The sequence below is a fragment of the Camelus ferus genome, chromosome 29 (genome assembly GCF_009834535.1).
Source record: "Camelus ferus isolate YT-003-E chromosome 29, BCGSAC_Cfer_1.0, whole genome shotgun sequence".
Lineage (NCBI taxonomy): Eukaryota > Metazoa > Chordata > Mammalia > Artiodactyla > Camelidae > Camelus > Camelus ferus.
The window spans coordinates 17,652,872-17,766,513 of NC_045724.1; the positions used below are offsets into that span (position 1 = coordinate 17,652,872).

General features: G+C 50.2%; 3 protein-coding genes and 1 non-coding gene across 7 annotated transcripts; 2 read left to right on the forward strand and 2 right to left on the reverse strand.

Annotated features, from left to right (window-relative positions):
* The first annotated feature begins 23,254 nt into the window (after positions 1-23,254).
* PSAP (prosaposin) lies at positions 23,255-50,776 on the forward strand. Its single transcript, XM_006181206.3, is given in 16 exon segments — positions 23,255-23,410; positions 36,221-36,354; positions 38,079-38,153; positions 38,731-38,856; positions 39,323-39,523; positions 39,919-40,062; positions 41,409-41,465; positions 43,711-43,719; positions 45,594-45,683; positions 45,685-45,726; positions 47,112-47,207; positions 47,509-47,692; positions 47,778-47,938; positions 48,280-48,360; positions 48,648-48,755; positions 49,705-50,776. Coding segments are annotated over 16 exon segments (1,584 nt in total). The 5' UTR covers positions 23,255-23,370; the 3' UTR covers positions 49,741-50,776.
* Positions 26,641-26,712, reverse strand: TRNAV-AAC. The gene has a single exon. It is a non-coding gene; the product is annotated as a tRNA-Val (tRNA).
* A 233-nt stretch (positions 50,777-51,009) lies between the features above and the next one.
* CDH23 (cadherin related 23) lies at positions 51,010-83,712 on the reverse strand. Of its 3 annotated transcripts, XM_032469900.1 has the most exons (31): positions 83,589-83,712; positions 82,745-82,926; positions 77,524-77,657; positions 76,771-76,980; positions 76,112-76,219; positions 74,643-74,745; positions 73,230-73,355; positions 72,333-72,536; positions 70,718-71,176; positions 67,402-67,518; positions 66,010-66,234; positions 65,267-65,436; positions 64,906-65,043; positions 63,470-63,589; positions 61,801-61,978; positions 61,435-61,646; positions 59,283-59,474; positions 59,069-59,182; positions 58,425-58,554; positions 58,070-58,321; positions 57,819-57,980; positions 56,030-56,286; positions 55,571-55,668; positions 55,007-55,127; positions 54,846-54,925; positions 54,687-54,727; positions 54,468-54,528; positions 53,836-53,965; positions 53,493-53,615; positions 52,943-53,047; positions 51,010-52,099 (listed from the first exon to the last, which is right to left on the reverse strand). In XM_032469900.1, exons 2-31 carry the CDS (start codon positions 82,908-82,910, stop codon positions 51,773-51,775), a joined length of 4,863 nt encoding a protein of 1,620 aa, XP_032325791.1. In that variant the 5' UTR covers positions 82,911-82,926; positions 83,589-83,712; the 3' UTR covers positions 51,010-51,772. The 3 variants fall into 3 exon arrangements, with proteins under 3 accessions (XP_032325791.1, XP_032325792.1, XP_006181218.1); XM_032469901.1 differs by lacking the exons at positions 82,745-82,926; positions 83,589-83,712 and adding an exon at positions 79,857-82,703; XM_006181156.3 differs by lacking the exons at positions 70,718-71,176; positions 72,333-72,536; positions 73,230-73,355; ... (4 more) ...; positions 82,745-82,926; positions 83,589-83,712 and adding an exon at positions 68,518-70,403.
* Positions 83,713-88,587: 4,875 nt separating this feature from the next.
* VSIR (V-set immunoregulatory receptor) lies at positions 88,588-113,028 on the forward strand. 2 transcript variants are annotated; one of them, XM_032469902.1, is made up of 7 exons: positions 88,588-88,862; positions 99,575-100,000; positions 100,642-100,698; positions 106,345-106,452; positions 109,652-109,679; positions 111,392-111,585; positions 111,768-113,028. In XM_032469902.1, the coding sequence occupies exons 1-7, from the start codon at positions 88,781-88,783 to the stop codon at positions 111,803-111,805; spliced, it is 933 nt and encodes a 310-aa protein (XP_032325793.1). In that variant the 5' UTR covers positions 88,588-88,780; the 3' UTR covers positions 111,806-113,028. The 2 variants fall into 2 exon arrangements, with proteins under 2 accessions (XP_032325793.1, XP_006181216.1); XM_006181154.3 differs by having other exon boundaries at positions 88,590-88,862; positions 111,389-111,585.
* Positions 113,029-113,642: the final 614 nt, after the last annotated feature.

Genomic DNA, 113,642 nt, shown 5'->3' on the forward strand with positions numbered 1-113,642 from the left:
AAACTGAGTCCTCCAGCTGATTCCCTTTCTGGTTGGACTCCCACACCCATCCCCAAGGGCCCGCTTGCAGCTCTTCCTGCACTCCCCCAAGTTCGGTGTGCATTGCTGTGGATGGATGGATGCCTGCAGTACAGGGATGCTTCAGGCCGCCCGTGCGCCGCTTCTCCTAGTCTCTGCAAGCATTGACCTGCTCCTCAAGGCCGCCACGTCTGGGGCCTCCCTTTCGCGTGGTACATGACACTACAACCTTCCACACAAACAGCTTTGAAACTGAATCACTCAGTGCTTGGTATCTGATCCTCTTTCGCTTCTCTTTCTTGGGAAACTTGAAGCTCTGTCTGTCCGCTGTGATTGCATAAAATTGCATTTCAAAAGCGGATGAGGACTGCAGAGCCCAGCACTGGGGTCAGCAGGGCTGGGCAGGTCTTGGGCAAGCTGCAGAGGGGAGAGGTGTCTGCGGAGAGAACTGGACCCCAGTGGCCGGAGGAGCTTCCCTGAGAACCCTCACCCCCAGCCCTGACAGTCAATTAGCAGTTACAGTGCAATCACTGTCCCCTAGAAAAGTCAGGATAATGGTTACCATCTCTGAAGGAGGGAGGGGTGGTGGTTGGGGACCGGCACGTGGAGGGGTCTGCGGGGTGGCCGGCCAAGTTCTTTTTCTTGGTCTCGGTGGCATTAACCTTGTAGTAATTAGTTAAGCCATACATTGGAACCATGGGATTTTTCTGTATCACTGTTTTATTTTATAGTATAAACATTTAAAAGATATTAAAACCTTAAAGTTGTAAAATTCCAGTTGGAATTTTCTCCTTCCTTCCTCCCTCCATCTCTCTCTTTCTCTCCCCTGTCCCCTCTTTTTATTTCCTTCATCCTCTCTTTTAACAAGTTTCTCTTTTTTCCTTCTCTTCCTCTCCCCCTTTTTCTTTCTTTTTCTCTTTTTCTCTGTTGGTCTGTATCTTTTAAGAAAAAATATCCCCAGGACGCACAGTGCCCCGGGGAGTGGTCTGGGTTCTAGAGCTGTACTGGTGAATAGACAGGGTTCCTGCCTCTTCGGAGCTTGCTGGCTAGTGAAGGGAGGTTGGCAAATAAATGAGAAAACAAATAAATGCAAAACTACACATTGTGATAAGGATTCTGAAGGTATGGCGTATATCAGATTTTTTTGTATGCATGTGCAAACATACAGAAAATTTTGTATATTACGTATAAAGGATCGTATACAGTACATGCTGTTCAGTAAGTGGTCTTTCTCACTGTAAAACAAAGAATATTGCCCACCATCCAGTTCTGCAAGGATCAAGTCATTATCTACTGCAGTCACTGATGGGCAGTACCCCTGGAAGGAATTCAGGATGAAAAACAGGATAAGGCACTCTGTGCTCTGGCTAAATAGACCACTTAGAGAGTTAGAGATATCTCAGAACAAAATTTAGTGAATCCAGATTCACTACATTCACATATGTAGAAAAGCACTAAAATCATTAACTAAGGTATCTGATTTGTGACTAGCAGTAACCTTTTACAGAGACGTATATCTGACTGCACTTACTGTTCCCTCATCAAAGTCATGTATATATCAGCTTCTCCCCCCCACCTCTTTGGAGCAGCCCCCTAAAAACTACTGAGAGGCTATTTCTCAGGTTACAGCAGGGTCCGTGAATAAAACTGAAACCCACAACTCTTACATTGTACATTTTTCTTTCAGTTGACATAACTTAAAAGTGCATCGTGGGAAAAAATGCATTGTGGGAAAATTTCTCAGTTGACACATACAGGCTACCTTGTTATTTTTGATGGCAGCATGGCATTCCATCCTATAGTTGTAGAGTTGCTGCATCAAAGACTCCCCACAGATCTTTGGAGTCTGCATGGTCCTAGGAGCAGCCCTGGGGAATGGCTGAAAAGGGGACTGATTGGAGTTTGTGGCTCTGACTCATTTTAGCTGGAGCAGCCCTGCTTTTGATTGTGTGGCCTCAATTGGCTGAATACAAGAGCCACTTGGCAGCTTTTTAAAACACTGAATCAGAACCTCTAGTGTCATCATTGGGAATGGGTGTATATATATATTTTTTAAGTTCCTCAGACTCCTCATCCAGGATTGAGAAGCAGTGTGCTATCATGGACTGGGAGGATGGGGGATTCACAGTAAGATTTTGAAAACCACTGACCTCACCTCAAAGGAGGATATGGAGCCCTCACAGCAGGTTAGGAGCAAAGCTGGACCAGAGCCAGAATTTTTGTTGCCCACTCCAGGGCTCTGCCCCTCACACCATCCTTCGAGTGTACACCTTTTGCACATATCTCTGCTTTTGGGTTTGCAGATCATGAGATAAGTGCAGATTTTTTTAAATTAAGATTTATATTACTGTTTCAATTGCTAAGGTAATAAGCTCTAATAAATACATAAGAATCAAAAGATATACATCATTAGGCAATTTACAAAAGAAGAATTCCAAAAGATGTGCAACCATATGAAAAGGAATCTCATCAAGAGAAAGAGACACAAATTAAACCATTAGTGAAACATCTTCCCACCCATACCATTGGCAAAGATGAAATGTTTAAATGCCACAAAAATGTAGGAAAGTAGGTACTCCCATCAAATTCATACCTTTGCAATCTTCTAGAGAGAATTTTGGTAATAGAGATCAAAAGCATTAAAAAATGCATTCCGTTTGCCCCAGCAATTCCAGTTCTAGGAAAAATGCATGTGCCACAATATATGCAAAATATGTTCATTGCAATTATTTGTCACAGTAAAATAATTGGAAGCCACATAAAGATCCAGAAATAAAGGATTTGTTATGGGAAAAAAAAAAACATTCTGCAGCCCACAGTGGAACATTAAGCAGCCATCAAAAAAGATGAGGCCAGGGAGAGGATATAGCTCAGTGGTAGAGTGCATGCCTAGTATGCACAGAATCCTGGGTTCAATCCCCAGTACCTCTGTTAAAAAAAGATGAGGCCAGTTTATGTACATTGACATGGAGAAATGGGTATATACTGTATTTCATGAAAAAAAGCAAGTTCCAAAATGATGCTTGGATATTCTTTCTTTTTTTGTGTAGAAGTAAATATATGTATGTGTATTTGTGTATGTACACATATGCATATATGTGTATGCATGTGTGTGTGAGACAAGGAGAATACTTATACAGGTTACATCTGACCAGCGGAGTTACAGAGGTTCTTTCACTTTTTACTTTCACATTATCTATAGTGTTTAAAAAAAAAAAGTTTACCCACAGAATGTGTTAATTTATAATTGGAAAAATGTTTTAAATATTTTCCATTTTTAAAGAAAAAATTACAAGCAATACAGTTGTTAGAAAACATACAGAAAAGCAGAATAAGGAACCCAAATTCCCCTTGGCCCTGTCCCACAAAGGCCACGGCAGTACCACTTTGGACTGTTTGCTTCTGGTTTTTCTCCTATGCCCTGTTTAGGTATTTGTTGTCTTTGGGCATAAATAATTTCACATCCTGTTTTTTTTCTACCTACATGTTAATGTAAGCATTTCCCCCACCATGAAAAAGCCTTCTCAAGCAGCACAGTAATTGGCTGTGTAATATTCTGTGACTGTCTCCATTTTCTTAGCAATCATCATGTTGTCAGACAATTGTATCCTCCCCAACCTTTTACTATACTATTATGACTAATGCTGTGATTAGCATCTTTGTACATAATGCTTTCCTGCACTTAGGCTTTAGGATTCATTGCCAGTAGTTGCATTACTGGGCTAAATGGAAAGAACACTTTTAAGTCCCTGGTACTTCTCGCCAGATCGCCTACGAAGGGGAGGAGCCTGTCTCCGCTACCTAGCCTTGTATGAGCCCATCCTTGAGGGTAATTTTCCATTTCATTTTCTAAGAAGGCCAGCTCCTTTTCTGAATCTTCTCCCTGCAAACAGACTCAGTTTCCCCCACTTCTGGCCTCCTTCCTATGGTTTAGTGGCAGAGCAAGGGACTGTGGGTACAAATCATAGCTGGCCCTGTGAGTGGCTGTGTGACTTGGGGAGAATCACTTGACGTCCCTGGGCCTCCATTTTCCTCCTTTAGTTTCTCCCTTCCTTCCTACATAGCTTAAAAGATAAAGGACCTGAGCTTGCTTTCTAGATGTCAGGCGGGGTTGGATGTTATTCTCCTTCTTCTCTGGGACAGCATCAGACCTTCTCCCCCAGATTTCACCCCGGGATCTGGCTGGAAATGCTCTCTTGGTTTGTAAGGGGAGTGTCCTGGTGTCTTCCCCAGAACCACAGCAATTACCCCACGCTAGGAGGAGGGTGCCCTGTCTTCCTTTCCTTGGTGCTTCTCCCCAAGGCCATCTTCTCCCACGTGAAAGAGCAGGACTTTGTTGGCTTACAGCCAGTTCTATTTTTCCCTTTCTTGCAAACCAGTATAGAAACACAGCAAATGATGGGAAATAGGGTGGGCCCAGCCTGGACGTTCAGCCTGGAGACCTGTGTCCAGATTCTGTCTCTGCCACTCTCTGGCCAGGCAAATCTTTCTAACTTCTCCAGATCTCATTTATTCTACAAAAGATGTTGAGCACTTCATGCCAGTCATTTCTGGGCCCTGGGAATTCAGTGACCAACATGGCAGACCCAGGTCCTGTTCTCAGAGTCTTCCCGTTTTTCACAACTGTCAAATCTGCAATGAAGACTATGCTGTAAATATATAAACTGTAAGTCAGAAAATTCCGTTACCTGATGTTTGTTTAAAAAAAAAAAAAAGGCGACACATTTAGTCTTTATGGTCTTTGTGAGTGTCAGAGGGATGGCACGTGTAAAGCCATCTGTGGTGGTTGTGGAGGTGATGTTGAAGCGGTATCTGAGATTTAGGAAGTCCCCAGAGATGGGAGAATGTGGAGGAGGGTCATCTCTTGGTCTGCATGGGACCTCAGTGGCCCCTTCAGAATCTGGGTTCTGCTGTACCCTCCTATCAGTACCTAGCACCTGTCCTGCACCAGGGTGGGCACAGCCAGGGCAGGGGAGGAAAGGACTGCATCCCCATCAGCCCACAGTGGATTCCTTGCCAAGGGAGAAGGCCTATCTTGTCTCCTAGTGAGCCCCGTGTCCCTAAACCCAGACATAGTGGACCAGAGATAGAGGATAAATGAAGTTTGTTGCAGACTGAAGCACAGCCCTAGGCAGTGAGCAGTTGGCCTTTTTCCGGCCTCAGTTCCCACCCCTGAGTCCCCTTCCAGAACTTCACTGGGCTGCGGTTGGCCTGGCTTTGCAGGGAGTCCAGCATCCCAAGGCCTCCAGGAACTGATATCGCTTATCTGCTGCCCAGGCTGGCAATGCTGTGTCATCAGAAGCCCCTCAGGTCATTCCATGCATTGTGGGGGCTGTGCTCCCCTGAGGAATTGAGAGAAGGGTGGGTGAGGAGTTTGTCAGATTGGGAAGAGTGTGGGGATTCCAGGCACTCCTACCCACATCCTCTGCTCCTTCATTTATTCACTCAATCATTCCTCAAATACAGTTATCACTTAGTATCCCCGGGGGATTGGTTCCAGGCCCCCCATGGGTACTGAAAATAGCAGATACTCAGGTCCCTTACATAAGGTGGCCTAGTTCAGATGATCCTTGAACAACACGGGTATGAACCGCGTGGATCCACTTATATGTGGATTTTTTTTAATAGTAAAGGCTACCATACTACACGATCCAGGGTTAGTTGAATCCTTGGATGTGGAAACATGGATATGAAGGAACCGTGTATATGGAGGGTCAGTTAAAATTTAAATATAGATTTCCACTGTCCAGAGGATTGGCTCCCCTGACCCTCTCCTTGTTTAAGGGTCAACTGTGTTTGCATATAACCTGAGCACTTCCTACTGGCTACTTTAAATCATCTCTAGATTATTTATAATACCTACTACAATGTAAATGCCATAGTTACTGGTGTGCGGCAAATTCAACTTTTTCTTTTTGGAACTCCCTAGTATTTAGAAAAAAATGTTTTTTTCAATCCATAGTTGGTTGAATCTGTGGATTCAGAAACTGCAGATAAGAAGGGCCAACTGGAATACTGATCTGTGGTCCCAACTGGATCCAGACCATTCCCACTTCATCTGAGAATGCTCTGAAGCCCATTTCCAGAGCGCTTCCTATGAGCCAAGCCCTGACCTAGTGGCTAGAACTACAGCAGAATGAACTCTGCCTTCCTCATGTAGACATTCAGGTATGCTGGACAGTAAGTAAACATATTGCTGGAATGCCAAGGATGACGCCAAGAGGAAAACGACAACCAGGAGACAGGGAGGGTGAGGGTGGAGGCCAATTTGGTTGGGGTGCTCAGGGAGCAGACCCCAGAGTGAATATCTGGGGGAGGAATGTTCTAGGCAGAGGGAAGAACCAAGGGCAACAGCCCCCAGGCCGGAAGAGCTGGGTGCATTTGAGGAGGAACAGCCACAAAAGGCCACCAGGGACATTTCAAACAGGTAAAAATGATTCACATTTAAAAAAAAACAGCTTTAAGGAAACAACGATCTTCACATTTTTTTCTCCGTTTAAAACATACTTGAAAATTTTAATCATACACTTAAACTTGCAAATGATGCATTTGGTGGCTTTCTGAATGTTATACATGTTTTCAAAGTGTTTTATTTTCACCCATACTTGGGGCTGCAGATTTAGTGCCTTTGATTGAAGAGAAAGGTCAGCCACATCAGGCTCTGTCACTGCAGCCAGTGAGCAAACTTGCTTTCTGTCCCAAAACATCTGACTTTACTTTTCAAATTCAAATCAACATGCGTCCCCATGACAACCTTTTTGCTTCTGCGCCCTAACTGCTGGGAGCCGGCAGGAAATGGAACCTTGTCAGGGCCTGCCTTCTGTCCTGCCCTCACTGGTGTGCTCAGGGACCCAGGCCTGCCCCATTGTTCCCTCTCAAACTGCCCTTCACTGGGGGCCAGGAGGTTGTCGTGGGGCAGTGCCCCACAGAGGACTGGAGAGGGAGGTGTGCCTTTCCTGTGTGTAGAGGGCTAAGGACACCCAGGAACAGGGACATGGGCAAGCTAGACAGGGGTGGAGACGGGAGGGAACACCTCACCTCACCTGTGCTGACATCCTTTGTGTATCCCAGGGATGTGGGCACAATGGCTTTAAGGGAGGGTTTTGTAAAAGCCCCATCAATGCATCACACCCACATTCCTCCATACGGAGTGCAGAGGGACAAGAAGGGGAATAGGGATCCCCAGGGGGGCCACTGAGACTGTCCTGTGAGCTGGGACATGGTCTGGACTAGGGTGGTAGCAGTGAAGGTGGTGGCAGGTGGTTTTGTTCAGGAAATATTTGGCTGCCCACGTGTTCTGGTATCGGGCACACTTCTTTGGAAAGGTGACCAATCCCGGCCAAGTGTAAAAAGCACCTTGACAAATCACTTAACCTCTCTGGGGCTTATTTATCAAATAGGAAAGGTCAGTCTGGTCTCGCCCATCAGGGAACAGTAAAGGTGAGCTAGTGAGGGAATAGGCTCTGGGAGGGCCAGTGTGCTGGGCTTCTGGGAGACCCCACCATCCAGACTCAGCCCCAGGCTCACCCTGCTCTGTGCCTCTAGGGCTTAGGGTCCCAGAGACTCAAGGTTTCAAGGATCAGCAACTCAGGAACCTAGCTTGGCTATCGCTCCTGGCCCTGTCTGAGCTTCCTGTAGCCAAGGCTCACCCCTGAAGGGCATTTCCTTATCGTTCATTATGATCTGAATGGCCCAATTCATAGGTCAGAGGAGAGGCAGAAAGGAAAGCGCTGCCAACAGGCACCAGGAGCCCCGGCTCAGCCCTGTTCAAACTGTTTTGCCCTCACAGTAGCACCTCTGGCCTCAGTTTCCCCTCCTGAGGCCCTGCTGTGTGCCAGGCTGACCTCTGAAAATGTGACATGGAGAGCTTAGACTTACTAGGTACCCAGAGCCCTACTATGTGCAGAACCTGCCTGCCCAGATGGGCTGCAGGTCTAGGAGGCCACACACACACACACAGACACCCCAATCCACAGTAAGAAACAACTTTCAAAACTCAGTGCTAGCAAGCTTCCAGGCTGTGCCCACAGCTTGTAGATAGGGATGTGTTGGGTTCAGGGTGGGGTGGGTTCAGGTACAAGGGATGTGGCTGGCACATTGCATGTTGGGCTGGGAGTTGGGAATCTGGGTTTGAATCCTTGATTTCTCAGGAGCAACCTTGGGCCAGGCCCTTGACCTTGCCAAGAACTGCTCATTCTCCAGGCCTACCGTAAGGGTAATAAACTAGGCCAGTCTAGTGATCTCCAAGGGCCCTTTCAGCTTTCATGATTTCCGTTCTACTTTCCTAGGCTGTGTGCTATGCCCTGCTGGGACAGGGGTTTCTCAGGACAGGAACTTCAGCTTTTATTTCTCATCAGGCGCGGAATCTCATATCCAGTATTGATCGACCCTCTAACCCACCATGAAGCTCAGGACTCTCATCAGGTGGGGTGAACAGATGTCCCTGATCACTCTCAAAAGTAGTCAGGATGACAAATTAGATGGTGCTTCAATGGTAGGACGTACCCACTCTTGACCTTTGAAGGTCCCCAGAAGGCCAGAATCCAGCATCACCCCAAATGGGGAACAGAAATTGAGGGAGCAATGCCAGATCAGCTGACTCATGGGACATCCAGCCCTCAACAGGCCTGTGGGCTCTGACCTCTTGCAGATTAAGTCTTTTCCATGAATGCCAGCTGCTACTGGCCAAGGAGGAAGGTGGCTCACATCTTCCTCAGCCCTGTAGAGGCCAGTCCCTGTAACTTCCAGGATCAAGTTTGATATTCATTCCTCTTCTTTCCTTAGGCAAGGAAATTCTAAGGCATAAAGAGCCTTAGAGATTAAATGAACTCCCAGGGTGATGTTTTTAGCAGATTATTCTAGGGCCAAAAAAGTCAAGCTGTAGAAAAGCATTGTCTAGGGAGTCTGGAAACTTGGGTTCAACTCCCAGCTCTAGCTTTTCACTGGATGACTTTGGAGGAGTCCCTTGCCTCTGGGCCTCAATTTCTCTTTCTGTAGAAATAAGATCATTGGCCTAGGGGCCTCTCTGAGGGACTGAAAATTCTGCCTTAACAGGCATCGGTGCCAGCATCTCAGCCCTGCACTGTGTGGGGCCCCCAACCATAGTTTTGCTTGTTGTTTGTTTTCTCAGAGTTGCAGCATTTGGTTTGGAGACTTTGACCCCGTATCAGCAGCTCAGCATATGACTCCTTCTCAGCCACCCAGATAGTTCCTTAGAGGGATGAGCCTGTGGCTGGGCTTCCTACCAGAGCATGTGACCAGGAAGCTGCAGGCTGTGGCTTGCAGGGAATTTCCTGAAGGCTGTGACTCCAGATGGAGGTGGAAGAAGGCCCAGGAGGGTAAGAGTTGGTGGCAGTTCCTTCTGGGCCTCTCTAAGTAAGGCCTTGTTAAGGTAGATGAAGGCCCTCTCCCTTTTTACAGTCCTCAGAAGATAAGGTTTTCAGAAAGCCCTACAGGGAAAGGGATTTTTACCTCTCTCTTTGTGTTTTTCTGCATTTTCTCAATTGTAGACAGTGAACATACCTACTTTGGTAATCAGGGAAGAAAGCCTGTCCTTATTTTTGTTTTATTTTTAATTGAAGTATAGTTGATTTACAATGTTGTGTTAGTTCCTGTCCTTATTTTTAAATGCCATTCATAAAGCTATCAGCAGCCCTTCCCCTCACTCCTCCCAGGGTCAGAGAGAGCCCATGTCAATAATGCCCAGTGACATCAAGAGCACTTAAACCCGTGGAGCCCTGGGCTTCTGAGCCATTGTGTCACCTTGGGGTTAAGAGCTGGATGGATCCTGGAGCCTGCACCCTAGCTTCTCACTGTCCCATTGGTGATGGGAACAGCATAGCTGGAGAGGCGCAGTGCTTTGCCCAAGGTCCTGCAGCTGTTGTGGTAAGTGGGAAACAGGAACCAGGTCTCCTGACTCCTATTGGGGCCCTTTCTGTGGGCCACAACCTCCTGGGACAGGAAAAGCTCTTCAGGGAGGCAGAAGGCAGGCTCCCATCGCCTTGAGTCTGTGTTGTCAGACGTTTCTCTTAACATCTGCTGGACGGGCTAGGGATAGGGATGTGTGACACTGTGTGGGGCTGCGGGAGCACCTGAGGGTTGCGGGCAGACCAGAGGAAGCAAGAGCCCCGGCCCACAGCCAGCAGAGCAGGCTTGCAGGCAGCTGGTGTGGGGAGGGTTGGTGGCGGTGGGCCAGGGATCTCTCTCTTTCCCTAGCATTGACATCACTGCCACTCCAGCCACTCCAGGCCCCCAGTCCTGCCCCCAGTGGGGAGTGCGTGCCCACGGTGGTACATCTGTAGGGTAGTTATGTTTGGGGGGACTGTGGCATTAGGCACTGGGAGAATCCAAAATTGTGGAGCAGATATAAGTCCATGGTGGGGTCAGGGTTAAGGTGTGGTGGAGAACTACTATCCCCTGGGCAGTTTCCCCACTTTCTTTGTCTACTTGAGGAAGCCTCCTTCTCCTGCTGTTAATACATAAGAGGGAAGCAAAACCCCCACATCATCCCTTATCTATAATATCCTCCCGCTCAGGGTTCCCCTTTATGCAGTGGTTCCCCTTTATGCAGTGCTGACTAACACGTGCCAGGCCTCTGCTGGGCTCTTCAAATACCTGATCTCATCTCATTCTCACAGTAGTGCCATCACCAAGGTGCAGCACTCTCCCCATTTTCTTTTTTTTTTTCAGTGGGGGTACTGGGGATTGAACCCAGGACCTCATGCATGCTAAGCACGCGCTCTACCACTGAGCTATATCCTCCTCCCTTCTCCCTTCTGGATGAGGGCTTGAAGGCTTGGTAATTTGCCCAGGGTCTCACAGTTGGTACAGCATGGGATGATGCTGGGATTTGAACCTGGCATCTCTTCCTCTAGACATTTTAGGGCCTAGATCATTTAGGCCTTTCTTTCTTCTTCTTTTTTTTCTTTTCTTTCTTTGGAAAATATTTTCTTAAAGTATTAAAAGACCCAGCTTTATTAAGGTATAATTCATATACCATAAAATTTATACACAGTATATATAATATATATGCAGCCTTTTGTGACTGGCTTCTTTCACTTAGCATAATGTTTTCCGAGTTCACCCATGTTGTAGTATGTATCTGTATTTCATTCCTTTTTATCCTTTATTTATTTTATTCCTTTTATGGATAATATAGCATTGAATGGAGATACCACAATTTGTTTATCCATGGGTCCTGGACATTTGGGTTGTTTCATTTTGGGGCTACTATGTATAATTTTGCTCTGAATTTTCATGTACAAGTTTTGTGTGGACATGTTTTCAGGGGTATATACCTAGGGTCATATGATAACTCTATGTTTAATCTTTTGAGGAACTGCCGCCCTGTTTTCCACATTGGCTGCGCCATTTTACATTCCTACTGGCGTCGTAAGAGGGTTCCAATTTCTCCACATCCTCATCAACACTAGTTATTATATGTTTTTTTGATAACAGTCATCCTGGTGAGAATGAAGGGATATCTCATTGTGGTTTTGATTTCTACTTCCTTTTTTTTTTAATTAAAAAATTGTTTTAGGACTCAGAGTATGTTAGCAGTTAGATTTTTTAAAATATGTATTTATTTATTTATTATTGTATTATTTAAATTTTTTGAGGGGAGGGGGTAATTAGGTTTATTTATTTTTAGAGGAGGTACTGGGGATTGAACCCAGGACCTCGTGCATGCTAAGCATGTGCTCTACACTTGAGCTATACCCTCTCCTCAGTTGCCACTTCCTTGATGACTAATGATGTGGAGCTTCCTTTCTAGTAATTAATATTATTGGCCATTTCTTTTTCTAATAGTTTTAATCTTCTTTTTTAAATGGGTAATGCCTTTACATGGTTTCTAAATGAATTCTAAAAGAGGTTTAGTAAATCTTGCCTTCCACCTGCCCTAAGTTTTTCCATAGAATAGAGATATTCTCTGCAAATATGATTAAATATGTACAAATGTTCCTTTTTTTTAACACAAATGGAGCATATGAAACAACTTTTCTGTACTTGGACTTTCCACTTTATATCATTATATATTATAACATTGCTTTATTTTTGTTTTGGGGAGAGGGGAGGTAATTAGGTTTTTTACTTATTTGTTTATTTTAGTGGAGGTACTGGGGATTGAACACAGGACCCTGTGTGTGCCAAGCATGTGCTTTACCACTTGAGCTATCCCCCTGCCCCCAACACTGCTTTAGTGCCCTAAGAGCCACTAGAGGTCCCAGCGTGTCTGCAGGATCAGGACCGTTTAATTTACCTCTGGGGCAAATCAGGCTTTTATCCTGGAGTGCTTTTCTGTCCGGTCTCTGTGGTAGGGTGTTTTTATGCATCCATTGTGTTTTGTTTTAAATTAATAGATTATTTTTAGAGCAGTTGTAGGTTTACAGGAAATTGAGCAATTAATCGAGCTCCCATGTGCCCCTTCTCTCCCCTCGCCAGTCTCCCCTCTTACTACCATCTTGCACTACAATTAATGAACCAGTATTGATGCACCATTATTAACTAAAGTCTGTAGTGTACATTAGGATTTATTTTTGTGTTGTAGTGTTGACAAAACATAGTGCCAGGTATCCGCCATCTCAGTGTCGCACAGAATAGTTTCAAATCCCCTGTCACCTCCTCATCCCTCCACCCCGCCACCCCCCCCCCCCAGGCCACCACTAATCTTTTTACTGTTTCTCTAGTTTTGTGTGACAGGGTTTTGAAGGGCAAACCTGCCCTGTTCCCATGATGCTCCCAGCTCAAAGGCTGAGGGCGGGGTCTGTTGAGAACTGTCAAACGACAAAACTAAAACCATGATGTTCTTTGTTCAAGGGAAAACATCCATGGATTGAGGGAACACAGTATCTCACAAGCAGGAGAGCACACTTCCTGAGGGATCTGGAGCTAGAGCACATTTTATAGAGCATTAGAAGAGGCCATTTGGAAACAGGGTGAGATTGACTGGGAGCGCAGATTTCCTTCTAAGGCAGGTGGATCCTATTTTCTCAGGTCAGGTGAGCCCGCTAAGCTGAGCTGGAGGATTGTGATTGGTGTAAATTTCCTTGACAGGTGTTTCCTGTAAGGGCAGCCCAGCTTCGGTGCAGATTTGTGATGTGGGCTGGGCCACAGGGGCAGCCCCCATTTTGTGGGTCCCCATACACAGGTGAGCTTTACCAGAACCGACCTTGTTGTACTAAGGAGAGACCCCAGAGGAGTCGGGCGCTGCATAGATCTCCTTGGCAAAGGATTTTTCATGAGGAGCAAACCTTCAAGTCCTCTGTGGGGAGAAGTGGAGAAGGGATGGCTCAGAAATCAGCAGCCATAGTCTCCTCTCAGAAAAGGCAGGTGTTTGCCCACCCGGATCTCCACCTCCTGAGGACAGGATGACATCTCTGCCACCCTATTGCTGGTGCTTGGCCCATTGCTGGCCAGGAATACGCAGTACTTGAATTCGTGGCTGAATGGGCAGATTTGACGTTGAAACAGGCCTTTGCCTCCCAGGATCACAAGGATGCCTTCTGTGAGCTGAATTCTTTTCAGTTGGCTTCACAGGGTGTCACAATTTTGATGAAATTACCGTGGTCCAAGGGTCTTAATCTACCCGGCCTAGTGAGAAATTTAAGGTTTTCAGGGCCCAGAGTGGATGAGATTCATGAACAAACTCAAGTTCAACGTGAAAACCAGACCAACAGTCTTTACCATAAGAACAGTAAGTAGCCCTATCACCTGAATGGAGTTATCTGCCCAAGCAAGCAGCATTCTCCCCACTGTGATAGGGCTGGTTGGGCGAGTCACATAGTCTGCTCTGGACGTGTGGAACCCAAACATGGAAAGGTTTGGTGGCATCAGACCCTGACGGCCCCATACTTTGGGCACTAAGGTGAGTTTGCAGACATGGCACTGTGGGAAATTCTGAGCACCTTCAGTGGAGGCCTTGTGGCATTGGCCTTGACTCCCGACTGTCTTGGGCTTGGATCCTGATTCTGCCAGGATCAGGGATACCCTAGGCAAATCAGCCTCCTGAGACTCAGTTTCTCTGTGTGTAAAATGGGCATAATCCTTGATTTAAAGATTTGAGACCATGTATGTAGAGTGATCAGGAGGGATCTTGGCATGTGGTAGGCAGTCATTTAATGCCAGTTGAGGCTTGGTTGCTGTTAGATAATGCCCGTTTGCCTTTTTGATCCTTCTCTTCCCTCCTCCTCCAATTTCAAGCTCCTTAGGGAGGTTCACTCTTTAAAGATATGCTAATATAGTCAATTGGATTATAGCCCAGCTCCTGCTTTCCTTTCAGGTTCAGAAACTATTCAATCTAATCTCATTGTTGTTATCATTCACCCTCCAAGCTTGGCCTGGAGCAAGGGCTTCAGGGTGCTCTAGAAGTTGGAGGAAGAAAAAGACGCCTGAGGCTGGATGAAATGCAGCTGGACCTTTTTGATAGGTGCTTGTGGCAGAGAGATTAAGCTGATAAATCTAGAGGACTGGAATGGTTCCAGTCCCAGCTCTGTTAGCTACTGGCCTCGAGACTTGTTCTGTCACTTCTCTTCTTTGGGTTTACTACAGTTCTCTTTCTGATGTTCACAGACAGATGGCAGAGGTCTGTGCCATCTCCTGAGACTAGTGCAAAATGTTGTGTCTGAGCAATTTTTTTGGTAGAGTGTTCCTAGCTTTCAGCAGATTCTTGAAAGGGCTTCGACCTCACGGACCGGCAGACTTTCTTACAGTGACTCAGCTGTCTCACATGGACTCTGCTGCCCACGGCTAACTCACCAGCACGAGTTCTTAGCAGCTGCTGATCCAGCTCCCCACAGAGCCCCTGATTGGCTCAGCCAAGCACAGTCCACTATGACTACACCTGGGAGCAGAGGTCTGGGGCCAGGCCACATCCTAGGGGTGGCCAGCCTCCAGAATAGACTGTGTTAATTCCCAGCCCAGAAGGTGGCAGGGCCCCAAGGTGCTACATGGCATCTGTGCACCAGGAGCCCTAGGGAGCCGTAGGCCTGGTGGGACACTTTGGCTTCCCCGAGGGGCTAAGATAATATCAGGCTACACGTGTGGCTTTTCCATTCAGCCTGTGTCTTTCAACTCAGTGTCCTCAGCCTCTGGTACGGGACTTGGTAAATACTAGGTGCTCAATAAAAATATTGCTAAAAATAACAAGACAGCTACTTGAAAAGTGAGCATAGTGCAGTAGGAGCAGGGAGGAGGGGTCCTTGACCATCTCCTAAAGTGTCGAAAAGACTTCCCTCTGGAAGTATCATTTAAAAAAAATTTTTATTGAAGTGTAGTTGATTAACAATGTCAGTTTCAGGTGTACAGCAAAGTGATTCAGTTATACATATATACATATATATTTTTTCTTTTTAGATTCTTTTCTATCATGTGTTATTACAGAAGTTGAATATAGTTCCCTGTGCTATAGAGTAGTTCCTTGTTTTTTTATCTATTTTATATATTGTCATGTGTGTTTGTTAATCCCGAACCCCTAACACACACACACACACACACACACACACACACACACACACACACCCCAACCACATCTTCTTTATCCAGGCATCTGTTGATGGGCATTTAGGTTATTTCCATGTCTTGGCTATTGTTAGTGCTGCTATGAACATTGTGGGGCATGTGTCTTTTCGAATTATAGTTTTCTCAGGAGATATGCCCAGGAGTGAGATTGCTGGATCATATGGTAACTCTGTTTTTGGTTTAAGGAACCTCTGTGCTGTCCCCCATAGTGGCTGCACCAATTTACATTCTCATCAACAGTGTAGGAGGGTTTCCTTTTCTCTACACCCTCTCCAGCATTTATTATTTGTAGACTTTTAAATTATGGCTATTCTTTTTTTTTTTTTTTAATAAAGTATAGTCAGTTACAATGTGTCAATTTCTGGTGTAGAGCATAATGTCCTATATACACACATGACACATATATTCACTTTCATATTCTTTTTCATTAAAGGTTATTACAAGATGTTGAATATATCTTGTGTTTTTTTAATCCATTTTTATATATAGTGGTTAAAAATCTCAAACTCCCAGATTTATCCCCTCCCACTCCCTTTCCCCAGTAACCATAAGATTGTTTACTATGTCTGTGAGTCTGTTTCTGTTTTGTAGATGGGTTCATGGTGTCCTTTTTCTTTTTTTTAAGATTCCACATATGGGTGATATCATATGGTATTTTTATTTTTCTTTCTGGTTTTCTTCACTTAGAATGATGATCTCCAGGTCCATCCATGTTGCTGCAAATGGCATTATTTTATTCTTTTTTATGAAAGAGTAGTATTCCATTGTATAAATATACCACAACTTCTTTATCCAGTCATCTGTCGATGGACATTTAGGTTGCTTCCGTGTCTTGGCTGTTGTATATAGTACTGCTGTGAACATTGGGGTGCATGCATCTTTTCGCATTAGAGTTCCCTCTGGATATACACCCAGAAGTGGGATTGCTAGTACCACAGCTTCTTTTAATGAATGTCTGTTCTGACTGCTGTGAGGTGATACCTCATTGTAGTTTTGGTTTGCATTTCTGGGAGTATCATTTTAACTGGGTTTTGAAGGTTGAATAAAAGTTGATGAGGGACAGAGGTAGAAAAGGGAATTTGAGGTGGAGAAGAGGGTATTTACAGGGCACATAGGTGTGAAACTGCACTGGTTATTCAGGCAACAATAGAGGGTGTGGGGCAGAGTGGCTGGGACATGGGATGAAGGGCAAGGCTGGGAGTTTGAGGGAACAGAGATTGCAGAGTTGGGTTAGGTCCATGGCCTTTGTTCTGAAAAGAAATGTCAGAGAAGAAGGAGGACAACTCAGAGCAGGGGTGGTAGACTGGTGCAGCGCACCCTCAGAACTACCTGTCAGGACCAAGGAATGATTAAACATAAGATAGCAGGCCCCAACGGAATCATTTATGTTAAATTCCATGGCACCAAGCTGAGACTTGATTACAGTGTCAGTTCCCTCAGGAATAGAATCTTAAACCAGTCCTTCAGGAACTGCCTCTTCAGCAGCCAGCACTAGTTAGGTCATCTGCCTGATAGACCCCTGCCAGCGCCTAAAGGAAAGTGACTGTATCATAACCAAGCTGCTTTTTTGCCTTTTTTTTTTTTTTTTAAACTTCCTTGTTCCTGTTCCCATCTACCTGTAAAAGTCTGACTTTACACAGCTCTTCGGGCTCCTACTTGTCTTATAGATTGGATGCTGCCAATCCTATGTGTAGATTGGATTCATGAGTCGTTGAGTAAAGTAAATAAGATCTTAAAAATTTACTCAGCTGAATTTTGTTCTTTAACAGAATTCATTTCCCTGCAGCCTGTCGGGGCTCACAGCTGTGCCCTTGGCCAACATGGGCTTGCCATAGTAAAACCACAGATCGGGGCTTCAACAACTGACATCTGTTTTCTCGCAGTTCTGGAGGCTGGAAGTCTAAGATCGAGGCTTCTGCTGATTTGGCTTCTGGTGGGGGCTCTCCCCTGCTCACAGATGGCTGCCTCCTTGATATAGGGCCTTGGAGGGCCTTTCCTCAGGGTGTGCAGGTGGGGGTGGGGGTGGGGTGCAGGGCAGAGAGCAAGCTCTCTGGTGTCTCTTGTAAGGACTCTAATCCTGTAAGATCAGGAGTCCACCCTGATGATAAGATTTCATTTATCCTTAATTAACTTCCTTAGAGGCTCCATCTCCAAACACAGTTACACTGGGGGTTAAGCATCAACATATGAATTTTGGAGCAGGATACAAAGATTCAATCCAGGGGCAAGCCCTTGTTCAGGAATTCACCAAAGGGAGCCCGCAGCCCAAGGTTATGCCCTTCCCCTGAGGCACTGTTATGCTGAGGTATAAGGGTCATTCCTCTTGCCTCAATTGAGGACAATTCTGCAAGGCCATCCCTGCAACATGGAGTGGGCTTAGGCTTCGCAACTTCACTGTAGTTCAGTTTCTCCCTCTGCCCTCACTGCTTCCCCGGTGTGATCCTGCAAGCACACCCTGATAATCTTCTGCCCACACATTTCAGCCTCAGAACATATTTCCCGGAGAACCACACCATTTGACAGTTGGCAAATATGTGTCAATGCAAGATCCAACTTTGATCAGTGGGTTCAAGCAGCCGGAGTACTGAGTTGAGAAGGCTTGATACAGGAATCATACCACAATAAAAGTGTTTAAAAAAAGGATTTCAAGTACATCTCATATGCAGGTCTTCACTTCCATTTAGGTTTCAGAGAGTTCCTGTTGGTGATTACAGAATTTGATTCTGATATTATGTATTATTCTTTCATTGCCTGTCAGAAAGCAGATTTAGTAGTCAACCCGGAAACCAGCAATAAAAGTTGCTTGCTTTTGTGATTTGGAGAAAAAAAAAAAAGAAGGTTTGGAAGTCAAGTTCTAGTAGTGATGGCTACCATAGGTGAGGAAGTGGGCATGGGGACTGGAGATTCAGCATCTCTGCAGAGCCGTGCTGTGTCATGGATATGAAGCGGCAGAGTGGCAGGAGGAGCTGACCAACAGTGTCAGAGGTTAAAGGGAATGAGAAGGTGCCCGTGGACTTTCCAAGTAGGAATTTACTATTTACTTTCAAAAAGCCATGCAGTGGAGGGATGGGCTGGGTTAGAGTTAGTGTGGAGGGAGAGGAGTAAATATGGTGAATATAGGTGACTGTTTCAAGGAGCACAGCAGTGAAGGGAAGGTGACAGAAAGCACTACAGCTGAAGTGAAAGTCAGGGGCGAGAAGATTTCTTTTAGGATGTGAGCACCTTGGGTATATTTATGATCTGAGGGGGTGGTGAGGGGAGACTGAAGATATGAAAAAGGAGAGGACAACTGATGGAGCCAAGTGCTAGAGGGACGATATTAAAACCATTTAACAATTGGTAAGACGTGGGCAATGAACAACAACAACAAAATGGCGAGAGTATCAGTTCTGTCCTAGAGGTCACAGGAACTGATCAGCAAAAGCACAGAAGGGTTTAGCAGCTAAAGTGTAGCCTCACAAAGGAAAGAAAAGGCATTTCCTCCTCAGAAAGGAAGGGGTAAAATAGAAAATGAGCATGAAGAAGGAAAGATAAAGTAGAGGCTTGAACATTGTTGAGAAGATCTAGAGTATTAAAATAACTTAAAATATCAAACATTTAAACAAGATATGGATGTGTTTACATAAACAGCCCAGACGTAGACAACCTAGAGCAAATATAATCACCAGGGATACAGGCTCTTGTTGCTTTGTCATCCTTAACATGGCCCAGAACGGATGCCTGAGCTCCTGCCATTAGGTTTGTAATCCAGGCAGCATGAAGAAAGGAGTTTGTAGCCAGAACTGACATTTAGCTGGTAAATAAGTAGAATTGTCAAGCAGTAGAAATACTGAAATACTTCTGTACCAGCTGATAAATAGTTGCTGACTCCCTGATGTCCACCTCCCTGCTTACTCTTCCCCTGGGTCCACCCAGCCCTCCAGGACAACAACTTGTCTCAGTTGGAACCTTCCAGGACATTCCCTCAACACTATGGCCAGTGTCTACTTATTAAATATTTGCACTGGGTGTGTCTCTTTCGAGAACAGTACCTTAAAGTCACAAAAATGAGTACTTGTTCTTTTATTTCATTGGCCAGAATGAAGTCCTATGGCTGCAAGGGAGGTTAGGAAATGTAGTCTTTATTCTGGGTAGCCATGTACTCAGCCAGAAATAGGGGGTCTGATTACTAACTGTCAAGATCAAGGAAAAAGAGGTGAAGGTTATTAGGAGACTCTGCCACATGGGAGTTCCAAACAGGTGCCGAATAGCACAGAGGGCTTTGTGAACCTATCTGGGACAGTTGGTTTTTCCAGCAGCCCAGGGCAGGTGGGAACAGAGACGAAGACATCAGAGACTAGGAATTGCTGGGTGGGTGACCGAAGTTTGATGAGAAGTGTCCTTGAGTGGGGCTGAGACTTATCTGAGTGGTTGCCTGAGGGGTTCAGACTAGGCAGAAAGGCAAGTGCAGGCAGGAGACTGAAGGCTGGAGCTCTCAATAAGGGAGATGCTGGAGGGAGAGGAGCCTGAGCTTCCTTCATTGAGACACAGTGTGTGTATGTATGTGTGTAGGGGGTGGGGGGCTTCCAGGATGAGGTTCCAGGGGCTGTCTGGGGAGCCAGAGTGGAGATCTGGGGCCAAGCAGATGGGCTGGGCCCTCACAGTGGATGCCTCTGTTATATCGGCTGTCTTGGCCAAGAGCTCTTTCAGTTGTATAAACAGTAACAGGAGGAAGCTCTCTGCTGCCAAAAGGGGAGTTTTTAAAAGAATCTGACAGGTGAGATGGCAGGGCAGGGGGGCATCTCAAGAGATCTCAGGCACTAGAAGTGTTGGTCTCATGAGGAACTGGAACCCAAAACTGGAAAGCCATCAAGAACCCCGCCAGATCTCCAGTATGGCTTACATTTCTGAGGAAAATTCTTTTTGGTTCCCTGAAAACTTGAGCTCACAGTAGGGAGGAAATGAAGGGGATTTTCTTTTCTTTTGGAAATTTTCCTGTAATTTTTTTCTTTAAAAAGTATAAAGTATGTGGACATTGCAATCAGTGAAATAATGCAATAATGAGTAAACCTGAAGTCAGAAGACTCCCTCACCACCTCCAATTCTCTGTTCACCTCTCCTGAAAATTCTACCACTTCTGAGAGAGGAGGGCAAGCTGCTGCTGTCTCGTGCTTTAAAGCTGCTTCAAGTAACAATGTTCTGCGGGGAAGATATAGCTCAGTGGTAGAGCGCAATGCTTAGCATCCATGAGGTCCTGGGTTCAATCCCCAATAACTCCATTTAAAAGAAAAATTTCTTCGGAAAAAAAAGAAAAAAAGTAACATTGTTTTGTCCAGGCTAGTTTCCTTAGTGAGCCCGACATTCTTCAGCATTTGAAATCGTTCCAGTTTCCACTGTTATAAAGGGCCCTTATGTGAACACTTCAGATAAAATACTTCTTAGCTCTGGATAATTTCTTTGGTGGGGGGTGATAAATAGCTAGGAATGGTATTACACTGAGGTCAGAGGGTCCGAATAGCTTCACAGCTTTTGTTGCCTACGCACAGATGGTTAGAGAGGTATTTTAAGAGGATTTAATTAATCATCTACTGACTTGGTAAAAAAATAAAAATAATCCACTTACTGTTTTTATATTCTTTATTAAAATTCTGTCCTTACAGGGAAGGGGGTGGATGAAGGAATATATTACTCTTGTGTTCCAGGTATGCAAATAAAAGCGGCAAAAGTTCGTCTCAAAAATACTGACATATCCTTTTAGTTATGAGGGAGAGTGGTATGAATAAAATAGTCATGACTGGTTCAGGCTCTGTCATTAAGTAGCTCTGAGAGCTCAGTAGCTCCAGGAAAGTGAGAGCCTGTGATCTGAGGATTTCTGAAGTTTCCTTTTGGCTTGGAGTCAAAGCAAGGTATGCTCTGCCTCCTTCATCAACAAGGGCTGAGGGACAAGGCTGTGTCCTAGAGCCCGACTTCCCTTGCATTTATGTGGCTGTTAGGGTGGTCTGCCCCATGCTGTTCATGGACTTAGGAAGCCTGCAGAGGGAGCAGCCACTAGAGGAGGGAACAAGAAGTGAAGCACTGAGGCCAACCAGTGAGGTATCCAGTTTAGACCAAATTTTGTCCTAACCTTACTCAGCTCTTCCAAGTCGCCCACTGTGGTGCACACTTCCCCACTGAGTTCCCCAGTGGGAAGTGAGAGCCACAGTGTGGGGGTGGTGGCCGAGGAGAGCCAAAGACACTGAGACCACTGTCTGTGGGCTGTTCCAAAGAGAGGATTACAGATGGTCAGGGATGGATGGAACCTTGGGTTTGCCCCTCGCTGGTCAGGCGTTAACTTTGGATAAAAGTCCTACCCATTCTAGGCCTCTATTTCCTAATTGGTACAATGATGGAATGAGACTAAATGATCTTTAAGGGTTTGCCCTAAAAGGCAAGATTTCCTTCCTTCCCTTCCCTTGGGCTCACCCTTAGGTAATTGGCCCTTGGGGGAAAGTGGGGTTGGGGTCATCCCTCTGCTCACAACCAGAGGGTCAACCACAGGTAGAAGGCAAGTGGTTTTGTGGGCTACCCAGGCCTTTCTTATTCTAGAATAAGATGATAGAGGACTAGACAGGGTGGGGCTGCTTCCTTCTTCAACAAGGCCCCTGGCTGAATTTTAGCCTGGTTCTCAAATTCAGGCTTACTTCTTGTTCCCTTCTCCAATGGCTGAGGCACCTTCTATTCTCCCCTATTTTGCTCCTCAATTCCTTTCCTCTACTCCCTCCAACTCTGGGACAAACCATAGTAGGAGGGAGGGATTGGATTTGTTGGGAGGAGGAAATTTTCCCTTCTCTTCTTTGGTTCTTTTCAGTTGGTCAAATAATTACAATGACGTTAAGACAGATTATAACAGGAGAAAATCTAATTTAATTTCACATATACAAAAATCCCACGAACATGAGAGGGTCAGAGATGAAAAATAAAAGGAGGTATACACTATCCTGAGATAAGGAATGGGATAGGAGCCTGGAGCTTCCAAGGACTTACCGCAATCAGATAAGAAGCGCAGATGTTTTTGGTAATCTGCCCTGTCATATAGATGAGACCACTTAGATAATATTAATCTCTGGTAATAACTTTTCTGGGAAAAATACCTAATTTAAATTCTTCTAGGTAGTTAAGAAGAGGGCAGTAATTTCTCTTGAGGTCACAGGGTCTCTATTGCCTTTAGTGCAAAAAAATTCACATCTTAGAGGCCTATTCTGAACCCCTTCCTATCTAATATTGAAAAACCTATCTATAGGTCGTGGGGAGAAGGGATTGAGGATATGAAATGTTAAGAGGGAAAATCAGGGCTCAGAATGAAAAGCTACACGCTGAGCCTGCACCGTAAATACGTAACATAAATGAACATAAATACATAAATAAAGTCATTCAGGACGCAGCGTGGGTACGGTGGTGAGTTTGAATTATGACTGAGAGCTTACAATAAGTAGTTAACCTCTTTCAGTTTGGATTCTCATTTGAAAAATGATGATAATAATAGAAAATGGTACCTCATAGAAAAAATGTGAGGCTGGAAAGATATTTTGTATATATAATCCCTAACGTTGACTTACTCGATTGTGTTTTCTTTTTTGAAGACTTTTCCCCTCCCCCTCCCCTTGTCCTCCCATCTTCCTTCGACCCTCCACCCTCCTCCCCTCTTCCCTTTGCGCAGGCGCCCTGTGCGGCGCTGAGTCAGGCTGCGGGGAGTTCGGGCAGGCCGGGAAAGGACAGAGTTTGCGCCTGCGCAGTGGGCGGCTCTGGGGTGGAGCAGGTTTATATTCGGGGAGGATCAGCTGACGCTCTGCATTGCAGACTGCGGAGTCAGGCAGCGCCATGTACGCACTGTTCGTCCTAGCCAGCCTCCTGGGCGCCGGTAAGACTTGCAAGACCCCCAACCTGGGAAAGTGTCCACCGCAGAACGCGGCCCACCGGTCCCGGAGGGGGATGCACCCGGCCTTGCCAGTCCGCTCTCCGTAGGGATTGGCGAGCGGCGCGCACTGCGCAGGCGCCTGCGCAGCGCCGATACTTGCTGGGCGGCGGAGGGGCTGCGGAAGACGGTTAGGAGACACGGCTCTGGGGCCTGCTGTTCAGGGTCTGGCGTCTGGCGAGTGGGCGAGGCGGGAGGGGTTGGGGAGGTAGCATCCCCTGCAGTGCTTGAGTTGGCCCCCGGAGCCTTGTCTCAAGCTTCCCGTCCAACTCTCTGGGTGGGCCTCTAGGGTGACCCCTCCTGTAGCTGTGTTGTGCTTGTGCTGGGCACACGTGATCGAGGTGGACTGGAGTTTCATCCGACTAGACACATGGGCCCTTGGCCTCTCTTGCTTCCTTTTTTGAGTATTGAAGCTTCAGGAAGCGCATAAGCATATCTTCTTTGTTAATATATATATATTTGCATATATATTTACTCTTGAAGATTTTGTGGTTTTTTTGTGATCCTGATGATTTTGCAATGGAGCCCTCATTTCATCTTGCACGGCCATTGGCTGGTTTTGGCAGTGGCCTTTATTTTGGGAAAAATCTGAGTACCTGGGAAGTTTTTGTGCACGGGAGTATTCTTAAACCCGCTAGTTGTCCTGAAATAGTACTGATGGTGTTTAAAATCACCGCAGGTTATGAAGGTAATGCTTGGGAACCAGCTGCATTTGCCTTCTTGGAATTAGAAAAAGTCCCCGTGCCCTCTGCATGTTATGGAACCCCCCACCCCCACCCCGCCTTCTTATCTTAACCTCATGTAAATCATCATGGTGAAGGGAAAGGAGTGATGCTGATAGACATGGAGCAAGATTTTAATTTATATACAGAGAGGACCCCAAATCTGGATATTTTCAGGTAGTCTCCCACTGAGGGAAATAAACCTGACTTACAGGTCCAAACTCAATATCTGTTTCTAGTTAACTGTATGTAATTTAGGGGCTAGCTTCCATTCTAACTCATGCAGCCATCCAGATTTTAATAAACAATAACAAAATGAACGGCAGCTGATGAAAAGTCAAAGAAATAAGAAGGTATTTATAGGTGAGATAGATTGAAGATATTTCTCTCATGTTAGCTTTCAATAGCTCCCACGAATGTGTCTTAACCTTAAACCAAGCTCTTAAACTTGGTTATAAAGAAAGATTAAAATTTTCTTTCTTTTATTATTGAAGTATAGTCAGTTTACAATGTTGTGTCAGTTTCTGGTACACAGCATGTTTGTCATACATATACATATATATACTCCTTTACATATTCTTTTTCATCATAGGTTACTACAGATACTGAATATAGTTCCCATTGCTATACAGTATAAACTTATTTATTTTGTATTTAGTAGTTAGTATCAGCAAATCTCCAACTCCCAGTTTATCCCTTCCCACCCTCTTTCCACTCTGGTAACCTAAAGTTTTCTGTGTCTGTGAGTCTCTGTCTTGTAGATAAGTTCATTTGTATCTTTTTTTCAGGTTCCACATATAAGTGATACTATATTTTTCTTTCTCTTTCTGTCTTACTTCACTTAGAATGATGGTCTCCAGGTCCATCCATGTTGCAGCGAATGGCATTGTTTTATTTAAAGAAAGATTTTTGGTTTTATAGTCACTGAAGAAAATTTTTTTCTTGCTGGGTTTGATACTGCTTGTTAGCCCATGGTCTGGATAATAAACTGATACTAGTCTCTAAATTTTCTATACTGATTGAGAACAATTTTTTGGTTTTTTTTTGGTATCAAATTGTTCTTATTGGCAGTGAGTCATGCTTCACGAGACCCATAAGAGTTCTGAATCACTCAAATCACCCAGAAGCAACTTTGTTTCTTTGAAATATAAAAAAATCCTCCTCTGGTATATATGGGAGTATAGTTAATAACCAGACTATTAATCAAAGACCCTCTCCCTGAACCATTGGATAAATAGGAGTGTGTTAATAATGGCCTTGCTCTAACACTGCTTCCCAGCCTTGAGGACCCCATGAACCCCTTTACTTTTTATAAACTTCTTGGGCTGTAATTTACATACAGAAAACATGCACGTTTTAAGAGTACAAATTGATTTGAGTTACGCAGAGTGAACAAACCCACTGTAAACAGCCCCCAAGGTTAAGGAGGTGCATCCAGAAGCCCCTGTGTCTCCCCATCCAGTAATCTAACTTGCCCGAAAGGAAACCAACTTGGTTAGCTTCTAGCTCTGTACATGTAAAAACCTGCTTGTTTTGAGTTTTTTGTAAGTGGGATCATATAGTAAGAACATACTGTTGGGTGATTCCTTTAGTGGAAAAAGGCAGACCCAGTGTTAATAAAGTGAAAAATGTGGCTTGGTGCCTGGGATGGCACCTTTAAGCTTAGTTGCCCCTATTACTGTCACTTGTGTAGTGGCTAACCAGCTGAACGGTACTTACCCAGCACTGAGGCTCTCTAGGGATGCTAGAATGTATTACGGTACAAATTTACATTCATTTAATAGCTTCCGGTGTTTAAATGTCCTAGCAGGACATAAATTTATGGCATAGACTTCTGAAGAGCAACAACTCCATTTCTTACCCGCCAGGAAGGATAATTCCCCTGTTTATCAATTCTTAATCAGTAGTCAATTTTTACTGTGAAAATATTAATGTAATTCATGAAGGGCTTGTTTGTATTAACCAGTCAAGGGTTTGATAAGTGCTTTAATTGTATTTGACAGGGTATATTCAGTCCCTTCTGTGAGACTTGAAGTATGTTGGATCCAGTGGTCTGGATTTTTCTAGATCGGGGAAGGAGAATTTGCCCCTCCATTTTCTTGGAATGTGAAACTGTGGAATGGCCAGGCTGTGGCTTGACTAGATGGGGAAGAGGAAGGGCCAACAGGATGTTGCTGGTTGGCAAAAACACCTAATAAGGCATAGGAAGCTCTCAAGACCAAGGCCAAGACCTGGCCTCTTAGGCTAGTGTGTACTGTGGCTTCTGGAGGCAGCTTCCAGTGAGGGCATTCTAGATAACTGGATGCTGGTTTCTAAGCCTTGCTCCTGGAGCCTGTTTGTTCTGCTTCCTGGAAGAAAGGTCTGGATTTTATATATTTATTAAAAAATTTTTTGGGGGGGTCATTAGATTTATTTATTTATTTATTCATTCATTCATTCATTCATTCATTCTAACAGAGGTACTGGGGATTGAACCCAGGACCTTGTGTGTGTTAAGCACATGCTCTACCACTGAGCTATACCCTCCCCCTGAATTTTCTTTAAGTCAACAGAAGAGAATACTAATTTCATTGCCCTTCTGTTTTTTTTTTTTTTTTTAATCATTTAAAAACTGATGACAGGTATAGTGATTGGGATGAAGAATTTGGCTGTTGGAAAAAAGGAATCATTGCTTTTCTGTGAAGTTCTAGAAAATAACCTTGGATAATGACATGTGCACTGAAAAATTTTGTCTCCAAATTCCAAGTTTTTCTTCTGGCATCCTTAATTCTTTATGATGGAACTAAGATGATAACTGTGGAATAGAAGGTTATCACATCACTGACAATGGCTGTATAACCTTGGGCAACTTACTTAAATTGTGCTTCCTCATCTATAAAATGGGATTAATAATTGTTCCTGTCTACCTTGGTTGCAGTGAAGCTTTAATAAATTACTGCATTGACAGGGCTTCGGTAGTAAGTACTGTAAGGTTTGTTGTTCTACCTTGAATAAAAACGGTATCCTGTTTGTCCATGTCTTTGTCCCACCAGCACGGTGACCTTTCTCTGCCCTTGATTTTGTGATATCCCCTGTCGTCTTTCATTTTCAAAGGTGTTGTAAATTTAACAAAACAAAATTAATTGGTTTATAAATATGTATGCCGGACGTAATTACTGGGTGGAAAAACAAGCCAGGGTAGGTAGTCAGCCATTATGAGGGAGGTGGGAGTCCGTACTTTAGGGAGCCAAACTCTTGGTTCACATAGCGTCAGTCCTGAACAGAGCAGCCCAGCGGATCAGGGCTAGTTCCTGGTCACCTCAGTATTCAGATTTTAGGCACGTTGTCACTAACTACAGTACTTGGGGTAAGTCTGTTCAAGGTCTCCCAACCCAACCCACCCGCCAGGTCTGGGTTCCCCATCCATCAAAGGAAGTGAACTGTTTAAAGTTAATAACTGCCCACAGTAAACAAGTTCCACCAGTGTAGTAGCAGAGTCTGTTTCCCTCCAGCTGCTGTCCCCCAGGCCTTTCCACAGATCACCTGGTACCAGCTCCTTGAGCCTTCCAGGGCTACCTGCAGGTGCCTGTGATCTCCCCTTCTCTTTTTCTTATTAACACAAACACATATTACACTGATTGCTTTGTGTACTATTGTTCTGGATATTTTAAACATTTAACGAGTATTATACATATTCTTGGTTTAGTATTTTTCTTGCTAATGAGGTTCATCCGTTTTGAAAATGTTTAAGTCTGTTTCATTTTCCTTACAGTATGGTTTTCCATTTATATCACACTTCTTCACTCTGTTGACAGACATTTAGATTGTTTCCAGTTGTTTTTCTGTTACAGATATTTTGTAAATATTCTTGTGCACATGAACAGACATTTCCTTAGAGGATATACCTGGGAACAGAATTGCTAGTTGGTAGAGTATATCTGTTTTCGCCCTAATTAGAAATTGCTGAATTACTCTCTAAAATGAATTAAGCAGTTTATATCCCCACAGTATATGCAGTTTTTACTTGCATTAACATTTGATGTCAAAATTTAATTTTTGCCAATTTGATGAGTAAAGGGTGAGAGTAAAAGTGATTTTAACTTGCATTTCTCTTTTTACTTATACTTTTAGAGGTTATTTCATGCTAATACAGATAGATCTATACCACTGCCTTTTTTAAAAAAACTAAAAATTTTGGAAGAACTTTAGCTCTACAGAAAAGTTTCAAAGCTGGTGCAGTGAGTTTTTGTATACAGCTTCTCCTATTATTGATGGACAGCTGTGTCACAGAAACAGTGAGATGGATTCTAATGACACTTGAAAATTTTAAAATTGAATTCTGGCTGTATTCGATTAGATACTGCTTTTGAAGAGAAGTTCTTTACATTATAGGAAACTTCATTGATGAGATTGAAGGTGCTACTGTAGAACGTTCTTTTGACCAATCTTAGTGATGTCACTTACTACAGTAAAAAAAAAAATCCTTTAACAGCTGTGCTGGGATGCTGTCCTGCATATACAGGCACTGATACCAGAGGGTCTTGTGGCTTCCTATCTCACTAGGGTTAAAACCTAAAGTTTATTCTGCAAGGTCACGTCATCTGACCCTTGGCTGCCCCTCAGAGTTCTTCTCCCTATCCCTCCCGTTGGGTCAGGGCTGCTGTCCAGCCCCCGGCATCTCGTTGTTGCTCAGGACTTTTGCATTTTGTGTTCTATCTGTCTGGGACATCTTCCTCCCCAGATAATCCATGTGGTTTAGTCTCTCCATACAGGTCTCTGCTTAGATGTTGCCTTACCAGAGTTGCCCCTGCTCTGTCTGAAGTGGCCATGCTGTCCTGCCCAGGCTTGCTCTTTGCTTCCTTTTCCTTCTTAGCACTCACCTCTGCCTGGCCTTGTGGTATGTTTGCTGTCTTGACCTCCTCCTGTATCCGTAGCACAGACGACAGTGCTCATTGTCCTCGGCACAGAGCAGGTGCTCAGCCTGGAGTGAAGTGTAGCAAGTAGACTTAAGCTCAGGAAGTGCTGGTGGGTTGGTGTGCGTGAAACTTAAATGCTAGTAGTGCCAGGTCTTGATCACGATTAAACAAAGCATTTTCTTTTATTAACTGAAATTTTAAGAAATTGTATTTAGGATAAATCAAGAGTGACTTTGGGCTTAAGTGAAGTGTTGGCCTTTAGTAATAGTTTGTGTCCAGGTTAAAGCACCCCCCCCCCCAAAAAAAAACCCAAACTTGTTGCAAAGGACTTTATGTAGGCCATCAGGACCCAGGAACGTAACATAACTTAGATACTCCTGGTTTCCCTGATTTGAGGTAAATCTGAAAAGGGAACCAGCTATAATTTGAAGAAGTTATTTCTCCTCCTTTTGGTTCCAGAACATAGTTATTTATAAAGGTTTAACTCACTGTTCTCAAACTTTTTGGGCTCAGGATCCCTATATACTCAAAAATCATTGAGGGACCCCAAAAAGCTTTTGTTAATGTGGGATATATCTGTTGATATTTATTTACCATCTTATAAATGAAGTTGGCAATTTTAGATTTTAGCATTTCCAGTGAAGATAGTAAGCTTTTTAAGTATTAACTAAAGTAGGTCAAAAGTGACATTTATAGTAGACACACTTACGTGTATCTGAAACTTTGTTCTGGGCTTGTCCCACAATCACAAGTCCAGAAGACCCAATGTCCTTATTAGTGGGGTTTGCATGAAATCTTTTTTTAGGGTATTATTGTCTTCTACAGGTGTGCAGCGGCCACCCAGCAGGTTAACGGGGGTGGGGGTAGAGCCTGTGCCGGCTGCTGGCTGGCTGGCTGGCTGAATTGACTCCTGTGCTGCACCCTGGGCCATACTGGTGTGCCTTTGACCTCTGCCTGTACCTGTTCATCTGGCTGGGCCCTGGGCGGTCCTTCAGGACTCCTTTGTCGTCCAGCTGTGAAATAATGTTACCTGTGGTGATTTAAGTTCATCTCTGATCATCACCTGATAGGTGGACACTTTCGAAGAAGAGGTTTGCTAGCAGGAGTTTATATTAGACTGAAGTGCTCTTGAATTGGATAGGAATATCTCTTCTCAAAATTAATTACTCCACGTTGCATCATTGTTTTACAGTCTAAGAAGGTTGCACCCTTGCCCCTCAGTGTCTCAGTTATCATTGCACAAGGCAGTGTACTCGAGGATTGTTGCTTTTTCCATGTAGATTGATTTCTTGTCTAGAATGATCTGGCTTATGATGAAAATTAAAAAAGCAAGGAGGTAGTGGGCGAGAAGCAGGGAAGAACCTTTGTCTTAAGTAACAGAAATAGCTTATCTGGGCCAGAAATGATAGGATGTCAGCCTAGCAAGCTTGAGAGCTTTATTGCCACAGATTTCTTTTGTGATAAGGGGAATATTTGGACCTTACTTCCTCCAGATCAAGGCAGGCTGCCTCTGAACGTGTGCTGTTCTGAATGATTAAATGGGCAGTGTTTTTATTCTGCTCTGCAGAACGTTTTCCAAAAGCAGGATCCTATAAAGAAGAGGCAAGTGCTCTTTGCCATAGAAGGTGTTTGTGACACCAGCTGTTTCATAAAAAAGTCAGTGTTGAGTGCTTTGCTTTATCTCCTGCTCTTTGAAAATCTAAGTGCACAAATTCTCCTGAGAAATGTCTGAATGCAGGGGACCTGAGGTAGATGCTGCCCCTCTTGGGGTTCTTCTCTCTTGGTTTCCTAGCAACCTCCTTGTTGCCATGGCATTGCATTACCCAGGCAGCAGATCCACTGCCCTGTGGAATGTGTGTTCGATTGTTGATACTGGGAGGCTGCTTGCATTTTCTGTCATCCTTTTTTTGGTAACTAGACTTGAACAGTACTTAGCATATGCTACCTGAAATATTTAAAAGGAAAAACAGATGTTGTATGGCTAAAATAATAAGATTGATTGTTTTAACAAATAGGGCATAAGATACACATTCTAGGAATGATTGTCCCCTTCATTCTGAGGTGGTTTTAAAAAATAATAATTATATTGTGTGCATGGACTTTTAAATAGCCTTGATGAAAGTAAGCCTTAGTAAAGACTTGTCATTTGAACATTATTCCAGTGAATGAGGTCGATGATTAAGCCGGTATTGTAGTTAGGCTTAGGTTTCACTGCAGACAACAGAGACCTAGAGTAATAGTGGCTTGAATATGATTGAACTGTTCCTATCTACATAGTGAGTTTAGGAGCCAAGCAGTTAGGTTATTATGGTGATTTTACTTCCAAAAAAATTTGGAGACCCATGCTGTTTTATCTCGATGTTCTGCATCCTCAAGGTCTAGACCCTTTTTGTTCATGGTCCATCATGGCTGCCAAGGTTCCAGCCATCACACTTGTCTTTAAAAGTACAGTAACCTTTACAATATCTCATCAGCAGAACGTGGTTTCATGGCCAAGACCTGCTACAAGGGAGACTGGGAAATGTAGTTTTCAATTTTGGCAGCCATGTATGTAGTTAAGAATCTGGAATTCTGTTCCTATGAAAGGAGTGGAGAATAGATATAGGGAGTACCTTGTGGTCTCTGCCACACTATTCAATAATTGTTCCCTGAAACAGGTTGTAAGGTTTAACTATTTTTTTTTTTCTGATTTTAAAGGTAATGTGGGAAAAATAAATTATGCCAAAATACGAAAAACCACTCTGATCATCCTCCCCCTCAAGTCTGTCATTAACAAGTAGTTGTACAATTACATGAGCTTCGAAGATACCAGCCACTCTCTGTGCTTTCTCATGAATCTTCACAGAATTCTGGAGAAAGGGGTACTCTAGTTTTCCATAAATTACAGATAATTGTGGTGTAAGGGTGTCGTCCGAGGCTTGGCTTTAGTAGGCAGCCTAGCAGGGGTTTTAGTCAGGTCTGTCTACCCACGGCACTCGGGGGTGATCATGTTACCTCCTTGCTCTTCCCAGAAAAGGAGAGGTTTTGAGGGGGCTCTTCTAAAAAGTGGGTTCCAGAAATACTCTGAACAATGGCCACTTTCTTGGGATTGGAGGACAATCAGCCTGTAGCTCCAATTTCAGAAATTACTGAAAGCATTTCACCAGTGGTATTTCTGGTGCCTTGCTGGGCTTCTCTGGCTCCTGGATACACAGTATTGATTCCTGGGCTCACTATAGTATAGCCTGTGTTTCACTCTCCTTGTGATTTCTGGGTCTTAAGTAACCAACAACTTTTGAGGTTGTTGGGATACAAAGCTCTCCAGGTCTTTGAGCTGCCAGTTAATGATCTGATTAAATGTAGAGAAAGCAAAAAGAACAGCCGTGATTCAGCTATTTGTGGACATCTGTTCTGGACAAGGTGGTGGATCAGAGAAAGGTCTTATGTTTTCTACTGTGGATAATAACAGTGCTCATTAGACTTTTATAGCATGCCAGTGCTGTACTAACTGTATTTTACGAATATTGGTCAATTTTTACAAATCCCTTGGGTTGGATACGAGTAATAGGCCCATTTTGCAGATTGGAAGACTGAAGTCTGAAGGTCACATGAGTAGAAGTGGTGGAGCCATGATCTGAACCTTTCACTGTCTGACATCAAAGCCAGTCTAGTAGGGGAGTTGACATAAGTGGATAAATTAAAATACCAGAGAGATGATGGTAAGGGCACGATGGTTGAGAGACGTACCCTGGCAGCTGAAAGTGCATAATTATGTCATCTTCTCAAAACCATCCAATGGCTCTATCCTTATTTTACAGATGAAAAACAAGCTCAGAAGGATGGTGATTTGCTTAGGGTCATTTGGACAGGACTTGCAGGCAAATCTTGTTTTCTTTCCAGTGTACTACATTTGAAAAAAATTTAATTTAGATGATGGGGGTAATTGCCTTAGAAGTCTCACTCTAAACTCTAGGTTTAGTTCCTTCTCACAAGCAGTCATCCTAAGAGCACCTAAAACACACATGGTTCTGGTCAGCTCTCCCTCCCTCCCAAGCTCCCTGAGTATTTTGTTGTTGTTGTTTAGAGTCTAGAGCTGCTGCAAAGCCCGTGGCCGATCCGGCTCATGGCAGCTGTTCTCAAGACAGTGAAATTCCATGAAAAAAATTCGTTTTTGATAAATGACCTATATGTGGAGCGATTTAGAACAAATCTGTTTATTTTCTTCTATGCCTGGGGAGTAAAAAGAGAACAAAGCACCCACCCCTTTCCTAAGGAAATAACGACTGAAGTCTGCATCTTAAAAACCCTGTCTTAACAGAGTGAAACCTGCTTGTGGGGTTTTAGTGTCTCTGAAGTGACCACTTCTCTAATTTCAGCCCATCGGCGTTTGTCATTGAGGGCTTGAATGCCAGGCCCTTGAAGTGAAGGGCTCGACTCAGCCTGAGTTAGTGATCCTTCTTAGTATGACACGTTTAATCAGAAATCTCCAGAGGGTCAGGTAGACATTCTAAGAACTTTCTTAGAGTTCAGCATATTGTCTCAGGGAAGGAAGTTGTTGTTTGGAGGCAGAGAGTGGGAGGATAAGAATAGGACAAAAGCTTTGCAGGGAACATGTTTTAACAAGTAACTCATCAGAAAATGTTCAGGGTAGTTCTTCTATATTGGTTATGTATAAATACTGAAAATACCATTTGCTTCATTATTATGAGTGCAGCCTTGCAGCCCCTAAGAGGCCTTCTGGCCCGCTCACCACTCAGGATCCATCTGACAGAAAATTCCTCATAGATTGGGCATTCCATTTCTGTTTGGTTGCTCCCACTGTTGGGAAGTTCATCACCTAATGAGGCAACCCTTTCCCTTTTTATATTCCTGTTTCCCGTGAGGAATGTACCTGCTGGTGGCCATCCTCTGGCTTCACTCTGTATCACTGTGTGTTCCTTTGTCTAGAGACTCATTTTGTAGCTTCCTGTTCATTATTCAAGCTCCTTCTAATTTGGTGGTAGAAGCAGGCAAGTATAGCTTAGTGGGTGCTCTTCAGGACAGCTGGGGGGCCAGCGCCTGGGGGGACCATGGTGGGTGCTGGTGGGGGCTGCCAGGTCAGGGGCCATTTCTGTGACACCCCCCCCCCCCCGCCACTCTTCAGAGCCTTTACCCTCGTGACTGAACTTCTGTCCCCTCCGACCTCCCCAGACATACACTGAGGGCCCCAGCCTAGCTTGGCTCCATTATGGTTAACCATCTGGGGAGCGCAGTACTATTTTCAGTCTGGCACATTTTCCCACAGGAACCAGGGCAAACCAGCAGCTTTTGGAATGTGGCCAGTTCTGTTGAGTTTGTGAACCGGTTGTGGGTTGTGATTTTTTCGCTCCCATAGGGCAGAGAAGGGTGTAACCTGGGCAGCAGATGAGGAATTCATTAGGTGGTGTCTGAACGGGCGTAGATAATCTGGGTTGAACTTTCTGGGGACCTGTGTATTTGCATTAGTTTATGGAATGATAGCTATGGCTGAAGGGCTAGTAATAACAGCATTTCCTTTTTTTCTTTCTCCTGGATGGAGGGCACCTGCCGCCCTCCATGCACCGTCTTGTGTGTGTGTGATACGTCTATAGAATTAACTATGCCCTCTCATAGTTTGCAAGGTGAAGCACATGTCGCATGACTTCTGAGGTTCTAAATCTGTTTCTTCGGTGTCTGGGGTTTTCTTCTCAGACTACAGTAGAAGTTAGTTTAGCCCTCCTGTATATCTGCAATCTACATGTGGCCTGACATAATCTGTTGTTTCCTAATGAGATGTGAATGTGAGAATTTTCTCGCCAGACAACCAAGGATACCATAGACCTGTTTTAAGAAAAATAAGCACTCCCAAGGCAGTTTATAAACGTAGTTTTAAAAATTATACACACACAACATTGGGAATTAAAATAATTTAGCCAACCACCTTGCTTTGTTTATTCTTTTCTGATTTTTGTACAACCCCAACTTCATAGTTTTCTTGAAATTTTTTCTATTTGACATCATCTTTATAAGTATATTTAACAGCTGCATAATATTTTAGTAAGAATATCATTAGTGTTTTTTGTTTTTTCTCATTTTGGCTATTTAGGTTACATCTACCTTTTTTTTTTTAAAGTATTGTTGTGGATTTCACTTAATATATATGTACTTAATATGTATATTATATTTTACCTCTTGGATTGCTGTATTTCCCTAAAATGTTTTTACTAGAAGTAGATTGACATTTTGAAGAAGGATTCCCCCTAGCCCCACCCAGTTCTTGAAATACAACAATATATTTTGAGAAGTACTTAGCAGTCACACTGCTGTCAACCTTGTAAGAATGCATCTTTTACCACAAATTTGTCACTGTTTGGTGATAAGGTTTTTGTTTTCCCTTGGCTATTTTAACTTTAAAAACATGATGCCTTCTTGCTTTAACCTGCATTTCTTTGGTCCCAGGTGACTTCTGTTTTTTTCCTAATCCCGTTTCTGTGGCTGTGACTTCCTCCTGAGTCCTTGTTACTGGAGGTGAAATGCTGTGTAGCTGGTTTTGAGTGGACACATGTACACTTTGTAGTATCCAGGTGGCTATGTTGTCTTGCCTTTTGGTAGCAAATGTGTTCATGTGCAAAAGCTCACACAGTACACTTATAAAAGGGCTCTTCTAGAACAACATTAAGAACCATTGTTTTATTTAATAAGGATATGACTGTTAGTGTTCTCAGTAATTTTTTTTTAATTTTGGCTATTTTTTATTCTACAGAAGTTAAAATCTTCCATATTTCAACCTGTCAGTCTTCTCTTGTCATTTCTTTCCTTAGTTCATGGAAATGTAAAATTGTAAAGATGAAGGACTGATCTGCCTGATACTGTTTAAAAATAGTGTGAGAGAGATACACATCTAGCTGAGTCACTTTGCTGTACATCTGAAACTAACAACATTGTATATCAACTCTACTTGAATTTAAAAAGATTTTTTAAAAATGTGTGAGAGGAAAACGGGGGACAGATGAAACAGCCCCTTCTGGCCCCCCGACATAGGTGACAGTGCAGCACCTTGGCTGTGTGGCTTGTGTTTTGTAGCTGGTGAGGGGCCGGCCCCCCATCCTGGGGAAACCTGGTGTGGGAAACAGGCCCCCGCCTCACACTGGGTTTCCTTGCAGCTGTCGCCAGCCCTGTCCTGGGCCTGAAGGAATGCGCCCTCGGCCCGGAGCTGTGGTGCCAGAACGTGAAGACGGCGTCCGACTGCGGGGCCATCAGGCACTGCCTGCAGACCATCTGGAGCAAGCCCACGGTGGTGAGTGCCTCCGCCCTCAGCCGCGGGCCCCTCTGTGCTTAGAGAGCGTTTCTCCCGCCTCCTTTTGTTGGCTCTTCGAGGTGACCCCACGAGGGAGAAGGGACCCGTGGGTGGGTGAACCCACTTCACCACAGAGGAATGGGGGGCTGGGAGGTGGAGGCTCCGTTTCCCCAAGGCAAGGCCACCCGGTCTCTTGGGGACACAGACAGGGTGAGATCCTCCCTGCCCTCCCCTGTGTGCCCTCCACGCTGCCCTGCAGGCTGCTGTGCGACCCCACCTCTTCACCCCAGATAAGGGACCAGGACTGGGCACGCGGGTGCAGCACTGTCCTTGGTCACTCATTCAGAGTAGGAGCTGAGGTTTTGAAATTCTTTCCCCCTTTTGCTATTTTCTCTCTCTACCTCTCAAACAGGCAGATCACTGATTGAGACCTTAGAGCTTAGTAGCCATTTAAAATTTGATTTCCAACTATAGCCAGACTGGAAATGATGCCACTGATTTTTCATCTAAACAATGTGAAATAGAGCATATTAATGTGGGGACTACTCTTAAAACCTCAAGTGCATTCTCCACACGCCTGAGCCCTCAGGTGACGCCTGAGCCCTCAGGTGACGCCCGAGCCCTGCAGGCTGGGCCTGCTGACGAGAAAGTGCTCTGGATGTGCCATGGCCTGTGGTCCAGGCCAGGTCTGACTGGGCGCAGTTGAGGTCTAAAACTTGTCAGGGGCCGCTAGTACTTCAGTAAGAGAAGAAGAATTAATTAAATAACACTGCTGTTTTAGAAATAGTTTCTGAATTCACCCCCCAAACTGCCTTCTGTGGCCAAAATTACTTTCAGATTTGGTTTCTAATTTGTTTCCGATCTCGTTTTTAATACTGGTTCCTCTTTCCAAGTTTAATGTGTCATGTAGGGACTTATCTTTCTTTCTTGATTGTACAGTCTCCGGATGCCTGAATCTCCCAGGCGTCCATTCAGGATGCCTGAATGGCCCCATGCACAGTATTAGCCTGATTAGGTCCAAAGGTTCAAAGTGGTTTCTCTAAGTGCAGCTCAGTGCCCTTTAACCTCACCCAGATGTGCTAGTTCTTTCTTCATGGGTCTCAAGTCAGTTGACATCAAGAAGGGGAGAGAGCTTTGAGAATCAGCTAGAATTTCCATGTTCCTGGGCCGTGTCGGCCCTGGATGCCCAGGCTTGTCCAGAAGACTTGTGTCACATCACTGGGCTCTGCAGTGGTGACATGTGGCACACAGCACTGCCCAGGAGGTGGAGGCAGCCCTAGTGCCGGCCGCAGTCCCGGGCCTTGTTCCCCTGCCCCTCCGCCTCTTACTGTGTGACGTTGCTTTGCATTACTGATTTTCTCTGATTGCTGCTCTGATTTTTCACCTAATTTTGGAGCCTCAGTTACCTCATGGAGCTGCTGTGAGTGAGTACAAAGTATGGCTTGTGCTGTGTGCACTGAGCAAGGTGCTAAGGGGTAGAGGGTAGGAAAAGGCTTTCTGTCTCATAGAAGCACAGAGTATTCTGGTCAGTCACATCGAATCTCCCCTCTAGTGTCCAGTGCTTCTCACCTAGGTTGAGGGACCGGGATCAGACCATGTGTCAGACGTGGCCACCATCATATTCCTGGTTAGATGAAACAGGAGAAAGGCTAAGGCGGTTTTCAGCTGTGAGGTGTGAGTATGTCCAAATTCAGGTCTCTCTGCCTTGTGTTCTTTCCTTTTAGAAATCCCTTCCCTGCGACATATGCAAAGAAGTCATCACCGCAGCCGGCAACATGTTGAAAGACAATGCCACCGAGGTGAGCCGTCACCAGTGTGTGCCTCTGTGTGAGCATGGCCGTGTGGCCACGTGCATCGGCTCCTTACAGCACAGTGACTCAGGTCCAACCAGGGGTGATCCGGGCCAGGCTGGACATAATCGTCCTGTGGGCCACAAACTGTCTCATAATCCCCCCATACCCCATCCTTCAAAATGCAAGATCCATTCTCATTCTTAGCCACAGGCTGTACAGAAACAGGCCACAGGCCCTAGTTTGCTGACTCCTGGGCTAGGTGTTAAATGCTCAAGGTTGATTGGGCTTTTCCATCAATGGCCATTGACTTTAAGGTCCATTCTTGGTGATTTCTGCTCAGAATTCCCTGTGTCCATGAGATTGCAGGTCAGAGGATCTTTCTTTTGAATGATACTTGTGTCTGCTTTTTGCCTTATTGATCTGGCAAAGCTGCGGCTACCCACTAGCCCTCTCCCCAGGCCTCTGCCCTGAGGGCTGCTGTTTTCTAGCCTTCACGTTTCCAGGAGTTATGGCAGGCCTATTGCCTTCAGCCCATTTGCAGAGAGGTCCATCCTGGTCTGACCCTTGCCTGTGTCCTCTGCAGCAAGAGATCCTCGTGTACTTGGAGAAGACCTGTGACTGGCTTCCCAAACCGAACATGTCTGCCTCGTGCAGGGAGATCGTAGACTCCTATCTCCCAGTCATCTTGGACATGATTAAAGGACAGATGGTACGTGATGAATAGGCTCTTCCTTCAAGGCACCTCTGGGGCCCAGGGGAGGTACCAGAGCAGATGAGAGTAAAATGGAAAGTCCATTTGTAGTTGGGGATTTTCCCAACAGGTCTTTATGACAGTTTTGGCATCCAAAATGGCTTTGGCGCAGCTGACCACTCTGCTTGTGATGTCCGAGGGTTCGGAAGGGTATAGGAAGTGGAAACTTGTAGAATTACTGAAGGGATGTAAACTGGTATAACATTTATGGGTGCCAGTTTGATACCTCGTGTTAGCTACAGGATGCTCAACTTCATTCAATAAGTACCTGTTGCAAACCATGCGCCAGAGGTTAGTTTTTCTGCAGTTAACAGGAGCCAGGTTTGTGGAATTTGGAAAGACCCCAAGGGAGTAAGTCAGAGGCACCAGCTGGCCTGTTTCCTCCTGGGGAGAGGATATCTAACTGGGCCTTTTACCCCCGCAGAGCCATCCCGAGGAGGTGTGCGCCGCTCTCAACCTCTGTGAGTCCCTTCAAAAGCACTTGGCGGTGCTGAGTCACCAGGAACAGCTTGAGTCCAATCAGATCCCCGAAGTGGATATGGCTGAGGTGTTGGCTCCCTTCATGGCCAATGTCCCCCTCCTCCTCTACCCTCAGGATGGCCCCCACAGCGAGCCCCAGCCAAAGGTAATGCAGCCGGCCCAGCCGCCAAGGGCCCCATTTGTTGTTGGGTTAGTGATGTGACATGAAAGGGGCCGCGTGTGTCCGGTTCTGAAATGGGGGCCTCTTCCTTTGACTCTAGTTACTCAAGCTGCTCTTCAAATGGAGGTTCTTACGAACCTGGGACACAGCGCACACAAGGGTCGTTCCCCTTCCTGAGAAGTTTTACTGTGATCAGTGCCCAGTTGGTTTTAAACCTGTCAGTAACTTTAGAGCCTATAAAAACACACGAGGAACTGTTGAGGGGTCATCCCTAGTGCTGTGGTCTTGAGCGTGTAAGGAAATTTCCCTAGGAATTTGAACGCTCTTAGCTATTAGAGGAGCATGCAATGTTTACAGCCTAACCACCCCTGTCTCTCCAGCCTAATGAGGACGTGTGCCAGGACTGCATTAAGCTGGTGACTGACATCCAGAGTGCTGTGAGGACCAACTCCACCTTTGTCCAGGCCTTCGTGGAGCATGTCAAGGAGCAGTGTGACCGCCTGGGGCCCGGCATGGCCGACATGGTGAGCCTTACCTCCTGATGCGTCAGAGAATGTTCTGGGCCAGGGAGCTGGGCTCTGGAGGCAGGGGTGCGGGAACCAAGGAAACTTCACAGCACCACTTTAAGTTCCAGCCTAAGGGCTTTGAGGAAGAGATTGTTCCAACAATTCCCTCTTCCCAGAAGGCTCTTCTTCAAGCCAGAATACATGGTAAGTGCTTAAATACTTGGTTGGTTAATTGAGTTTGGCTGTGTCACAAAACTCTTGGGACAAAATAGTGGAAGGAGAAGGAGACTGCTTTTGGGAAGATTTTTTTTTTCTCCCAGTCACCACACGTATAAGGAACAACACTGGAACCACTTTGAACCCCCTGTGGAAAGGCCTGGCATGTATATTCCTAATTCTAAGTGTGCTGTGCCCACCGCCAGCAAGGTGCTTGTCCAGAGGAGGCCTGCCCACCCGGCACGCCTGCCTTACGTTGGCGAACGTTGGTCCTGCGGGCTCAGAAACGCACTTTGTTAGCCCCCACGGGGGCTTTATTTCTTGGACGTTACTCATATTAATGACACTTCTGAGACTGATGTGTAAAATCAAAATGCCATTTAGTTCCTGACAGTTAAAACACCTTTGCTCCATCAGACGTCGGGGAGCTGACTCCATGGGTCTCGGATCCAGAGCAGCCTTTCTGTGGGGGGTTGGCCGGCTCTGGGTGTGAAGGCTTCCTCTCTGTTGACTTACTTTCTTGAAAGCCTTGGGAATCCTGTAGCCTCATTAAAGTACCTTTGCATATTTGCTGTGTTAATTGGCTTCCCCAGGTTAACCCTCTCTGAGGGCTGACATACCAGCCTTGGTTTCCTCACTTGTAGAGGCATTCCAGTCGCGACCAGAGTGATGCTATGAGGGTCTGCAGGAAATACTAGATTTGTATGAAAGTAGGTTGGGAATCATAACTTGATTATAACTGGATTTAAACTTTATAATCCTGTCTGAGAATGTGTGATGGGATTTGAAAAGTAATCTTGTGTTGCTAAGCAGCATTTCTTGAAGCCATGCTCACCCTAAACTCCTACTGATTGGTTACCGTGTGACCTTGGGGTAAGTACGGGCAATGAGGGAGATTTGAGAACCTCATCTCTAAGGGCTTCTGGAAAACATTTTCAAAACATTTTTGCGCATGTATTTTCCTATAAGGTGTAGAATAGAATAACCAAATTCCCGTTTTTATCTTAGTGAGACTTGCCCAGAGCAGACACTGATATGGTTCTACTCTTGGAAACTTACTTGACGGTCACCTGTTGACACTGTTGGAAAGGCTGGGGTTTGGTGCGTTGTAGCAGTGAATTTCACTAACAGTCTGTTTCTCTCCCCAGTGCAAGAACTATGTCAACCAGTATTCAGAAATTGCTATCCAAATGATGATGCATATGGTAGGTGGCAGGGGAAGCTCCTTGCTAGCATTTTTCTTTGTCTTATACTTTGTGATTTCTAGGATTTTGAAAATTACATGGGTTAGTTTCCCTTTTTACCTTAGAGTACTGAATTGGGCCAAAATGAGCCCTCTTTGGCCAGCAGACTGCTTACCTACAACTCAGTATTTCCTCTTTCCCTTCCCCAGGCAGGGGAAAGGCTGCCACAGTCTGACCCCCAGGACCGCCCTGGTGGCTTCCTGGTGGTTTGTCTGTCTGTGTGTATGTGAGCCAGCCATCTGATTTCTAGTATCTGGCTTTTACTTTGGGACCCCTAGGAATAGTCTGCTCTGTAGCTAGGCCATGAGGCCAGGTCTGAGACTTGCTCTGTTGCAGCCTGAGTTCGGAGGGGGAGACTCCTGGCTCCCGAAGTGGGTCCTGCACTCTGCAGCAATGTTAGCGTAGCTGCTGCTTGAGCCCGTAACTCCCACACTTGCTTCTGATACATCCAAGTGGTAGGGGGCATTCGTTCATCATTAGAGGCAGAAAATATTCACCATGCGAAGTGAAGCCATCTAGCTCCACGCAGCCAAGTGTACAGAGCAGGGTGGTCTGAAGGCATCCTTACATGGGGAAGATGCACTGGCCTCCTGAGATCGAATCCACCATGGGTGAAGGGCGGGTTGTACATTTTTTCTCTCCGTCGTGCTGACTTTCTGACTACATTGTGTTTGGCCTATAGTCTTTTGAGTTTGTTCTCTAATCAGGGGTCAGAGAACTATGGCCAACCACCTGTAAAGTTTTAATGGAATACAGGGGTGCCCATTTTTTGCTACCACAATGAAGTTGAGTAGTTGAGACTTTATGGCCTGCAAAGCCTGAAAGATTTATCCACTATCCCTGCGGTCACCTCTCAGCACTCCATCACGCACAGTAGAGTTTATTTGGAATTACTACTCACACCATACTTTGTTCTAAAAAAGCAGTTTAAAGTCCGCTTTCAAAGACGTGCAGCTAAAGTAGGAAAAAATAAGCCTTTCCTGGTCTAGTTGGTCATTAAATATTCTGTACACATGATTTTTAAGTGGCTGTATAATATTCCACTGTGTGGATAGAACATACTTTCTGTAACGTGTCCCCTAGGGCTGAGTGTTTAGGTTGTTTTCAGGTTTGCCCTTGGGATAGAAAGCACGATGAACATCCTTACAGCCAAACAGCTACACGTGCACATCCCTGTTTTTCCCCTTAATGTAGGTGACTAAGACTGGAATTGCTGAATCGAAGGGCAAGGCTTCTGGTATAAAGGCATACCTCAAAGACACTGCAGGTTTGGTTTCAGCCCACTGCAGTAAAGTGAATATCGCAATAAAGCAAGTCACACGAATTTGTTTCCCAGCACATATAAATGTTATGTTTATACTTAACTAATAGCAGTAGGTCTAAAAAATATATATACATACCCCAATTAAAATACTTCATTGTCAAAACATGCTATCATTTAAGCCTTCAGCGAGTCATAGTAGTAACATCGGAGATCACTGATCACAGGTCACCGTAGCAAATTAGTAATGATATAAAGTTAAATACTGTGAAGTGAGCAAGTGCTTTTGGAAAAATGGGTGCCAGTAGACTTCTCGAAGCTGGGTTGAAGTTGGGTTCAATTTGCAAAATCAGTGAAACACAATAAAATGAGGTGTGCCTGTATTGTTAAACCAGCCTTCCAGGCTGGCATCTGGCTGCCTCGGGTTACATGGCCTTGAGCCCTGGGCCGTTGAGAGCGTAGTCTGCGATCCCTCCCCCTTCTGGGTGTGTTTCATACTCCCCTTGATTTAAGCAGCCATATGTCTCGTTCCTGCCTGCTCGTCGCCATCGGAGGGGAGGGCCCTGCAAGCGTGGTGGACCTGGCTTCTGAGCAGGGAGGGCCCCTCATGCCATGGTGTTTTCTGGGGACCTGCTGCTCAGTGTTTTGATTTGGTGTGTCAGGGGCACGGGGATGGTACACACACAGGCTGGGCAGTGTGGTCTGACCCTCGAGGGCCAGACCGGCTCTCAGGCACACCGGCTTGTACCCTTCGTCCCGCACCCTCCGTCCATGCGAGAGTAGGAGCAAGGTAGGTTGCTGATAGGTGACTGAAAGGGCGTTTCCCCGAAACTTCAGTTGACGCCTGGTTAACTGCTTGATTATTATTTTAATGTTTTCTTAACTGTTGTGTCCTCTCCTTTCTCTTATTTTCCTCTCCGATTTCCTGTTGTTTTTGTTCCCCAGCAGGATCAGGTATGTGGTGGGAAGTTGCTTGTAGTGGTCTGTCTGCTGCTGCTCTGCAGTTACTTTGCTCACCATGTTTTGTGTGGCACGATCAGCTCTGACAGACACAAGGAATGACTGCGGAAGACAGGTCCCCTGTGGTAATCAGCTGGCCGGCAGGGGAGCGTCTGCGCCTCTCCCCTGTGACTCAGTACTTGAGGGTTTGGGGGTCTCCTTTCCCCTTCAGGGGGCCAGAAAATGAAGCCAGCATAGCCTTGTGCTCTGGTCAGAATCAGCGCCCAGCCGGCCTTGTGCAGGCCATCAGTGTGGTGGGGAACCATGGGTGGCCCTGGAGATGCCTCAGCTCCCTTCAGTGAGGCCTCACTTCCAGTTCGACACCTTGTTTCTGTCATGACTCGGGAGAGCATTGCATGTCATCATTCCTGTTTCTAATAGCCCCGGAAATGCTTCTGCTGCATGAGCAAATCATATGCAAATAGTGAGCAGACTTTCCCCTGTCTGTTGGATCCAGAGAATTGGAAACAATCTCTTGATTGTGGCTTCTGCCCTCTGGGTGCTGGGGTCCTTTAGGTCCTGGAGCCACATGAGATAGCTTGAGAGCCAGGCCACTGGTGGCCAAATAGAGGGACCCAGCCCCCACATTGGCCTTAGTGAGCCATTGCCCTTTGGGGTGGACTGAACGTCGCCCCCTTTGAGCACTGGCATCTATTTCTAGAGTTAAAGAATTTTCAAAGGTATTTTGAAGTCTAATGGGAGAGGACTTCGGTTGAAATGTTTAAATTTTCACCTAGGCCTCCTTAAGGAGTTAGGAGAGCAAAGCTGATCTGAGAAAAAGCAGACACGCTTCCTGATCTGACTTTTTTCTAGGAAGCGTGCTATATACCTTTAGGTCCTTTCTGTTTTTTATCCCCCATTCTTAAAGCAGGCCAGAGATAGGATATTTAGGATATACTTTTCAGAATCTCTCGACCTTGTTTAATTCTAGAGCCTTCTCAATATTAAAATAAGATGACTCACAGCACGGGCTGGCTCTCCCTGGGCCCGGCCTGGCTTAACAGTCCTGCTCAGCTGCTGCATGGTTTGGTGGTGGGAGGCGATGCCATCGGGCCAGAGCTGGCGGCTGGTTGCATTTGTTTACAGAGGATGCCAAGTGTGCACACTTTACTTGCTCTGGGCCATCATCATAGTGAAATGAGCAAGTTGTTTAAACTCTCTAGGTCTCTGTGGTTTGGTGTCTGGATGGGAAAGGGGATCACTCTGGAGATCTTGTGACTTGAAAGGATTCATCACTCGGGGAGACCGGGTTTTCGTGTGTATTGTGTGTGTGTGTGCAGTTGTGAACGCAGAATGTGGTTTTTAAGAAAGCCAGTGTTTCTCCTTAATGGATCATTTAAATGTTCCTGCCACTGAAAGATCTGGTGTGGTTTTATTTCTAGCATATTGGGCTTTCTGTTCATTCACGGGCATGTTAGTCTTCCTCTAGAAAAAACATACAGTTTACTTTCTCCTGAGAGTGAGCCAGCTCAACTGGGGAAAAAGGTTCTAGAGCAGACCAGGTGTCCTGGGAGATGGCTAGATGGCCTGTGGAAGGGGCTGGGAGTTCTGCCTCCCTGGGGTGCACCCTGGCTGGAGCAGCCAGCGGTCGGTCTGATCTCCCTTCAGGGCTTCACATGGTCTCCTTCCCTTTGTGAAACTGGTACATCTGTATTTGCACCTTCCCTTTTAGATTTAATACGGGCCCTTTACCTGCCTGGGGGTGGGTGACAGCCTTGACACTGGGACTAGGCTGTTCTCCAGCACCCTGACTTCTACGTGTAGAGTGTGGGATGGAGGGGTCCTGGGCATGGGCCTGCCTCTGACTGCTGCTTCTGTGCCCTCCTCAGGAACCCAGGGAGATTTGTGGGCTGGCTGGTTTCTGTGACAAGGTGAAGGAGATGCCCATGCAGACTCTGGTGCCTGCTGACGAGATCTCAGAGGACTGTCATCCCTGCCCTGGAGCTGATGGAGCCCATCCAGGTACCTGGGGCCATCATTTTGTGCTCGTCAAGGCTGTGTGACACCTGCCACGCCACATTGTCACATCCCAGAAGGCACACACTCTTTGGTTCCCCGCCTAGCTTCTGTAAAGGTATTTGAGTTTGAGACCATTTACAGTATCCCCTAATCTAATGCAGCTCCCCCACCCTTGTACATTTATTTCCTTGGTTATAAACCCTAGTGCTTATGGGATCAGGTCTACATTTTTAGCATGTCCTTCAAGATCATTTTTCAGGGCCTGCCTCCACTCTGACCTTTTCAATGTGACTTCTGTGGCAGCTCCCACCTCCTTCCTCACCCAAACACTTGATGTTCCCAGAACAACCCCGGCCTTGTGCAGAAGCTTCTCTGGGCGTGCTGCCTGTGTCTGTCTGGTTTCTCTAGCCCCCTTTCCGCAGTAAAGGCTCCTCCTGCGTTCCGTGGTCGGTTTATACTTAGCCCTTCTTATGGGTCAGGCAGAGTATTAGAGATTGAGGCCTGCTGCCGCTCACAACAGTGCTGAACAAAATTGTCGTGTTCAGGGGGCACCAGGGCCACGTGACATCCTAGCACATGGCGCGTGGGTGCACGTCTCGTTCCAGAACGTCCCTTGTCAGTGTCACCTGACCTTTAGCTGTCTCGTCTCCTTGCACTGTCTTCTCTCATCACATGCAGGGGGTGGGTGACAGGAAGGGGTGCTGCTGCCACTCCTCCTCCCCCGGGGAGGTGCTCAGGGCCTCTGGCCCATCCTGCTGACTGAATTTGTGGCCACTCTAGCCACATGTAATACTTCAAGGAAATGAAAATTAAAAAATTCAGTTCCTGGGTTACACTAGCCACATTTCAGGTGCTCAGTAGACACGTGGCTACAGTGGCTGCTGTGGGGGACAGCACCGATCGAGAGTGTCTCCATTGTCTCACAATTCTATTCAGCAGTGTTGTTTTATCACAGGGAGGCTCTAGAAAAGCAGTCTCAAGGACAGACCTGAAATCAGGAACTGAATTGTAGACTACTAGTGAACCCTCACTCTCTTCCTCCCCCCCCCCCCAGGACTGCTGCAGGAGGAGGTGCTGGCAACCAAATGCGACATCTGATGACAGGCCTTTGGGGGCGGGGGGACAGTTTCACTGTTTCTGCCTCCTGAAGTAGGAATCCCTGGTTTTGGGGGTGGTAGACGGCCGGGGAAAGGGACGAGCCTCCCGCCATAGAAGAACAGGAGGGACTGGGGCTTGGCCAGTGGGAGGAGGCCTCCCTCCGTTCTGAACGCAACTGGAAGTGGCCCTTGTGTGACGCGTACCGTCCTGGTCTTTGTCCGCTCTTTTAGCCGGACCAAGGGGTGAGGGAGGGTTTCGGTGTTAGCCGCCTTCTCCTGCCCTTTCAACAGGTGAGCTTTATCCCAGGACTGTCCAAGCTTTTATGTAAAGGCTGCCAGGTAGCTGTGAAGGACGTGGTCAAGCTGATTGCTGGCAAAAAGGCTGAGGTACGTGGATCTTGGGGGGCTACTGCCCTCGTGGAGGGAGGTGCTCTCCTGGACTTCGAGCCAGAATGGGCTGGCATGAGACCCCACCCAGGGAGTCTGTACAACCACCTGCCGCCAGTGGAGCCCTTGGGGCTGGGGCCACGGAAGGCCACTTGGCCCTGCTTTGAGGCTTTAGCCTCTGGGGGAGAAAACAGCCCCTTGCTGTTGCATGGTTTCCTGGTCACATCAGTATTTTCAGAGTCTCCTCCCCCCCCCCCCAGCCTCCCATCTTCTCACATGTGCCTGTGTTCTTGTGTTTCAGGAGGATATACTTGGTGCTCTTGACAAAGTGTGCTCAAAGTTGCCCAAGATTTTATCCAGGCATTGTCAGAAGCTGGTGAACGCTCACGGCAAGTCCATCCTTTCCCTCCCCGAGCAGTTGGCGAACTCTGAGTCGGTGTGCGGGGTACTCCATCTCTGCCCTCAGAATCTGCCTATGCTGATGGGTGAGTCGGGAGGCGGGGAGGCCCGCTGGCCCCTCTTGGGTTAGGGAGGGCCTTGCCAGCACTGAGCCTGGGCTCTCTTGCACAGTACAAGTGACAGCTCTGTCGAAGAGTGGGGGCTTCTGTGATGTGTGCAAGATGCTGGTGAGCTATTTGGACCACAACCTGGAGAAAAACAGCACGAAGGAGGAGATCCTGGCTGCTCTCGAGAAAGGCTGCAGCTTCCTGCCTGACCCATACCGGAAGCAGGTACGTCCTGGGCTGCTTCAGCCCGAGAGTCACAACCTGCTTGGGGAAGACAGAGGCTGGGTAGCTCATTGTCTATACCCCTGATTGAAGTTTGAATGGAAAACCAGCCATTTCTGCCTCCAGCATGCAGTCCAGTGAGATTTTCTCGAAGGTGGTCTGTTGGATTTAGTGGAGCCACTAGCGGGGAAATAACATGAGCAGGGGTGGGGGGTCGGTGGCCTTGGGCACACTGGGTGGCCGGCCGTGCCAGGAATTCTGGTAGAAGAGTGGCCGGTGCCCTTCCTCTAATGCCCCTGCTCTGCTTGGGCATGCCTCCACGCGCACTGCTGTTTCCCTAACAGTGTGATCAGTTTGTGACCCAGTACGAGCCTGTGCTGATAGAAATCCTGGTGGAGGTGATGGATCCTTCCTTCGTGTGCCTGGTAAGCCTACTCTGGGTGGGTGGCTTCCCGGGTTGTGTGACGTGGGGTGGGGGGCGGTGCATGTATCCTGGATCAGAGTCTGAGGATGTGGTGTGGGAAGACCAAGAAGATAGAGAACCAGGCCTCCAGGCTCCACCGCTTTACTCAGCAACCCTGCCTTTTTTGGAAAGTGCTTATTAGAGCTCTGATTCTGGCTGCTTCTAGAAGCTGAAAGTCTCAGTTCTGAGAAGGATAAGTTGGGCAGATCTGACTCTTCCCCATTCTTTCACCCTTTTTTGACCACATAGAAAATTGGAGCCTGCCCCCCAGCCCATCAGCCTCTTTTGGGAACTGACAAGTGTGTCTGGGGTCCAAGCTACTGGTGCCAGAACATGGAGTTGGCAGCCCTGTGCAACGTGAGTAACTCAGTCACTGCCCACAGGCCCGCCTGTCCTGCAGGCAGCGCAGGGGGGGAATCCGCTGTGGTCAGCTCGCTACCCTGTCTGGGAACGCGGCTGGGGCTGGGGCGGGGCAGTTAGGCTTACTCGTGGCCGCCAGCAAGGGGATGGCTGCATTCTTGTCTTCGAGGAGTGAGGAGTGGTGGTGGGTGTCTGTCAGTGTTTTTGCTTCCACTTTTCTTGCTTTTGCCTTCAGTTCCCTTTTGACAAGGTCAGGTTCACATGAGGTCACTCCAGGGCTTGCACAAGGTCTGTCAGAAATCACGCGCAGGTCTTCATGCATCTCTTTTGCCCTGGCTGGAGCCTGGCTTGAGTTTACCCAGCACCAAGCAGAGCCCTTCTTGGACAGCCCTTGGACTGGGTAGCCACGGCTGCCTGAGCCGTGCTGCTTTCCTGGGTGGGGATGTTGGAGCAGCCTCTGTTACTTAACGTTCTTTTGCGCAACTTTTCCTTCCTCGTGGGGGTTCCTCATGACCTGCGAGGAGGGGTGGCCAGGCTTGCCACATCGAACCCCTTGCCACAGCACCCTGACCCTGCAGCAGGTCAGTGGTGGGAGAGGTTTCTGTGGCTCTCCTGGGTGCATGGGCCCTGTTTCTCAAGGCTGGAGCTGGTGTGTACCTCTGTCAGGTGAGGTGTTCACCTCGGGGCCTCAGGCAGGTGCTTGGACAACGGGGTCCTGGGCCCTACCTACAAGGAGGCTTATCCACTGCTCTAGACTCTTGAGTCCCCAAAACTCAGCCACGTACTCCGCAGGCTTAAATGAGAGTCTCTCCTGGGTCTTCAGCATCTGGTACCTTCCTGGGACAAGATAACAGGTCCCATTTTTGGGTGCTGGCCGATGCACTAAATGGGCCAGGGTCAAAGTTTGCCATGTGAAGACTAAACCCAGTGTCCTCTCTCCTGCCAGGCTGTCGAGCATTGCAAACGTCATGTATGGAACTAAAAGGAATGCTCCATCGTGGAGAAGTGGCAGCATCTTTTCCCGCTTGTGTCCGGAGGAACGCACATACCGATCTACTGACTTTGTCACAAAAATAGGGCCCCCCTCTCCCTCAGTCCTTTTCGTCTCTCCCTCAGTGTAGCGATGCCGTCAGCAGGTTGCTGACAGAGCTGCTTCAGTGTCCCTTTCCTCTCCGCTAGCTAGACGCCAACATACTGTACACTGGAGGTCTTGTGAGCGTGTCCCTGTGTGGTGGGTACCCGGAGGAGCTGGGCTCTGGCCAGAGCCTCTTGACAGAGGTTGTCCCTTCTCCTGGCTGAGCCTTGGGTGCTGAGGCCTCCACCTGCTCTAAGGAGGGACCTCCCCCTCCTGGGCCTGCTGACTGCAAAACAAAGGCAGTTTTATATGAAAGATTAGAGGCTTAGAATGATTAGGCCTTGGAAATGACATAGTTCTCCCTGGGCTAGAGCTTTTGAAGGCAGCAGCTCAGGAGATCGGGTGGGGCCAGGCTGCTATCCTCGGGTCAACCATCAGTTCTGTTTTCCTGTGTCTTTCCCGGTGTTGCCTGGTTTGGGGTTCTGTGGGTTTGGGTGGGAGGGAGAAAAAAAATCCACCTGAATATAACCTGCTAGCTCTTTGTGGAGGTCCTGGGGGCCTGCTTTTGTGTGTGAGCGCCAACAGTGGTGGCCGCCACATGCCTGCTCGTGCGTCCACCCGGCTACTGAGGCCCGGGGCCCCCACTGCTCTGGGCAGTCCAGCCCCCTCCCCTCTGACCCCTATTTTGTAGATGTTCTTTTTGACCTGCAAGTAGAATGTGGATGACAAGCTCCTAAGCCTCTCGGCCTTCCAGGTAGAGGGTCTGCTGGGTGTGCTGTCCTGGGGTGGCTGGGGGAGCGCCTCTCCCCTTTGCATCTTCTGCTCCACTTCCGGTTGCCAGGAGATGGCAAGATGTGCAGTTGCTATTAAATGAACTGAATGATTTTTGTTTTGTTTTGCACTAAAATTTCTGTGATTTAACAATAAAAGTCTGCCAACCAGACCTGAGCCTGAGTTTGGTTTCTGATGAGCTCTGGGACCCATAAGTGCCCAGCAGTCCTAGAGCCCTTCTCAGCCAGAGAAAGAAAACCCCACCTGGTCCTCCCTGACCAACCCAGGGCCAGCAGTGGTCAAGTGGTCAGGGGAACGAATGCCCCTGCAGGTGGAGCCAGATCTGCCCTGCCCTTAACCCCCCCACCCCTCCCCAGCCCCACAGGGAGTTTACCAGAGCCAGAGTGCACTTCCGGTTTCTTGAGAGCTGGTTTTCTTTTCTTTTTAAAATTCAGATCATTCCAGAAACGTTCCGTGAGTACCAGTTGAACAAAACCAAGGGGAAAATATTGAGGGAATAACTTAATTTAAAAAAGGAATACACATACACACTCTGCCTTCAAAACCCAAGGGAACATCAGTCATTTCTCTTTATGAGCCACACGTTTGGGAAGCCACTGAAATGGAGAGAACGCAGTTCGTCATTGTGGGGAGGCAGGGATCACTCACTGCCCCTACCTGGATGTCCAGCTGGGACTGTGGCAGGAACACACTGGGACTTGAACTGAAGTCAGAGTCAAGACTGGGCAGGGTACACTGGCACCAGGCACTCCCCCCAGTGCTGGGCTCCTGGGCTGTGGCGGGGGGGGGGGAGGGGGAGTGGGGGGGGCCTGGGGGAGGGGATGAGGGCCCATTTAGCCTCTCAGCACAGCCTGGGCTGAGTTGGTTCCCAGGCTCCTGGGCCCTGGATGACCCACCTTACCTCGTTCTTAGAATGCTTAACAGTTTTGTGCGATTTTCTTAAAAAAATAACATTTTATGAAGGCAGAGATCAGGTGTTGAATGAGCGTCTGGCAAACGTGGAGTCCATCTGAGCAGCTGATGGAGGCGTGTCCCCAGAGCTGCCTGGGGAGGGGTCCACACCCCACAGACCTGCCCCTGTCCTTGCTCCTGCCCGGGAGTGGGTGGGGGACAGGGGCTGCTCGCACCAGCCAGGCTCCCCATCCAGTCATAGTTCCGTGATCTCCAGCGGGCTCTCCATGATCACGTCCCGAAGCTTGTGCAGGGGCGTGGATTTGGCGGACTCGGTGCGGGCGTTGCGCTCGAAGGCGCTGGCCTCAGCGGTCGTCAGCGTCTCCAGGGAGCGGCCCAGGCCCTTCTGGTCATCCTCGGGCAGGCTGTTGAGGTCGGTGGCCAGCAGCGTGCCTGTGCTGCCGTGCATCACGTGGATCCCGTCGGGCCCCTTGAGCTCCATGGGAGGCTTGTGGCAGCAGCGCAGGCTGCCTTGGCCGGGGCTGCGCTCCCCTGGCTCCTCTTCCAGTTCAGTCTGGATCAGCTGCAAGAGGTCAGGTCCCCCACATGCTCAGGGCCAGGCCTAAGGGGTGAGCAGGTGGATGGCCCCAAAGTCCCGCCTGCTATGGGCCTGTCCCCTACCACACACAAGGAACCCTGGGCTCGTGCCGCAGCAGGTCCGTCCAGCCTAGGACAGTGTTTCTCAAACTCGGTACAAAGGGGAACCATAGCTACTACGGGTGCTACAGATGTGTTCTCTGGAGCATGGGCTTTCTATGAGTAACTTTTGAATTGTGTGTATTTGATGATCTATAAAGATCTTGTGATGCAGGCTGTGGAATCAGGATTTGTTACCAGGTTGGCCTCAAGTAGGATCACTGCCAGTTGTGGCCAGGTGGGAAGTGTCCATAGGTGAAGTTGGAGGGGATTCATAATGTAGAGCAGAGACTCACAAATGGCGCTTGTGTCCTGTGTGGAGCTGTTCCATTCTAGCCTATTCCCATTGGGAATGTTGGCCCAGCTGGAAATTTGGGTTCTTAGATAAAGTCTGACTTTTTAAAGTGTTGACATATGGGCAAACAAATATGTAGACCTGTGTGACCCTAGAGCCATTTTCTTAAAATGACATCACCTCTCAATGGTACCTTCTTGAAGCTCCTCAGATCTGAGAAACACTGCTTCAAGGCCCACCCATCCCTGGGAAAGCCCACTGCAGAGCCCAGAAAACAGACCCTGCCATCTCTCTGGACCCCCACCCCCTAATGCTGTCTTGGGCCCCCGCTGCTGATCTAAAGAGACTCTGAGGAAGATGAGGGCCGCAGGAGAGCGAGAGAGAGAGCACCCCCAAGGCTGGGGCACAGCACACAGCTCCCGGCCCGCCCGCTACCTCAGAGATGGAGGAGTGGCAGGAGGAGGCTTTTTGCACCATCCGCTGTGCAAAGAGCTTTTTGAGCCGCAAGTAATCCTCCAAGACCACCTTCAGCAGCGAGCCCTGGGGGAGGGAGAGGGTTAACCCCACCAAGGCCTTCCCCTGTCTGCCCCATCCATTACTCCCAAAACTCCTCACTCACTCCTTTAACTTGGGTAGGGGTGATGGAAGCGACTCCAGGAGTCTAGGGTGCAGAGGTGTCTGATCCTTGGTTGGAGGATCAGGAGCAGAGCCTGGAGACGCTGCCGGCCAGAACCCCTGTGGGCCCAAGGCCACTGCAGGCTGAAGCAGCTCCTTACCAGCCCAGTGCCCTGGCTTCTGCCCTGGTGTTCTTGCCCCAGTGGAGGGCAGGTCTAACTGAGTCCCTAGAGGTGGACAGAGCTGTTTCCCAGGATCCTCCTCCTTCCCTGCTTCCTCTGGAGCAGGTCCAAGCGCAGCCAGGGGTCTGGGTGCAGGCCCGTGTGTGTGGGGGTGGGGGGCAGTGCAGGCCCCTGCCAGGAGGGCTCACCTTGATGGGCCCCTCCCGAATGATCTGGCCCAGCTTGGCAATGTTGTCGTACTCCTGGATTGCTGCCCGCAGGTACCGGTCATCGTCAGGCTTGACCGCTGCTGGTTCACGTCCAAAAGTTCCCTGGGGAGAGGGGGCACTAGCTGGAGCAGAGGCAGGCAGCACGTGCACGCACATGCACACACACTCCTGTACGCACACAGGGCAGTGCACCACCACCCAAAGAATCCAGCTCCTCCGCCGGCCGGCGGTGGCAAAGACCAACCCTACCTTTGCCCCGCCCGTCCCGCCTCTGCCCTCGTGACCATCCACTCCCCTGCTCCTGGCTCAGGCCTGGGCTCACGTGGGTGCGGGTGGGGCTATTCCACAGGTCAGCGATCTCACTCAGGTTCTCCGGCAGGTCGTCCTCATGCTCGGCCTGGGCGGCCAGCTCCAGGTTCCGGCAAAAAGGATCCAGCCACACAGGGTTGGCCCTGCAGGTGGGGAGTGGGGTTGGGGGGAGGGTGAGAAAGGCAGGTTTGAGTGGACAGACGCCTTTGAAGCCTCACTTCTAACCACCTGCTGTTTCCATGGTCAATGGTAGTGCCTTTCAGGGGACTGGGGGTTCAGGGCTGTGAGAAGCAGGCCCCTTGCCCAAGGCACCTGTGGGCGCATCCTCCCATCTAGAGTCCTGCTAGAACAGGACAGCGTGTCCATCTGGATCAGCTCTGGTGCAGAAGCCTCACCCTCCACCCGGTGCCCCAAGTCTGTGCCCCCTGGAATGTGGGGCCTGATCAGAGTGGGAGCCCAGTTCAGGGACATGGTTTCTGAGGGCGGAGAGAGCAGGTGTCTGGCCCACTAGGGGGTGCCCACATCCCAGGTCCATGATGGCCTCAGTGCTGGAGAGGCAGCAGGACTTCTCCACCCCAGCTAGGTCTTAGGTGGGCCTCCCCAAAGTGCACCCGGCAAGGCTGGGGTACCCCACTCCTCACTTACCCATCGAAAGAATACTTGTTGGTGTTAGGCATGTCCATGATGTCAATGAAGCCACGACTCCCTGCAGGAGAAGGTTCAGGCTGTGGAGGGGAGGGGTACATCCCGCTGGGGTTGGGGGACCTGGGGCTGAGCCAGCTCTGTGAGGCCAGGCAGTTACTTGAGGCACTCAAGGGCCCCTCCTGCCCTTTCACCTCCCCACCCATCAGTGCCATCACTCACCTGCCGAGCCAGCCACGATGGCTTTGAGCTTCCTCTTGTGTCTGGAAAGAAGCAGAGGGACTGGTGAAGGAGGCTGGGGCTGGGCTGGCATCTCAGGGCCCAATGGCCCCGCCTACCTCCATGACTGTCCCAGGAACAGGGCAGGTAGGGGTCACTCACACGGTCCTGTAGTACCAGTTCATAAGGATGAAGAGCATGGCAGCCAGGAAGAGGAGAATGGCCAGGACAATGATCGCCATCTAGGGGAGCAGGGCAGGCAGGAGTGGGTGAGAGCACCCTGGGTGGCGAGGGGGCCATGCCGAGGGGGCCATCAGCGGTACCTGCAGGGCAGACATGTCGTCGGGCAGCCGGGCAGAGATGGCGGGCTGCACGTCCAGGACGTTGTAGTTCCGGAAGAGATTCCGCAGCTGCTCCTTGTTTTCGTCAATCATCTGGATCACCCTGGGCGAGGGGGGGGTGGCGCTCAGCGCTCATCCTCAGCTGTTCCTCAAGAGTTCCTCCCCCTTGGGCCAGTCTGCCCAGCTCCTGCCTCAGAACCCCAAAATGCACCCCCCACCATGCCCTGCAAGATTAAAGCCCACCGAGCTCAGATAGTTTTGGATCTTACAGTGTTCCCCATCCCTTCTTATAGGATCCTGTTTGATCCTTATAGTCTGTGTAATAATCCCATTTCACACACGGGGAGAGTTAGGCTGGGGGCGTGAAGAGGGGAGCTCTGCTCATGCACCCAAACTGTGTTCTCTCTACCTGCCCTGCCTACCTCTCGGGGAGAGCCCCGTACAGCAGGCCTGAGGCTGTTACCTGTACCTCCTTTGGCGGGTCCCCGTCCTGACTCCAGGGCGAGGAGGCAGACAGACAGGAGATGAGCACAGATGCCCACTTACCGGTCTACGTCCAAGATACGGTTGTTTTCTCGGTTCACCACGTGGATAAGCAGTTCTGTCTGTGCGAAATTTACCCGACCCTTCTTGTCCACGTGGAACTAGGTGAGAAGGGGTACCATGGGGTGTGTGGCAAGAGCAAGGGATGGGATGGGCAGGCCTCTTCCAGCAGCCCCTCCTGCCCTACCCTGCTGATAAACCCATCAACACTGAACACTCGTCGAGGACCAAGATTGCATTGCCAGTCATTTCACCGCACTGGGCCAGGCACTATTAACAGCTCCATTTTATAGATGAAGAAATTGAGGCCCAGAGATCTGGAATGACTCACCCAAGGCAACGCAGCTAGGAAATGACGGATCCCTTTCATACCCTGGTCCCTTTGCAATGCCGTGTCCCTGTGGCCTGGTCCCCTCTTCTCCCTCCACTGCCCCTAGACCCAGGGTGGGCTGCATGGGGCACCTGCACGTCATCGGTGTTGACGATGGCACCAGTGATGTTGGACAGCAGGCGAATGAACTCTTCCTCAAAGCCACGCACGCGATCGGGGATCTCGTTAATGACGATCTTGACACGCTGGTCGTCCCTCAGGATGTAGATGCCGATTATGGCTGTGTCATTGTGGCCTGCCAGGTCCCGGGCCACAATGTCCACCACGAAGTAGCCAGGGCTGTAGGCCATGAAGAGGTCGAAGGTGCGCAGGACGCCGTCCACACTCCCTGCAGGGAGAGCCCGTGGGTGGATCGGCTCAGGGGCCACCTGGTGCCCCCGAGTCTCCAGAGGCCCAGGGGCACTGGGATACACTGAGGGGCGGCACCACGGGCCTGCAGCAGTCGGGACACCAGCAGAAGGCAAAGGTGACAGAGGAGTGGGGCAAGGGAGGTGTATGTCCATCTGGAGGGGCAGTGGCACTGGTCTGAGCTCAGCTGGTTGTCACAGGCCACAGGAGAGTGTGACCAGTGTTGCCAGAACTCATACTTTTTATGGAGATTAAGTTTTTTTTATTTTTTAATTTAAAAAAATGTTTGAGATTTCTAAGTTTTTATTTTAACATGCTGCATATTAAAACACAGCTGTGGGCTGCACTTGTCCAAGGATGACAAGCTGGGGACTCTGCTGTACCACGCTGGGATGCTATGGAACACTTCTGAGCCTTCTCAGTATCTGCCTGTCTCCCTCACACACACGTGCTTCAAATTCCACAACCACAGCAGCGTGGTGACCAGCGGTGCTACAGCACAGTCTTTGCTTAGAAGACAGTAGACCTGGGTTCAAAATCGGCCACCTTCTAGCTTTGTGACCTTTAGCAAGCTATGCAGCCTTTCTGTGCCTTAGTTTATTAGAGCAGTGGGAACTCAGAGGACAAAGCGATGGTGTCTGGTTGTGGGATTGGAGGAGGAGGCATATGAACTAGACTCCAAAGGATAGTTGGGGGAGTGTATGGGAAGGCAGAGATGAAGGTCAGGATGGTATTTCAGGAGGTGAGGACAAAGGGATCAATGGCCCAGGGGAGGGAGGGAGGTGCAGAGCGGGCTGAAGGAACGGCGAGCACAGGGCCTCAAGGGTAGGAAGTGGCTGTGCAACCAGAAAGGGATTAGGAGGAAGACCCGGTGAGCCTGGGAGGCCAGGCCACTGAGTCTAGATGGACTCCTGTAGGCAGAGAAGAGCAGGGAAGGGGTTGGAGCTGGAGGTAAGGTAATGGGTCACCCACTAGGACACCTTCTAGAACCTAACCCAGGATGTTCAGCGATCCACACAGGCAAATGCACAAGCAAACATACATAGTTTTAGGTATAAGTGTGTTCTTTGAATCCTGGCTCACCAGTGCCTACTGAGCACAATGCCTGGGGAGGGTGAGACACACAAATGGAAAGATAGGTGAATATATGAGAAGGAAAACGGGAAAATGGATAGACGGACAGATGAGAGAGAGAACTAATGGATGGACGAATGGTGGATGGGTGGATAAATGAATGGGTGGGTGAATGGATGGATTGTTCAATGGGTGGATTGATTGACGGATGGATGAGGATATGGAAGAAGAAAGAAGAAAGTGGGTGGGTGGACACAGAGATGGACAGGTGGATTAGAGAACGGATAGAAAGACAGGTGGATGAATGGAAGGATTAACAAATGATAGCTGGTTGGCTGAAGGACGGCTGGCTGGCTGGCTGTGTGAATGGAAGAACTGACACGGCCACCTATACCCTGTGCTACCCACGCAGACCCATGCAGTGGCTGTAGCCCCTACCCATGGTGAAGACCTGGCCTACATCCTCAGAGTCATTGGCAAGGGCCCGGAAGTAGTGGATGGCCAGGATGCTGTAGAAGACGAGGCTGTTGTTGCCAATGTCTGCGTCCAGGGCCAGCACCTGTATCAACTCTGAGCCAACCTTGGCATCGGTGGCCACTCCTGCAGGAAAGGGCATGGGCCGGTGGGTGTAAGCAGCAGAGCAGAGCATCCCCCGACCCCTCCCCCAGGCCTAGGCTCTGGTCTGGCACCTGCAGTGTACTCAGCCTTGGTGAAGCGTGGCGGCTGGTCGTTGATGTCCTCCAGCACGACTCGCACTTCCTGCAGGGTGAGGTCAGTGACCAGGTCAAGGGTGAGGGAGGGCCCACGGGGAGGTGTCCAGCTGCGGTTGCTTGAGGCCTTGATGATGAAGGAGAAGATGGCTTCACGCTCCCTGTCCAGGTCCCGCAGCACCATCAGACACCCGTCGGGCTGCAGATGGAAGTTCTTCTCCTCGTTGCCGGCTGAAGGGTGGGACCATGGCACAGGGTGAGGGGCGGGGCTGGGGCTGTTTTGGGTCATCTCCAGCCCCAGGGTAGGTAGGGCATTGGCCCCGTCAGGCCCCACCTGCGATGAAGTAGTACACGATGGCATTGGAGCCCTCATCGGCGTCCATAGCGCCTGTCACGTTGCCCACGAGCGTGCCACGTGGCGAGTGTTCGGGCACTGTCAGCAGCTGGTACTGGGGGCTGCCTTTCTGCAGGGGGGAGAGGGAGGTCATGGGAGTCCCAGGGAAGACCTGAGCTTCCAGCTCCTGCCAGAGGGCCCTGGGCAGTGCCTCTGTGGGTGCTGAGGGAGTTTTCTGCCCAGGCCTCATGGGGTGAGAACTGCTGTAACCCCAAGGGAGCGAGGGCCGTGCTGGGGACACTCCAGCTCGGGCCTCAGGGAGTGCTGCCCAGTGACACGGCTGGGCAAGGAGAGAAAACCACCAAGTCAAGAGAGTCTGAGTCCACGTGAGGTGCTCAGCCCCAGCTCACCAAAGCAGAACTGATTTTCAGGCTTTTTGTGCAAACACGGGAATGTCAGCTCCACAAGTCAGGCGTGTTTGTCAGCTTTTTTGACTGCTGGGTAGTGGCTCAACATAGTAGCTGCTCAATTAATATTCATTCTGGGACGTGCGTGCAGTTTCCACATGTAACCCAGTGGCCCTGTGTGCTTGCAGGCAACTGAGTTACACAGCTGTGACCAGTGCAGGGGAGGGGTGAGCTCACCGGAGGCCTCACAAAGAGGGGTTCGTTGTCATCGATGTCCTCCAGGGCCACCTGCAGCGGCTGCATAGTCTCATAGGGCACAGGCTGGCCCAGGTCGCTGGCCACCAGGATGAGCTGGGGGCAGAGGAGCACAGTCAGAAAAGGAGACAGAGGGCCCCAGATGGGCATCCCTGAAGGACAAGTCACTACCCTCGCGCCGGGCCCGCCCCCTTACACTGTACACTGCCTGCTTCTCACGGTCCAGGCGCTGTGCCGTCTGGATGAGGCCACTGATCGGGTCGATGGTGAAGTACTCCCAGTCTCGGCTGCCTGTTGTCTTCAGGAAGCTGTAGCGTACGGCCCCATTGAGGCCCTCGTCCTTGTCTGTGGCGTAGACCTCATACACGTTGGAGCGCAGTGGGATCTCCTGCATGGGGGGCGTGGGAGGGAGGCTCCTGGGACATCTTGAGAGAATCTCAGCTCCCAGGCCCAAAGGAGCTCTTGCTCTTTCTCCTCCCACAGCAGAATGTCCTTGCCACTTTCCAGCATCCTTAGGAAATGCCTGTCTGCTTGGCTGGAGTCTCCTGGAGGCTGAGCATCTGCTAGAACATTCCTTCACCCCACCCCCAGCAAAAGCCACTGCCCACTGGTGGTCCAGCCTGGAATCCAGCATGCTCTAGACTCTCTGGGTGACCGCCCTTCCAGGGGCTCTCCCAGCCCTCTGATCACTGCATGCTGAGGTTTAGAAGACAGATGGGGAATCCCAAAGCTGAGGCCACAGCCACTCTCTGTTCCCAGATGTCTTGCTCTCTGCTCCCCCAATCACAGGAACTCTAGGTATCCCCAAATAACACACTGCACCCAATAGGGTACCTGAAAATGGGCCCACAGGAAGAGTGACATGGTGGCTAGAGACTGGACACCTGGGTTCTAGTCTGTTACCGAGTCACTGTGTAACCTGGACATGCCACTTCACCTCTCTGAGCCTCAGTCTCCTGAGTCCCTTAAGTCTAAGACAGCAGATAACCTAACTGACATCAGACACTGGCTCATGATAAGGTTGCCAAGGGCACAAGAAAATAAGCAAGTTTGTTTTTAGTTAAAAAATTACCAGCTCAGTATGGTTTCATTGTTTATCTCATTGATCATGACAATCAGAAACTCCAAATGGCAGTTATATCTAATTGACATAAAGTGGCATGACAAAGAGATAATTACTTAACAAATGCTGGTTGTTTGGAAGACATGACTCTTTCAAAATATGGACCCCTTGAAGGTAAAAGGGGCCTTTGGTGTGGAAAAGAACTAGACTATTATTAATTTATATCCTGCCTCATTCTACAAAAAAGATTTGAGGCAGCTTATAAGAATGTATAAATTATAATAAGAGTAAACAAGTTAAAAAAAAATCAGGGTAAAGAAAAAAAAATCGTTGGCAGGAAGATAGAAACTGAGGGATGGGAAATAAGGTGTGTGTGCTAAGTCCCTGCAACATCATTCAACCCAGGCTGACTGCCACGAGCTCCCTAGTGGGCAAAGCAAAGAGGGCCACTGTATCATTGCAGTGGACACAGGCAAAAGCAAATCACAAGGTAAAAGCATGGTATTTCCTAGAGCTCAGTCCTGGGGGGAATCCTTCCTGTGGGACCTCAGAGAGGAGACAGAATGACAGCAAGGACTTCACACTGACCTCCTGAGATGTAGAGACACGCTGCAGTTTGGGGAGCAAAGCATAAGTGCAAGAAACCCTGAGTATTCCATCAGGGAGTATGTTGGGCTCAGGAGCTGAGAGGAAGGTGGGGAAGGGCAGGAGTCAGGAGTGCTTCCCCATCTTGACAAGGCAATTGAGAGCAAGGCACGAAAGAAGAGAGACTTGGAAGCTCAGCCACTTCCCCTTGTTTCTTATTTTGATGCGCATCCTCAAGTCTCAGGCTGTCTCCACATCAGTATCAGCAGGAACAACAGACAGACGGAAGGGGCTTGTGAGTTTATTTTGAGACAAGTATGGGGGAAGTGAGTTGCTGGGGAGACTGTCCTTGGCAGACCTTTAGGAGCAAGAGATGGGTCATCTACTATTATTAGTCCCATTTTGCAGATGAAAAAACAGACTCAGAGAAGTCACTTGCTCAAAGTTATTTGGCTGGTACACAACAGAGTTAGACATGAACCTAAGAGCTTTTGCTGGCACAACCCATATTACTAACCAATTACAACACTCCCCTGTGTGGCACTGAGCCAGCCTGTCCTGTACTCTGGCCTCAGTTTCCTCACTTCCCAGTGGGGGCCCCTTCACTCTCTCAGGCTGCAGGATGACGGCAGGGTGGAGAAGCGGGCTGGATACCTGAGGAGGGTGTTGGTGGGCAGGAGGCCCCAGGGGACAGCAGTACCTCTTTGATGTGGAGGATGGTGCCATTGGGCGGGCGCACGAAGATGGGGCGGTTGTCATTGACGTCGATGACCTCCACTAGGAGCATAGTGGTGCCCCAGAGTGGGGGCTGTCCGCCATCCGTGGCCACCACAGTCAGGTTGAACCTCTCATAGGATTGCAGTGGCCGCTTTGTGATCACCAGGCCTGAGTCTATGTCCACGTGGAAGGCCTCTGGCAGGTGGGGCAGGAGAGCAGGGCATGGCTCTGGCTGGGACATCCTTCCCACCCTTCCTCCCCCTCTTCTTCCCCCTGGCCTGGGGCTGCAGGCAAGTCACCTGCTCTTCTCACGCTCTAAGGCATCATGGGTGGGGAGCAGGCTACATACCCACACCGGGGCCCTCCAGTGAGTAGGCCAGCTCTGCATTGGAGCCCTCATCCTGGTCGGTGGCCATCATGGTGATGACCGAGGTGCCGGCTGGTTCATTCTCGTACACGCTTGTGCTGAACTGGGGCTTGGAGAACTGTGGCCGGCAGTCGTTGACGTCTAGCACCTGGATCACCACCTGCAGGGGGGTTGAGGTCAAAGGTCAGGAACATGTTGGGTGCTGTTTCAGGCGTAAGCTGGGATGGATGGTGCTCACTGTTCAGTCTGACCTCAGGCTATTTAACCCGCTGAGCCTCAGTTTCCTTAGTTGGACACTGGGGACGGTAATATCTTATCTCCCAGGGGCCTGTGAGGCTCACCTGTGAGTCTAAGTGCAGTGCTTGGCCTGAGTAAACGCTCAGCTAGTCCTGTGGTTGACAGGTAATCTGTGTCTGGGTCCTGAAGCAGAGACTCCATCCCCACCACCTCCTACTGTGTCCTTTTCTCCTTCCCACAGTGGCCCCTTGTATCTGACTAGTCTGTGGACCTTAATGCTGGACTGTGACTCCTCCATGCCCAAAGGCCCCTGTGGACGGGGATCTGTGTCTGGCTTGGGACTTGGCTCTCTCTGCTGACCCCACAGCCCAGGGAAGGTCCTATGGACACACCAGGAGGACTTTTTTCCTCAGCTACTGTGGCCTTGTCTGACTGTATCCGAATCAGACCTCTTCCCTGCAGTGATTTTAAGACCCCCTTTCAATGCACAGAGCACTTTCCAACCTCCCATCTCCCTGACTCACTACTGCCCTGGGAGGGAGGCATCCTCCTCCCTGCCCCTGCCACTGCCCCTGCCCCCACCCCCAGCCCCCTGCAGCTTTGACCACCGAGGCTGACAAATGCAGTGGGCTCAGCCAGTGGAAACTTGTCTTCTGACTCCAAATCCTGTGCTTTTCCCAACCCCACACATGCGACAGCATGGGATGCACATAGTGTGAGTGCGCCCAGCCCCGTCCCCTACCTGCTAAAGAGAACTTCTCTTTGCCCACCCAGCTTCTCACCTCCTCGTTCTTCAGAAGAGTTATCTATGGATAGTTAGATTATTGTTGGGAGACTTGGAAGAACTGGATATAGAAAGACAGGGCTGGAAAGGGCAGAAAGAAGGGGGAGAAAGAAAGAGAAAGCCAAGCCTTGTGGTATGGGACTTTGGATAGAAATGGGGACAGAGCTTAAAGGTGGGATGCTGGCCTCAGAGCAACAGTGTGGACGCTAGACCTGGAATGGGAGTGAGGTTGTGAATCTGATCCCTCATTAATGTTCTTTAAGAGACACAAATAAAGATAATGGCTTTATCATTATGTTTGGTTGCTGGACTGTGTTTCTTTCAATGGGACACCATGGAGACACTGGGCCACGGGGGGCCCCAGTTTTTACTTGGGTCACACCCAGGTAGGTTTAGTTGCTTTAGCAGGGGTTTGGCACAGGAAGTTTCTCTTCCAGAGTCCCCATCTCCCTAAGCCAACAGCCACTGTGAATCCCCAGCAAAGCCCTTGCCTTCTCCTTCCTGCCATCACATCTCTGAGGGGACCGGGTGGCTCCGCTCCCGCCCTCAGCAGCCATTCTCTGAAGGTTTTGCCTGCTGCCTCCACAACCCCAGTCCCTACTGTCCCTGGTTCACACCAAGGTCCCTCACCTGCACTGAATTTTCTCGACGGTTGCTGGCTACATCCCCAGGGTTGTCTTTGGCCAAGGCTGTCAGGATATAGTGATCCTTCTTCTCCCGGTCCAGAGAGGACAGCACATAGATGTCACCCTAGTAGAGGGAGGGTGGAGACAGGTCCAGCAATTCAGCAGATATATACATATGTATGTATGTATGTATGTATGTATGTATGTATTTATATTGAACTATGGTTAGTTTACAATGTTGTGTTAATGTCTGGTCACAGCATAGTGATTCATTTTATACTATTATAAATATAAATATAAAATATATACTTATATATTATAAATACATAAATGTATGAATATATATAAATTTACAAAATACATACAAGTTACATCTATATATTCCTTTTCTTACTCTTTTTCATTACAGGCTATTACAAGGCATTGAATATAGTTGCCTGTGCCAGACAGTAGGGCCTTGTTTCTCTATTTTCTATATAGTAGAATTCAACAGATGTGTACTGAGCTTCTACTACGTGCAGACACTTTTCGGGGCCCTGGAGATACAGCACAGAAGAGACACCAGCCCCTGCCCCATGGAGCTCTCATGCTAGTGGCTCTTCCTGCTCCCACCACCCTAGAGCACCTGGTGATCAGGTGCAGAGCCCAGGCCGGAGCTCACTGCCTGGCCAGGTATACAGCAGGACTCCCTAGGTATTCACTGTTCGTAGTGCCAGGCAGGGGTGTGTCTGATTGTTCACACCAAGAGGAAGGACAGAACCTGCTGAAAGGGCAGAGCGCAGAGGGATGTGGGCAGGCAGAGGCAGTGGGTGGGAAAGTCCAGCTCCAGCCCAGCAATTGGGGAAGGCCCTGCCTGGCCAACCGGCCCCAGGCCACAGGGCTCTCTCCCTGTACTGAAACAGAAGCTTTGAACCAGTTTGCTGACATCTGAAGTCATCGCCCATTTTTCTCTTGAGCGTCGGTTCTCCCACAAGTCTGAGGCTCATGGGACCGTGGGGGATGGGCCCATGGGGGCTCTTTTCCTGCCCCCGCACCGAGGACAGGGCCGTGGATACAGGCCCACTTTCTGCAGAGTTCCCTATGCCTCTCTTTTGACAGGTTCAAAAAGCAGTCACATGCACTTGAATCAAGGTTTCTAGTCTGGTGGTGACACATCTGAGTTTCTGTCCCACAAGGGGCTAGTTCCAAAAGACTCTGGCCACTTCCTCCCATGTCTGCTGGGACAGAGAGGCCGCAGTCTACAGGATGTCTGGGGCTCTGAGAAGAGGGCTTGCTGACTTGGCTGAAAGCCCTCTGAGGCTAAAGATGTCTGAGTGGCAGGACACAGAAACAGAGGGATGACTGTGATATTTTTGGTGGCTTTTCAGCCTGTGACCTTGGGCCCTTCCCACTTCCCACTCCCTAAACCCAGGCCCTCCAGGCCCTCTACTGCCCACTTACTGTGGTGGGGTTGATGGCAAACTTTCCCTCTCCATCCACAAGGCTGTACTCAATGAGGGCGAAGTTGCCTGAGTCAGCGTCAGTAGCAGTGACCGTCACGATGACTGTGTCCACAGGAACATCCTCAAAGATGGTTTCCTGGAGCCCAGTGGGCAGGGAAGGAGCATGAGCCATGGTCAGTCCTAGAGTCTCTGCCCTTGCTGGGGAGACTCACTGATGCAGACAACCCAGGGCATCAAGCCACTCATGGGTGGTCAATCCTATGGGACTTAAAGGCTGGCAGGGTGGGAGTGGAAGATGCCCAAAGGTCCCAAGAAATGGGCACAGGTCCCAGACCCAACTTGTTGGCCTGGTCATGCACCTGGTAGGAGGACTGGTCGAAGACGGGGTTGTTGTCATTGACATCCACAATCTCCAGGTAGACAGGAATCTCGGCTGCCCGGGGTGGGGACCCATTGTCTGAGGCCCTCACGGTAAAGTTGAGCCAGTGCACTTCCTCATAGTCCACTGTCCGGTTGGCAACGACCTTCCCTAAGGCACAGAGACAGGCACTGCCATTTTGGCCAATTCTCACTCATGGAAGCTCTCCAAAGTATGAAGAGGAGGATCTGGAGCTCTGAGGGATAGGTGTGGTGCCTCAAAGGAGGACGGTGGCCAGGCAGCACTGCCCAGCAGCAGGCTAGAGGGCTGGGAGCAGCTGGCATCCAGTTGTTCTCTTTACTGGAGGGGTAAGAAAGCTTTCACAAGTCAAAGGGACGTGCTCCCTGAAGTCCAAGACCTCCTCTGAACACTTCCCTCTTGGGCTTCTTGTTCTATAAGTGATACTGATTGCGGAGCTTGGGTGGTGGAGATGGTGATGGAGTATGCCAGGTTTCCAGCAGATGTCAAAGGGGGGTTCCATCCCAACCTAGAACTAGGCACTGTCCTTTCTTCTGGGTATCTGGGAGTGACTAAAATCTTGGCCATGTTTGATCTGGCCCAGCTCACTGAGGGGCCATGGTGGGGCCCCAGTGGAGGGTGAGAAGTGGGCCATGGTCCCTCTTGGAAGCTAAGCAGGCAAAGACACATGTCCCCCAACCCTCCTCTGGCAGATTTCCTACCTACCTGCTGAGGAGTCTTCCAGCTGGACGTAGCCTGGGGGCATAAGGTCCAGCAGGGTGTAGGTGATCAGCCCATTGAGACCCTTGTCGGGGTCCACAGCTGCCACAGCAATGAGCGTGGTGCCTGGGGTGGCCCCCTCCAGGACCCGCTCTGTGTAGTAGGTGATCCCGAAGGGCTTGAACTGGGGCGTGTTGTCATTGACGTCCAAGATGCTGACTGTCAGCTTGGCTGGGGTAGGGGCAGGGAGTGAGTGAGAGTGGTGTGAGGGGGCACCACTGTGGCTGAGCCAGGCCTTTCTACGTCTCAGCTGAGCCCAGAGAGGATGGCAGCATCTCACAGCCCTCCCTGGGCTCCCTGAAGCTTGCCCCAACCCTCAGGCGGTGGCATGTGACCCTTTCTTCTGGTCTGGTTGCTCACTCTTCTGTAGGGAAAGGGGCTTGGGTTTGGACAACTGGCTGGGTAACCTTGGTGGAGCCCCTGGCCCCTACTGTGCCTCAGTTTCCCCACTAGTCTTGTGAGATAGGACTAAGATGATCTTTAAGACCCTTTCCATGACTCAGCTTCTCATCTCCAGTCTGAGTTGTCCCCTCTATATAACTAGCCTTGGCCCTTTGCCCTCTGAGTGCAGGACAAGGAGGAGATGACCAGGTCTGCCCTTCCTTCCTGAAAACTTGGGCCTCTGGGCTATAGAGATAAGTAGCCGATATCTGCTAGGCTTATCTCCCCACCCCAGCAGCTGTCCTTGCCTCATGGCAGAGGCCACCCCATCACTACATGCCCCTCCCTGCTCCCTGCTCTGTCCACACAAAATCCACTGCTTCGAGCAGCCCCTCCCAGCTCATACTGCAGGCAGGGCAGCCTGTGCCCAGCTGCAGAAGGCAGCAGCATGCCCCTCTTCTCTCCCGTAGTGCCTGCGTCCCCTAATGTGGTGTCTGTGGCTTCAAGTCACCTTTCCTTGCTCTTTCCTTCCTCTGGGCTGACCTCGTGGCTTCCTATCAGATCTGAGGTTCCTGGCTCACATCCCAGCCACACCTTCAGTAACCAGTCTTGACAATGGGATTCTAAGTCTCTGTCAACCCATCCTTTTCTCAATCCCCTTCCAGCCTCTACCAAGCCTCCTTCCCACTCTGACCCTTAGGGTTTAAGATCACACACAATTGTGGGATTCTGGATCCCCCACTGCGGAGCTCTGTCTAACGGCTGGGACCCAGGGCCACCCTCAGCCTCACTTAGCTGCCACCTGCCCTGTGCCTGGTGCGGCCTGACTACCGGCAGCCCCTCTAGCTGGGTCTTGCTGCTCCCTCCCGGGGGCCAGGCCTGCGCCTGTTCCAGGCCTGCCCCTCTGGCCTGACTGACTCTGAGTAATGGATGGGAGAGGCCTGTGAGGAGCCTTACCATTTGGCACGCTGATGGAGCGCTCTGGCAGGTCGCTGGCATTATCAATCACTGAGAGAGTGACCTCATAGGTGGCAACCAGCTCTCGGTTCAGGGGGGACTTCACCATTACGGATCCTGCAGACCAGACCAGGTTAGGTTCAGTCCAAAGGGAATCCCCTAAAATCTGGGCCTCCCAGAGGTGTTCCCGGCCAACCTTCCCAATCCCCACCAAGGGCAATGGTCCCTAGTGGACCCAAGACCTGCTGGTTTCATCTTTGGCTGAGATGAGGTCACAGCCATCTGCAAGCAGGGGGAACATCATTCTGCCCTTAATCAATGCTTACTAGCCTGGTGACTTTGGGAAAATTATTTAACCTCTCTGTACCTCTGTTTCTTCATTTGTAAGATGAGGATAATTACAGTACCTACCACATAGGGCTATTTTGAGGGTTATAACAACGAAATGAATTTACATTTATAAAGGGCTTAGACCAGTGCTGGCACATAGGAAGTGCTATGTAATTGCTTGTTTAAAAGAATGCTTGTATTCCATAACAAGGTGGGTATATTGAACCACTGAACTTACACTTAAAAATGGTTATGACGGTAAATTTTATGTTATATTCTAGGGAGATCAAGCATAAAGGAAAGTCAAAGCAACTAAAAAGCCCTGAGGGGGTTCCCTGGAGGGTTCAGTGGTGGCACAGACTAGACAGCCAGGCCCAGCCCTTTGTCTCGATTACGTGGGGCATGACACGGCTGACTGGGAAAGGGGTATCATCCTTTGGCACTACTAGCAAGAAGCTGCTTCCTTCTCTCCTACCTGCCACCTCCCCAAACCCCTGCCTGCTCCCTAATCACAGAGGAGCCCTCCAGTGGCTTGGGCTTGAACTAGACTGACCTAGTTTTACTGCCAGTCTCAGGGCTGGCTCTGTTGGGACCGCTCTTCTTCCTGCGTGTTTAAGGGCATGGTGTCTCCTCCTCCCTTTGGCCTCATCCTAGGATGAACCCACCTCTCTCTCTTCCTAGCCCTCTCTCAGGCATCGGGGTGTCCGGGATTCCCTTCCCCCTTGGTAGATTCCCCTGCTGGGCTTCTGTCCTCCTCGGGTCCCCAGCCATGGGGCTGTCACTTACCCTGGGCCGCTGCCTCCTCCTCCTCCTCCTCCTCTTCCTACTCTCGCTCCCTGTCCCCGAGGCTGGGGAGCGAGGATGGGGAGAGGGTGACTGCATTCAGTCTGCAAAGGCTGGGCCACGGCCTTGGCCCGGGCCCCACAGGATGGGAAGGGGTGGGGGGGGTGCGGTGAGTATGGAGGAAGGCGATGGGGTGAAGCAGAGAAGAAATGAGGTGGGAAGTGACAGAGAAACAGAGCTCAAACCTGTGGGCCTGCCAGCCGTGAGGAAGAGAGAAGAGGGTTAACATCAGTTAGTTCAGGGAGGAGAGGGGATGGAGCAGAGCAGGGCGGAGGGGACGGAAGGGCTCAGAGCTGACCAGGGCCGGAGGTTCAGGACGGGTAGGGTGGATGGGAAGAGGAAGAGGGGCAGGAAGCCAGGGGGCAAGTGGGAGCGCTCAGGGGGCTGAGACTCTGGCAAGTAGAAAGGAGACGGGAGGTGAGCAAAGGAGGGGAGAGAACGTGAGGAAGAGGGGCAGAGAGGACACTGGAAAGAAAAATAGAGAGAAGAGAGTCAGTTGGAGGGAAGGAGAATAGAAAAAAATTGGTAGAGGCAACAGTACAGCGTGAAGTTGGGCAGGGGCTCGGAGCAGCTGTCTGTGGTCCCGGGCAGCCACTGCAGCAGGAATTCTGCTCACCTGACGCATGTCTGAGCTACCTGATTTCTCCTAGTGGCTCATGGTTTTCCTGTCTTCTTTTCCCTTTAGGTCTCACAGGCATATTGAGTTCATCATGCTCTTTGGTTCACTGCATACTATAGTCATTGGCCCTGCTCTTGTCTTATATATGTGTTGAAACCTTTTTAGTCCCATACTCTTCTCCCCTTCTCCTCTCGGACAATCACTGTAATGTATTAAAGTGTATTTTTTATTTGAAAGATCCTAAAATCATGTATTGTTTTTGTGTATTTTACACTTATGCAAGTGGGACTATGGTACATATACCCCATTCTATTTCTTACTCTTTTCAGTAAGTACTTGTTTCTAAGGTCCACTCATGGTTCTCTGTCTGAATCTAGTGCTTCTAGCAGCTACCTGGTAACCCATGGTGTACACCTACCACGTTTTACTCTTCAGTCTTCTAGAGATGGATGCCCAGGTGGCCTCCAACTCCTGCCACCAGTAACACTGCAGTGAACATCCTCAGGTAGTTCCATTATTGACTTGAGAGTTTCCTTGGGACATACACCCAGGAGTCGAATTACTGGGTCATGGCAGTATGGATGTACTTTGTGCTGGACTGCTATCTAGATTGTGGAATTGGCCTAAATATCTTCAGTAGTGTATGAGGGTTCTGATGTCCCCACACTGTCACCAATACTCAGTGTTGTCCAGCATCCTAATGTCTGCTAATCACACATGGAAAACCAGTATCTCACGACCGCTTTATCATGCATTTCTCTGAATAACAAGGAATTTTAGCATTTTGTCACAGCCATGTTAGTTTTTCTTTCACTCCTCTGGGCCTTCCAAAAAGTACCCCTGTGAGGTCCCATGTCCCCTCCTCAACTCCCCAGAGGAGCAGACATCGGCACTTTTTGAAAAATGTTAAAGCCATCAAAATTATAATAAGCTGCATAAATCATGAAAGATAAGCCACAGTTCTCTTTGTTTTCTGATGGTGTAAGAAAATAATTAAGGGTACATATATGTGTGTGTGTATATATATAAATAGAAATACACATATTATATATATCTATATCCACATACACACACATATATAAAACTTAGACAATTTAAATGACCTGGATACATATGGAGAAAGAGTTCAACTGCCCAGTTATTAAAGAAATACATATTAAAACAAGGTGCCATTTTCCTATAGAATTACAAATATGAAAACCATGTAATATTAATGCTGGGAAGAGTGTGGTGAGATGGGCACTCTCATACAATACTGGCAGAGTGAGAGAATCAGACAGAGACGGGGCCGGCCAAGGGAGAAGGAGGAAGAGAAGGGAGAGAGGGAAGGAGCCAGGGGAGAGATGGGAAAGAGGGAAGGATGTGGTGTCAACAGGAGGGAGAAGAGAGGAGGAAGGAGCAGCTGAGGGAAAGGAAGGAGCAGAGCGAGAGAAGAGAAAGGAGGAGGGTAGGGCAGGAAGCAGAGAGCCAGGAGACAGGGGCGGGGAGGCAAGAGGAGGGCTGGAGGGGAGCAGGCCCTTGTACCTGTGTTGATATTCACGGCAAAGGCGTCCTCCTGGTCAGGCACCAGGCGGTCAGTGTCATCCTTGGCTACAATGCCGATGATGTGGTATTCCAGCTTAGGGTTGAGGTCACGGTCGATGGCGGTGATGTTGGCAATGACAGTGCCTGGCTTGGCTGACTCTAGCACGCTCACCGTCTGGATGGGGTTGAGGAACTCGGGGCGGCAGTCATTGATGTCGTTGATAAGGATAGTGATGGTGGCTGTGCCCGAGAGAGGGACGGTGCCCCGGTCGGTGGCCACCACCGTCAGCCTGTAGGATTCCTGCTCCTCCCGGTCGATGGTGACATTGCCAACGCGGATGACCCCGGTGACCGGGTGGATGAGGAAGCGGTCCTGAGCCCCAGCTTCTATTCGGTAGATCAGCTCCCCGTTGAGGTCACTGTCCTCATCCGTGGCTGTGACCTGAAGGACTGAGAATCCTGTGGGGGTGGGAATGGGGAGCAGCTGAGAACAGTGGCCTTTTCTAAAAACATCTCACCAAGATAACTTTCTTCGTTCACAAGGGCCTCTTCCTACCACAGCCTTGCCAGTATCTATCTTTTATGCATTTTTCATGTTTGCCATTTTGTAGGAAAATGGTATCCTATTTTATTTTGCATTCTTTGACTTGTGAGACTGAGCAATTTTTAATAACTTAATGATTAGTTGTATCTTCTCTTTGGTAAAGCGTCTGCTTTTGCCCTTTGCTCATTTTTTTGTTAAATTATACAAATTATATAATTACGATACCTTGCGTCAAATATCTTTTTTCAGTTTGTTTCCTTTTCAATATTAGTTATAATTATCTCATGTAAAGAAGTTTAAATTCATATGCACCAAAATTTAGTAGTTTTCTTTTAAGTTCTTCTGTTTTTTATATGCTTAGAACCTACTTATCCCACAATCAGATAAATATTTACCTCCAACTTCTGCTTTTTTTTTTTTAATGTTTTCTACCTTTTTATATTTTCTTTAGAACGTCTTTGGGTTTCATTTTGGTGTCTGCTACAGAGTGAGAATCTATACTAGATATGAATAGATGTTTTGCACACCAAATAATTAGTTTTCTTTATTGGTTTCACTGTTTCCTTTGTCACATAATATTACATTCTTTAATTTACCAGTATCTATTTCTGGGCTACTTTCAAAGTCCTGTGTGCATACCATGCGGTTTTTAATTCTGTAGTTTGGTAATGTGTTCTAATATCTGGTAAGGCAAATCTGGCTTGATTATATTTATTTTTCAAAATGTTCTTATTCTTCCAGGTAAACTTTAGAATAAAATTTACCCACCAATTCATATTTGATTTTGATGGGAATCATGTTAATCCTATTTTGACTTTTAAAGAGTCTTTCCTTCCAGGAACATGGATGGAATACACCTTAATAATCTTCTTTTGCAGACAAGACACTGGGGATCCAAGAAGGGAAGTGAGGGAGGACTTGAGTCTCCTGGCTGTCTCTCCAGTGCCCTCCCGCCAATCCTACTGCCTGTCCTCTTGACCAGAGGTGGATTCTACCTCCAATCTGTGAGGCTCCAGTCCCCACAGGCCATCAGCCAGCTCCTGCTATGGGCCGGGGCCTGCCCCTGCATACCTGGAGGGCAGTTCTCCTGCAGGTGGACAGTGAGGGCGGCAGGGCTAAAGGTGGGCCGGTTGTCATTGTCATCCAGGATGGTGACGAGTAGGTCGGCTGTGCTGTTGAGCAGCCCGATGTCTTCAGCCAACAGCAGTAGCTCCAGGACAGGGGGTGAGAAGGCCTCCCGGTCAATGACAACACCTGACTTCACTGTTACTATGCCTGGCACCCACCGCCACCAGCCAGGGAGACATAGGAAAAATGATGCAGTGGGGAGACAGGGTGAGAGCGAACCAGGAGGGGACAAAGACAAGGCATGAAGGGGAAAGAGATGAAAGAGGAGCAGGGAAAGCAACACAATAAGAATTCTTTTGTAAAGGTCCAACAACCAGTGTTTAGGGAGATCTCCTAGGTGCCAGTGTCCTCTAATTGTCCCCTCCCCAGCTGCCCTTTGCAGTTCTCCAGAGTCCCACCTGGGATGACCCAGGCTAGAGGTCTGACCTGCTCTGCTGAGAGAAGTGCTAATATATCCCTCCCTGTCACTTGTCACCAAATCAGCCAAGACCAGACTGATATAACATGGTCTCTGGGGAGACCATGAGGCAGACTAGAGGCCCGATCCTCTGGGCTGGGCATGGGGAGCTGGAGGGAGTGGGTTTGGGGGCTCTCTGCCAAGGCCGAGAGCTTATGTACCAGCAGATCTCTCCTGTTACCCTCAGGCCTCTTCCTGGTTCCTCCTGCCTGGCCCTTGGGTGGCCTAATCCAGCTGCAAGATGGGGGCTTGAGGGATGGGGTCTCCTTGGAGAGCCTGGACCCAGCACTGAGAAAGGAGGCCCTGGGTCTAGCAGCTGGGCCACTCCCATTCCAGAGGAAGACTTGGAGCCAGGCTGGGGGTGCCGGGCACAGAGGCCTCACCGGTGCTGTTGTTGATGTCAAAGAGCCCACTCTGGGCCCCCAGCAGCTGGTAGGTCACCACGGCGTAGACGTCCAGGTCGGCATCCAGGGCCAGGATGGGCCCATTGAGCACTGTCAGAGGGGTCCCTGGGCCAGGGGGAGAGGGGTCACTGCTGGGCCGACCTGGCCCCCCACCCGCCCCTCCCCTACCCCGTCCCGGTGAGCCATGGCTGACGATGGATGAGAGGGAGGGAGGTGAGGCGGACGGGGCGGGGAGGCCCTGGGCCGGGCTGCGGCAGCCTTGGCAGACTGACGCAGATGCCTGGGGAGCGGCCTCAAAGCCCTGCTGGGGAGAAAACAACAGTGGTGAGCAAGCCCCTCTGGCCCGCCAGGAGCACGCCTACCTTCCCAGCAGCCTTTGAGGCTGGCCACTCCGCGGGAGGGTCTGGGGCTCCCTGACGTCCCCTCCCTGTGTGTGGGCCCTGTCTAGGTATGCACACCCAGCCCAGTCTGTCCACACGTGTGTGCACACAATGCTCTAACAGCTGTCTGACCACACATAGCTAAGAATCCCCATGTGTGTGCAGGACTCCATGTTCACACAGCCACGAGCACTCACGGTGGCACTTGCAGGCCGGGGTCTTGTCTACCTCTGCAGGTGGGCACATCTGCACATGGAGTGCGTTGTGCAGGCACCTATGTGCCTATGTGTGTCCACTGCACACATGTGAGCCAACACATGTGCCTTACGTGGACATGCGCTGGCATATGGGTGAGCATAGACACAGGCAGGTGTAAGATTCAAATTCCTGTAGTGGAGATGCTCAGCCAGAGACAAGGGGTATCTCAGCTCATCTCTTTCTGACTTAGAATCTAAGCTTCGGGGGCTGGGGGGCTGGAGGAGGAGTGAGGGGACTTCCTCTGGGGAGACATTAAAGAGGAGATTCTGTCCCTCTGAAGGGAGGTGAGGCTGGTCAGTGCATGTGTGTGGGGAAAGGGCCACACTGACCTACGAAAGGCCCCCTGGCCCCCTGCTCAGAAGCTTCCAGGATGCCGTATGTCTGGGAGTGGAGAGAAGAGGGAGGGGTGGGCTCATCCCCCTCCTGGGTAGTCCTCATACCTTAAATGCCCTTTGTGCAGAGTGGGCAGTGGGGCTGTTCTCGGACAACCTTGGGGACCAGTAACCACTTCCAAGGAGACCTGTGGCCTCTTTGGTGGCCCCTAAGAGGCCCAGCAGCCCTGGCCCACCAGCCTCTCAGGGCTGTACCCTTTTCTCCCCTCCACACCCTCTGCACTCGCCAGCCACGTGGTAAAGCTGCCTCCCCAGCCAGGCCTCAGCTGGGCCCTCACCAGGCACAAGGGAGGTCCTCAGGCACCTGGGGCCCAGGTGGTACCTGGCAGCTGCAGGAATTCCCAGGTGGGCCCAGCACCTACCAGCAGGAGAGTTCTCCATCACCTCTGCCTGGTAGGTGCTCTCAGTAAAGAGAGGGTGGTTGTCATTCTCATCCGCGAGAAAGATCAGTAGCAAGTCAAAATCCTGTGGGAGGCACGATGGGAGGACAGGTTGTAGGCCATGTTCTAGCAAAGCACTCCAGTGGGAGGAGGACTAGGAGGTGACATTCAAGGCAGAGAAGTAGATGATAAAAAAGCCCACAACAGGGGTCCAGAGACCTGGGTTCAAGTCCCTTCTGTGCTAGAAGCTTACAGGGTAGCCTCAGGCAGATCTTTCCCCCTGTTTGGGCCTCTGTTTTTTAATTTGACCTTAACTCCTTCATGGAAGTGTTGTGAAGTTCACAGGAGAATGGATATATATGGTATTTAATCATGGTCCATCTCATTATAAAGAAGGACTTCAGCCAGGAAGACCAGCCTTAGTTTCCAGACCCTCCAGGCTGGCCTGATGCCCTGGTCAGAGTTTATTCAAACTCACCCAGGGCTACACTTCAGATCTTTCAAAACCACAGCCATAGTCCTTATCTCTCGGAGCCTCCCAGTACCCTGGACAGCTCTCCACTACAGAAGTGGGGAAACCAAGGCTCAGAGAAGGGGGGTGACTACTCAAAGCTGCAGAGCAAGTGAGCTGCAGCGTGGGGACCAGCCTCCAAGCCCCCTGATTCCCACCACTCAATGCTGCTGCTTTCCAGCCTGACCCAGGCCCTCCTAAAGCACAGGCAGAGGAGAGGGAATGAGAGTGGGAGAGAAAAGCAAGAGAAGGAAGGAAGGGGAGAAGCACAGGACGTAGACCAGCGGTCTATGAGGGCCACCAGCCTGTAGAGATGGGGACACCGAGGCCCAGAGAGGGCAGGGTTGTGGCTGAGCCTTGCAGCTTATCAGAAGCAGGGCTGAGATGGGCCAGGCCCTAGGACTCGTGGCCAGGGCTCTGCCCCAGACCTCATGGGCTGGGAAGGAGGGCTGACTCCTACTCCAAACGGACTGCTTGCTTAGCAACCCCACCTCCTTCTCAGTGAAGAGAGCTAACATTTGGCTTTTGAGGGAAAAGCCACCTGGAAAATGCAACCCTTTCAGAACCCCAGAGTATGTGCTTGTGAGTGCATGCAGGCCCACCTCCCCATCCCACTGGGATATGGGCCCAAGTATCGGTGATCTGGGGAGAAAAGCTGATAGCTGGTGTTTACTGAGTGTTTTCCGTGTGCCAGGCACCATGCTGAGGACTCTCCAGACACTGGCTCCTTCAAGTCCTCCCTGTGACTTTGGGGTAGATGTGTCTCCATTTTGCAGAAGAGAAAACGGAGGCTGACTGACTTGCCAAAACCACATACCCATGGACAGGTGGAAGAGGGATTTGAACCCAGCTCCTACTCACTCTAAAGTCTGTGCAACTAACTCCCAGGCCATGCCAGCTGCGTACCCCCAGCACCCAGGCCTGTGCCCTCCAGCCTCACCCTCCTGGCTATGCGTGGATTCTCTGGGTTGTCCTTCACGGAAATGGTCAGCTTGTACTCTGGGATCCGCTCGCGGTCCAGGGGCCGGTTCACAGTGACAATCCCTGTCTGGGAGGTAGAGTGTGGTGAGCTGAGCAGTGACCTGTCCCCCCACTTTGGCCTCTGGCCTACAGAGGCCCAACTGCTCTGCCTGCAGGAGTGGCTGTGAATTATCTTCCTAAACCACCAAACGGTCTAGAAGGCCAAAATGGGTTGGCAGGGTCTTACCAGGGCAAGAGTGACCACCAATGCCTGGTCTTGCTGCCTCAAAGGGATGGTCCCTCAGAGGACCTCACGGTTTCAGCAGCTGATAACCCTCCAAGAGGTCAAGTGAGGACTTCTAGGTACAAAGGATATCTTGGTACAAACCAAGTGGTACAAAGTCTCTGTCCATCTCTGCACATGACAAGCCTTGGGGTGACAAGGACCCCAGAGGTGGCTCACCTACAAATCCAAGATTCCATGCTTCCCACAGAGACCCCCACGTCCCAGTGGAGGGTGGAGACTTGAGGAGGAAGTGGAACCAGCAGAAGCCCAGACAGATAGAAAAGCCCCTGGGGCAGGGTCCTCTTTTTTAGGCAAAATCCTGGGGGCTTTCCTGGGGTCAGCCCCGGCCCTACCGTGGCATTGATGGAGAAGGCCTGCTCTCGGTTGCCTGCGGTGATGTTGAAGGTGAGGAGGGCGTTGCACCCACTGTCAGCGTCACTGGCCAGGACATGGGCAACGAAGCTGGAGACGGGGCTGTTCTCACTGATGGTTACGTTCATGGGCAGGTTCCGCAGCACGGGGTCGTTGTCGTTGATGTCCAGCACCCGAATCCCCACCAGCATCTGGGGCATATCAGAGAGGAGGGGAAGTGAGGGGGGAGGACAAGGAGAAAAGGGGGCACAGGGGTGGGGATGGAGGGGAGAGAGAAGGAGGAGAAAGGGATGAGGTAACTGAGGAGGAGGAGACGGAGAAGATAGCCAAGGAGTAGGAACTGAGGACGGAAAGGTGCAGCTGGTCAAGGAGAAGGAAGGGGACGACAAGGACAATGATCATAAAAAAAAGAGGATGAAAATGAGGGTAAAAGAAAAGCAGAAAAGATAAAGAGGCAGAGATGGGGTGGAAATGGCAGAGTGACAGGTGCAGAGGTCTGGCAGACAGGCAGCCTCCCCAGAGCCCTCCGAGTGGCCGTGGCTGCCAGGCCCCAGGTCCAGCCCCTGCGGGTAGGCCCCACCAGGCAGGTCTGTCAGGGGCCCTGAGGGCCTGGACTGGCTCCAGAGCAGCCCGAGGCCGCCGTAGGCATGAGGGTGGCAGTGTTGACAGGAGTCTCTATAAAGAGTTCAGGGTGTAGTGAGGCGAAGTCAGTCAAATGGGGTCTCCAGACTCACTGTGGAGCTGAGTGGGGGTAGCCCCCTGTCTCGAGCACAGATGGTCAGGTTGTAGAAAGCAATGGTCTCCCGGTCCAGCTCCACATCCTTCCGGACTCGCAGCACCCCCTCCACGGGAGAGATCACAAACTCCCCTGGGTGCCGCCCAGGAGAGGCCAGAGTTAGTAGAGAACAGCCACGAGTCAGGCTGCTTCTAAAGAGTCTTACTCGCCAGGGTCAGGGGACAGCCAGGGCATGGGCCCTCCAGTGTCCCCAGCTTCAGATCCTCATGAGACCCGCCAAGGGCTGGGAAGTGCAGGAGGTAGAGGGACAGATACTGCTGAGGGTGCAAGCAGGCAGGGACCTGCTCATGCCCTGAGGTACATGAGATGCCAGGTCATTTTCCTTCCCTGGGCCCTGAGCAGGCCAGGGACCCACCCTGGCGTAAGAAGGTTATGTTGAAAAAGTGGGGCTTCCCTTTCCACACAAGCACCCTCTTTCTTACTACTATTGATCAGAAATCAATTAATGAAGGCGTTGGAAACTTCGTAATGTGTGATCCTTCCCAGATACCACGCCTTGTAAACAGGATGTTGGGGAAGGGCAAAGTTTACCCCAAAGGAATACAACGCTAATGGTGAGGCACTGGGGCAGGGATAAAGTCGGGATGGGGGGTGGGGGACAGGGAAGCCCCCAAGTACCTTCTGTTCAGCCCTGATACTGAGCCAGCTGGAGTGCAGCCAGGGTGCTCCCAGGCCTGTGGCCTCCCTTGGCCCCTAGTTGGCCATGATTTCCTTTCTTGTTTTTTAATTGAAGTATAGTCAGTTTATAATGTGTTACTTTCTGGTGTATAGCATAGTGATTCAGTTATACACACACACATACATGTACACATATATATATATTCCTTTTCATATTTTTACAGGCTATTACAAGGTATTGAATACAGTTCTCTGTGCTATACAGTAGGAGCTTGCTTCTATTTTACATGCAGTAGTTACTGTCTGCAAATCTCAAACTCCCAATTTATCCCTCCTACCCTACCCTTTCTCCCCTGATAACTATAAGTTTGTTTTCTATGTCTGTGAGTCTGTCTCTGTTTTGCAGATAAGTTCATTTGTGTCATTTTTTTTTTTAAGATTCCACATGAAAGGGATTTGATTCCCTTTCTTCGAGGTTTCTGAGGACCCTCAGCTGGAACCCTGGCTTCAATCCTTATATTGGCCTGGCTGAGGGATCAGACGTCTAAGAGTGCCTAGAGCAAGAGCCTCAGATTCGCAGTCTCTGCACTGGCAGGGACCTCAGAGATCGGCCGGTGTCCTCTGGAAAATTGAATGGGAAAGAAGGGTGATGACTTGTTTGAGCCCCCACAGCAAGTTAACGACAGAACCTGGACTCGAACCCAGGGCTCTGCATCTCAGCCCACTGCAGCCATGGGACTCACCACTCAGAGCTGACCAGGGCCGGAGGGGTGGCAGGGAAGGGGCTGGAGGGGAAGAGCAGAGAGGCAGGAAGCCAGGAAGGTTAGCAGGGGCCCAGCTGGATGGAAGCGCTCAGGGGGCCAAGGCAAGTGAGGGCGGATGAGCGAGGGAAGTGGGGAGAAGGTGAGGAAGAGGGGGTCATCTCTGTGCACTCTCCCAGGAACTGGGAACAGGGAGAAAGTTCCTTCACTTGCCCTTTTGACAGCTGGGGGAAGAGGCTCCGAGTAGGGCACTGACTTGCTCACAGACACACAGCACACAAGGGCGCGGCAAGGACAGAGGCCCAAGCTCCCCAACAGTTTTCTCTGTCTGCTTCTTCACATCCTACCCAAGTCTCTACTCCCAACTCCTACTGCTCTGATTTACCAAAACAGCCTTTTCTTGGCCCACCTGCAGCTGGGATTTCCCACTAGCGCTTCTGCTCCCAGCAGCCCTATGGCTACACCCAGCTGAGAGAGGTGGAAGCTGCTTGAAACAGGATTTCCTGATACTCCAAGGTCTCCAAAGAACTGGGGATTCCCTTTCTAGGGGTTTCCCAGCCCTGTGTGAGCTCCTGGCCATAAGCAAGCAGATGGCCTGATGCCTCCTCTCCAAAGCCAGCCACCCTCTTGAAGGAAAGGAAGAGGTTCTGAAGGCTCAGGGAAGCAAGCCTGAGGGACTAGGGGCTAGAGCCCCATGAGGTTAGCTCAGTGGGGGAAGTGGGCAGGTCAAAGGCCCCCACACTACAAATGACCCCCCTCAGCAGCTGGGGCCGGAATGCCCCCTGCCCCACTCCACTCCTTCTGGAGATTGGGGATAAAAGCATCTAATCAGAACCAGGTGTGCATCCTGACTTCACTCCTACACACCCTTGGGCATGTGACTGATTCTTACCTTGATGTTCTAATCCGAAAAATGGGCTAATAAAGAGGTATCATCACAGGGCTGTGCTGGTGCTGGCCCAGTTCACCTTGTGTGTGTTGGACCCACAACAGCTCTTGGTATCATCAGGGAGATCCTGAAAGCGAGCCCAGGCAGCCCTCCGAAGGAGCTGGGGGCTGTCAAGGAGGATGCGGATGTAAGAAAGGGGTCCAAGGAGCGCTCCAGACCAGAAGGGGCAGTTGGAGGTTCTGAGAAGATGGGCTGGTGGGAGAGGTGCGAGTGATAATGGCCTTTTCTCCCAACTGTTCTTTGCGTGTCTCCTCACAGCTTAGTGGGGCTTGTGAGAGCCATCAGTCCTGACATCTCCCCACCAACAGAAGCCCCCTCCAGGTTCAGGCTGCAGTGGTGGAAAGATGACCTTGAAGCCAGGCGACCTGGAGCACATCCCTTCACTGAGCTGGCTCTCCACGTAATTTATAGTGTTTGTCAATTTTTTCAAGTTACCAACATGGTGTCAGTGAACCCGGGAGTGAGAAGAGAGGTGAGGAGTGGGTGTTGTGACCCGTACAAGTTGCTGCAGTACACCACTAGGTCATCCACCCCACCCCACCCAGCCTTTGCTCTCTCTTCTGGAATGTGGGTAGTGCACAGTGAGCCCCAAGTTATCTTTGGACTCTGAATGTCTACTCTTCCTTCCCAGAGGGGAGGGAGCCCCAGGCCAGGTGTGAGCCCTGCACCCTAGAGCCAGATACAGAGAGGGCTCCTTTCTGGGAGGGGGGCCAGCTGCCCACCCAGCACCCACCTGTCAAGCAGGCCTTGGCATCCTCCCAAACAGGAGCAGGACTCCTGTGAAATGGCACAACTGCTGTGCATGCATGGCAACAGCAGAGGAGAAAGGCCCGTGCTCTGCTGGTTTCAGAGCAGAAAGGCACAGTGCTTGGCCAGACAGAGGACTTTGGGGACGCAAAAGGGTAGCATGTCAGAACAGAGTGAGCCACCACAAGTTCTGAACAGCAGGGGCTCCAAGTCTGGCCCTACAAAAAGAGTTTGTTTTTTAGCATCTTAAATGCAAATTCACCCCAGGTTCTATGTTCTATCCTTGGACTTCTCTGTCTCCTGCCTCAGTATTACTTCTTTCATCTTGTGCCTTTAAATATCTCTAGGATGACTACTCCCAAATACCTCTCCTCAGTGCAGATTTTTCTCCTGAACTTCTGGCTTGGACATCCAAGCCCATTCTGACATCTCAAACCCAACCTCATCCTTCCCCCTACTTTTCCTGCTCCTGTCGCTGTCTTCCCATCGTCGGCTAACAGCAATGCTGCCTCTCCAGTTGCTCAGGCCAAAAATCTTGGTGTTATCCTTCGACTTTTGTTCACATCCCACATCTGATCAGTCAGTGTATCCTCTTGGTTCTGTCTTTGAAATATACCAGAGCTCTCACCACCTCCAGCGCCACCTCTCTGGTCCCAGCTACATCACCTCTAGCCCAAGTGTCTGCCATGAACTCCTACCTGGTTTCCCTGCTCACATTCCTGAACCTCTATGGTCTGTTCCAAACTCAGGGACTGGAGTGGCCCTGTTGAAATCTAAGTCAGATTACATCCCTCCTCTGCTCAAAGCCCTCCTACCGTTCCCACATCACTCGGAGGAAAAGCCAAGTCCTCACAATGGTCTGCAAAGCCCGACAACATCTGGGCCTGCTCCCTCTCTGATCTCATCTCTTCCTACGCTCCCCCTCATTTGGCTTCATGCCAGGCACAGGGCTTTTGGCTCCTCTGTGAACATGCCAGGCACACTCTGATCTCAGGGCCTTTGCATTTGCCACTCCCACTATCTGTCATGCTCCTCCATGGATGTCCACATGACTCACCCCTCACCTCCTTCAGGTCTTTGCTCAAATGTCACCTCCGTGCACAGAACTTCCTTGAGTACTTTCTAAAATTAAGCCGTCACCCTGGCATTCTCCATCTCCTGGCTTTACATTTCTCTGTAGCACTCAGCACCTCCCAATAGACTAAGTTGTCTACTTAATCAGTTATGCTTATTGCCTGTGTCTTCCAACTGGAACATATATTCTCTAAGGGCAGGGATTGGTGTCTATTTTGTACCATTCTGTATCCTCAGCATCTGGCATATGATCAACAAATACGCTCAATAAATGTCTTGAGTGATCCATTAAAAATCAAATGCTTCACAAAGATTTGGATTTCCAGCTTTTCTCTAAAAAATGGGAAGGCCTCCCCAAAGGGCCTGCATTTCAACCTGACCGCAGCTGGCAGGAGTGAAGCTGCAGCTGCCGCAGCCCCCACTGCTCCCTACTGTCTTGCCCAGACCTTTTCTCCCATGTATGCTCCCTGCCTGGCCCCAGTAGGCCTTGAGTTTGGGATTCCTACTGGACAGAAATAAGTAAAAACTGTCTTGAGAAATTTCTCTGGCCAATCAAACCCTGCTCTTCAACTGAGGAGAACAGCCAAGGTAGCTGTAAAGGCTACGAAGGGTTGACAATGAGATGTGCAGAGAAATCCGGGTGCTCCCTGAATGTGCGTATTTGGGGGGTCCTGAAGGTCTGGGCCAAGGATGCTCATCCCTTCTCTTCTCTGGAGCCTATTTTCTGGATATGACATAGGGGCACTTTTCTACCAGGTTCTCAAAGGGGTCTGTGACCTTCCAAGGCTACCAGCCTCTGATACCAGATTTCAGTGTTCTCACCATATTCCTGGGGGAAGATTATTCCCATCATATTACAGGCGGGGAGATTGGGGCCCAGAGAAGGCAAGATCACACGATGGTGGGGCTAACCGCCTCGAGACCTCCTTTCTCATCCTGTTCCGGAGCCAGGCTGGGGAGATGCCCTCTGGATCATGCCACCCCTATCACCCAGCTCAGGCCCCACTCACCCAGAGGGTCTCCATCCACGATGCTGTACTCTACCTGCCCATTAGGACCCGAGTCCAGGTCATGGGCCAGGAAGGTCCACACTCTGGGTCCTGGCTGGCCCTCGGTGACATCAAATGGCCCCTCGTAGTACTTGGGGGAAGGTGGGCACGTTGTCGTTGATGTCATTCACATTCACAAGCACCTGGGATGATGAGCAAGCTTAGCCAGAGCCACCTCCAGTCAGCCCTGCTCATCTGTAAACTGGACCGGATAATTCTGCCTCATGGGTCGATGCGAGAATCACATTGGATAATAGATGCAGGAGGGCTTTTTAAGCTATGCATGTGCATAAGTCATTGTTATTGTCAAAGCCTCTTTATGGGCATAATAATATGGGCATAAAATTATTAATAATAATGCCAAGAGCTTCTACTTATTGTTGTACTGGGGTCATTTTACCTGGTGTCATTTGGTCTTCCAACATTGTGAAACAGTTTTTATTCTCCCCCTTTTACCAAGGAGGAAAGTGAAGCTCAGGGAGGTTGTTACTAGCCCAGAGCCACACAGGTAGGAAACAGAAGATCAAGGACGTGAACCCCTGTTGGTTTGACTAGAGTTTGTGCTCTTCCCACGAAGTCGGGGAAGACAGGTGTCATTATCTAGCTGATGGTTGCAGCCACACAGAGAGGTTCAGTAACCTCCTCAAAGTCACAAAGCAAGTTTGGGTGAGTTGCGGAGACCAGAACAGGGCTTTTGGATTGAGATGTTTCTCCTGGATAATCTTTCTCTACCCTACTTCCCCACTGAACTTTCTGTGACCTGTCCTGCCCCAACCCCAAATTGGGGCTGTGTCCCACCACTCACCATGGTGGTAGAGGTGAGGCGGTGGGACAAGATGGGGCACTGGTCTGTGGCGGTGACAATCAGGGTGTAGTGCCCATGGCTGATCTCGTAGTCCAGCTCCTTGGCAGCACGGATGACGCCCTGTGGGATACGGAGAGGGACAAGGGTGGATCAGTGGGTGGTGGGTCTGGGCCACCCTAGGGACTAGCTCCTTCATGAGGCACCCTCTGACCACCCCAGGAGGTATGCCTTGACATCCTGGCCACGATAGGGAACACTGCTGTCCTCTAAACCAGGCCCCACCCATGCTTTTCATCCTCCTGCATGCGCTGCCCCGTTGGTTTCCTCCCAGACTCCATCTTTGCTCTGTCCCCAACCCCATGATGTCACTGAGCTCCCCTCTAATCCCTTTAGCCAGCTGATCCTCCTCCTGGACCCTGCTACCAGCTGCTGACCGTGTGCCTGTTGATATGAAAGGTGTCGATGATGTTGCCTGCAACGATGGTGTAAGTAACGGTGCCATTGGGCCCCTCATCCAGGTCTAGCGCCTGGATGGTGACCAGGCTGGCGTTGATTGTGTCTGGGCCCTCATCCAGTAAGATCTCGTAGTGGGGCTGCTGGAATACAGGTGTGTTATCATTCTCGTCCATGATGGTCACATACACGTAGGTGGTAGCCTGTGGAGAAGAGTAAGGTCAGGTTCCGTGGTCAGCTGGCTGGAGGATTTGAGGTGGACCCAGCTGGATGTTCTCCTAGGCTGAACTTACTCAGTGGGATCCAATATAGTGAGGGAAAGGGAGAAGGATGAGAGTGAGGGAAGTCCCAGGCTGATAGAGGAAGAAATCACAGAGGCTCCACCAAAAGCCAAGCTAGGTAACTGCTTTAGGTCCAAGTTAGCACTTGCACCACCACCCTTCTGTCCATGCCCATGGCAGACATCACTAATCAATCATGGCACTGCTGAGGCCAGATGCAATCCCAGCATTCCTGTCAGCATGCTGATCTAGTGATTAAAATTGGTATATGAGATGAACCCCAGTAACTACCTCCAGCCCATAGCTTTGACTGGGCCCGGGTCTTCCTGACACTGGGCCTCCTTCTAGATCACAAAAGGCAAGAATGTGATGTACTCAGTCTATGCATTCAAGCTTTACCCATTATTCATGTAAGTGAAAGAAATACCTATTTTCAGCATTTTTGAGAGGAACAACACTGGGTTTGAGGCAATTACATGGGCGTAATTTGTTGAACTGTGGAAAGTAAAGCTCTCAGCACATGACTTCACTGCAAGAACAGTTTGTGCACCACGTTCTCCTGTCAGTGGCCATTTTTGGCTGATTTGGTCCAATCAGACCACAGGTAAAACTTAGCCAATCGGAACTCAGCAAGTAGCACTCAAGAACCACTGAGAAATGGTTGATGTGGCACTTCAAAAGCAGAGTAGATAAATGGAAGAAGGAAATTAGCCATGTGCTGGTATTCTCTGTCCCTCTGCTGCCCTCCTCTGCTTCTGTGCCTGGGAGGATGTCCCCTGTGGACTGCCTCACCTGGGCTCCCTTGACATCTGGCTTTCAGATGGTTTGGCCAATGGAAGGTCCCAGCAGAAGACAGGAGAGGAGGGTACTTCACTCATACTCCATCCTTTCCTCTCTGCAGTTCTGCCAGCGGCTGTGTTTCCCTTGCTGCATGGCCCCTCTTTCAGGCTCTAGCCCTCAACGGGCTCCAGGTGCCTCACCTCCTCTTCTTGTCCTTCTGCACCCCTGGGCGGGTAATGGCTTCCTGTGGTTGTTGATCTACGGGTGCCTCACTAGCTCTCTGTAAATGGTCTCCCATTAAACTCTCTTCAGTTGAACCCTTTCTGAGTGTGCCATCTGTTTCCTGTCAGGACCTTGACTCATATAAACTATAATTAGTGACTAATATAAAATAATAAGGTTACAACAACTGTGAAGACGTCTGGGTAGAGAGAATGTGACCAGGCCATTGCCAAGGGCAGGGAACAGAAAGCAGGTAGTGCAAAAAGCTGCATGTAGACAAATTGTGTGCACCTTTTCCTTGGCACTGGCTGGCTCTGGAACCACCTGTGGGAGGATGGACAGAAGGACAGGACACCTAACTGTAGAAGACTGTCACTGCCCCTGTGGAGGCCATGAGTCCCCTGAGCTGCAACTCTGGTTGGGGGGGCGGGCGTGTTAGGTAGTTGTTGGAACTGTTTCCAAAGCTGGTAGGGTTGGCAGCCTTGAGTTGAGGCTCTGTGACCTTGGTCATGTCACATCTCTTCTCTGGACTTTGTTAATAAAGGACCTGACTTGTTCTTTAACATCCTTTCTGGCTCAGGCATCCCGAGGTTCTGGTCTGTTATCATTAGTCTAAATCTCTTCAATAGGAAGCTATTCTTTTGGGTCTTAGAATCTCAACGAATCTTTATGAAAACAATAAGCACACAGAGTGGGAAAATGTATTATTTTAACATTTCTCAGACTTCCCCACTGGAGTTGAGCAGGAACTTGCACTGAGTTGGGGAAAAGCCTGAAGTGTTTGTCTCAAGAATGTAAGATCTTTGAGACCTCTCATTATCTTTGAAAGCTCAGATAAATTTCAGTCTTCTCTATAACGTGCTTGTATTGGTTTTCATTAAGAACAGTGGTGGGGTCTCCAAATATCTGAGTACAGATGACTGTCAAGGAAGGCCACTGTGTGCATCTTGTGGCTCTTCATGGTCCTGGATGCAGCTAAGAGCACTCACTACGGAGAAGGAGCTCAGCATGGCGTCCTCCTGAGCCCCCTTCTGCCAGTAAGAGCACACGAGTGCCGCCCTACAGGAAGGAGGCCAGATTCTAGACCCGCTGACATGGTGGGGGTGCTGACATTTCCCACTTCCCTAGACTCCTGGAAGTGGTTCTTACCATCGTGCAGGCTGCAGGGGCTGAGAGGGGTGGGGGGTGGGAGGGCTCTAATAGAGCCCCTTCTCTCCAAGACCAGGCCTGAGCTTGGGAGGCAAAGGTAGGTCTGACTTCCCCTGCCCTCTGGAGTGAGGAGGAAGTCAGCACCCCAAAGGCCCTCTCAGTCAAGCCCTTCCTGCCCTGGCATTGAAGAAAGAGTTCTTGAGGTTTCTGGACCATGCCCACACCTTGGGCAATGCCTCTGTGTCTCACCCTGATGCAAACTCAGGAGGCTGAGTTGGGGACAATGTGGTGGGGAGGGGACGGAGACTGAGCCCAGCTCAGGTGTTCTCGCCCTCTGGGGAAGGGGGCGGTGAGGCAGTTGCTCCCCTTCCCTTATCCAAGGCTTTCTGCACTTACCTTCTAGGCCCTGGGGCAGAGAGTCTGGTTTCAAGGGTGGCCTGGGCAAGGCCAGGCAGGGGTGGGGAGAGGGAAGGCAGGTGCTCCAGAGTCTCACTCTTCAGTGACCCCTCCTCACCACTGCCAGAGGATGGCAAGGTGGGGAAAGGGCCCAGCACCCACCTGGTTTCAGTTGGCTTTGTAGCTTCCCTGGGTGGAAGAACTCATACTCTGCCAGCAGCAAGGCCCTGGGCTGTCTCCCAAAGTGGTGTCATAATCATGATCAAGGACCTGGGTTATGTCCTGGAAATCTCTAGAGCAGCCCTCCCAGGGGGCTCCGTGGCTCCAGAAGGCCTGGGCCTATGCAAGTTCACCTAGTAATAGCATGATGCCCACTCTTCCTCTGTGGCCTAGGAATGAGAGCTGGGAACTCTCAGAGAGCCTCTGACTTAGACCAGCCCACCCATGGGTCACCCAGAATTCCTGGCTCCCCTGAGTCTTACCACCTTGATTCCTGACCTACATGGACACTGGCTGTCCTCTGTCCTTCAGCCTGGGTGACGCCTGTGAGCTCAAGATCTCTAACAGGCCAGCAAAGCCCTTGGAAGCTTTACCCAGGCTGGGGTAAACTGGGTACAGTTGTTGTGCCCTCCCTCTCCCCGACCCCTGGCACTATCCACTGTCACCTACACTTCTATTTGGGAGATCACTTACTCACTTATTCATCAATTTGTCTATTCAGATAAGAGTGTATTAAACATCTTCCCTATGTCCAGTTTTGTGCCAGGGACTCAGAAACATCATGGAGAGGCCCTAGTCCCCAAAAGCTCATAGTCCAGCTCAGGAAGGCAGATAAACCCAGGTGAAGATCAGCTGGTTGGAAACCTCAGGCTTGGTGTAATAATCAAAAGGGCTGTGGACTGGAGGAGGACCCTCGGGGAAGTTCAGGGTACTTTGTGAAGAAGGACTTCACTTAAGCCCTAGGGGATGAGAAGAACTGGGAGGAGAGGAGAGAGTCATTACCAGTGGTGCCAGTCCTGGGTGGAGTGCAAGAGCAGAGGACCAGAGGTGGGGGCTGTGAGAGAGTCCTGCAGACATCTACGTGCAGGGAGTGAGAGAGACTGCAAGGCAGGAGGTGAAGCTATGGCCTGGGTGAGAGGAGCCCTGACTTTCCATGAGACACACTATCCGAAGATGCACGTGCACATGCACACATACACATGTGTGTGTGTCCCAGTGTAGAGATGTGCCAAGCCTGCTGTGTACTCCTGCACCTGTGCCGAATCTGTGAATGTGTGCATGTGCATGGGGGTGTTGCGGGCTCTGGAAGCTACAGTCAAGCCTGCTCTAACTCAGCTAGCTCTTTACAAAAGTCAGATTTCATTCATCCATTCATTCATCCATCCATCCGTCCATCCATCCATCCATTCATTCCTCTACTGGGCGGGAGAATGCTGGGTACAAGCCCCTGCTGGTGGGTGAGGGCTGATAGAATCTATGATGACTTTTTATCATGCTAAATTAGACACAGATATACTTCTCAGGCTTTGCAACAATATGAATCCTCTGCAAACAGGAATGGAGGAGAATAGAAAAGGTTTTAAACTGGCAATAAAGTGGCGTTGACTCTCTGGGACACTGCCTGGCTCCCCTATCTACAGGGCCAGCCCACTGTGAGTCAGCAGGAAGCCCCTCCCACGGGGCCCTTGGAGAGCCAGTGCCCTCCACGGCCGCTCGGGGGCGCTGTGGGAACCCCGGAGCGGGCCGCTCTCGGGCCGCCCGCTGCGCTCACTCGCTCGACACTCACTTGTTTGGAGGTTTCCCCGCCAGCCGCGTCCCGTCCTCTCCCTGCGAACCAGGAGTGCCTCCTGCGCACCCCGGGGCCCCCGCTCAGGCCCGGCTGTCCTAGACGACCCTCTGCCCGACGGCGACATGGGCGTCCCCCCAGTCCCGGAGGCTGGCAGCCGGCACTGGGGGCCTGTGCTGCTTGCCTTCTTCCTGGCTGCCTCCCGAGGTAAGGTTGGTGGGAGCCTGGGTGCTGGGGAGAAGTACTGGGAACACCGCGGGCAGGGTGGGGTCACAGGTCGGATGGGGGCGCCCTGGAAGTCCCCTTCAGCATGCCGTGACTCCCATCCCGCGGCAGGGAGGCTGCTGGGACTGCTTGGCAGGGGGCAGCCGCTCTCTGCCAAGTGCCCTGGCTAGGCAGTTGGCATATCTGTATGCTCGGACAGCTGCCAAGCAGCTGCCTTTCCAACCCTTCCCTGCTCAGAGAGCCCAGGGCATGAGCACCTTCTGTAAAATAGGAGGTAAACACAGTGGAGACAGACCACTGTGTTCTAGTGGGTGTCACTAACTTTTCACACCTGTGGCATCTCCCTGCCCCGCCTCAGGGCTCCAGGATCTCACATGGTGCAGGAGTTGTGTACTCTTTAGCCAGTGCCAAGTACCCTGGTGACACTCCTGGTTGAGCTTTGGTGGGCACTGGTCAGTGTGGGCACTGGTCTGCTTCTGCACATGGGCGCCCATCTGGTCCTTAACCTGAGGGTCTGATGGCTGAGAGTTGTGGTCATCTGGTTCCTGGCATCCTAGCAAAGCTGTAGCTCAGGGACCAGTGTGGGGCACTGGGGAGAATGTGAGACACTTCCCAGCTTGGCTCTGAGCCCCTTCTAGGTCCTTGGATAACATATAGCATCTTTCTGGCCTCAGTTTCCTGAGCTCAGACACAGAAGCCATACACAGGGAAATGCCAGTTTCCGCCTCCAAAGTCTAGACTGTCATAATACCAGGTAGTATCCTTGTCAGAACACAGGGGGTCCTTGATGGGGGTGGGAGGGGCAAAGGTCCTTGTACTCACAGCCTGGCCCCTAGTTCTTGCCTGCCCAGAACTGAAGAAGCTGGATCTCAAGGGAAGAAGGGGCCAGCAGGCAGCCTATGGAACTAAACTCCAAACTTTTTCCCTGGGAAGGCTCAGGGAAAGTGTGAGTCATGCAGGGAGTCTGAGGAAGGCAGGAGGGAGGTGGGGAGCTTGGCAAGGGACCCAATGGGTGAGCCAGAAGAACAGGAGGACGGGCAGGACAGGGTGAGAGCAAGAGGAGGAGTCTGAGAGAATCTGGAAAACACCTGAGAAACAAACTGGGGAACCTGCGGGCAGCAGGTTGTCTCTGCACTTGGAAGCTGGCCTGGGTCTGCTCTAAGGAGGAGGGAGCCCACAACCCCCGGCAGAGCTGCCTAAGCCCTGAACTGGATGCTCCCCAGGAAGAGCCAAAGGGGGTGAGGGAGCAATGTCTGCACCAAAGCCATGGCTCATGGTGGACACTGATTCCCAAAGGAGCAGGGCACGGTGGCAGGCAGGAAGGCCAGCATCCCGCCCACCACAGACCACCTGCCCTGCCCCATACTCTCCAAGTGACCCCCCAAGAGGCCCTTCAGTTTTCTTACCCCAACCTGTCCTCCTTTGCCTGGGCTGTTCTCTGTTCAGCAGCCCCAGTTTGAGAAACTGAGTCCTAGAGAACTAGGGCTAGGGAGCCAGCCTGCAGAGCACCCGGTAGCAGAGAGGCTCAGAGCCCCTCACTGCATATCGTCTACACAGCCAGGAGACTTCGCCCCTAGAGGTCCGGGCTACTTAATCAGCTTGGGACTCCATCTCTTCCTGGGCCCAGCTCAGGGACATAATTAGGGTTTGAAGCAGCTTTCCACTGAAAGGAGTCAGGAGAATTCTCTTAGTTTTGAACTACCCTGGACTCAGTATTCTTAACTGTAATATGGGTATGCTAATCAATGTACATCCTATTCTCCAGTACAGTGTGCAGCAAGGGGGACAACAGATGGGGAGGCCTGGTTGCAGGTATGGCCAAGAGGGTCCGTGAATAGGAAAGACCCGCTCACCAGTGTGCTGAGGTGCCCGGCTGCCCTGGGCAGGATTGCTCAAGGTTAAACAAAGCCTTTATGCTTTTGGAAGGTGAGATGGAAATGGCTGGTGCAGACCTGTTCTCTAGCTCTTGGGGCTGGGCCCACACCATGGAGAATGGTGGTGGTGAGCATGGCACTCAGGAGCCCAGGAAAAGTTGCAGGTGACCCTTTCCTGGGCCTGACTTAGGATGAGATGGGTTGAGGAGGCACACAGGGAGCCAGGACCCAGCAGACCCCAAGGGTGGGAGAGCCTCTCCTGTCCCTGTTGGCATCCCTAGGACCTGTGGAAGTTACTGACTTTGCCACGTCCTCACAGGCTGACCCAGGAGTCCCAGACTCTGGTGCTAGCCCACTGAGGCACACTGGGGCCAGGGAGGGGAGAGTCCATCTTCCCCTCCTAGTAAACAGGGTTGCAGGACCTTGTTGAGTAACCCAGTGGTGCAAGCTTCTGATACATCAATGATCAGCTCTTAGGAAATCCACAATCCTCTGCCCAGAGGCCCTGGGATGGAGAGAAGCAGCCTTGAGGCCAGCCCACGGGCCTAAGGAGGCATCTACTCAATGCCGGGGCACCCAGCAATATTGGGGAGCCCCTTGCTGAGCAGGGCTGGTTGCTCCTGCTTTCCCCCAAGCAGGGCAAATGTTCCTTGCTGGGGCCTAATCTCCCCAGGAGAGGGTGGCCCAGGTGGGATGTACGTGGCTGGGAGGCTGAAAGAGGCTATCTTCCTACACGCACACACATATGGGATCTTAGTCCAAGCAGACAGAGGGAAATAAGAGAGGAAGGAAACGGTCCTCGGTGCCCATCGGGTCTACTGGCAGTGCCCCTCTCAACCAGCATTGACCAAGCCCACAGACTGAGTTTGAGGCCCCAGGTTTTAAGCCAACTGTTCATCCAGGAGCAGTCTGGCCTTACCAGGGGAGGATTAACTAGAGATCCACGGTACAGCTTCTGATGGACCCTCAGATCCCCTTAGCAGCAGCACTGGCATGCCCAAGGCCTTCCTGAGGCCAGCCTGTGTGGGAACGGTGAAGTGAGAGACCTGGAGTTGTGCGCCCTGTATGCCTGCATTCCCGTACAGCCCTGGTACTTAGCAGTCTGGCCTGGGGGGTCAGTCAAGACCTACGCTCAAATCCCAAGATGGCCTTCGGCTGTCTGTGGCTTTGGGCAGGTTATTCAGCATCCCTGAGCAAGTTCTCTCATTTCTCCAATAGGGGTGATGATAGCACCTCCCTCAGAGGGCTGCTGTGAAGTCAGTGCACACTTAACCCGGTGCCTGGCACCTGGTGAACGCTGTGTAGTATGATCCTGCCTCTTGGCTTTTGGAGACCGCATGCCATCGGCTCACCATCTGAGCTCCTTGCTGTCTGTAGGGTCTGGCGGAGTGCCCGGAGCATGGGAAGGCATTGACTGGTTTCCCTGGGATAGGACTCTCTAGAACCCTGGAAGTCTGAAGGTTTGCATGCTGGGCCCAGTCCCCTCTAGGCCCTTACAGTGTGAAATATCCATGGAAGGGCCTGTAGATTCTCCTCCTAAAGTCCCCAGAGATGGGGACTTTGCAGCTTCGAGGCAAGCTGGGCCTAGAGTTTGCTGGACTCATTGGGGTCCTTCTTGCAACTGATCTTAACATTCAGCATATTTTCTTTGGCTGACCATCCCCAGAAAGACAAGGGCCACCATTGTGCCCGTCAGGAATTCAGTACTGAAGTTGCCCTGCTCTGACCAAGCCAGCCTAGTCCCCTAACCTTTCTACATAGGATCTTATTTCCCATGCGGACTGAAGGTCAAGTCCTGCCTCTGCTGTTCACTTACTGTGGGACCACAAACCCACACATCCCCTCTGTCTGAGCCCTGGGCAGGCTGGGTGCCATGGTCTCAGCAAGGCTGACCACTCGCATCTGAAGGGTAATTCTATGATGATGTTTCCTGACCTTCAGTCATTTGTTCATCACTCTGGGGATTTCTACAGTGTCTGCCTATCACCATATGTACTTTCTTGAAATCTATTCATTTACTTAAGTAAATAGATTTTTGAAGGAAACTTTATATCACTGCCATAAATGGAAAGCCAGTATCACTTGCCATAAATAGAACAAAACCATAAAAGTACATAATAGGAAAACCAAATAAGGTAAATTTTAGTTGGAAACTATAGCCTGGGGAAGGCTCTAAGCCTGCTGTACCTTGCAAGAAAGGAAAAAAAAAAGAGCTTAGCAAGTAACAGATGCTTTGAAGACATACTGGCATCAAACTGGGACTTTCTCTTTGATGTAATCAGGACTGAAAGAGAATCAAAAAGGGAATAAACTTCTCTCTATGTGATTCAGTATTATTTAATGCCATAAAACTGAAAGTAAAACTACCTACCCTACAGACATCGTCAGCTCCCCTCCCTCACTGCAGAAGCAGACGCACCATGCACCATCGTGAGGAGTGGCAGCTGGTGGCAGGGGGATGGTTCTGCTCTCCTGAGAGAAGGGAACAGTGCTCATGATCCTAAGAAGTCAGGACAGGGTCGGCAGGCCTTTCCTGTCCCTAATTCTCCCAGCCTCTGTCGCCTCCCCCAGATAAATATAGTGGCTCGAGCTGGGTCCTCTCCCGACACTGGGGCCAAGTTGTTGTTCCAACAGTCACAGGGAGAGCGGGAGAGGGAGTTGCAGCCTCGCTGGCCAGGTCATCCTGTCCATCTGCAGGAAGGAGGTGGAGCATCCAGTCAATCCCTGGCTACTTCTACACTCCAGACTTCTGGAGCCAGATGGCCTGGGTACAACCACTTACTATTCGTGAGACTCTGTACAAGTTACTTAACCTCTTTGTGCTTCAGTTTCCTCATCTGTAAAATGGAGATGATAATAGTACCTACCTCCTAGGGAGGGAGGATTAAATAAGCAAATACATGTGAAAGTGATTAGAATGATGCTGGCACAGAGTAAGTGCCAGCTACTACCACTACCCCTGAGACTCCTCAACTGAGGTTAGAGCACAGAAAGATGTGAATCTGAACCTTAGGAAGTCTTTACAGCACAGGATCTTGAGGGTAGCTGGCTGGGGCTGGTAGTCTGGGCCACATACAGTCGTCCTCAGGGAGGGCATGGGAGAGTTGGGGAAAGAGTCGTCCAGAGAAGCATCCACTGGTGTGGTTCTGGCCAGCCGCCCAGGCCCTCCCCGAGGAGGTGTGCTGACCAACAGCCTCCAGCCCCGGATGCATCGATGCTTTCCCAAGGTGCTGGAAGTGCCACTTCCTCCTATAGAGCCTGGCTTCCCCTTCCCTGTCTCCTTGGTCTGATGTGAATGGCCACTTCCTGCCGGGGGCAGGTATCAATAAACACATCTGAGATACCCTTTGTCCTCACTAGCCACGGAGCCCTAGGGGTGGACCTGCCAGCTTTGGGCCCTCAGCCCCTCACCCCAGGGTTACTTCCTGGAGCCTAGCACTGGAATCAGGACCAGTCCTGCTTGGTCCTTGCCTCTGTTTCCCGCTGCATTCTGCATTGTGATAAAGACAAAGCCTAGCCTTTCCTTATACCCTCCATGGACTGTCCTGGAGGACAGGGCCTGGCAGAGAGCTGGAGACCAGGTCCATGTCTTTTTGGGGCCCCCTCGGAGGGTGAGGGTATCTCTGAGGGCCTTTTGTACCTAGCCCAGGGCCAGCAACAGCAGGCCATCAGTAACTGTTTACTTACAACCCCTAGCAGCTGGACAGAGTTCAGCTGTTTGGGTGGGGCCTCATCTGATTACTCAGGCCTGGGACCCACCTCCAAAGGCTGGGGTGTTGCCTTGGCAACTGCAGGCCAAGCTCACGCCCCATTAGGGAAAATATACAGGCCTGTCCACACCCACACACACCCATCCCGTGCACACCCACAGGGTTTCACAACGTGCCTGCTAGAGGGAAGATCACAAAAACTTGCATCCTGAGATGAAGCCAAACAAGAGCTCCTTTCCTCTGCCCTGGAACAGAAACTATTACAAGAGGCTTAGCCCATCTGTGGCTGAGGATCCTACTGCTAGAAAGCGGCAGAAGCAGGACTAAATTCTGAGCAGAAGTTCCTTAAGGAACTCTGCACCCCCATGGCCTCTCTGCCTTGGGCCTGGCTCATGTTGGGACCTTGGTAAATATTTATGGAATGAAAGATGTTTTCAGTTTGGGTCTGAGGCAGAGTAAGGATGGCTGTGTGGAGAGTGCAGAAGTCAACTGGAGGTCAGTTCACTCTCTAAGTAGCTGGAGGATGAGGCATCAGCCCCACCTGCTTGGGGGTGGGGGGCTCTTCCTGTCTGCAGTGCTGGCGTGTCAGGGGTGTGGGCCTCACTTCAGCCACATGGGGCCTTATGGCCTTGGGCAAACCGCTTAACTTCTCTTGAGTCTATTTCTTTAAAATAATCTTTAAAATATGGGGATGATAATACCTACATCAGGGGTGTTATGAGGATTAAATGAGGTGAGTATAAAGACATGTAAGAAGTGCTCACAAATGCTCATGATCACCTTTGTGGCTCATTCCTGCCTCCTTCCTCTGCTCTGAGGAAAGACAATCCTTCTCACCTGACACAGGGTTTCAGAGCTGGAGGGGGCCTAGGAATGTGGGGAGTCTCTCAAGATAGGATGAAGAAAGGGAGGATCAGAGAAGGATGGGACTTGCCCAGAGGTACACAGCAAGGGCATGGCTAAGTGAGGACTAGGGCCTGGGGATCTGCCTCCTCAGGCCAAAGTAGTAATCCTGAGACCCAGAATTTCCCAGGTTCACAGCATTCTTCCTCCAGCTGCTTCTGCTGCCTTACCCAGCAGCTGGTAGGAGCTGGAGTTGGGTGCTGGGCCCCAAGTACAGCACAATGATGCATGGCTCCCATGCGGACACAGGCTCAGACCGAGGGCGGGGGGCATTTTCCTGTCCCACATGCCCTTGGCCACCCTGGAGCCAGGGGCCTTCCTCCCCACCCACTCCCCCTACTCTCCGACAATGCCCCAGGTGTCCAAAAGGATCTGCTCCTGACAATAAGCAACATCCTCCTGCCGAAGAATTATAATTCCAGATGGGCTATTTATAGGCCCTGATAACACACGTGCACATGTGCAGTTGTGGATGGCGTGGGGCATGTGTGCTATTTTCCCTAAGGCCGTGCCCTTGAGAGTCCCCCTAAGGACAGGCTGCCTTCACGCCTTGTCCTGGCTGGAGTCTCAGACACAACAAACAAGATGTTTTCTCTCCTCCAGGACAAACCCTGTGGATGCCTGGCCCGCTCTTGTCTGGCCTTTTTGCTGAAATTGAACTCCCTCTCGTCCACACCCAAACCTAAAGTCCAATGAAGCTTCTCCTTTTTCTAAAAGGGGAAGAGATCCTTCTGGGGCATATAGGGTGTTAGGGATTGAGCAATGCTTCTCCCCAACTCTAACTATTAACTCTCTGTGAGTCCTCAAGTAAATTGCCTCTCGGGCTAAGATCTCCTCATTCTGTGGTTGTTAACACCGTTGCTTGGACCCAGAGGGCTCTGGGCCTGCCGCCTTGCTGGAGGCCCTGCTGCTTGCTCCCACCCTGCCCCACCTCCCTGTTCTCACGACACCTACCCCACCCACAAGGAAGCTTCATCTTGCCAGCATCTTGGCCCTACCCCAACCACACCTCTGTCCACGTAGCATCCCCACCCCACTCAGCTCTGTGCTCCACTTCTTCCTTCTGCCTCCATCTCTAACTCTGCCTGTCCTCCTCCACCCACCCCAGACTTACGGCCCTGGCCTTTACTGAGCCAGCCTCCCCATAGCCCCCAAGGTGTGTGTGCATGAGCAAATGCTACTGAATCTGGATTCAGCCCCCACCCTTGGGGGAAGCTCTGGGACTGAAGATTTTGGGAAAAGGGAAAACCAGCTGGGAAAGATGCTGGTGGGAGCTGCCACATGGCCTGCTAAGGAAAGGGGGTGTGCAGGGCAGAGATAATCCGGGGTCTACTCTTTGGGTAGGTTTTTGCTCTTCCTCAGAAGATCCTTTCTGTAGCAACTCCCCACCTCCATTTACTGGCACAGCCATAATTCTACAGCTACGCTTCCACTGGGGACCTTGGGTAGGTCAGCTCCTCTCTGAGCCTGAGGGTCACATTTGTAGGACAATGGGCTTGGGCAGTAGAATCCCTCCCTGGTTAGCCCAAGGAGCCACAGTCATGGATCAGAAACTCAAATGTCCACGGGGCATTTATGGTGAGGGAGTGGAGTGAAGCAGGCCAGGTGGAGACACTAGGGAGTAGTGGGGACTGTGGCAAGCTGGAATGGCAGTTCCCCATCTAAAGGGGAGGCTGCTACTCAGCTCAAGCTGATGACTGCCTTGTAGGAAAGCTGGTTTAATGTTAATCTTTTGATTTTCAAAGAGAACCTAGAGGTCAGAGTTTTCCTATCAAGTTCCTGGTTTCTAAATGTTGGTGATCTACAAAAAAATGTAAAATACTTTCAGAGTCAAATAAAATATGTTTGAAGGCTGGGTATGGCCTGTATGCTGCCAGTTTCTGAAATTTTTTCTGTCAGTCAGTGTCTAAGTGCCTCAGTTTAATTCTGACTCTCATACTTATTTGCTATGTGACCTTCTGTAAGTTTCTTAACATCTCTGTGCCTCAGTTTCCTCATTGGTGAAACAGGAATAAAGATAACACCAACTCTACAGGGCCGTTAGACATGCCCATAAAGCACTTAGCATAGCACAATACATGCTATTTCTTCTTCTTCTAGTTCTAGCTAGATCCTGCTTTACCTGAAGCCCCTATACCCCAGGTTCTGAGTTCACACCCTCTGGAACTTCAGGCAAACCACTTTCCCTTTCTGGGCTTCTATATTTTTGCCTGAAAAGGAGTTCAGCATCTTGCTAAAGTAGTTCTGAAATCTCTGCTCACCTTAGCAATGACTTTCCAAAAATCTGGGGCTCCAAAACATGGCTCCCTCTCACATGTGGGTAGAGTGAGTGGGAGGCTCTGGTGTGTATCTGCTGTCCTTGCCTTCTGGGGCTTAAACTCCACCTTTGCAGAACTATCCTTTCAGGCCATGACTTTGCTGCCTTCTTGCACTCTGCTTTAAATATGCCAAGATTGGGTTACAGCTGTTGTCAGTCATTCACACCTTAGTAGGAAAGAATCTGAAGCTGGCTTCTCCATTCTATTATGTAGAAGGAAATATCTCTTGAGTTGCAGAAATGAGTTAGCTCCCAGGTATCAAGGACCAACTTTCAGAGCACTCCACATAAATTATCTGTAACTCTGTCTCAGCTCTGACAGGACATGTTTCCCCTTCTGTGCTTTACAGTGAGGAGTCTAAGGCTCAGAGTCTAAGTAATGCACAGCTGTCGGGCTCCAGTGCAGGTTGGGTCAATGCCAAAGCTACACCAGGCTGCCTCTCTCCTGACTGAACCAGGATTTCAGCTCTTCAAGGGAACTGGGGTGGGGGGTGGGTTCTAAAGGCAGGGAAGGGGCATTTGGAGAAGGAAGTGACCTTGTTATTTTGGGTTCAGGCAATGGCAATGGAAAGGACACACCTATTTGGGTCCTGTACCTATTTCCAAATTCTTCCCTGTCTGCCCACAACAGCCCCTAAGATGCCAATCAAAATTAAAGTACCACTAATATCTAATCATCACAGCTATCCCTCCTGTGTCTGCAGAGGGCATGAGAGCTCACATCTCATGTCCTCCTCTTTCCCTCCTCCATCCTCTCTCAACCCTGTGTTGTAGCTAATATTTCCCGCATTGCACACAAGAGGAAGCTGAGGCTCACAGCTAGATAGAATTTTCTGTTTTTAAGGGCTAGTGCTTTTGGGGGTCAACATGGTTAAAAGCTGGGAGATTGGGGTAGGGTAAAGAGAACGAGGGGATTGCTTCACTTGCTTATTGAAAACAATGAAAAAGAAAATATTTCTAAGATTGGGTGGCAGGCAGGAGCCTGGATGAGATGACCTTTCTGCATTCCCCAACCCTGCCCTTGAGACACCTTGGTTTTCCTGCTTCCCCATTACCTGACTCAGGGCACCCTCTCTACTTGCTGGAATCCTGTCCATCCATCAACCCCAAAGACCCTCCCTCCTTCAAGAAGTCCCTTGACTATCCCCAGGAAGGCCATGTCCTCTCTCCTCCAAGTGCCCTGAAGGCTGGCACCAGTTTACCCTTTAGCCTCTGGGGTTACTTTGTCAAGACGCAGGACTTGTCTGCCCAGCTAGGTCATAAGCTCCCAGGGGAGGCCACATCTTCAGCATCCAAGTGAGATGTAGCACCTGGGATAGGCTTCACACAGGGAGATGCTCCATTAGTGCTCACTGATGAGGAGGTGGGGAGGCACGGCCAGCCCCAGGAATGGGCAGGCCCAGAGGTGCTGATGGCCCCTAGATGGGTGGTCAAGAGCAAAGGACCACTGTTCCCAAACAGCCTTCTACTCCCCAACCTGCCTCCCACCTGATGGTGCCGGGCATGGAGGCTGGAAGTGCCAGGGGCCAGGCCAGGGCAGAGCCACAGTGCCTGTAGCAGAGGGGTGGGAGCTGGGTCCAGGGCACATGAGCCACCGGGCAGAGGGACACATACTGGCTGGGCCCAGTCCACTGCCTGCCTGGGGTCTCTCTACCTTGTCCAGCTTCACCTGGGGGAAGTTCCTGTGGTTTCTCCCACACAGCCTGGGATGGAGTCGGGTTTGTGAGCTAGTGAAGAAGCTGAGGCTTGCGGATGTCAGCTGACTTGCCTGGAGCTTGTGGCTGGCGAACTTGCATCTTTGAAACCCTAGGCCATTGTTCTTCCCTACTCAGAGGGCACTGGGAGTGGCGCTGTCTCAAGCAGGTGACATGTTCTCATCTCTCTGAGCAGGTCTGGTGACAGCATTCAAGGTCGCCACGCCATATTCCCTGTACGTGTGTCCCGAGGGGCAGAATGTCACTCTCACCTGCAGACTCTTGGGCCCCATGGCCAAAGGGCACGAAGTGACCTTCTACAAGACCTGGTACCGCAGCTCGCGGGGCGAGGTGCAGGTCTGCTCGGAGCGCCGCCCTATCCGTAACCTCACATTCCAGGACCTTCACCTGCACCACAGTGGCCACCAGGCCAACTCCAGTCAAGATCTGGCACAGAGCCACGGGCTGGAGTCAGCCTCGGACCATCATGGCAACTTCACCATTACCATGCGCAACCTGACCTTGCTGGACGGTGGCCTCTACTGCTGCCTGGTGGTGGAGATCAGGCACCACCACTCAGAGCAGCGGGTCTATGGAGCCATGGAGCTGCAGGTGCAGAGAGGTGAGGGCTTCCTCTGCAGGACAGCTGGGAGGTGTTGTTCCTGTGGGTGTGGTTCTGTGCTGGACTGGAAGGGTGAGCAGAGAGAAGGACAGTGTGACTGTGGGGGGTGGCGCTGGTACTACAGGGTGAGTGAATGAGATGGGGTGGGATGCTGTCTCAGTCTCTCTGGTTAGCTCATTGTGATGGAGAGGAAGGGTGTAGGTGGCTCTATTTATGATGGTGGGGCTTTTTAATGGGAGAGGGTATATGATCCTGGGCTGGGAGTGTGACTGCTCATGACAGTTCCACAGCAGTGTGTGTGTGTGTGTGTGTGTGTGTGTGTGTGTGTGTCTGTCTGTCTGTCTGTCTGTCTGTCTGTCTAGGTGAGAAGACAAGGGGTAGTGGACTAGACAGAGGTGTGGGTGAGGGCAGGTATCCACAGGCCCCTGGGGTGGCACGACAGTGGGCAGGGCATGCCCGGCCGTGCAGTGAGAACATGCCCTTGTGCGTGCATGTGCCTGCAGGTTCCAGCTGGGCCAACACTGCCAAGGGGACACTAGCATGAGTACTTGTGACAAAAGTGAGGCACGCCAGCCTGGACAAGCCTCCCTGGCTTCCTGAGCCTGACGCCCACCTAATGACCCTTTTCTTCGCTCCCACAGGCGAAGAAGCACCATCCAACTGCATCGCGTACCCACCCTCCTCCAAGGAGAGTGAAAGTAAGGAACCACCCTCTTGGTCCTTCTGGGTTCTCTATTCTCCTGTCCTCCTCCTGGACCCAGACCCCATCCTGAACTTTGACCTCATCACCCCAAGCCCACAGAACCCCTATTCCTCCTCGTTTGCTGCTGCCCCTCCCTTTTGTTCCCTCCTCCACCTGAGCCATTGGGCTGCAACCCCCAGAAGCCCATGCTCTGTCTAAGGCCCAAAGCCTGAGGAAGCTGCATCCTGGAACCCTAGCTCCTGACTCTCTGGGTGGGGCTGTGCCCTGGCCGTGACCTTTGGCCAACATGACAGGTCCTGGGTGCCACAAGCTGTCGAGCTTGTTTTCTGTGGGCACTGCTCCTATCCACCAGCCCTCTGCCACATGGGAAGGTTGGAGGGCTGTGTGTGTGGGGGTCCTCTTGGCTTGGATTCAACTACTTAAAATTTCTTTGTTCTGCTTGTGGGGGAGGGAGGAGGAAGAGGCTCAGAAAGCGAACAGAACTGCCTTTTCTAGAGCTCCTACTATGTCCCAGACACCATGCCAAGTCCTTCCAAGTATCAGTGGTTTCTTGTAAGAACCCTGTGAAGCAGGTGTCACTGTCTTCACTTTATATACATGGACACAGAAGCCCAGAGAGGTGACATAACTCGCCTCAACTCACACAGCCGACAAGGGAAGCACGCTGGGAATGTCACTTTCTTCCCACGGTTGGGGAGAAGCCTAGATGTGCAGTGCCATGGGTGGCAGTCAGCCCCCTGGTGTTGGTCCAGAGATGCCCTACAGGGCATGGGGGCACTTGTCAGGCAAGAATGTCCAGCAGCTTGGAGACAGCAGGCAAAGGGTAGACGTCTTAGGGGCGCCCCCTCTTCTGAGAGCAGAAGGTCTTGGCTTCCTCAGCCTTCTCTCCATTAGTGTTTATAGGGTATCTAGTGTGGACCAGCCCCTGCCGAGTCCTGAGCTGTACAAAAGTGCAGGCCTCCTTCCTGCCCTCCAGGAGGACATAGACAAAAACAGAGGCCAGGACTGGGAACAGCTCAACTACAGCCCCTGCCAAAGCCCTACTAAAAGGCCGTGGTGACTTTCTACTCAAACTATTCTTTTTTCTTTGACCCAAACAATGGACCAGCCAGGAACAAAATTAGAACACACAGTTCTATCTGAGCCAGACCCACATGGAGCTAAGAATAAGTCCCTCTGCCTGCACACCACAGAGCTCACGTGTGGCCTCGGCACCAAGCCACTGCCTTCCTCACTTTCTCCACCGGTGACTCCCTGAGGAGGGTGGAGAGGGAGCCCCCAAGCAGCCCCTCCCTTCCCATGCAGCAGTCTCACGACTGTGCAAACATGTGTCCCTGTGCATAGGACCGGGTGAGCCTCACCTGGCGGGCTCCACGAGTGTTCACTTCCCCATGACTCCATCTATCTGAGCAACCGCTAGCCCCACTTCTGCCTCCAGGAGCTTCTGTAGAAACAGGCACCTCTGCTACTGTCCCCATCTCACAGATGTGGAAACTGAGGTTCAGACAGGTGAAGGGACTTGTTCCCGGTCTCTCAGACTCCCTGAGCCAAGAGGAGAAGTCAGAGTACCTGATTCTCAGTGTGCAAACCCTGCCTGAGTGCTGGGGCCCTCCCCTCTATAAACGCTAATTTTCTGAGAACAAGGTGTGTGAGTTAAGTCTTGGAGACAGAGATGAGAGATGCCGGAGGGGATGATGCTAAAGAAATCAGGTGTGAAATGGAGGAGTAGAGATTTGGGTCATTTTTCTTGATCTAGATTCTAGAGAAGCAACTGCTGGAATTAAGGGAACAGAAATCACCTGGGAAATGCCAGAAGTCTGGCTGATAAGAGCCCAAGGGTGAGGCAGAACCTTGAACTTGACTGTTAAGAGTGGGTCAGGTTTCCTTTGCTGGGTATGTCAGCTCTCACGTTTTGACATTTTCCTTCCTCTCCAATTCACAGGGATGTGCAGCCTCACTCTGGCCTCTGCTTCCCAAGCTATAGGCTGTAGGAAATTGGCTCCTTATGGGCCAAAGGGACATGTCTGCTTCTGTCCCAGCTGTCAAAGGCAGGGGGATAGTTTCAATGAGCTCTGGACTCCTCTCTCAATCCCCTTCCAGACTCTTTGTTTTGGAGGTCTGGAGACTACAGCTGTGGTGGAGTCTTGGCACTAGAGCGGAAGTGGTCTCAGATGAAAAGGAACCTGGCTGTACTTTCGGGTGGGGTGTGGGGGCTTTGGTAAGTGCTTCCATTCTCTGGGCACCATGTGTCCATTGAGCAATTGGGAGCAACTGAGTCCCTCCCCTGCTAGCAGAGAGATAATCGGTGCTACCTAAGGTGCTGAGTCAGGGATCAAAACTTTAAATGCCCCCAGGGTCAGAGAGCTGGTGGGTGAGACAGTAGGGAGAGATAGAGACCTTGGCGAGCAGGCAGCTGCATCTGTAAGTGCAGTTCCAACCGCTGTGCGTCAGGAGGGGGGACCAGGGTTGCCAGAGCCACTGAATTTTCAAGCAAAGCCAGAAGTCCAGATTTTACATGAACTCTCTCAATTTTAAAATGTTGGCAACTAATTTAAAAAATTAAGTATTCTGTTGGCCATATTTGCAACTTGATTCCATTCCAGTGAAAGGCAGTACAGTGAAGTGGTTAAGAGCACAGATTCTGAAATTAGCCAAGGTGCTTAACCTCTCTGTGCCTTAGTTTTCTCATCTATAAAATGGAAATGATGTTTATAATCATACTCTCCCAGTTGTTATGAGGCTAAAATGGGTAACTCTATGTAAAGAAAGCCCTAAGAACCATCCCTGGCACCAAGTAAGTGCTGTGTACCTGCTAGCTATTATTATTTCTAATGCAGAATTCTAGGTCTGGCTTCATGAGTCATCCTTTCCCCTGTGCCAAGGCAGGATGGCAAGTGGATGGCAGTGGACAGTGGATACACATCCTGTTTTCTAATGGTTAGAAACAAGTGCCTGGTGACCCATGTGCTTAGTAGGCCCCAGGGCTGGCCACTGGGTACTGCCCCCCACTGCCCTTTGGAAAGAGCCCAGTCCCTGCTGCAAGACAGGTGTCTCACAGCTAGCCTTGGCACCTGATCAGTTCATGACGCTTACAGCCAAGAAGCTCTTTGAATTTTCCTTCTCTAACTGCAGCCCCAGTCTCCTAATGTTATCTTTGGGAAGTAGGAGGGGATTTGGTCTATGAAATCATCTGAATGCCCACATTGGCTTCCGGCAGCAGGGGAGGTGACAAGAGAAGAGTAGGACTGAGGAAGGTGGTACCCAAGGAGTCCTGAATTGCTGAGGGGCTGTGGTTTTTCACTGAATCCAGGAAAGGGGGCTGGGCAGCCCATCTCCCTGAGATGCAGCCTCCCTACCCTCCAGCATAGCAGGATGTTTGGTTTGCTTTCATCCAGCCCTCTTCCTGGGGAACCAGGCAGTGTCACGGAACTCCCTCCTCCATATACACCCTCGGGGTGCTGGCAGGCCCGGGACAAAGACTCACTGAGCAGGCCAGGCCCTCCCATCCCACCCAGCTGTGTAAGGGCCTGGCACACTGCTTGGTGCTGGCCAGGCAGCTGCCTCTGCCAGTGCCTGATCACCTCCTCAGCAAGAGCCTGGCTCTGGTGGCTATGCTCCCGCCCCGACCCCCCAGGGACTGGCCACATTCATGGAGGAGTGGGGAGGCTGTGTTCTGCAGAGGAGCCCGTTGCCTCAGAGGGCAGCTGGTCCACAGAGCTGTCCCCAGACCCCTGTCTCTTGGCCCTAGCCTCAACTCCCAGCCCAGGTTGTAAGGAAACCAAGTCCTGATTCTGTAGCAGGGCCACAAACAGGGAGTCTTTGCCTGGGGACAGCAGTCAGGCAGAGAGGCTGCGCCAAGCCGACAGGGAGCCGGATTCAGTGGTCACTGACTGACTACACCAAATGCTGCTCAGTACCAGTCCAGAAGAGACCTGCTTTGATGACCAGATAAGAGCGCTTTGCAGCCAGCTTCTCTGTGCCCACAATAAGGTCCTGTGTTGGGGTTTAGAGATACTCAAACGTCTGAATTATAGACTATTTTACTTTCAGTACTCCACGTCAAAGTGCAGCCTTGCTAAGATCTGCGGGGAACCTGCTTTAATGTGGAGTTGAACTTGCTTTGTAATGAGCACAGCAACTGTTCCTGTACCAGCGGGTACTTCTAAAGCGCCTGAAAACAGCTTGTTCTCTTCCTCGGCATGAACAAACCCCCGAAAGCTTGTTTACACGGCTGGGTCGTTCAGCAACACAATGAGATATAAAAACAGCCTTTATTCCCAAATAAGTAGTGCAAAGGCAACACTGAGGCATGTCCACCTTTCCAAAGCTCCCCGGGGCCAAGTAAGGTATCCCAGCCCATCTTTCTTGGTCAGAGGGAAGGGCCAAAATTGGGAAGGAAATGCGTTTACGCTGGTTGTGGTTCTGAGGGCACGTCTGTTCCCAGCTAAACTCCTGGAGTCAGCAGATGGACTGAAATAAATCAAACCTCCCATGCTGTTGGTGGGATCGTGAGGAGGTACAACTTTTTGGGGGAGGACAATTTAGCAATAGCCTGAAAGAAAATACACATATGCTTTGGCTCAGCACTTTCACGACTAGGGTTTTATGTACGGATGTACTTGCCCCAGTGAGCAAAGATGCCTACGCGAGGAGTTCACTGCTACGTTATTAGTTATGTTGAAAAATGGAAGCAACCTACATACCCACCAACAGGGGACTGTTTCAGTAAATTTGGGGTGAGCCATGTGATAAAGCCCTAGGCAGAATGAAGTGGATCTCAGTGCCGATACAGAGAGGTGTCCACGCTGTGCTAAGTGGGAAAAGCACTTGTCACGTGACCCCATATATGCTGTATATGCAGACGGTGTATCTAGACTATACACAAGAAAACTGCAGACAGTGATTATGTCTTTCCAGGGGGCCAAGGAAGAGGGGGAGGAGGAAACTTTTGAATATTTTTTTTAACTTATACTTTTTTTTTTTTGTCATTTATAAGGTTTAAAAAATTTTTAAATGTTGGACAAGGATTCACATTTCCCTAGTTCTCATCCCAAGCTTTTTTCCTTGTGAATTGTACATGTGAGCTCATTTTCAGAGGCCCTGTTCTGGAACTAAGGAATCTCTCAGGGGATAAATAGGGCTTTTTATTCATTTTTTTTTATTGTGATAAAACATATATAATAAAAAAAGGTTAAAATGGCAAATTCTATAAGTGTACAACTCAGTGGCATTAATTACACTTACAATGTTGTGCAATTATCACCACTATTTCCAAAAGTTTTTCATCACCTGGGCTCCTTTTGACTCCTTTTGAACTCTGTGGCATGGGGTCTCTCCCTTTTTAGGGAACCACCTGTAGCCCAGGGTGATCAAGCTGTTCCTAGTGGGCTGGGATGAGGACCCTTCTCTCTCTTCCCTCGAGCTGCCTCAGCTGTAAGTGTCTGGCCTAATTTCTGGGTGCTCTGGCCCGCCTTGGGGTCCCCAGACCTTTCATGCCTCTGTGAGTTACTGAGGGTCTGGCTGTGGGGCCTGGATAAAGATGGGTCCCCCTGCTTCCTGGCCTCATCTCTGGGCTTCAGCTTCCCCTCAAGAGGAACAGTGGTAATGGGGCCTCACTTGGGCTGCGTCTCTGTCCTTTCAGGCATTACGGCTGCCGCCCTGGCTACCAGCGCCTGCATCGTGGGCATCCTCTGTCTCCCCCTCATCCTGCTCCTGGTCTACAAGCAAAGGCAGGTGGCTTCCAACCGCCGTGAGTATCCCTTTCCTCCCTGCCTGTCTGGGTTATGTGTGAGTGACCTGCCCCAGCCCCCTGCTCAGCCCCAAAGGCCAAAGACAGGCACAATCCTGCTCTTCAAGAGACAGGAGCTGCTACAGTCCTTGCAAGGACTGGGCTCCATGGTGGAGAGAGGAGACCCAGGTGTGCCACTTCTATGGTGTGAGTGCCCACCAGCCCCTGGCAGTGCTGCCTTGGTGCTCAATAAATATCTGCTGAACGGCTGACTAATCATGTGGAGTATAAATTGGTTTATAAAATTGGTTTATAAAAATGCGGAAACTTGGAGATCCTTTGGGGACCTGATTTAATGTATGGGTAGGCTTGTTTTGGTAGTAATCGTTGGGACAAGATGACCTTTGGATTCTCAGAACTGGGAGGGATCTTGGAGACAGTTTGGTTCAGATAACGGGTGAGAAACCAAAGATCAGCCAGGTTAAATAACTAACAAAACGTTACGTAACTCAGTAAGTGGCAGAGCTAAGATTCAGAGAGCTTTCAACTCACGCTTCTCGGGAATATAATCCTGAGAATCTGAGTAATAAAGATGCACATCAGCATGAGCTTCAAAGCCAACAACCCCTAACCCATAGGACTGCTGTGCCAGGTACCATGCCAGGCTTGCTGTATACATTCTCTCATGACTCCTCATAACACCTCTAAGAGTTTGGTCCTACCATTGTCCCCATTTTATAGCTGAGCAAACTGAACCACAGAGGGAGTAAGTAATTCACTTAAGGAACCACCCAGTGAGGACATGGTAGAGCCAGGTTTCAAGTCATGGCCACAGATACATTTTCGCTCATCTCTTTGGGTGACAGTGCCCCTTGCCCTTCCTTTGACCCCACCCCTGAGCCTCGGCCAGTCTTAGCCTTCCAGGAGCAGGAAGGTGGGGACCATTGCATCATCTCCCTGACCTCTTCCCCTCTGTCCACTGCTCTGTCGCCAGGTGGCTTTGGCTCACACCTGACTTCCTTTGGCTGGATGGTAACAACTTGATACCCCTCTGTCCCTCTGTCTGTGGGTTACTCAGGGGCTATGGCCACCTCTCCCTTCCTCTCAGGATGCCCTTATTCCTCTCACAAAACCCTAGGGCAGCCTATCTACAGAAACACCCCAGAGTTGGGTCTGGGGTGGGGGAGGGTAAAGGGCTTGGAGCAGAAAGGGGAAACCAGGGGCTCAACCAGGGAGAGAAATTGCTGCAGAGCTGTGGTCAGCCTGTGGTCAACCCTTGCTCATCCGTGTGGCACTTACATGGAGATGGGGAAGGGACGAGGAGGGAGACATGCCCAGCTAGGCTTGGCTCCCAAATAAAGAGGTGCTTTCTGGCCCCCTTACTCCAGACCACAAGGCTGCCTCCATCAGGGAGCAGGAACTGGGAAACAAATTCCAGGCAGAGGCTGGTGTTGGGTAGGGGCGGGGGGCTTTGGTGCCTCATAGCATTCCTTTCAGGGTCCCCAGGGATTGGGTCAAGACTCTGCTCATGTCCCAGGCTGGAGGGAGGAAAATCAGAGGGGACATCCCCAGGCCAAAACTCTGTGGGGGTGTCCTTAGGACATGGAGAGCCTGGGGTCAGCACACAGTATCTCCTACTCCAAGCATTGGGACACTTGCAGTCTGAGGGCTTCCCAGAGGAGGGGACAGAGGAGCTGGATGCTGAAGAACTGCACTGAGAGATGGGTCAAGGGTGTGCAGTGGGCCAGTTGGGGCTGCGGTATGACCAGTGTTGAACATATCCTCTGAAACCCTACATGAACCCTGTTTCTGTAATGGGTGGCTATCACAGTACCTTATCCCCAGATTTAATATATGTGGTAACAGAAAGGTATCAATAATTTATCTAATAAAATTTTTTTGAGGCCAGTCCCCTGCCGTCTCCAAAAAAGAAAAGAAAAAAGAAGAAGGAAAAATGAGTTGTATAATCGAAGGCTTAGAGACAGACACAAGAGATGCCAGGGGGGACGATGCTAGAGAAACTAGGTACAAAATGGACAGGGAGTGGAGATTCGGGTCATTTTTCTTGATCTAGACTCTAGAGGAGCAGTTACTGGAATTATGGGAACAGAAGTGCCAGGAGTCTGGCCACAGGGCAGAGGCTGAGCAGCCTGGAGCGGGGCAGCAGGTTGGGGATGGAGTGGATGGGGAGTGTGTGTGGTGCACTCTGGGCAGGACAAAAAGAGAGAAAGAGGGTTGGGAGCACTGAGGAAGGCAATGAACTGCGGAGGCAACGGGTGTAGCAAACCCTCTTGTATTAGACGGGGACTCGGTTTCCCTTGGGCAGAGGAGAGGGGAACTGAGGGAACGTGGACACCTGCATGAAGCCTGACGCACAGTCGCCCAGTAAACAAGGAGCCATGATTCCGATACCTCAGAGATTTCAGGAACTTTTGTGCAACTTCCTCCTGGGGGTTGTTATTGTGCCCCTCCCCTACTGCTTGTTTCCTCATCGTAATCAGCAGGGAAGCGCTCAAAAAAAACGAGAAGAATCTGTGGGAGTACGTGGGGGAGCTGCAAGAAAGAGGGAAGTTGGGGTCGCTGCATCTGGTCAGTTTGGGGGTGGGGAACTACAAAAGTGGGGCAGGAAGACAGCAGTTTAGATGCAAAGTAGAGGGTAGCAGAATGGCTGAGAAGTGATGGGGTCTGAGGTCCCCTATGGTTCGTCTAAGAGATGTTGCCTTGGAAGCCACACTATTGGGCAATGTGGAGGATGGGACAGAGGACCAGGAACTCTAATTAGGAAGTGATCTTGCAACACTCCCACACGGTAAATCATGGGTGACCACCAAAACGTGACAGATTTCCAAACAGCAAATTCTGGAGCCAGGCCTTTGGTTGGTCCTGAATGTCTAGTATCACCAAGTTAAGCCCTAGGAGTAATCACTGGCTGCCTTTGGTCTCCTGGTAACAAATGTTTTCCTATATTCTTGTAAAATGCAGTCCAAATTTCATTTATCCTTGGTCAAAATGGGCCGTTTACAGAGGCCTCACCTGCTGGGTAGACACGCAGAGAACTGCCATACGGGCTTCCTGAGCCAATGGAAGTAGGATCCAGGACTGAGCACGGCCCTGCCCGGGCTTGCTCCTGCCCCCCCAGGGGCATCGGCCAGTGAGGGCAGCTATACTGTCTGGGGAAGCCTTCTCTTTCTGACTAGCTTCTCTGTCTGTCTGTCCTTAGGTGCCCAGGAGCTGGTGCGGATGGACAGGTAAGGCCCTGGAGACCTTCCCAAGAACACTTCCCACAGCTGCCCCCACCCTGACTCAAGGCTTGGCAGGCTGTCTCTTTTCTTGCCTCTCCCTGGACTGCTGTCTTTGTAGGTCAGCGTCTACATCCGAACTATTTATGCAGCAGTTAATGCATAAGGGGGAGGAGGAGCTATTAGCCAGGACAGATCTACTCTCCTGCCTTCACCAGGATCTTTTCTCCTCTTCTCCGTGGTCACTGGTTAGGGCTGAGAACACAGATATGGCCTCCTGATCCTTCCTGGGCCCTGGACCAGCTGTCAGGAAAGAGATAGTTCTCTGCAGTAGGGCCCCTGTTTAGCTGCCTGGCACAACTGGTTAGAAGGCATTTGCCATCTGCCACTGAGGCTGACACATCTGTGCCGATGGGCTGTTCTCCCTGCCACTCCCCACCCAGCAGGCTGAGCTCCAACACTGCCTGGATGAGCAACGCACCCACCTCTGGGCCTCAGTGGTCAGCCAGGCTGGCGTGGGGGAGTCGGGGGGAAGCAGCTGAGCCCAAACAGACACTGAAACATGCAAAGGAGGCCAGCACACCTGGAGTTGTGGCCCCTCTCGGCAGAGTGCCCCAAGGAGAAAGCTGTCAGGCCACTGCAAACCACAAAGGCAGAGGCTGACTGGGGCTCAGAGCAGGGTGGCAGGTTGGGGATGGAACAGACAGGGAACATGTGTGGGTGCACTCTGGGCAGGAAGCTGGCAGGAAGCCTAGCACGCAGGGGATGCTTGGGAATGAGCCACACTTAGGAACTTGGCCCCAGTACCTGCAATGCCAGATTCAGAGCTCCCCTGGGTGTTTGAAAGGGTGTTTCAAGACAGGTCACAGGAAGTCCTGCTACCAGTCCTGCTAGAATCTCAAAGTGGGAAGGGTCCTCAGACGTTGTCCTACTCCCAAGCAGGAAGAGGGGAAGAGAATGCCTCCCCTTCAGCTCTAGACAAGCTGTGGGGACATCCAGTCCTAATGCTATTAACTCTACTGACCAAAGAGAGACTTGTCCCCAGATTCCTGAGGCCAGTGTCCTGGAGTGCCTGGCCTTGGGCTTCCTGCCTGGGCCTGGGGCAGATGGTCAGACCACAGGGTGGAGCTAGGTGAAGAACTGCACTGAGAGAAGGGTCAAGGGGGTGCAGTGGGCCAGCTGGGGCTGTGCTACGACTCATGTTGAGCATGTCCTCTGAAACCCTACATGAACCCTGTTTCTGCGATGGGCAGCCACTTCATAGCGCCTTATCCCCACATTTAACATATGTAGTAACAGAAATCTGACTTCCCTGGTGGAGCATCTGAAAACGCCCGAGATGCCCGGAGAGGTTTTGCAGTGTGTCTCCTGAACACTGAGAACAAGCAAGCCCCTTATGTGATCACCCTTTTGTAAAATTCACCAATGCTTGTTACCTAATATAAATCATGCTCTTATTTCTAGATTTAAAATCAGGATAGGTCATGAAAGTCTAGCAAATACACTTTTCCCTACGAAAAAAAAAAAAAAGGGTCACATGCCCTCAGCTCAGGTGGGAGAGTGCAGCCCATGGCCTTTCTCTCTGGTCCCAGATCCTCCCTTCCTGCTATGGCTTGGGTGGGAAGGCTGGTGAGAAGGGAGCAGAGAAGTGGGGCTGGTGGGGAGGGCGGAGGTCAAGTCCCATGCAGCACAGATAACCTTCAATTCTGATTTTCCAGCAGCAACATTCAAGGAATTGAAAATCCTGGCTTTGAGATCTCTCCACCCTCCCAGAGGATGCCGGAGGCCAAACCCAGGCCCCCACTGTCCTACGTGGCCCAGCGGCAGCCTTCTGAGTCTGGGCGGCACCTGCTCTCCGAACCCAACACTCCTCTGTCTCCGCCAGGCCCTGGGGATGTCTTCTTCCCCTCCCTAGGTTGGTGCTTCTTCCCCCTTCACAGCATGATGGCTTGCAAGGTCATGACCTCTCCATGGCCTGCAGGGCAGGAGCTTCACTCCCTACCCTTCCTGGGAAGTCCTCACAGCTCATGGTGTGGGGTTGGGGGATGAAGGACAGAGGAACTCCCCCCTTCACTCTGCTTCTCCTTTCTTTTGCAGACCCTGTTCCTGACTCCCCAAACTCTGAGGCCATCTAGACCAGCTGGGGGCCAGTGGGCCGTTGTAGCTGGGCCTCGGGCAGGTGCATTTAAGGCAGGGCTGGCCCTCTGAGTGGTCCCTTGGCCTTGGCCCTGGTTTCTTCCTTCTTGCTCTAAGCCTAGACTCTGAGATTCCCCTGATGGCCAGGCCCTCAACCCCTCTGGATACTACACAACAGAAGGGAGGTGTTGGATTGCTCAACTCTTGTCTCAAGGATGCTGGGGTGCTGAGACCCCACTCCAGAGACTGGAAATTCACCAGCTACTGTGCTAAATGACCTACATCCCAGAATTGCCAGCTCTGTGGCGGCTTCTCTCCCTGGGACATGAGCCTTGGGACCGGACAGCATAGTTGGGCTCCGGGTAGACCTCCCAGTGCTATCCTCCCAGGCAAGAGACACAGGACAGGATGTGGAGAGACTCCTCCCAACTGTGGCAGACCAGCTCTCCCACCTTGCCTGGGGCTGTGCATCTGTCAGACCCACTCTTTGTAACCATGGGGCTCTGGGGCTGGGCCTGCCTGGCCCCAGGCCATGGGAGCCTTCCCCAGCTGCCTCCTACCAGCAAACTCTCTGAGGATCTGTCAACAGGTTAAGCAAATCTGGGGCTCTCACCGCCTGCACTCTGGTCCCCAGAGCCCATTGGCCAGAGGCCTCCAAACAGGAAGTACACACTGGGGCACGGTGGTCACTGTGAGCCAACTGGCATCTTGGGCAATGGGAACCAGGCTAGAGGTTGCACTACTCACCGCAGATGGGGGTGAGGGCAAGCCAGTGGGGCCTGCTGGGAAGGTAAGAGAGAGGGCTCCACCTCCCCTCTTCCATGTAGTCAAGAGAGATGGTGACCACATAATGTACTGCCCGAACTGTGACACTTTTGAGGAGGAAGAGGGCATGCTATTAACTACGTGGGCAGCAGTCCCAACCCTGTGGATGGATTGTAAGGGACTGTTCAATCCCTGCTCTGCTTCCGAGGTGCCTGAGGCCTAGGGAGCCCTCCTCCCCGACCCCCCCCCCCCCCAGTCTTTAGTCCTCTCCATTCAGTCAGTGCTGAGCCTTCACTGCAGAGTGACCCTGTCAGGTGGGAGGAGAGGGCACGTCCATAGAAAGGCTTGTGTCTGCTCTCCTCCCATCTCCTGCTTCAGGGCATGACCTGGGTTTGTTTTATACACATATATGAAGGGAGTCCTTTGTGGAATTTTGATTAAAGGGTTTTAAAGCACAGAGAGGAGTATCTCTGTACACTCTGGGGTGAAAACGGGAGGTGGGGCCTGGGGGGATGTGTTGGAGCTGGGCAGGACCCCAGGGCACCGCACTGCGGGGGACATCTTTTCAACTGGGCGTTTCATCTGCCAGCTGCCTATGCTGGCTCTGCTGAGCTGGGCCTGGGGCTGACAACCAGGGCCTGCAGCTGAAGCCCAGGAGTCCCCCGGCTGCGTGACATTGCTTCCAAGCTCCCTTCTCAGGCCCAAGGCTGTAGGCCAGTGTGGGCCTCCTGCTGTGCCTGGGGGCCTTGAGGAGAGGGTGAGTGTGGGCCTCTGGCCACAAGACCACACTGACACCTCCAGCGGCCAGAACCCTGAACCCTGGCTCCTGCTTTGTTCCAGGGGGTCCACTCTTCTATTCTCACCTGCTGCCGTGGACACTCAGTGCCAGCTGTCACAGAAAGAGGGTGCTGTTCTCACAGCTTGTGGGGGCCTAGTGGGCAGGGATGGGGAGGGTGACACCTGCTTGGGTCAGGGCCAGGCTCCACCCAGGCTTGCAGGACATGCCCACAGACCAGAAAGAGTGTTCCTGTGCAATGGGGAGGCTACATTGGCCCAGGCCCCAGCTTCTGA

Excerpts from the sequence above, each read along its gene's own strand:
- CDH23 (XM_032469900.1), bottom strand. The coding sequence starts at position 82,910 with ATGACATCAACGACAACGTGCCCACCTTCCCCCAAGTACTACGAGGGG. Across the intron at positions 71,177-72,332 it reads GCAGGAGAACTGCCCTCCAG|GATTCTCAGTCCTTCAGGTC; the intron begins GTATGCAGGGGC and ends CCACCCCCACAG. Across the intron at positions 59,183-59,282 it reads AGAAGCAGGCAGTGTACAGT|CTCATCCTGGTGGCCAGCGA; the intron begins GTAAGGGGGCGG and ends CTCTGCCCCCAG.
- VSIR (XM_006181154.3), top strand. The coding sequence starts at position 88,781 with ATGGGCGTCCCCCCAGTCCCGGAGGCTGGCAGCCGGCACTGGGGGCCT. Across the intron at positions 100,001-100,641 it reads GGAGCTGCAGGTGCAGAGAG|GCGAAGAAGCACCATCCAAC; the intron begins GTGAGGGCTTCC and ends TCGCTCCCACAG. Across the intron at positions 109,680-111,388 it reads GAGCTGGTGCGGATGGACAG|CAGCAACATTCAAGGAATTG; the intron begins GTAAGGCCCTGG and ends CTGATTTTCCAG.